General features: G+C 43.0%; 2 protein-coding genes across 2 annotated transcripts; both read left to right on the forward strand.

Annotated features, from left to right (window-relative positions):
- Positions 1–31280: 31280 nt before the first annotated feature.
- Positions 31281–96957, forward strand: ches1 (checkpoint suppressor 1). Its single transcript, XM_053880262.1, has 6 exons — positions 31281–31613; positions 58980–59579; positions 70896–71047; positions 80789–80847; positions 89373–89481; positions 93192–96957. Exons 2-6 carry the CDS (start codon positions 58998–59000, stop codon positions 93727–93729), a joined length of 1440 nt encoding a protein of 479 aa, XP_053736237.1. The 5' UTR covers positions 31281–31613; positions 58980–58997; the 3' UTR covers positions 93730–96957.
- A 2957-nt stretch (positions 96958–99914) lies between these two features.
- gtf2a1 (general transcription factor IIA, 1) lies at positions 99915–107360 on the forward strand. The gene is made up of 10 exons (XM_053880882.1): positions 99915–100160; positions 101228–101329; positions 101598–101754; positions 101967–102031; positions 102514–102589; positions 102800–102921; positions 103666–103770; positions 104094–104366; positions 104458–104547; positions 105525–107360. Exons 1-10 carry the CDS (start codon positions 100131–100133, stop codon positions 105630–105632), a joined length of 1128 nt encoding a protein of 375 aa, XP_053736857.1. The 5' UTR covers positions 99915–100130; the 3' UTR covers positions 105633–107360.
- Positions 107361–108939: the final 1579 nt, after the last annotated feature.

Below are 108939 nucleotides of genomic sequence, written 5' to 3' on the forward strand. Positions count from 1 at the left end.
CGCTCCCATGGGCATCCTCAGGAATGTTTGCATTGTTGTTTATTCTGTTTGTTCTTTTGATCCCTTACAACTTAAAGGCTAATAGGTAGGGAACGGCAGACACATTTTTAGGTATTACAGTCTGAGGCAGGCTGCGATACTGAACAGAAGCCTGGTGTTTTCGCTGACTCCCGTCATCCCATAGCAGGAATACAGGAATGACACTACTGGTCCAAGCAAAAGCAAATCTTCCAGACATTGACTGACGCTCTTCTTCTTTCTCTTTGGGCTTCTCCCGTCACTGGTGGCCACAGCGGATCATCTTCCTCCATCTCACCCTGTCCTCTACTTCCTCTTCTCTCAAACCTACAAACCTCATGTCCTCCTTCACCACCTCCATCAATCTCCTCTTTGGCCTTCCTCTCCACCTTCTGCCTGGCAGTTCCAACCTCAACATCTTCATCTACCAGTGTACTGGCTCTCTCTCTCCTCTGTACATGTCCAAACCATCTCCATCCAGCCTCTCTGACTTTGTCTCCCAAACACCTGACATGTGCGGTCCCTCTGATCCTATCATCATCCTGCTCACTCCCAGAGAGAAGCTCAGCATCTTCATCTACCAATGTACTGGCTCTCTCGCTCTCCTCTGTACATGTCCAAACCATCTCCATCTAGCCTCCCTGACTTGGTCTCCTAAACACCTGAGCACATGTGCTGTCCCTCTGATCCTATCCATCCTGCTCACTCCCAGAGAGAAGCTCAGCATCTTCATCTCTGCTACCTCCAGCTCTGCCTCCTGCCTTTTCCTCAGTGCCACTGTTTCCAAACCATACAACATTGCTGGCCTCAACACCCTTTTGGACACTATCCCTTTCATCCTTGCCGACAACCTTTTCTCACACATCACATCTGACACTTTTCTCCAATGATTCCATCCAGCAGTTCCAACCTCAACATCTTCATCTACCAATGTACTGGCTCTCTCTCTCTCCTCTGTACATGTCCAAACCATCTCCATCTAGCCTCCCTGACTTTGTCTCCTAAACACCAGACATGTGCTGTCCCTCTGATCCTATCCATCCTGCTCACTCCCAGAGAGAAGCTCAGCATCTTCATTGACTGACACTCCCAATCTAGAACCTTCTGGTTTCATCCACTGCCCCATTCTTGGACATGGGATTCAAAATCCTTCACCTGGATCCAGGATGGTGCAGTGATGCTGCAGTGAGTTCCTAGGGGCGTGTGGATGAACACTCCCTGGGATTTAGGGATGTATTATTTGAGAGTTCCTTTCATTTTTCTGCATAAAATGTTCTATCCACTAATGATCCTTTTCCACCCTTTGCTCCCAGTCCTCCAGCTCATTACTGGCGTAAGCAGTAGAGTAGCCTCGGGCGTCTCACCTGGTGTGGGTCAAACCTGGTGCTAAATTGACTAAAACGGCATCTTTATCAAGTCTTTGTTGTTCATAATACCGCTGCAGCACCTCAGGCAATGGATTAAATCCTTTCTCATATCTGGAGTCATCGGCGACTGCCAGATTATGTGCATATTTCTGGCCTTCTGGATGTTGATACTCCTCCAGGGTTGCTCCTCTGGCATAAATATATAGGGAGATGGCGTGGATGGTAAGGCTGTCTATCCATTGCTGATATTTGCCAACTGCAAATCCTTTGCCGTACCATATGAAAACTGAAACGTTCACAAGTTGGAGTGTCAACACGGTAAAGCAAAGATTTTTTGACCTTCAATTTTCTCCGATTTCAAACACATGATCAAATTTTACTTCATTTTTTGTTTTGTTTTATGTCTTCCAAATTTTCGGAAGGTTACAGCTCCTCTTTTGTGTAAGTAAACAAACGGATCCAAATTCACTTCCTGCTGTATGAAGTGGATCAGGAACATAGCAATTTTTTTGTGACCAGTCAAGTATCGCAAGGTCAAGACCGACATCTGTTTCCTGATATGTCAGCTTCTTTTACTTAAACACTTATAAGTTGGTTTGAAGTCTACGGAAAATAAGGAGTGACTGATCTTTTTAAATAATACTGTAATAATGTACATCACAAATCTATCTATTTAGAAGTGACGAGTACATACACTGGCTTACTGGTAGTTGCATTTACACTAGGTAGAGTACTTTTTCCATTTTTGTCCAGTGCCATGTTTTCATTTGACCAAGTGATGACAGAGTCAGCAGAGATTCGTCGTCAAAAGAGTTTGTTGGAGGACACTGAGCGGAGCATCGTGCACAGACCATTGAGTTTGAGACAGACTGCCGCCAGCGAATTTCAAGGATGCACAGACAACGGTCGAAAACATGGTGTCTATGCTGATGATCAGCTTTCATTGGGCAAGTTCTGGAACCTCAAAAGAGTGTGTTTCAGGTACAGTATATCGAGTTGCCAGTTTTATTTCTTGTCTTGACCAAAGCCGAGACCGAAGCCGAACAGTCAATGGGTCCATTTATATCTCGCGTTCCTTGGCCCATGGTGGTGACTACAGATCTACAGATTCTAGATACAGTGGTACCTCGGTTTTCGAACGTCTCGGAATTTGAACAAATCGGAGTTCGAACAAAAATTTGGAGATTTTTTGCTTCTGATTTCGAACAAAAATCCAGAACTCAAACTCCCCCGAAAAAAGCCGTGAAAAAACAAAACGTGCGTAGACTGATCAGCTGACCCACGACTTGCTTTGTTATTGTGTATAACGCAGCCTCTGTATGCAAACGTGTCCCGTTAGTTACATTTACTGACTGTTTTTTCTTCATATTGAGGTGTAAAATCATTCCTGTCTCCGCACTGGACCGTGGTAGAGTGTCACAGGGGAGGTGCTCGCTCTCCACACCTCCACTCCAGGGTTTGATGTCCTGTTGTGGGCTGGAGCTGGGACAGGGATGAGGCGAGTCTGGGACAGAGCGTGACTTGGTTTATGACTTTGTCACAGCCAAACTGCACAGAAGCCCACATTCAGAGCTGGACACGCACCGGGCACCTCTTCACTTCTGGAGAGACGTCACTCACTCGGCAACCCCTCCCACATGCAGCGGCCACACACATAGAGGAACAGTGCACCTGCAGCAGACACTCTACATTCACCCCTACAAAAGATTATTTTAAGGCTTGGAACGCATTATTTCTTGTTTGTAATGGGAAAAATCGATTCAGATTTCAAACAAATCGCTTCTTGAACGGCTGTCTGGAACGGATTATGGTCGAGAACCGAGGTACCACTGTACTTAGAGACCTCCACCTCGACAACAAGTTCCCTATTAAGGACCACTGCTTGTTCTGCAGCGGGTAGGAAGCCTGCAGTTTACTTCCCTGCCTGTTCACCTTCATGCCCAGTCTAGAGCTGGATCTCAAAGTCGAAGTCCAAGGATTGCTTTGTCAGTAGTACAGCCCAGGTCCCACTGTGTGAAAGACACCTTGGATGTTCTCAAACGCACGTGGTGGATCTGATCAACAGCATCACTGAACAGGGTGGGCGATGGCCGTGTCGAATGCCAGAGTTGCACTGGGTTCTTGACTACAAGTGGGTGGGTCAATACCTGAGGAGCTCAAACCTCTCTGTCACATGAAAAACATCCAACCTAAATTGAGTCACTCATGGCGGAATTAAAAGGACAAAAAGGAACAATCAAATAAATCACCTTTAAAAAGATTCCACAACACATGTTCCGTATGTGTCTCAGAGTGTGTGTGTGTGCGTGTCTTTCCTTGCGCAGTGGGAAAACCCAAAGTCTCATGTCTAATTAAGACTTTCAGATTGTTTAATTGAGGCACTTGTCTTCTCTGTGTGCTCACGTGCCACGTGATGTCCCTCAACATCCAGCCTCACCAGCATCTGCTGCGGCTCCCTAAGCCCAGAGAGGACCCGCTTTCTTTGCGTGACCTCTGCTGTCAATAAGCAGAGTGACGTGTTGTTCATTTGTCTCCCTCGTCGCACCTCTGCAGCCCTTTGTTGTCATCCTCTATAGACAAATCCTTCACTCACCTCCTGCTAATCACAAAGTTACACACCACTTGTATGAGCATCTGGCGTGCCGTGCCAAGTTCCAGACATACACACACGCTCACGCCCTGCATGTGAGGACCAAACAGAGAGTGTGTGTGTGTGTGTGTGTGGTGGGTGTTGACACAGGGTGAGGTGAGGACAGAAACACGCTCTCAGCCACAATAAGCAGTTTGCCGTGTGTAAACACCACGGTGGCTTTCAACAGACTTCTATATTGATTCAGGTCAGACAGATACAATGAAGCAACATTAATGCAAATATTTAAACACAATAGATTCTGCCAAAGCCTGATTCACAGCCTTCCCGCAGTTTTCTGCTGTCTGACAAGTCGAGCCGAACTAGTTTAACCTCTCCTTGCTCAAGTCAACCTTCCAGGAACAGGAGGGACGGTGCAACACTGCTTTATCACATTTATATCGCCATCTATTGGTTACAATCTGGTAACTCACACTGACTTTAGCTGAAGAAATGAAGAGTCATTATGACATCTGAAGTGATGTTTCATTTATTTTGCCAGTTCCCTTCTTGCTCCTGCTCCCTTCCACCAGTGCCCCTGAGATTTCCCCTCTTCTTCACTGTGTCTTTTCATACTCATTTTGTACTGTCTTTTCATTCCAGATTGCATCATCAGTTTTATCAGATGGCTTTGTCCTGTAGTTTGTAGTTTTGTTCTAATTTCCAACACCTTCTCCCCTTTCTTTTGCTTGGTACAGTATGTCCATGATGCATCAGTCAGGCTGCTGTGGAATAGAAGAGCAGTCAACCATTTTTTTTAGCGATAGAACAAGGATAAGATACATTTTGGGGTTGGCCAGACAAAATGGAAAATTCCCAAAACCTGTGATGGACTCAACTGGACAAGTACGTCCCAAGTATTGTTTGGAATGAATAGAAATGGGCAGTTGAGGCTTCATGAAACAGTGGCCGCATTTCCAGAGTCCAGAAGGTGGCTTAAAAATCGGTTTAAAAATCATGTGAGGTCCCACTGAAATATTTTAGAGCATTTTAGTCTGCCACCTAGTGGGCTCCTAAAGTGTGGCTACTGTTTCATGAAGCCTCAATAGGCCATCACTGGGGAAAATGCATAAATGTAAGGGAATCCTGACACCAACCTACATGATTCTCAAGGCTCAGGCACCAAAACAATACACATAGTGGAGGAAATCACTCCAAATCGCTGGAAGAGAAACAGAAAGCACATGGAGATTCAGACATATTCTCACTGGAATAAATCTAAGGGGGCTTTATCAGCCTTTGAGCACCGCCTATCTGACACAGTGGACTGGAACCAGGAGGCTAACTACTGATGACAGGTGTGCTGATTGTGGATCGGTTCTGGAGGCAGAAAAGCAGAGAAACAGGGAAGGAACAATGTGAAAAGGAGAAAAACAGAAACGGAATATGACACTGTCGCTGTCATTTGTTAAGCAGGGACGGAGAATAAAACTGCAAACCACCACCTCAAAAACAAACCCACAAAAAAAAAAGCATGGTACAGTGGCACCAAATAAATGAACACTTCTTATTGTCTTTTCAGATGGAAAGTGGCTGAAACAATTACGCTAATTCCATATGGATTTTTGGTGCATCTGTTCTGCCCATGTTTTCTCCTCATCTTATATCTGCTGCAGATTCCCAGTAATTATCTCACATCTGTTCACGATAAAGTTGCCACTGATTTATAGCACGCAGTGGATCATTGAAGTTAGGACTTCTAATAGCACAAGTTTCTAAATAAGCTGACTTATTAAAAGGATTAAGATCTTTTTAGAGAGCGGCAGAAGTCAACATGTTTTTTTCGAGCGACTGGTACGAAAAACAAGTTCAGCCTGTCCCGCGGATTTTCCCCTAAGAGGTAGTTGTGGTACAGTTCTAGGAAACTTTGGGGGAAAAAAAGAAAGAATGTAAGAAAGAAATGCAATTATATAAATAGCTCTTCTGTTTACCAAGCGGCCAGTGACAGGTCACCCACTTTTGACTGTGACCCCCCCCCCTCCGTAAAGTCAAGTGGAAGTAGCTGGTAAAACTCCGCACAGTTTGAAACAATTTCCACTTTTACTTGGAGATTATCAGAAGACCGAGAGACACAGTTGTTCCAGAAACTTGTGTATTTTGTGGACGATATATTGTTTTCAAACGGTGAACATATTGAAGAGAAGACAGCAACTTTAAAGGATGAAGGTTGTTGGAAAGAAAACTTTGCAAAACACATAACTGAAGCTCATAGAAAGGGTACAGTAGGTGCCCTCTGTCCCACTGCGTTCAAAATACTGCAGCACAGCGTACGAATGAAGTATCAAGAGTTTGTTTAAATCTCTCCCGGAGATTATCACTTGATTTCCTATCCACCTTAATAACCGATTATTTATCCGCCGCTGCGTAATTATTGAATTTGCGATGAGTTTGAGGCGGATTATTACATTCCAGAAACCACAGCTTGTAGTTACCAACTCCATCTCGGTCCAAGCGTCGACTTATTCGACCCAATTCTTTAATAGACTGACAGCTGCAGACCGAGCTTGAGCTTCAGCAATATATGTGCACGTGGGGGTAGCGCTAACAGCATCCAGGAATAACGCACGTGACCCCCGCGACGTTTGCATGCGAGAGCTGCCATGACAACTTACCATGATACTGCATCATCCAGTCTCACTTTGACCCCAGCAGCGTTCCTGAAAGTCCTTACTTTGACTGTGGATTTAGCCATTTTCCACACTCTTTTTTTTCCTTCCGGCCTCTTTGTCTTCGCTCTCCATTTGATCTGCCGACCTTGTCTCCGACTGACTTTCCACCCTCCGCTAAATACTCGCCATTAGTCTTGCATTCTATCCCTTTCGGTCTTTTGTCTTTTCGTAATCACCCCAACAGAAGGACGAAGAAGGTTCAAAGTGACAGAGCCAACGAGAGGTCGACGCGTGTTTCTCCAGCGGTGACAAATTGTCATCTTTGCCGGCGAACACGAGGTCAGGGAGAGTGAGGTTAAGACAAAAACAAGCCGAGAAAATGATGCAATCAGGCGAATGCACGAGAGAGTTTGACAACAAAATAACAAGTTTTTCTAAAGATTACACATTCTGTTTGTTTTCGGGACAGAGCAGATGCATTTTTCATTCTGTGTCGCCTCATGTCAAAAGCTAAACAACAAGTCAGACAGTGCTGAGCAAAATTTTGATTTTAACAAGTGTTGCATGACCAAACTCCTTGTCAACGTTCGCCGTGCGCTGCGAGCAGGAGCCACAGCTGCAGGAGACAAGAGACAGAGGACACCCTGGACAGCTTGCCAACTCAGCTGCTCCCGGAGTCAAATAAACACATCATTATAGTTCTGAATTGCCACATAGATCCTGTTGACTCCTCCAGATGCTACCATTTTTCCTAAAGAGATGCTTGTGCTCGCGACACATTTTCACTCCTATGGCATCATATATTGACACACAGAGCACTGTGTCTACTTTCTGTCTCATTGATGCCATTTGAATTTCAGAATTAACACTATGAATTTTCAAGGTCAATGTGTGATTTTCCCAAGTTATAATTAAACCTAATAAGTTTGACTTGAAAAATTCCATTTGCTACTTAGGTCTCTTGTCAACCTAAGTGTTCCCATTTGGCATAATAAGGAAGAGAGAAAAAGGAATGGCAGCTATGTTGTCCATGTCAACAATGATTCATTCTGTCAAGTTATAATCAAAAACAGCTTCTCTGCAAAGCATGTACAATGAAAAAGCACTGTGTGGAGTTGAGCAAAAGCAAAACGTCGAGGGTTAACGTCGAACTTTTACCCTCATCTGAAGCGTAAACGTACCGGACTGTAAGCTGCTACTTTTTTCTCGCAGTCTGAACCCTGTGGCTTATACAATGCTGCGGTGAATATATGGATTTTTACTGGCTCATCACATCAAACCGATGAAATCATTACAGGTATATTATTGACATTAAAGCGCTCAAAATGTGCTGTTTTTGCCTGTGTATTAACAGCTCCGCCAACAGAGCCGATCTCCTGGAGGATTGGAGATGAGAAGCAGCAGTTGAGACCGGCTGTGGTGTCGGAACTTCAGACACTCGGACGAAAACGGCACATTTGAGCGCTTTAATGTCAATAAAAGATGTGAGGAGTTGATGATTCCAGTTCAGAACATTGCCCAGTTTGTTTCATGAGTCAGTCTCCATGCTGGAGCCCATTTTCCAAACTAGTCTACAAGTGATCCTCATGCATTTTTAAGCACCACTGACCTTTCTACAGGGCAGACAGCACCACTGCACCACTGAACAAGATCTATTTTCCTTCTTAAATTTAATGGGTGTGGCTAATATTACGGTGCCCTCTATAGTCCGGAATTTACGGTGTAATCTTGTGTGCAGTCTCGAGACGGGTCTTGTCTCAGACTCAACTGCGTTTGGTCATGGGTTCAACTCCGTCAAATGGCTATGACAGGGGTATCGACTCATACAGATAATATGAATACACATCACAAGTGGAAATGAGTTGCTAGGTGGAGGAAAATAAAATGTTACTTGTACTGCTAAAATTTGATCATTTTCTTAAAACTATAAACCAAATAAAGAAAAACATTGTCAGTGTCTATTAAGTCAATGAGGGACAAGGAGCTACTGTCACTTGAACTGTCATTTCAAACCATTCATCCGTGTTGAACTTGATATTTCACTGCAGTCGATCCACATCGATTCATGAAACTTCATACCTGTCACTCCTCTCTCCGCTGACTGAAAACACGTGTAGCGCCCAGCTCTACTGAGCTCAACCTCCAGAGAACCAGCAGGGACTCGTCCTTATAGTGTAGCTGCTTTTTTACATTTTCTTCCTTGTTTGGGACATTTGTCTGCTCTGTGGTGCGAGAGGAGCGGCTCGTCGGTCATGAACTTTAAAAGCGGCTTCCATGAAACCGCTGTCTTGCTGGTATAACAAGGTCTGTCTATTGGCAGTGACTCTGAGACATGAACTGAAATGGGTGTCCAGTGTAGTAAAAATATGGCGACGACAACATATAACTACATTCATCACCTCGGATTTTATGTTTGTATAATTTGAAATAACAGACTTTTAGTGTGTTATAATGCAGATTCCAGGGATCAGTATCTGCCCGTCTCTCGAGTAACTGGATAAATGTTGTAATTAAGTTCATACAATTCCTGCTTTGAACTTCAAAGTGGCTAGAAAATGGAAAGTCGTATCTATTAGTAAAATGGCGCAGTTGATCGGTGGTGTATAGACCAATGACCTAATTTCCTTTAGTGATCATATTGACACCGAAACCATCCTATTGATTGCGAAAGGAAATTGAGTTCATCTTGGATGTCACCTTTTTTTTTTTTTTTTTCACCCTGAAAGATTTTCTTTTTTTTCCCCGGTTTTATTTCCAGCCATTGGACGGCGAGGCTTTCTCTGCCAGCAGCATTAATATGCGTTTCAAGCGTTTCGGAATCAAATCTTGATATTCTTTCCACTCTTGAAAGCATCTATTTCCAACCACCCGGATCTTGGCCGGAAAAAACGGGAAATCTGCGCATGCAGTGAGTGCTAAAAACCTCAGTGTGGTGATGAAGGCCATTGGAAAAGGGATAAGTGATTCAGCAGGCTGATCAATAAAGAGAGATCCATGTCTCCCAGCCAGCTCAATCAGACCCCCGGGGGGAGAGAAACATTAGGAGACGGAAAGATGGACAGAGAGGTGTGTGCTGAAAAGTATCCTTTTATTTCAGACTGGCGGCGGAAAGACGGAAACGTGGACCTTTTGTCTCCGCTTGCGTGCCAACGTTCGAATGAAACGGAACCAGTCATGGGCTATTTTCAGACACTGAAACTCAGATGTTTGACTCATGCTTTGACGGAGTGCCCTTGACATGATGCTGACTTAAACATTCAAACGCACAGCCAATTACTTTATTTCCTCCCGAAGAGCGTTCCCTCGTGCGGCACTTCCACGTGTGTGGATTTGACCTCTGTGAAGACGTGTAAGTAAGAACAACCCATTGCCCTTGCTTGACCGTCACACCGGCGCCCTCGGTTCGGTTTACTCCTGACAAGTAGAGCGCGGGCGGCGGCCCACCGCCACCGCCATGTTTCCTTACTTGAATAATGTACCCATTTCTACAGAAAAGGCAATGTTTGCATTTCTCTCCCTCCTTCTTCTTCCCCCCATCTCTCCCTCTCTCTCTCTCTCTCTCTGGATGCTTCCACAGTTCTCCCTTTTCAGTCTGAAAATAGAGTGCAGAAGAAGGCTGTTGCTATGGTGATACATCCACTGGCGTTACCCGGGACATTTTTAGCCACGCGATGTGCTGGGGGATTTAGCTCGCCTGTAAGTTTCTGTAATTTCCATTCTAATTATATCACTCCTTTCTGCGTTGTGTGCCACCGCATGGGGTAAAACGGCAAAGCGCAGCCAGTGGAGGAGCCCAGCCGCTGCTCTCTCCGCTGCCCTCGTGTCACTTTATGTGATGCTCTTGTATAATATCACCATACCAAAAGAGGCAGCGACAGAGAGGGAGAGAGAGAGAGAGAGAGCTTCCGGAGTGAGACAGAGAAATAAAACAAGCCGGAGGAAAAGTGATTAATTCTGCTCTGCATAAGCAGAGATGAGTATTTAGCATGTGATATAAGAGAGTTACCCCCAATGGGCGACTCAAATGAGGGACACGATTAGTGGGCACGGACAGAGGCTGGACAAAGTTCTGAGGAACAGCAGGGGGGCCCAGCTGGTCATAATCGCCGTCGCAGTCTCCCCCACTTGTAGATAAAATGCTACATGGCAGGAACTCTGATATATTAGAATCCATTGTTATGAATCAGTCAGATTGAGAAGAACTGAATGCACAGTTATTGTCTAAATCACAGGAATTCCTTTACACGGCACACCCCTGATGGAAATGTGTGATGTTTCAATGAGTCTATATGTGGAGCGCAACAAACAAGACAGTGGTCAGACATCAAAATCATATGAAATCACACGCAATATAGGCAACATTATGATCACGAAAGCAAGATTTAAGGAGGTTCTAATGGCACAAGTAATAATAATCATCTTCTTTCTCTTCCTGCTTCTCCCTTCAGTGGTGGCCACAGTGGATCATCCTCCTCCATCTCACCCTGTCCTCTGCTTCCTCTTCTCTCAAACCTACAAACCTCATGTCCTCCTTCACCACCTCCATCAATCTCCTCTTTGGCCTTCCTCTCCACCTTCTGCCTGGCAGTTCCAACCTCAACATCTTCATCTACCAATGTAATAATAATAATAGTCATTATTATTAAGTAATATAATAATAATAATAATAATAATAATAATAATAATAATAATAATAATAATAATAATAATAATAATAATAATAATAATAATAATAGTAATCCTAGCCACTGACTCCACCCAAGAAATGAGAAATTATAAATAATAATAATAATAAGCAGAAGAAGAAGATGAAGAAGAAGAAAAATATAAAATAGGACTCAGTCTTGAAAAGATTAGTAAGAAAAAAATAATAAAAAGAAATCTATCCAAATAACACAGATTAATAACAGATACACTTTTTTTAAAAAACATCACTCATCACTCTCTCCCTGATGTCCATTATATGCTTATGATGGTAATTTTTAAAAAAATGAAGAGATACATTTAGATTAAATAAAAGTCAAAGTCACATTGCATTAGGCCAGAAAGCACAGGAAGAATTTCACATTCCAATGTCCTAATATTTAATTATAATACAACATTTATATGAAAAAAAGTTCTTAAAAAACAGATAAACAAATTTACATTAAATTAAATTAAAAAGCCTATTGGACATTATGACTTTTAACCTTTTCTATGTGGCCTAATGTAACCTTTAAGTGTCTCTGTCAGTAAAAAATGATATGCGTCACTTTTGAAAAATCCTTTCCTCCACCTGTCTAGAATGGAACTCAAATTCCATTTTCAGGCGACCTCATCACGATGATGACTCGTATTTACCACTGTGAGGACTGATTGAAAAAAAAAAAAAAAAAAAAGATGTTGGCGTTAAATAATTCATGGACATCAAAGACCGTCCTCCTTGAACCTTATGAATAAACCAAAGCATCGGTCAAAGCTCAGTGTTCCGCCGAGGGAGTTAGCAACAGCGAAACTGGGGGAAATATTTAAAGTATCTCAAAAGAACAGAGGAAGGCCACAGACTGAGGAGACGGCAGCAGTGCAGAAGGCTAAATAGGGCATCACACATCACAGCAGTTTAAACGAAAGCTGACAGATCAGGTTGCTGAAAGTGGTGAGTCCACAAAAGCTAAATGTGGAAATGTGGATGAATAAATAAATGTGGTGGGTGTTTGGGCTTCTTACTGCATGGAAAGATCAAAAAATGTTTAGGCATTCGGGGAGCACCTCTATGGCCCGAGACAATGAGCAGAACTTTTCAAATGACTTCAGACTACCTAATATTGTTGTAATAAAAGTGTAATAAAAACGATAATAAGCAATCACACAATTCAGGTTCCATAATGTACTGCAACAGCTGAAGCTGATGATGCCTCCAAGAACCAAATGTTCAAATCAAATTTTATTTATGCTGGATCCTTTTTTTTTATCATTTTCCCTCTGTTTCTAGTGACACTTCCAACCTGTCAAGTTACAGGATGTTCTCCACCACGTCTGCAGATGATTTTGCCAACTGAGGATGCTATTTCTCCACCAGTCCATGCATCTGTCCAATGGGACCCTTCCGCCTGGACACTCCAGGGAACCTTCAGAGCAAGGCATCCTCCCATACTGCACTGTAATTGACTCTTCTTACTTGAAGAAGTTTCCCCTCACTGACTTCCTGATCAGAGGTCCTTGACTATTTCAAAGAAGACACCATTCCATTTCCTGCTCTTCTTCCAGAATTCATGGGAATTGTTGGAAGGGCAAGACCCCCAATTACTCGCCTGTTCTGTGAACTACGTTTTTTTCCACTTTTCACTTGAGAATTTTGAGGCTTCTTTGTGGAGCAACAAGATCAACCAAGCAGCCGATATTCCAGCATCAGCTGAGCTCTTATCTGCATCTTCTCATAGCCACAAAAATAAAAGTGTCTGGTTTTTTTTTATCATTGCTGACTCAATCTCCTCTTGACTGGTGGATGGCTGGTTCAACCTTTCTGTGTAGAGCTTGTATGTTCTCCCCATCTTAGACTTACACTTAGACTTTCTTTATTGTCATTGCACAAAAACATATCACTGCATTTTGGCAACGAAATTTCGGTCTGAGGCCTCCGGTTTCTAAAAACAAAAACTGTCCAGTAAATAAATATCAGATAAACACTAACAAAAAATAAATAAATAAATGTGGCACATTGGTTTCCTCCCAGAGTCTAAAACCATACAGATGTTTACTGAGTATGGTTGATTGCCTCTGTGTGCTTCGTGATAGGCTGGTAACTATGGTCGAAGATGAATGAATTAGAAAGTTAAAAGTCAGTAGAAGCCTATGGCAGGGCAGCCTCAGGTCACATGCTTGCCTGCACAACAGAATCCTCTCCCTCCTTCCCCCCATTCAATATCTGAATGCTCATTCTGTTAGCAGCAGAGTGAACCTCCTTCAGTGACTGATGGTGAAGTTTTAAACTCCAAATGTAGCTGCAGCGGCGCAGCTGGATCCGTGTTTATGACCGAGCAACTGCCAAATAGCGAGCTTGCTGCTTGAGTTGAAATAATTCATCACTCTCAGTTTAACAAACAGACTTATAAGGGAGATATTAGCGCTCAGACGGATGTGCCCAGCCAATGTTGACCACGCCATCTTGTATTTCCTCGTGTCATTTTACGCTCCATTAGGAGAGCTGATGTTCATTAAAGATGACTGGCCTTCAGCAGATGTCTCATCCCAAACTAATTACAACTTTTAGCAACCAACGCCCCCAAACCTCATTAAGTGTCGCGATGCTGAGGCAGAGGAAAGCGAAAAACCGAGGAGTCGCAGAATAGTAGCCCGCATGATTGAACGTATTGTGAGAAAGAGAAATACTGGGGAGGTTAATGGATCCAAGTGGGTTCTTTTACTGCCACTTGCGCTGACGATGAATGAAGCCGAAAGAATAGTTACCATCCAACAGTACAAGTGACAGTGTAGGTTGAGTGTCTGTAGCATGATGAAACCATGCCTTGATTTTCAGAGCTCGGAAGGTGGCGCTCTTTGTTTGTAAAATGCAGCGAGGGTTCCTTGAAACAGCTGTTTGAAGGCAAAGATTTTACAGCGGAGACTGCCGTCTAGAGAGACACTGCTTCATGATGCCACACCCGCCCATAGAATATGTGTCAAACTTGAAGCCCGGGGGCCAAATCTGGCCTGCACAGCCAATCTGCTTCAGCCAACAGAAGGTTGCTTCAAAACTAAAGTTGGCTACCCGCTGTAAGGAGGTCCCATTGTTCAGGCCAAGCTCGGACACTTGAGTAGCGATGTCATTTACACAATAAGTACTGGAACTATCAAGGGGACTCGCTGAACACGAACCATTTGAAGACTCACCACACTCACTGGTGAAGAAGGTGTCGCTGCCTGAACTCTTTCCTGTTTTCACCTTCTGTGTATGTGTTGTGCGAGCAACTTCCGGAGCACTACCGCCGGTTGCTGCCCCGTTGGTTCACTAACGCTAACAAGGTTAAAATAGTGAAGCGATCATATAAAACTATCGGAAGTCTGCGCTCTCCTCCGTGCCTTTCTAGATCAGCATCCCCATAAATACACTCAAGTTTGTGTCGTGACCAAAGATTTCCACAAGATGACTAAATCCACCATGTAGCCTGATACACGGATGAGTCAAGAGCTTTATCATTGTGTCGTCGTGAACCAAATCGGCTTGTGTCAAAACGTTTCCCTCCGCAGCCTCCCTCCTTCCTCATGCACAGATGTTATATCACTCTTGGCACTAATGATACGCTGTGGCCACATTCTGCATGCCATCGCTAACAAACAAGACATAACTTTCCTTGTGGGTCAGCGATGCATGATTCCATCTCGCTGTCTCTCTGCGCGCCTGTCGTGCGTCTGACCCACTTTTTCCAGCCGGCACAAAAGATGGTTAACATCTGTCAGCCTGTGCAAACAAGTTGCTTAGTGCCTTTCTGATATTCCTCGGCTCATTTGGAAGGAATGAGTGACCTTTAGCATGTGTCACTTTTTGTTCTAGGCATGTTTGATGGTGAGTAAACCTTCAACCACCATGTTGGTAGTCGGCCTACTTTTGCTAAGTGAGCATATGTAAATGCGAGGCTCCCAATTCAACATTAAAATTCGCGAAACACACTGCCAAGTGTTGATATATTAACGCCGCTTGGATGCAATTTAAGATGCTTTCATTCCAATTATAGTTCATGAATATTTTCTGCATGACTATAACCTTTGTAACATGAGCAAACTCAGACAGTATTTGGATATAATGCCAGAGTAAAATCAATCATGCTGGATCCATGAACCCTCTCTGGACACACATTGCTTTCTCTCTTTATCTTCCTCCCTGAAACAACTGACTGGGAGCAAAGTAGACCGTCTCAGTTGCATGAAAGAGCAGATAATGGTCCATTCCAATCATTTTTGGCTTCCTTTTATTTGTTCACATCAACATCAAAGCTTGTTTTCTCCAGTGGGGAGCAGGGTTTAAGTCTTTGACTGATCTGCTTCGCTGCCCTGATGTTGTCCATCCCTGAACGCATGTGCTACAAACACACGCATTTAGACAAGTGGAAACCCACTTACAAACCCCCGCCAAAAGAGACATGCAGCGGGGGAAAAAACAGTACAAAAGTGGCAATAATGGTGACAGCAAAACATTTTTTAAACAGAACTGTAAACTGAGGAATTCAATTAAATTAGAAAAATAATAATAAATAAAATCCTGTTGTGTCTTTGACGGCAGAAATGAGAAATTGTGTCTGGGCTTTCTCCTGTAGATGACGTCACATTCTGCAATAATAATACAATTTGAGAGCGCTTCCTACTTCACAGAAAATAGTTTAGTTGAAAAAAACTACAACAAAGTTTCTGACTATGTGTCTATTTCTGCTTTTTGTCATCGCACAAAAATCAGAATCCTCTTTTCAATAGAATTTTCACATCAGTGAAAGTGACTTAGACGAGGTATGGGTAGATGAGGCATCATGAAACAGTATTGTAGGGTTGAAGAAACAGTGTCCTTTACCTGCATGTGTCTCTTTGTATTGGTATTGCTGTTCACCAATATATCCAACAGGCGAGCAGCCCAGAGTCACGTTTATGATGACAAACTCCATAACAAACATGGCGACTGTGGAAGAAGTTTTGAGTCCATATTTAGATGTGTATCGCTGAGCATAAATGAGCCTTTACGCGTTCAAGTCCACAATTTTCAGCAGACATTGTCATCTGGTGGCCTCTGAAAATCAGGACACTGTTTCATGAAACCCTTCAAAACTGTGTCATGAAACCTCATCTATCCCTCACTCATTTCCAGGCAGGCAGAATTTGTCTATTTCTCACCAAAATAGATCAATAGCAAGCAATAACACACAGCGTGACGCAAGGTTTACGAGGCGTGTTCAACCAGCTTGGTCATGGAAGGCAATGGAGAAGCACATGGAAATTTTGTGAAATATTACTGAATCAGTGATTCTCTGATTTCGGAAATATATAATCTCTCAGTCGAGAAAAGAGCTGCTGCTCAGAAAGGTCAGCCTGAGTCATGACAAATCGTTCTCCTCTCTGCATGTAATGGAGTTGTATCAGTTTGTATTTCTGGGTAAATCGCTCCCTAATATATTCGCTCGTCACTCCAACAGAACATATTGGAATTGGAAAATGTGTTTTCTTCATTAGGAATCAGATCGTTCTCTCTTCCAGAGCAGCTTCCCAACAAACATCTATCATATCACTGAGGTTGCTGCGGAATTTGTGATCGCCAAAAAAAGGCATTGATGGGGGAAAAAGCCACAGTGGATATTACCCCCCTGCAGATCAGCCCTCATCATCCGCACTCAACTATTAAGCAGGAGGTTTTACTGTAGACAGAATCTTTTCTGATGTGTTCCCAGACTGCTATGAATAGATTTGAGTGAGCTTCTTAACAGCAAAAGATCTTTATATTGCTTCGTCTGACAGCCACTGACTGATGTGAATATGGAAAAGTCATGAGCTGGAAAGAGTGTAACGTCACTATGGCAACAGCGAGCCATGTCACCAGCCGTCTTGTATTAGCAGCAGCATTTTAGAGTTATGTGGCAGCCAGGCCAGGCAAAAAAAGTCCAATTAATTTTTCCAGAGTCTGACAGACTGAATGCAGGCTACGCTTACGAGGCTGTCAATTCTGGTGACTTCATTCTATACTCTGACAGCATTACTACAGGTAAACAGTGAGTTCACCAGCACAGCCTGCAGAGGATGTTGACTGTAAGGTGCATTTTAATGATGAGAGCCAAAAAGAAGCGTTTCCCTGGCAATGATGTGCAAACTCATCACAGTCAGGCACCATTCAGGAGTGAAGGAACCAAAAAAAGCTGTTGCTGAAATGAAAAAAAAGAAAGAGAGAATTCCCAAGGAACACGATTTAGAGGTTGCAACACATCCTTACTCCCATGGCGTAATATATTGATGTTGCAAAGTTGACTTTTCTGTCCTCTGCCCTTCGCCCTTTTGCATTGCGTGTTGAAGCATTATCTTTTCAATTGAAGCACATGTTCCGCCTTTCGCGACATACCCTGACGCCATGAGCAGAGGTCGGGGTTGGGAAAGCTGTAGGATGGCGCTCCATTTGTTCTACATCTGACCCTTACCCTAACCCCTGTGCTCACGATGAACGTTCCACATTGAAACACCGGACATTGGTGCCAACATATGAGCCCTGTTCCCTCTACTATATTTCGCCATGGGACTGAAAACGGCTTAAAACATATCAGGGCCACTGTTTTGGACCTCTCTCGCTCTCTCTTTTGGTCGTGACCAAACAAAGCAACAACATTACAGATACAAGGGACCAACCTCCACAAGGTGTCTGGACTCCCTCAAAGCAGAAAATCTGCTCCCTGATATTCCAACGATTTGGGGCAAAAGACTTCAAGAAGTTGAGATCACCTCACCCAAGATCGGCTCATGACCAAGACTTAGAAAGGGCGTGACAGAGTCAAAACCAAGACAGACGGCGGACAAGACCTTGTCAAGGTGGACACCACATAACAATTTTGAACCTCCATCCTCATCCGCTTATCCATTGCTGGGTTGTGGGGTCAGCAGCTTCTTAAGATGAGATAAGTGAGATGAACTTGCTATTATGGCATGAAAGCTTCGAACAGCTCCTTCATCCTGAACCTGACCCCAACCACAGATTCCTGAACAGGGACAACAGCCCTACTTCGTAGTACATGAATGATTATGGACAGATTTTTCAGCTCTACCTTCAGAAAACTCGCTCTCGCACAGAAGTCTCAGTGACATAAGATCAATCCCCGATCGGAGAAAGGAACCGCCTTCTCTTTGTTGTCTTTACAAGTCAATCTCCATCGCTCTCTCTTAATAGGCCACTAATCTCTTCACTACTGTATTATCTTTCTTCTTCACCCTTGCTTCATCCTTTCCGTCTGAATATCCGTCCTATCTCCGACTCCATCCCTCACGCCACCGTGTTCCCTCGGCCTGTTGTCTGAGTGCCCCCATCCTGACATTGCTCCTAATTACTTAACACACAGGGGCCATTAGTGCGGACCTCCAGCTGACGCCTGTCCCTTTATCCATTCACCTCCTCCATTGCTATCTCTCCATCTCTGCCCTCCTTTTTCTCTTCTGTCCTCGGTCAAAAGTGGCTTTGTGCCGGACCCGTTGGGCGAACAAAGGCATCGAGCGGCAGCAGCGCTCAGAAAGGTCACAGTGATGTACGGCCCTCGGCGCACCCGCCGGGGTCACGCTTGTCTCAATGGGGACGCACTTAACGCTCATGCAGCCAAAAGCATTAAGGCATTTTGAAGAAAATGAATGTTGTCTTGGCTCTTCTTGAAGGAGGGAATACCACTTTATCCTTTCTTTTCACATCACTGCCAAGGATGCAGCCAAAAAAAAAAGCAAAACTGTCGACTCAAATTGCCAAATATACTCTCCATACTCATGAAACACTTGTAAAGGTTAGCAAATAAGACTGAAACACATAATGAAATGTCATCCAGAAATGACATTCCGTCAGTGCTTTTGAAGGCATGATGAATGAATTGCATTTTGTTGCTGCAAATTCCTATTAAATGTTAGATAAAATAATAAATAGTAAATAACCATCTCTCTGGTGCAATAACCTATTTTAATCTAGTTTAATTTTAACATTTTTTTATTTTTATTTTTAGGTTATTAGTATTATTATTTTATTATATTAATTTATTCTCTGTGTGATGCTCTTCCTGACCGCATGCACTTTGTTGCCTCTATTGCTGCTGGAAATGTAAATTTCCTGGAGGGAGTCATCCCTTAGTCTGTCTAAGTCTAAGTCTCTCTAAGTCTAAAACTATTTTCTGACGTGAGGCTAAACATCATAAAGAGCATCACATTAAATGTCTAATAAATATACATTACAGTTCATGCAACTCATAATGCTATAATGCCTGTAAAAGATGAGCAGAGAAATGATTGGTTTTACGTTACTTTTCAAAAAGGTCAAAAGATACAAGCAAGCGTGTTGTGTCAAAGAAACACCGATTTCTTAAGTCTGACTTTCCTCTGATATTACGAAAGCCTGTTTTCTATGAAATTGTACCTGTGTAGGAGGCTGGCTGTTCAAAGCCGGCGCATTCATTGTCCTTTCCCTCCTGAATGGCCCTCTGTGTTGAGTGATATTTGTGTTAGGCTGTACAACTTGTATCAGAGCTCTGGAGGGCTTGGAAAATTGAATCCCATTAGTCTTCTATTCAGCTTATGTCCCGGCTTGTGTGTACACGCCTCTATCTGAGTGTGGAGATTTGCCCCTTGATGGCACAGCCTCTCCACTGCAAGCCTGTCAGACCAGCCAGCAACACTCAAGTTGGATGGGTTGCATTGCCTTACATTGTGCGGTTGCCTGGAAATGATACGGCACGCGCCACACCGGAGACCCCCTCCCCCCCTTATTCATCAGGCTTCTGTTTTCCATCCATTTGCCAGTCAACACTGCAGCTCCTGGTCATTACACCTCAGATTTATGCCACCGGCTGATGTTTCATAGCTTTATAACGGAAGATGAAAGTGGAGCTCAATGGCAGGAAAGAGAGCCTTCCTGATGCGGAGAATAGCGAGACCCCAAGAATGGATTTCTCAAAAGAAAAAAGCTCATAAATCTAGTCATATCCCAGACTCACTTCATCCATAAATGGAACCGGACGGTTCCTCAGGATGAGGAAAAGGGAAAATAAAATTGGCGAGGCTGGCATCAGCCACACTAAGAGGCTAAACCAGGATTGACACTCCACCCCCTACGGTGTACACTTGTACACACAACACACGCAGGCACTCATCTGAGCTCAACTCCCCATTTATCAAGTGTAAATGGCAGATGGAAGGCTTTCTGAAACACAAATCCAACATACATTTGAATTGGTGCAAGGAAAAAGTGGTAGTCACCCGCTGACTGAAATCTTACTCTATAAACCATAGATGGCGTGGCAGAGTGGGCCCCAAAATGGTGGACTGATGCCAGGACCAATGCCATTCTGAAACTCACTACAACTGTAGTAACTGTACAACCATTGCAACACGGTTAAGGTTCAAGCTTGAGGTTGGTGCAAATCTGTGGTCCCCAAACTGCCCCCTTCTGTGGTTAACGCTAAAAATCCTGTGGAAATATCAGCGCAAATATGATCAGTCAGGCTCGCACTCCAACAAGCTTGTCCCACTACCGAAGACCTGAGCCAAACTCTCACTTTCACATCATACCAAAGACTATCCCCTTAATAGCATCCTTCTTCAAACCTTCCCGCTGTCTGTTTAGGTCAAGGACCAAGAGACGCGCTCATTCATCAATAGCCCAAAAGTGTAAAGCACGTATTGGCCTTGACATGGTTAGTCAACAATCTCCTTCTCAGACACACACACACACACACACATATAGAGTCTTGCGAGACAGCTATCACATCACTTCTCTGCGCTGCCATAAGCCCGTTGGTTTTAGTTATTGTTTGTCTGCGGGCAGTGGGGCGCCTTTTTATAAACACACACATGAACACACACATATACTCAGGCGTTCCAAATTGTTCGATTAAGTGGGTCATCCTCTCCTTCAGTCTCTTGAAAGAGAAAAGAGGGTTTTTTTTCTTCCCTTTTTTGTGCAGCTCTAGCCGGAAGGCAATCGCACCCTTCCATGGTTTTTGGCTGCACCTTTTAAGAGTATTTATGGAAATGACAGTACAGAACTCTGGAGGGCTGCATGCTGCTTAGTTGCTTAATGTGTGTGCATGTGTGTGTGTGTGTGTGTGTGTGTGTGAGCAGGGTGGGATTTGAAGGCTCACTCGTGAGCATCAGTTGGTGCACTTGTTTAATGAAAGTACATCCATGTATCAAGAGTGTCTGTTGTGCGGTGCTGAATTATCCATTTGTCTGTGGGGCGGCTGTTCTGCTGCGCACCAGTTGTATCAGCGACTCGCTGGTGGAGTGAACGACCTGTCACAGCAATGAAAGCCAAATACTTTAGTCCACTTTCCCTGTCAGATGGGGACTTGGGTGGGAGAAAAGGGAGGGCTGGAGGCGAGAGACGTGCTCATTTCTTCGGCCACGTTTCTGACAGTGGATTCAGAGTTTGCTTCTTATCATGAAGAATTTGAACAGATTGTGTCCTGGAAGCCAAATACAGCCACTGGCAGACAGTGTGGAGAACATCCTTAAACATTTTCCCACGCATGTCAGCGCCCTTCAAACTTTATCCCATTGATGGCTTTTGCGCATACTTTGCTCTTGTTGATCATTTCATGGTGTGTTTTTACATATATTTCAGGTGATTGATCTGTATTTTTTTCTTTTTTCATGGTGTTTGTTGGTTTGTAAATAAGCCTGGTTTGGTTGGTCAGAAAACAAGAGCAACCCTAAACCAGCCACATTAAATCCTGCGATTGTTCTGTGGGGCTGTAGGAGAAAAAACAGTCAAAATTCTATTTAACTTGTGTCGCGGAAAAATGAGAAAAAATAAGAAACAAAGTTTAAACAGCTTTATATGCTTAATATATTTTTACCATTTTACACACATTTCATTGAAGGGTTCTCAATATAAATAAATTATAAATATAAACTTTTATTTTACTTGTTAAAAGAACATTTTCGTATGACTATTAACTGCAATGTAGCAAGAAAAACAGATAGAGACCAAAAAAGTACCTGGTGAAATGAAGCTTCGTTTCTTTTGTAGTTTTTCTGTGACCTCATGAGGACCACATGAAAAGAGAGAAAGGGCCAAATGTCGCCCCGAGGCCACACTTTGTCCATGACTGTGTGTTGGTAGGGGATCCTACTTCGACTGGCTTCTTTGGCTTGTCATTGTTAAACACCAGAAGAGTCGCTGCTGACTCGGGTCGCCTCAAATTCACATCATATCACACCCTCTGAATTTAATCCACTCTGGTGCAGAGCTACTACCAGTCCTTGGACAATTTGCAGCAGCTGCTGTTTTGTTGTTCTCCAAAATTGTGTCAGTCGGTAGGTGTATGCAAATTCAAGAGTTTTCATCTCGTGCCAATAAAGTAATGAACAAAAGTTCATTATGCGCCAGCTAAATAAAGCCGTTCAATAATAATGAACCAAAGAAACTTTTGTAAAAGTATGTGGGTACGTAGAAGGAGTGGGAGGTGTTAACATGCTACATAAGTCGCACATGAATATGGCTATTGTGTCTGCTATCTGGGCATGAAGTTGCCTGCACACCTACTGTATGGAGCGGATGTTCACGCTGCTGCCGGAAGGTTGACTGAGAAGCTGAGTGTGAAGGGCACCGCACCTCAGGAGGAAAGGCACAACACACACACACACACACACACACACACACACCTCCTCTCCTTTCTTTTCCTCACCCTCTTCGATGACTCATCCCACCCAGGGACAGGGAGTGAGGGAGGAAACAGAGAGAGGAGTGGGGATGAGTGGAAGAGACAACAGCAGTGAGGAGAAAAGTGCTTGTTTGGAGCTTCACATAGAAGAGGCGCTGTATTAAGTATTTTCTTACTGACCTTTTATTTCACTGCCTTGCTAATCCAATTGAATGAAAGTAATTCCCTGCAGTTTTTTCCCAGCAAGCACGCTATAAGGTTCTCCACTGTCCCTCATGGAGTCTGCGGATGATTCTCTCCCCATTATCTTTTAGGGCATTTTTTTTTTCTTTCTCCGCTACCAACAGCAGAATCCCTTCTAACCATTTCAGCTCAGCTTTTTTTTTTTTTTCTTCCCCCGTCTGCCAAGCTGTGCTCATTTGATGATATCTGCGAGGAAGATCTCAAACTTCTTGCTCTGTATCACTGTGCATCACTGACTGATGCTTGACTCTGCCTCTAAATCCCACAGCCTCTTATGTCTTTATCTTCTGGCGTAAGGGTATTTGTAGAAGACGATGGACTCCTGAGGAAGCACGGACGCTGTCACTAGAGGTGATTATGGCGCAATGATGGAGGTACACTATTGAGCTGGCGCTACGGCAGTGGAGAGGTTGTACTGCTGACGGCTGCAGACAAAGTTGAACGGTCAGGTCCCCAGCGTCGGCGCAGCTACGCGCTGCATGTGCCCCACTGCACCATTATTCTCTTTAATCCGTGCACATGCTGTTGGGAAACCGTCCCCATCTGCATCTTCGAAACTACACCCTGCTACTTCTGAGGAAAGGGTCTCAAGATGCTTCCAGGATGCGATGCAAGCTTTCAATCTGGACCTGGATCAGCCTCCAGGTAGTTTGGGAAACAATGGCCCCTTTTCATGGGTGGAAACAGTGGCTCTACACATAGTCTGTCATAGTCTGTCCCTCTGACCTGGTCACATTGCTTGACTGCAATGAACGGAGCCCAATGGTACTGCAGCACGTGTCCTCCCAGCGAGTGGTTGTGAAGGCTTTCTCACCTTCAACACTGAAGACTTCAAACAATGTTTGGTTGGAGACAACTGACTCAACCTGTGTGCTCACCTGCTGTAGATTAGCAAGATTGAGTGAAGTTGAAGTGGTTTGACAGCATGAAATGTTGAGTCTCAGTTTTACGTAGGGCGCACAAAAATTGTTGGCCAAAAAAAAAAAAAAAACGACGAAAACTGAAACGCAAATTTTGCGAATTGCTGCTACCATTACAGTGTATATCACTATTACAAAATCTGGACAATAAAAGAATGAATAAAATTCAAATGAAACACTTTGTTGTCAAAGATTCACAAGAAGTGTCGATGATCTAAATGAGTCTTAGTCAAATGTAGTGCTGGGTCGATGAGGTATCATGAAACAGTGTTAGAGGACTGACGAAACAGTCTCGCAATTTTCAGAGGCCACTAGATGGCGCTCTTGGTTTTGAAATTCTATGAGGTCTCATTGAATTATTTGTTCGAGTCCAAACATTTTACAGCAGACAGTGCCCTCTGGTGGCTTCTGAAAATCAGGACACTGTTTCATGAAACTTCGTCTCCTGTTGACAGTATGATTTTCATTGTTTTCTCTCCATGGTCCATCTCTTTGGAGGGCTGCATTACAAGGAATATTATCTGCCACAGAAGCAGGAACTGGTGTCTGTAGTGAGCCACTCTCTATGAAGACTCCGAGTTGTGACGTGACTGTTGCAGTTATCTTAGAATTCGATATTCAGCGGTCATTCCCTTATGTATTGATATACCTCCACGTCGCACTCATATTTGCAGTATCGAGAGCATTGAGTCATCACAACTTCCTCTATTGGCCATGTTGTTTCCGTGCTATAAATTTCCAGACTGAAAACTAAAAATGTTATTGGTGGCTGAATTTTAGTGCATCAGTTACTTTATGTCTTGAGATCGAAATGTATGTGGACCCACTGCCAGCGTGGTTTGCCAAAGATCCAAATGGAAAACTGCATTTACTGAAATTGTTTTTTCAAGACTAAAGCATTTGTATCTTAACATGGAGACTACGGAAACTGAACCCCTGACCTGTTGCTATATATGTCTGTTGCACTGGACCAAATGTATCAGAAGTTTTTAACACATGAAATTGTCCGAGACAGAGACAAACACTGATAAACAATGTAGCAAAGCTGAAGTTTCACTGTTTATAGAAACAGTTCAATGAAGAGCGCAGAATGAATGTAGAACTCATTCAGCTCTTTCGGCTTGGCCTGGATCTCACAGCTCATCGGTTGTTGGACCCAATCCCGGCTGCCATCTGACAAGCAGCAATATTCACCCCCAAAAGGTCCAAGAGCTTTTAAATATTTTATTAAACAGTACGACAAAATAAAATGATCAGCTGTGCTTCAAATGGAGTGTTGACTTTTCCTTGAAAACTGCTCCGGCCAAGCCGGTCTTTTTCACGGTCACTCTTGCTCAAACGGAACCGTTTCGTGCGTGTAAAGACTTTCAGGACGGCGACACATAAAATAGCTGGAGTTCACGTCCAAGATGGACGTGTGTTTAAAGGAAAGTGCTTATTCACAGAAGAGTAAAATGGTTTAATGTTAGCTGGGATCAATTTCCCCATCAGTGTTTACTGCGGCATGTCCTTTCTTGCCTTCCAATTTCATGTTGAAAATGATCGTTTTTCAACTTTATGCTCGTTTCCCTGCTTTTGGTCATTTTCATTGCCCTTCCTTGGCCCCCGCAGAAATGGCAGTGGAATTTAAGGTGCTGCTAGATTGCCTCAGATAATGCAGTGCTCTCAGGCGAAACGTGTGAGCGTGTGTGTGTGTCCGTGTGTAAGTGTGAGCGTGTGTGTGTGTGTGTCCGTGTGTAAGTGTGAGTGGGACCGTCCGCCAGCTTGCCTCAAAGGAGATCCAAACTGATCCCTGAAGGAAGACTCAGACAGGCCCACACAGCGTGTTCCCTGGCCTCCCAAAACATCACATTTAAGTAATGAAGAAACTGCCTTCAACTGCTTGATGTCCTCTTAAATGCTTTGCTAGGTGTTAATTGTTGAAAAGGCCCCTGGAGTTATCAGCGTTTTTCTCAATTTCAAACTACTTGACACTATTTTGGGTCCCATTTTGATTACACTTGTTGACTGTGGGGAGAAGAGGACAAATTGATGTATCAAATTTCATATTTTTTACTTTTGTTTATTACTTTACTAAGAGCGTGAAACTGTGTTGTTAGTGGAGGATGAAAGACTTATTTTTCGCTGTAGTGATGGGTCGATGAGGCTTCGTGAAACAGTATCCTCCTTTTCAGAGCTCAGTGGGTGGCGCTCTCGGTTTAAATATGAATTGAGGTCCCATTGATTTAGTCATTTGAAGACAAATATTTTAGAGCTGAGAGCGCCATCTACTGGGCTCTGAAAGTGAGGACAACGTTTCATGAAGCCTCACCAGTCCATCACGCTTTTGCCGGCATTTTTCTCTTTGCGAAATAACTCAAAAGGTTATGAATCGAGTTTGATGCATTTGTATGGGAAAAAAAACGGAATTTAACTAAAGGAATTCAGGATCCTTTTGAAGGATTCATCAGGTTTCAGAGTGAAAAAAGTCAGGCTGAATTTGAACGAGGAAACGTTTTGTTCGTGATGGAGATAGCGTGAATTCCTGGCAGGACTAGATCGCCAGTGGTGTGGTGCACTGAGCCTGCTGAGAGTCACTATCCCCAGAACCATAGCCCATGGTAGGGGGCGATGTTAAAAGAAACTGGGCTTCCTAATCTGTGTCTCCAGAGAAGTGAAGCTTGATCCCAACAGGAGTCTACTTGTCTGGCCTTTAGCGTGTTGAGGGTGTCTCCACCAGCAGTAAGATTTATAATGTCGCACACGTGTGAGTGTGGATTCTGTCACCCAATGGGCTTCACTCCCATTCCAAAATAAACGGTTCCCAGTGAGGATTGATATCGATCCAAGCGTTGGAGCGGAGAGAGTCTCTGCTTCCTTTCTTCGTCTGCTGGGTTTGTCCTGTGAGGATTGTTTTGCGTCTACAAGTGCGAGGGATGATATGGAAACACGGTCCACTAAAGTGTTGCGATAAAAAAAAAAAAAAAAAGAATGCTGCGAGATGTCCCCCAGAAACGTGAGACAAGTGTGCGAGGGAAGAGTTGGAGGGATTCTACCGAGCGTCTTTTACACCTCTCGTTTATTTCCCCCTCTGAAGCGAGTGGAAATCTTTGGCTTGTCAGACTTGAGGGGGTGATAAAGAAAAGTGACAGTGAGAAGTGGGGAAACACACATGGAGAGTCAGGAAAGGAAGAAGTAAAGAGGCTGTGTGACTGACAGCAGATCTGCCTGCCCATTTCCTGTCACCCTCATGATTGCTGACCCACACTTTTGCTGAGTTCTCTCTCTTGTAGACAGAGTGAGAAAGCAGTCTTTTTTTTTTAAGATAGAAGGATCACGGACAGACAGGAAATCCTGTTTGGATTTCAGTCTCTGTATAGAGAAGGTAAGCTAAAGGTTACAGTGGCTAGATACATATTGTGTTTTCCTACTTCTTAGACAACAATATAAAGCTTGAAAATAGCAATGTTTTGTCATATATAATGGCCGTAAAATACACTGGCCCCAAACTCTCTGACAACTTGACTTCTGCTCAATTAAAATGATAGATAAGGTCATTAACTTAGGAGAAATAAAATTAAAAAGCAATGAACGACAAACAGAATAGAAATATATTTGTGCAGTTTTCTCCTCAACATTTGTTAGTTTTTTACTAAGTTGGTTTCAAACTACTTTTAATTAAATTACACCAACTTAATTTTAAGAATTCAGAATATGAAGGATATTCCAAAAGATTATTATGTCTGTGTTTGTCGATTTAAAAAAATATGTAAGATATGGTAATATTTTTAGGGTAAAACCATAACTAACAAAAATAGTGAACTCAACTGAACTTTTTTCTTTAACCTAACAGCTATAGCTCGGAGAGAAAGTGCATTTAAAACCCTTTTTTGTGTGCATTTGATCGTGTTGTTTTTGGAGTAAATTGGTAATTGTATATTGTGGACATATTTAAGGTCTTGTGGGCCGCATGGAATGGCTTAGCAGTCCGGTTCTGGCCCCCGAGCCTTGAGTTTGACACAATGTTTTATTGATTGCTGCAGAAATAAAACAAGGGTAACGGTTACTACTGGTACCCTGTGTAGATATTCAGCTGTGAGTACCTGAGTGTCCTAGGATGTAGGACACTTGTTTTAGATGGAAAATCAGACGCTCAGGGCAAAGCTTTTTTTAAGGAATTTCTCCAAAATCTCACTCTCATGCAATATTATTTTTTTAAAGGTTTCAGAATTATTCAGACTTATTTATTTATTTAGTTATTATTCATAATGTTATGTTATATTTTGAGGAACAGACAGAAATTCTTAATGGTCCCGATAATTCAAATAATAATAAATTAAAAAGAAATTAAAACAGTAGCCCTTGTTTTACTGAAAATGTATTAAACCAAATCTATAAAACAGAGAAGTGCGCCAAACCAAATTTTGCTTGTGCCGTCGCAACCTGACTAATTACTGATTTTTAATGGTTAATAAGCATGTAATAATGATAATGAAAAATGGGCTCTCCAATCTGAAGTGTTGCCAAGGTTTGGGTATGACATAACCGCCTGGACTCCAGATGCTTCCTGCGACATATCTGACGTACATCAGCCAGGTAGGTTCCTATCGATGGAACTGCGACTTATTTCTTGCACTTGCTTTTCAGGCAGAATTCCCAAAACTGTGTATGGAAAATGAGTTGACCAAATGTCCCTGACACGTGACTGGAAATGTCCTACAAAAATGTCGACTGCAACTTCTTCGGCCTCCAAGTTTATGCCCATAAAACGTTTAAATGCTCGACTCAAACTGCTTCACCTCACTTGCAGCTGCTTCGCTTTGTCATCTGTTTTGTGACCTGCATTCGCAGACAGTGTTGCAGATGTGAAACTTGGAAGTGGCGTCTTTCACAAGAATCATTCTCCTGTCAGTCACTGTCCTCCTCGCTTCAAACTCCTCTGACCTGCTCTCCCTTTTATTTACCATCCTCTCTCATCTCTTATCTTCCAGCGTCTGGGAAGCTCCGGGATAAAATCTTCCTCCATATCAAACTTTGGAAGGCATTTTAAAGATCCCCACTGTCACTTCAGCTTAATGCATCTCCCCTCAGCTCACTCATGCCAACACACACACACACTACACCACAAATAATAGGGCCCTGGAAGAAGCAGTCCGAGGACTCGTAAACACACTTCATTCCCGCCGCATCTCTCTTTGATCTTTATCAAACAAAACAGTTTCCGCGGAGTTTCTTGCGCCTCCATCTCTCAACTTGAACATGCTGCTGTGCACTTTTTTACCGCCTCAACTCCTCCACCGAGGAATAAAACGGGAGCACATTTGGAATTCCTGACTGGAGGCTTTCAGTCGTCCGATCGCTGCCACGTCTGTCAGATCCATTATTTCAGAAGCGCGCAACTAAGTTCTGCTTCACGGTTTCCTCAGGCAAGATGTTTACATCACGCACGCATATCTAATGAAATGTGTGGATTTCAGCAGCCTGCAAAGGCACTGGACTTTAACTGTGGTTCTGAAGGGCTCGAATGGATCAGCAAGAGCTTGACTTTTTAAAACCCCTGTCAGGTCAGGCTTCTCACTGACCAACTTCCTGTCTTGAAAGGAAAAAAAAAACACGTCCTTCAGTCTCATGGTCCATAATGATCTCCGTCTCTTATAGGACGGCCGTTGCCAGGGCAACCTGATGACGCTCTGAGAAAGGAGCGGAGGGAGGGAGCCAGAGGAGAAGCAGGGTAGCTGCATAAAGATTGCGTATGCTTAAAATGATGCCTCACTCTGTCGGTTTTAAATAAACGCAAGGACTAATAAAGTACGTCTGGTGACACTTATAATTCAGAAGATTTAGCGTTCACAATGAAGAAAATGATGCAATGCTAAAATAGTTTGCATTGTTTGCAATATAACAATAAAAAGGCTTTAACTTAACCAGTAACCAGCTCCATCCTCCATGTACAGTGGCACCCTGATTCTTGCTTCTTTCCCCGCTTCGCCCTGCTGTTGCCATAGCGACTGCAGTACAGACTCAAGGCAACTTGCTGACAAAAAAAAAAACACTGCTTCAATTAAGCTGTGTAAATTGACATGTTTGTCTGGCTGTTGACAATACATTTGTTAAAACCAACCATCTTTGGTGTTGGTAATCCTCCAAACAAACCAAGTCGAACCATTGGTATTAATGGTTTTTCGAAGAGAAGACGAAATCCTACATAATGTGGCGGATTGTGAACCGAAGCCAAGAGGGAATATCACGAGAATCTGAGCAGAAAAACCAAGTAAAGGTCACAGGCCGCGGTAAACAGAAGTCAGCAAGGGTCTTAATATGATTATCCCCAGTTGTCTGCACACAATTCGGGTTTAGATAATGACTAATAATTGTGAGTCAGACTATTTGGGAAATCTAGCGATCAACATACGGGATGACATTTGGGACACATTAAAACGTTCACGCTCAGCTTTGATATGATCTAAATCATAAAATAGATGCAGACCATTTTTAATATCATGTCAATAATAAAAAGATACTTGCAGAATTATTAATAGATTTTTACTTTTAATCTCAGTTAGAAAGATTACTCTCAAATTAGTCACGCTCAATATGATCTTAAAGGAATGAATGACCAGAATGAGCAATTCATTTTGACAAACTAGACTGTTGTATTTAGTATCAATACTCCTTGATGGAAAATGACTAAGGAAAAATAAATAATTCACAAGCATGTATTTGTGTGATGGCATGCAACATACATTCAGACACGTTAACAGGTAGAATATGACATGCTCATGATAAAAAACATGATCACAAAGAAAAGCATATAAAAGAAAAAAAACTGTTAAACATGATCAGATACAGAGTTTGACATGGGGAAAGAAGTGAAAGTATGAAACATTTCCAGGAAACGAATGGTATTTCAACAACAGACAATAACAATGAAACGTTTATTATTTACCTAAAAACCCAACAACCTGTTTAAGAGGCCGATTCGGATCCAGTCGCGCTCACGTGTCAATTTAACTGGAAAAGAAACGTCTCTTCAAAACCATAGACGATCTTTGACGTCACCTTCCGTACACAATCGCAGCCGTTCACTGAAAAGGGCCGGCGCTAAGACCCGGGGCGGGCACAGGGGGAAGTCCTCCGCTGCTGGCGGGGCAAGGCGGAGAAACCAACACACGCACACACACGCTCACTGAGCTTCTCTCCGGTGGAGGAGAAGAGGGAGAGAGAGAGCGAGAGAGAGAGGGAGCTCAGATGAACACTGAAGTGAGAGAGAGAGCGCGCGCGACTATAGGAACGCAGCGGCCCGTGTGTGTGTGTGCGTGTGTGTGTGTGCAGGTACGTACGCTCGGTGGCTAGAAACGACTGGCGGGGCGGATATGGAGGGTCGCGGGAGAAACGCTGGGAACTGACCAAGGAGCCGAGAAGAAGGACGGACGCGGAAGGAAGGAAAGGAGGCGAGAAAAGTCTGCGAGTGGAGAAGGGAACATAAGGAGGATTCTAAGGTGACTTGCCGCGCGCGTGTATAGGTGCTGACATGTGCTGCAGGGAGCTGCCTCTCAGCGGATGGTCAGCCGCTCTGCATGTGAACTATTCCAGAGTTTGGGGATTGTTTTCCTCCAGCCAGCGGTGTGTGACCAATGAGAAACTGGAGTGAAGGGATCAAAAGGAGAGCTTTACTTTTTAGGGAACAGCATGATCCCAGTCCAGCACTTCTCAAGTAAGTTAGTGGAGGGAGCTGCACAGCACCCCATTTACAGAGGGCAGTTTTGACCCCCTCTGTTCCCTCTCACTTGTGTGTGTCTGTGTGTGTGTGTGTGTGTGTGTGTGTGTGTGTGTGTGTGTGAGCAGAGTTGACAGTGCAGCACTCACACACACACACACACACACACACACGCTCAGTGTGTTGGTTTGAGGTTCCAAAAACACTTGGTGTTTTCCCCTCGAATCTTGGTGCTCACTGGATGTGGTTTGATAAGTAGTAGTTTGTGTGTGTGCGCGCGCCCCATAGACGGCAAACAGGTTGAGGAGGCAGATCTGATCAGACGCACAGCAACAGAGGAAAAAGCGTGGCACAGGCTGAGCAGCAGCACATTGGATTACACACAGACGAATACACACACTGGCACCCCCACACACACACACACACACACACACACATGTTGGCTGGCCAGCAGAACAGCTGGGAGAAATGAGTGTGTCAGTTCCTGAGAGCGTTTCAATTATTGCATGTGTCTGCCTTTGCACGTGCAGGACTGTTGGCTTTGCATTATTTTCCTCTTGCCACCGAGTGCGTCTCTGTAAATATGCATGTGCTGGGAAATAGAATCTTCTCATCAGACAGACAACGTGCGTTGTGTGTCTACCTCCGGTTCCCCCCGGTCTGGAGACTGGGACGTGAAGATGCTGATTTCGTTGGATGGAAAGAGAAGCGCGGGGGGGGAATAATAGGGGGAAAAAAAGGAGATATCAGATGAGCAAGAATGAGCCAGATGAGAAGATTAATCCGGCAGTGAGAGATGAAACAGAGGAAGGGATGATGGAGAATTAGGACAGGAGGAGGAGGAGAGATGGAAAGAAAGTGGCGGAGACTGAGTGAAGGAGACAGGGGCTGACATGCTCTCTCCAGGAGTGCTCAGAGTGCTCTCATTCATAATTCACCTCCAAGGCAAACGTTCATTCACATATTGACCCCCCATGGCTGCGCTCAATGGAGTTCTCGCCCCTGCACCTCTTCTTGTCCCTCATTGGACACCCTGCTGCGTGGTGTTCACTTAGCCCTAGACCACCCCCCCCCCCAAAAAAAAAAAAAAAAAAAGCATCCTTTGCCTGGCTCGCCTCAGTTTATTTGGGAACTCCAATGAGAAAGTGAATTGAGTAAATTGAATATTGAATTCAGACTCCACCCTAGACACTAGAGATAATTGGTATGGATGGCTCAGTGGGTTGGTGCGCTCTGGCTACAACTGTTGTTCGTCTGATTCCCCCGTCGCAGCTAAAACAGCTCATAATGGATCTATAATTCATGTGTGAATGAAATGAATCGTCTGCGTGTTCGGATAAAGGCGTCAGGCGCTTTTATTTTCGGTTGCCAGGGTACGCCTTACTCAGCATTAACAGTGCAAAACGCCGCGATCTGTGACTCTGTGTGATGAGGTACAGACGAATAAAGTGTGGTGAATGAAGTGAAGAAAAACTTGTATTTCTGATGCTCCTGAAACATTCAGTTGGCGACACGTCATAGATGACGCCATGCCCTTTTATGGTCGTCCGCCAGATTCCGTCTTAATTCAGTTCTTTCTGCGACAGACAATTGAGGGCGGTGAGTTGAAATTAAACAGATAAGTTCGGTGGGACGTGTACGGAAGTTCAAATTGTCTTTCACACGACAGGGTAATGTGGATGATTCAGTAGCTTACATAGTTCCTTTTCATTTTTCCCTTAAGGTTTTAACTTCCATTTATTGAGTGATGTGTTAGTCACACAGTAAAAGGTCACATGAGGTTAGCCCTGTTTAACCTGTGGGTTGTTGGAGTATTCAGGGGTGTTGTTTCAGAGTGAGGGAGTCTGGCAGGTTCTGCAGACTCTGTATCTGAGCTGAACCAAACGGCAAAGCTCTTGGTTTAGTGGTCCATCGTGTTACCCTTTACCTTTTGATTTTGAGACAGAGTTTTTTTTTTTTAGACAATTTTGCTTTTGGTGAGTTTATATAGCGCGGCGACTGCCGATCGCCAAAGGCGTGAGCCCTCTAGTGGTCTTGTCAAATATCCCACCAATAGCAGCACTCTTCCATGCCACATAAACCAATCAAATCCTGTGACTTGCGAGATATGGATTTCACGATTTTGAATTTCGATCTGAGCAAAATTAGAGGGGGAAAACTTGTTGAGATAGGGTGTGGAGCTCAGTCATCCAGGAGGGACTCTAAGTAGAAAGACCTGTCCTCCACATGAAGTGAGAAGTCTTCAGGATGGTAAGGTATTCCGGGCATGTCCTGGTGGGAGGAGGCCGCAGGCTGGACTCTAGGCACCACATAGACTTTGTTGCTCTGTAAACTCAGTATTCCCACAGAGGAGCTGGATCAAGCTTCTGGGAAGAGGGAAGTCTCTTGCTCTGACTGCTGGATCAGCAGTGGAAAATGGATGGATGGATATTGCTGGACAAAACTGTAGAATTAGAGTGATAAATTAAGATGACTCCTGCCTCTAAAAACAAGACGTATGGTGATGCATGACCTAAGCCTGACTACTGTATGAGAGGATGAATGAATGCATCCAAATATTGGGAGAAAGCTCCACCAAAACTGAAGACAGTGACTGTCATCGACACATTTTTTGTTAGTTGAAAAACATGCTTACGAAGACACAAAAAAGAGGCTATGAATGAAGAAAATTGCTTTGTCATTTGGACCATGTGGTCCTGGGTATTGTGCTTGTAAACACTGGGTTAGAGAGGAGAGTCTAAGGGTGAAATATGAATGTTAGCAGCTCAAGATTGTTTGGTATGTGTGCAGATTACACCCATAATTTATGTTCTTCACCGAACGTAGCAGTGAGGTCATGGTGATGCAGTGCAGCTCTGATACTGGACACCATCCTGGAAAATCATCAGTGACCTCACACAGCCCATGAAAGCCAGGAGCATTGATTCAGCAACATCATTTCTCAGTGACACAAGAAACCGGTGTACTGTTGCTCAATGAGTGGCGCACGAAGCCTTCATTAATTCTCCTCATTACGAAAACTTGTTTGACAGATGGTTGTACCTCTCTTTGAGTGAAGCGCCTCTGGCTTATGAAAAGGAAACATTCAGAACTAGCTGGAAATTTAACAAAAACCTGATTGTCTTAGTCATTTGCAATTGAACTTGTTTGAACACGCAACTGTTTTTTTCCCAGTCAAAACAATATATTTCGTGAGATAGTGCTCATTTAATTTGGCTATTGTTTCATAGAGATTGTGGCTGTATTCGATGCCTATGTTTTGTGATGTGCTGATGTCTCCTTCCATGTTCCTCGAGCGCTACAGTTGAAGGATGCCTGCGTGCACTTGCGGAGACGCATTGAAAGCCACTTCTCTCTAAGTACATTAGATCATGAATCCTCTGCTGCCACTTTGATTCCCACTGGATCTGAGCTTACTAAGTATAGTCAAACTAATTAAAGAAATTCTTCACACTCATTTGTGGGGAAAAAAAATCAAAGTGTATGAAGTTATTAAACAATATTTAATGAGTCAGTGAAGACTTGACGAAAATGGCTTGGTTGTTAGAAGGAAACTTTCATCTCCTTTTGCCAAAGGAGTTTTAATATTGTTCAGAATACTTCAGTTAGGATGCGAGTTTCAGGGATAGTCTGGATGTTAAAGCCTAGAGAGGCCAGTCCTTTTTTTCTACTGAGAAATAAGCACTGTAATAATTCAAATACATTTCGTTATGACAATCTGAAGTTTGTAATAGGTGAGAATGAACCTAAAAAAGTAAGAAAAATAAGTGTGGTGTAGCTCATAACAGAGAATAATTTCGAAAATTAAATTAAAATAATTTGCATGGGAAAATCCTGTAAATAAAAATTCTAAGGCGAGGAAACACATTCCAAAAATGAAAACATAAATAAAAGCAAAATATGATGGCGATGCCAAAGTACAACGTATTTTGTTGACTTTAAACTTGGACCTCTTGTGGACTCGCTGCAGTCATTACTTTTTGGCTGCTCTGTGTCATGCGTCTTCTATCAGAGAAAAAAAAACTGGGTTGGAGAGTGAGAGGGGTTTGGGTCCATAATGATGGAATCTGTCATAGGTAGACCTCGGGAAGGAACATGGTGGATCTTTATGAGAGTTCCTGTAACCTAGCAACAATAGAGATGAGGGAAGTGCTGTTTTGTGGGATTTGCCTGTGGAGTAACTGCTATCTGTCAAGGATGAAGCTTTTCAAGTTATTTTGTTGACAAAAAAAAAACCGCCCTGCTGGAACTGTCAATAAGAACACATGGTAAATAACACGCTGTACACAAATATTATAAAAGTACACATGTAAAGTTTGAGTAAGGACATATGAAGGTGTCAACGTTTGTATTTTCTGAAAGATAAAAACACTGTTGGATTCAAACTTCAGCCATTTTAGATCCTTTGCTGAGCAGTGAAATCATAGCAATGTATGTCGCAAAATAACGATTGCGATATGAGACATGGTCAATAGAGGCTTCGCTACCTGGCATTTGTCTCTGCTTTGGTAAGAATGGCTGGAATGGAGGGAGGCACGCAGCCTTGTACCTCTGCTGTGTGATGCCATTTAACAGCCATACGTCTGTATCAGGGGTCTGTTCGGTTAGCCACATGAATACTGGTATGGTGCTCTATGTGGCGGCTTGGTCTCACCGTGCTCGTACATCCCCGTTCCCCATGACGATGGAGGGAAGAGCTGGGCCATGGAATGCTCACAGCTGATCCCTGGTGTGCACAGTGGGAATGTTGCTAGACAGCATTGGAGTTGACACTCAAATTTAATTGTCTGTTTCGCGTACTTTTGGAATCTCTTTTTTGCATCTGACACAGTTGTGTCACGTTCCGTGTCATCTTCAACTTCTCACATAGAATCGAAACAAACAAAATGGCTTCAAATATCAGAACGGCACTGCTTGAAATAAGATAGAGCTCTGTTTTTGGAACATTTAAAAAACATTTTGAAAAGTGAAATTTCAAAATAAAACTACAGTCAGAGACTTTGAATGGCTCTGAGCTTTGAAACATAAACAATGTGCCATGGCGCTAACTCTTCACTTTAAACCTGCCATTGCAAATCTCACGTATTTGACTGAACTGATGACGCGTGTTGGCTCCCGCTTGTGTGTTTGCAAATGGATGGTAGGGGAAGGTACCTCCTTCCTCGCTTCTGATTGGCTAAAATGCCTCTGCTCCCCGAACTCTAACCTAAGCCAATTTCAAATTGAGTCATTTTCCTGAAGAATTGACAACTTATCTGTAAACATATGCCTCTGCTCGGCTACTTACCTCAGTTGTTCACCTCCGTTTGGAATGATGGCTCCCCTGTTTACCTCGGAGGTTTAGCCTGCTCTGAACGGTTTTGTGGCCAGATGAAATGGCCAATTCTAGCCAAACAGAGGGTGAGGAAGTTGCTACTACGCTACCATTCTAGGATTCACAAATTCGCCTCCCACATCCAGACATCAAACCACTTCTGGTGTGAGTCACTGCATGGTACGACCGAGCTGTCATAAAACGCAACTGTTTTTGGTGTGAGTCCGAGGTTAGACTGTGTTTCTACCAGTGGAATCTTATTATTTCCCTTTTAGGTGTAGACAAACTCCCTGGTCTCTTGTATGTTATTAATGCTGCTTCGCCATTGTTGGAAATACACCTCCCGCGTACCTCCGCGTGTCCGTGTCTCGTGAGAATGACTACCGAGAAACCAACAAGTTACATCCAAGAAATGTATTCCCTGACAGAGGAGTCTAATACATACGCAGAATTCTGGGTCAGAAGCTATGCCTGACTTAGCCTTAGCAGTAGTCCGGTAGAGCGACAAAAAAACTATCTGAGGTCTTGACCCTTTACACAAAAGTTTCTCTACGTGGACGCCGTCCTCGTCCAATTGGTCCTCAGTCGTTGACGCCAGTCCCGGTCGCTGGCTCCCTCGTCACCATGGCAACGATCACAAGTCATGCTCCCCTCCTCCGGACCCAGGTGGCTCTTATCAGGACCAGCTCCTTCCAGCTCTGGAGAAGATGGTACCTTCCAGCCTCCTCCGTCTGACCTTGGACCCTCTAATGAGTGACAGTGTCTGTTCTGCCAGTGTGGTTCACTCCCTCCATTGTAGTCCACCTGCAACTTCAATGTCTCGCACACATTCCCTTTCAACTTTTGAACAACTTTTTTATTAGTAGCAAAAAAAAAAAATTGTATAATAAGTACACGATTCCCATTGAGTTAGTTTTTAGAATTTTCAGATAGCCTGACAAAAATGTGATGACTCTGCATTTTTTTTTGAAAGAAGATGACTCCAGAAGACAGCGAGTAGACTGCTGCGTGACTCCTGTTTCAGATATCTTTGTTTCTCGGAGCGTTCCCACCTATGAGTCTGTTGCAGGAAACAAAGTCAGACTCCTCTAATGCTATCTGAACAAACTGTCTAAAGCCGTGGTGTTCATGATGCAACAGATTGTGCGCCACAGTTGGTGAAGCTCTTTTTGCTTTTTAAAAGAGTTGATTTAGCGTACATTGAACAGTCAATATACGTTGTTTTCATGTGCATGCTCATGTGTTGAAAAACAAGCAGCGGAGAGGAAGGATGCCGGTCTTTGTCCCTGAGGTTATAATGGTCTTCAATAGGCCTCCTGCAGATTTGAAATAGACTCTTTGTCCACAGCACTGAGCACCTCTTCTCAATTAGCCTCGATCCACTGATGCTCGCTGAGCTATTGCTGGTGGCGTCCTCACAACGCGCACATCAATACACAAACAGGGCAGAGCGCAGGAGGACGTCAGCGGCTACGAAAATAGAGCTTATAAATAGGGAAAAAGTTTTTCATGTTTACAAGAGCTGATGTCATGTTTGGTTTAAATCCGTGGTTGATGAATAAGAGGGCAGCTGTGGCGAGTATCAGCTCGCTCAGCCTTGGCGCTCTTATCAGGTGCTTTTTCAAGGAGCCGCTGAGTTCAAGGAGTTGATGTTTGTGTTGCTGTCTTCGTGTTTGAACGTGTGTGTTGTTTCCAGCCGTGGAGGCATGCAGGCGGTGACGCTGCTCCGGTTACTAGGCAACACAGGGACGTGGGTGGGAGGATATCCTGTCCTTAGGAGGCATTGTTTATGAGTGTTGCTGTACATTAGCGCGTGTGCTGGAGTGCTTTGTCGCAGCTGCTTCCAGGTCAAATCTGCAAATTCACGCTGTGGTGAGGGGAAAAAAACCAACATTTTTTTGGTCTAAATTTGGCTCTGCATTGCATAAGTTCTCTGACAAGTCCTGCCCCTAGTCTCCACCTCTCCCTGAACAGTCACGCCATGACATAGCCACCACGCCCACGTCATCCTCCCGCCCCTCGCCGATGATGTCATCCGCATGCCTCTCTGCACACACATGAGATTGCAATTATGTGTTCTTGCCCCATCACAAAAATCATGTCTGTCCTGCAGCCGCTGGACTCTTACGTAATTGACATTGAGTGAATGGGATGACGTCAGCTTGGCTCACTCTTACTCACTTCTTTCTGGCTAGTTACAGTGATGTCACAAGTGAGTGTGTGTCTGGGTCGGTCGCTGTTACAATGTGTGTGCAGACAAAAATGACCTCGGGAACTATTTGCTTTATATAATGTGCTTTTGCCTCTCTTCATTATACTCTTCCTTTTTTATCCGTTGTGCCGACAAACACGAAGCGTTTACACAACCATTTGGCACAACCGCACTTCCTGGGAATCTAACCCCTTATGAGACCGCCACTGCAGTGTCCACCAAAAGATAACTATATGGCGTGTGACTTTGGGGACAATATATTTCCTGACTTCCCGTGGGTCAATTGTCCTCGATCTGTATTGGAGCGCTGTTCCCCTTGTAAAATATGTTTTTGGTCAAATACCCCCTGAAAAACAAAGCATTTTTGAATGTGAAAAAAAGACAGCACTGTATGTATTATTTATTAAACTTTGTCACAATAAAATGTAGAATTTTTCTGCATACATTCTGTATTTATTTGTTATATTTATATATATATATATATATATATTTTTATTTCTAAAAAAGGGTTTTTCTTTTTTCAAAGTAAATGTCACATGCCACCAGCATTTCAAGTATTCGTCGGTACTCTGAACAAGGCAAGAAAATTAGTTACAGAACTAGAGAAGAAATATCGTAGTATTTGAGCGAATAATTATTTTGATAGTCAAGTAGTCGGTATACAACCTGCACAGGTTGAGGACACCAACGTGATTGTCGTGTTAAAAATGCATGGAAATAGTTGTGAAGACTTGTGTCGTGTTAAATGCTGTTTTGAAACATTTGGATTTTAATTGCTCAAAATGTGGTGTGAAAGGTATGTGTCCTTTGATGTGTCCTTTGTGAAATTGTCCCATTCTTTCGCCCCTTGAGGTTGTGTTGGTCTTGTAGCCTCAGCTCTCCTCTCACTGTGGACTGGTTGATGAATGAACTTGTTGACTACTTTAGTAGTCGATTTTAGTCGACCGGACCGGTTGTTGCAGCTCTATAATTCACCCCGTCAAAGTTGGTAATGTTCAAGAGTTCTATCTGGTTCGCTCATATTCTTGAGTCAACAGACATAAAGAAATCCAAACTTTATCTGATGAAACTCTTTCTCTTAGTGGTATATCAAGCTTGCAAATCCTCAAATTCTTCTCTAGATTTGTATCTGTTGCTCCGGCTTTGACGTGTTGTGGTGTTTTTCTGCCACGTCATTGGTCGGTTCTGGTGACGGATAACTGTGTGCTTCCTGAATGACAACTCCATCGCTGTTTGACCTTTCTTGATTCCCATCCAGAGGGATTGGGTTTTATCTCTGCCGATGATTTTCGATAATCCACTGTTTTCAAAAAAGAAGACGCGTATCTGAGGAGAGCGGAAGTCAGCTCTCGTGTTTCTTGGAGCTCCGTGGCCGGACACCATTCATCAGCTGGTTTAGAATAAGAGTAGTGGGAACGTTTAAGAGTTAAGAGCGTTATATACCCTTTTTTTACAGACCACCCCCCCCACCCTCCGACTACACTGAGCAGCGACAGAAGAACAAATCTCTGTTCCGCTAACAGTGATGATGCAATCAACTTTTCACCATGAGTTCGGACTATCCACAAGCTCTGCATTTCTCTAACCACACCAGACACATTTACACAACTTTAGAGCACAAACAAACCGTAATGGGGAAGATAAATGTCTGGGAAAGTTACAGCTACATCTCTGCGAGTTACAAGGAAGACGGACACCGATGTATATGTACACACATGCTTAACCCTAACCCCCCCTCAAAGAGTCTTCTAGCCTGAGTCAGCGTCTGTGTGTCCATGCGTGGGCCTGTTCCCTGGCAGTGTGAAGGGAAAAAATACCTTCCCGTATGATGTAAACACCCAGCTTGTGTGTATGTGTGCGTGTCTGCATGTGTGTGTGTGTCCGTGAGACTGGCATTCTCAGAGATAGGATTCGCTCTCTGTGACAGTTTTCCAAATTATTCCACACCACTGTGCAGTTTCTTTTTAAAGATACGTCTCGCTGCCGTCTCTGCTTTTGTTCCGCCGCTCACAGTGGAAAGAGAAGCGGCAAGAATGGAGAAGGCTGAAGGTTTGACATGTGAAATCACAAACCAAAGCAAATATGTGAGCTACAAACCCAGGCTTTTAACCTGATTTTTTTTTTTTTCCCTAACCTATTATTGATTTATGAAATGGCGTACGCAGCATTTTTTGATGGTTTTCCAACATGGATTCAGGTCATTTGATATAGAAACAATATTATTAAATTACTGCTTTTTATAGCGGTTTCATTTGGCATGAACTAAAGTGGATCAGACGTGTGCATTTACGGTCATCTTTTAGCGAACATGGCTCAGCAGTTGTACAATTGCACATTTATAAAAACTGTTTTTTCAGTAGTCTATTGACTGCATTTGGCACTTTGGATTTGTTTCTTTGAAAAGTCATTCGATTGGCAGAGAGATATTGATATGGAAGTGTAAGTCCGGAGACCGAGGGGAGGGATTATATCTCCTCTCTGGCTGGGAGCGTCTCGAGATCCCCCAGTCGGAGCAGGTGGATGTCGCCTGGGGGAAGGCGACCATCTGAAGCTGCTGCCCCCGCGACCCGGCAACAGATAAACAGATGAGGATGGATGGGTGGATAGAATATTTGCTCTATATTAATCGACAGAAGAGAGTCAGTCTCTCATTATTTCAATGCAGAATTGATACTTCATCTGTTCATTATTCTATTTATTTATGTATTTTCAAATAAAATAAAAAATCATATTTTGGCCAAGTTGGAAGTAGAAACACTTTTGTTCCTCATATTTTCAATGAAGGTGTGAGCTGCTCTGCAACACTGCATTTAACTGGAAAATAAAATGGAAAAGTTCTTTGCAATTGCTTTTATTTTTCAGCAATAAGTATATTTTATTCAGCTATTGCTATTGATGTCGGGATTGTGTTATATCAGGATGCATATCGTATCGTGAGGTTTTTTTCGTATACCTCACTCTCCCTCAACTCCACGCTGCAGCCCCACCAGCACGCACAGCTGGATTGTTTGGCTTCACTCTGGTTCCTTGCATGAATCATCATACAGATGTTGAGCACAACAAACGGCGTGAGTCAGAACCACAATCAGCCACTGTCAACACACCCATTGTAATTCGGCTCTGGTGCTCGACACATGGGCGATCTCACTCTGGCTGTTGCCAGGCAACTTTTATACAATATCCCCGTGACCTCCTGACCCCACCGAGTAGCTGGTGCTAGTGTCCCCTGTCTCACACTTGTGCGTATGCGAGCGCGTATGTGTGTGTGTTATCTGAGAGGATGGTGGGAGGGCGGCGTAGCAACTGTGAACAGCTGTGATTTTTACTGTGCGTTCGGCTGTGTGCATTTGTTTGTGTGTGTGTTTTTGTCCGTGTGAAGCAGCCGTCATTGCTCATCTATGCGCGAACCCCCGACAACATAATATGGCATGCTGTCACTATCTCTGCGTGATAGCAACATAGAGTCAATTTGCCTTAAATATGCACGCACACAGACACACAAGGTCAGCTGTGCATTTATTTAGAGGACACAGCGTTAACTTCAGTCAACGCCGGGACAAACTAGGATCCCTTAACGCTGCAGTGGTGGATCAAAATTTCATACCCATTTGACACGACATTAAAACGTTCTGTCACTGTTGAGTCCTCAAAAGACATGGGCTCTTAATTCATTTGTAATTGTCGTAACCTAGCGGTGGTGAGTAAACCTGTCTGCAAATATCAAGATCAAGAGAGGGCATGTCTTCTAAATAACCGGGCATCAAAACGCTTTTCTCAGTGAAATTCTTGCTGTTTATGTTAGCGCATCACAGTTAACACTCAAAAGACCCCACTGTACGTCTGTGAATTGATCGATGTTCTCGCAGAAATAACACACAAACATACACCCTGTTGTTAAATTGCAGGCATGAATAGAGTCATTTTCCGGGAGATCCATTCATGCAAAAAAAAAAAAAAAAAATGATATTCAAAAGCTCCCTCCCCCTGATTCAATAGTCTTATTCATCTCTCTCTTGACTGGGAAAACCAAACACGTCTTTTGCTTTCCAGGGAAATCCTTTGTGTCCGCGAATGTAGAGCTCCTCCATGAGAGGAATGTCCTTGATCCGTCCGACCCGGATGCTCTCGTTGAACCCCTTTTTTCCGACACCCGGGGCGGGTTCTTCCCCGACGTCTGAGCCAATCACAGTGATGGCGTTGAATGACATCAGTTAGCGAGGTTCTTTGAGATCGTGCCCCGCAAGGTGATTTGTTGGTGAGCGGAAGAATGGTAGTGCTCTTATTGTTATGATGATTAAGTGTTATATGAAGTGCTATCAGAGGAGAGCCCCTTAATGAAAGTGGAGCGCAGAGAGCCAAGGCAGTGGCCCAAGCTGTGGAGAGCCAGGGCGTTGAGAAGAGGGAGCGAGGGAGTTGCAGGGGGAGTGGGGGGTTCAGGTGGGAGATGGAGGAACGCAGGAGGGGTGGGGGGTGTGGTGAAAGTGAGGGTTGAATATTCAGCAGCTGTGTCCAGACTTGCTGACTCTGACTGTTCATGCTCTGAATGTACCATGAGAAGCGAGAGGTGGGTGTGGGAAACAGCTGTAAAAAAAAAAAAAAAAAGCCAAAGAGATGAAGCAATTAATGCGAATGTGCACGGTTTATTGACTCCTTGCCGTGAATCCTCGCAAGGATACGACATTACGGCAGGTTCACTTCCATAAAGCGGAACGTGTGCGAGGAAAATCTCCCTTGCTTCATAGATCATCTTTTACCCCATTAATAATGGCTTCTGCAATGCGCTCTATCAGAGTTTCAGTTGGATCAAACTTAAAATTTTCATGTCATGTCAGGTTTGGACAATGTATGTGGCATTGTTGCCCAAAAACCCCATGACATGTGGTAGAGATAGCCTAGGTTTCCCCAGCATTTCAGTGGCGTAGGGGCCCTCTAGGCTGAGATTTGATGCACTACCCCCTATGTCAACACAAGGTCAGATCTCCACGGTGGACGGTAGAGGACGTAGAAAGTGCTCCTCCGTACCAGTAATATCTCCTTCACTGGGGAACGTTCCTGGATAGAACTCTTCAAGAAATCGTGAGGATCCTTTGCGTTGATGATCTTGTTTGAACTGACCCATCATAGGAGTTTTTTTTATTGAGCCATGGCATCAGATGTGGAGACGCTCTGCAGCTTCACTGTAGGTGTAAAGTCACAAAATATATTTATTACAACTGGATCACCGCCAGTGGACATCACCAAGTTGCATTACTGGTTTTAAAAACATATGCTTTTCACTCTCACTCGAACTCAAGCGAGAGATCAGTGACTGCATTTTGGGATTTAGCTGTCTGAACTTGGCCTCTTCACATTACTTCACTGTGGGCCAGTGATAGCATTAAGCCTTATGAAGGGACAAGTGCTAAGAGCCAAATGTTGTGCTCATTTTAAAACCCAAATGGATTCCGTGATACTGGAGTATAACTGGCTGCAGTTTTTTTTTTTTTTTTTTAAATGGGTGTTGAACAAATATGAAGGAAAAGTCTCTGTTGCTACACTTTTTTCTCATCAAAGTGTGAGTGCTAATACATACAAAATATTCTTGTGAAACTTGACTCATGAGATTTTACCATAAGGTGTGTACATTTGGAGTTTGATTTGTGTATCCATGGCTGAATATGAATTCAATTTTCAATGTTCATGATACATCAGCTGTAGATTTCTCGAGGTGAGAATTCCGTCAGACATTTTCACTGAATCTTAAATGTTTTCCCAATACTTTTCCAGGTGATATTAAGTGTTTGCTTGCTGCAGTAGGAGATCAGGCTAGGTGGATAAAAACATCAGACCAGCGAGTGGTTTACTGGGATGTCAGACAAGGACGAGAGCAGAAGTGTATTGGAATATTGAACAAGGGTTACCACAGCAGTGATCCAGAAGTGAGAGCGAATTTCCCTCACTTCCACTGGTGTTTCTGACCAAGCCATGACAGGAACACCTCAATGATAAACTCCCTCCTCACTCAGTTACCATATAAACAAGACAGTGAAGAAACGTATAAAAATCTGCACATTTTTTCCACCCAAACCTGAGTTACACATCCAATCACACCAGCATCATCCCTCATCTCTAATTCTGTTGGCAGGGCCTGTCAACCAGCATACGCTGCAAGCAAGGGTGACTTTGAAATGCTGCTAATGACCCAAGGATATAAGTACCCTCTGTCTTTTTCGCCCACTCACTATTTCTTCCTCTCTTGTCCAGTGCTGTTATTGCTACGCGTGGTTCAGCCCTTTCTTGTTCACTTCCAATTTTTCACTGGTAATGGATGAGACAACACTAGACATGCTGTGGGAGTTGTAAATATAAGGAGGTTTGGATTCCACTCCTCAGACTCTCAGACTTATTAAATGTTATTTAATCGATGAGGATGCTTGTGAAGAAAGATAGGAATTTCTTGATGGTGGGATAACCCCAGCCAATTTTACCTTCGGAACATACTCTCAATTTCGGAAAGGCAACGCTTCATCCACATTTCTGGTCCGAAGCATTTTGAGCTTTTCTCTTTTGGGATTCTGTCGCTCCCTTCTTTGGCCGCTTTGCCCTTTAAGCTGTTGAAGCCAACGTTGGAGTTGCTTCTTTCCGTTCCATGGCTAGCAACTGGTTACAGTAGTTGAGGAACGGAGTATGAATTTGGAATTCCAAGAGTCCTCTTAACCACGCAACTTTAAGTGCGTTATGATGTGAACTGTTGAGTGGTCTAGGTGCCCCCTGCCTCTCACCCTATGTGGAGACAGTCTCTAGCCCACCTCAGGCACTCTGTAAATCAAATGTTGTGACTGGTATTGTCAGTTAAATATTAGTTTTTGTCACCTGTGCTACTGTACAACATTTTCAGAAGGACAAAGTGACCCATGTAAAGGGTCCCACAGGCGCCTTTGACCGTTGTACACCCCATTTTAATTCTTTATGATCCAAGAGCAGCTTTTGACGCTGTTGGTTATGAATGTTTACTGGCCTTCCTCCACTTCAGGGTGGGAATCAACAGTGTTACATCTAGGTCTTCAGTCGTCATGAGACACTTCTTGTTATCCGATGCTATTTTGGCCTGTGGGGAGTCACAAGGTTCTAGTTTAGGGGCTGTCTTTTTTCCATCTGTTTATATCTGTTTGTTTGATTCAAGATTCTCAAGGTGTTGCTGTTTTCTTGATGATGTCACCAGATGGCAAAATCCACTAAACTCTCCTAGTTTCCAAGGGTCTATTCCTTGTTCAAAAAGGTAACACATGTAGCGTAAAATCACTGCATCCTATCGGACTCCTCTCTTTCATTTGATTCTCACATAAACAGTCCAGTCCTTCAGGGAAAACTGTCTAAAATCAAATCCAATCTCTTTCACTCTGACTTAGAAAGACATATTTATGGGTTCATATTCTCCCGTCTGGAGGAATGCTTATTAACTAAGCCAAGAAAAACATCAGACCAAACAGTGATGAACATGACAAACAGTCTTGATCCACTGTCTACTGCGTGAGCAACCTTATGTTCTCGTCTGTCTCGTGCGAAGGAGCAGGAGTGAAAGAACTACGTTCTGTCGATGAAATCTGTGGTGAACATTTCTGAATAGAAACATAATAGTCTATTAACAGAGTATTCAGAGGCGATATGGAGACAGTCAGCGTTCCATCAAATTGATTTTGTAAATGTTTCCCTCTGGGGGAAAATTCACTACGCTGCTTAAATTTATAATTTAGCTATAGATGCGAAAATATTCCACCAGGGAAACTCCATCGATCAACAGTCAGACACGCATTAATGTACCAAAGTAAACACAATCTAGTTCAGAATAAAATACCTCAGTTGTGTAACCAGCCGGCACGTTGCCAAACCTATTAAAATCTTAACTAAACAATGAGAAGACGGCTCCTTGTCGAGTCTGCCACGAGAACCTTCATTTACCATGTGCACTCACCTAGAGAGTGTTCAGCCTCAAATGATTTTCCTTGTAGACGGAACTCAGTACATAAATACACTTTTGCCAAATTCAGCATGGACCCCAGAGACAAATCACAAAAGCAAATTTGGGTTGCTAGCGTGAATTTGCCATCTACTTTTTTGGCAGAGACGTTTGGCAGACACAGTGAACCAGCCACTTTTGAGCTCATACGAATATATTTCAGTTTTCCCACTCATGTTGTGAAGTGTCAAGACTCGCATATGTTATCTATTAACCATAGAAAAAAGAGCACATTCCAGGGCAGGGTGAGCATCAGCAAGAACCTCGCGATACGATACATCAGGATACTTAGGTTACGGTACAGAAAATAAAAAAAAATCACGCAATATTACTTAAGTTAAACTGTTGGATTCAAAGCAACTTTTCATTTTTCCCACCTCTATTCCTGGGCTGCTGTCATGATTTGTGATGGAGACCATAAAGAGATCATTATTCGGAATATATGGCGGATATTTAAGCTGTGGTGGGGCGCCACGATCGTGTACATTTAGCGGAAGCTTTGCATTCATGTCAACTCCACTTCTGGGGTTTGTTTTCTCCAGGAGAGGAGTGAGTGATGTTGCTTCTGAAGAAGACAGATCTGGATTTTTGACTCTAAAGTGATATTTTGTTTCTCCAACCATGCTGAATAACACATTTATTCCCATTTTCGTTTTAAGAAGCGCCTTTGCGCTAATGATTTTAAATAGTAGGTCATGTGATGTGTCAATACAGTAATAAATAAGACAGTAGTCATCGCTTTCTGCCATTATATTAACATGTATGCTGTTTCTGTAAAGAATACTGAACTCCATCTACCTTTTTTGGAAGCGACTTTGGCAATGAAGCAGTTCTAGCAATGCTTGACGTACTTGGTGTCTTGAACAACTCATTAGAAAATGTCCACACGTGCACTTGCTGCCTTCCACAGAGCGTATCTGAGGTCACAGTGCTTTAGTTCCTGCTGGATAAGCCTCTCTTGTCATTCACCGCTCTAACTATATATAATTACAGCAGTAGCCTCAAAAATATCCCGCCAGACTCAAAGCTATTGTTTCCCCCGATGACCTTTTGTCGTGTCTACCAGATTCGCAGTGTTAGGCAAAAAGTGTGCTGTCATTAGAACAATTCTTACTTTGTAATTCGTTGTTTTATATCAGTTTTGAACAGCAGATGAATGATCTTTTTATCAGTCTCTGCTTGCTGCCTGTTTGTCAGTGTTTGTTTCATGTTAACAATTTCAATTGTCCTCATAACTCAGTCATACAAGCGGCTAAAAATTGTTATGAACTGTGAGCAAATGTTACAATATATCACCGGACATACAGCATTGCAATGGATCGCGATACATATTAGTTTACGTATTGTATTGTCAGATACAACCACTGCAATGCTTTTGTTCACTCTCACCTGCACCAGTTTTTAGAAATTTCCCAGATTATTCCCTGATTTTATAACCTCCACTTGCTATATAGCTATAGATTGAACACTAATCCTTTTAGTTTGCGATGGCATTTGTTGTTGTGGTCCTGTTTTTGGTGCGCTTCAAGTTAGTTATGAATTTCTACCTCATGCATTCGACTTGATGGGCTATATTTGCCCCCTGAGCCTCGCGTTTCACACGACCTGAAACGAGAGCAACTTGAAGGATTCTTTGAAGGTGTGATGCAGTGTCTGAGAGTCGCAGATTCCTAATAGCATGCAGATTCCTGTTGACTAATGATGTCTCGCACAGAGCTAAGGCAGCGTTCGTGTGAAGAGGGGAGGTGTGGAGGATGGAAGGAGAATTGTTTCATCAGCAAAAGCGCTGTACAGTCAGCAGAGGCGGACCAAACTGCTGCCTCACGCCCCTTGTTTAAAAAAAATAAACCCTCTAATTTCAACACCGTAGGTGACCTGGTCATATCTGAATTTCCGATATCCCTTGATCGCAAAAGCAAATTTACGTCGCGCATATTGATCAAAATCCTCCATTTTAGTCAGAATTTCAGAGGCTTGGCGCTTGCTGGAGCAGCCGGGGAGGGTGGACATTTGGAAACAGATAGACTTCCAGGAGTTGTTGCCATGGTTTTTTGTTGTTGGGACACACCATTGGCCTACAGTGCCTGAGAGCTGGAGCTGCTGTTTGTTAAAGATAAGTGGAAAAGCCAGAGGGGGAATGAAAAGAGGGGGACCGACTGACACAGAGACAGAGCCCTACTTTTTTTTTTTTTTTTTTTTTTCCCCGACTGCAGGACATCCAGCTGAAAAGCTAACCTCACGTTCCCCTCAGCAGGGGGATCCTGAAAGATCACGCGCCCTTCGTCATATAGTCACCCAGGCTCTCTCCTTGAGTTTCGCTGACCCACCCACCTCCCACAATCAAAGCGGTTGGCTGTGCACTGTGCACTTTGATTCTGTATAATGTTTCTCCCTCTGCCTTGCTTTCTCGCTCGCCTTTTCTACAAAATTGTAAAAGAGCAAAGGCAGCCAACAGGGACTTGCTCACTGTCAAAGAAAAAGAATGAGGCCTGCAGGGAAGGGGACTGGGCAGAGGCAAGACTGCCGTACGAATACAAGAAATTGTAGCAGTCCTGAGCTGATCCTTCACACACCTGTTGGAATCAATTCGCCGTCACAATTCCCCAAACCGTTCCATTACCGAGTCAGTTTTTCTCAAGAAGATGTGATGAAGAAATGACTTCCAGTTGAAACAGGTCTGTTTATTTCACACTAAGAACTAAAGGTTGGAGTGTGACTGAAGTAATTACCGCTGCTCTGCTATCTCAGTCCAGCCATCTGATTTTTAAGCGAGTATCAAAGACAAAAATGAATATAGAAAGTGTAAATGAGATAATGATCCATCCGAACTTTAATTCATACTGAGAATGCCAGAAATGAAGCCTCGCTCTCAGCGCAGCTGAGATAACCTGACGGCAGTAGGGTGTGAGAATTCCTTTTGTTTGCAGTCCAGAATTCTGTATCGGAATCAGCCTGGACTCAGCTTTAAGACGGCGAGTCAGAAGGCTTCAGGTTTGAAGCGAGGAATTCTGAGTCCATTTCTGACTTCCACGTGGGAAATCTAAGTTGAAGGCGGCTTATGTTGGGATTTTTATTGCTAAAATTTACTGAACTTCAACAGAGAGATCTTGACAATTTATTTTGGAATTGTGGAATATTTACATTTTCTCAGGATAGGAATGACAGTATTGCCACTCCAAGTTGCAACTTGTCTTCCCCACTTTCAATGTCCATAGATCCATGTCAGAGTGCACATTACGTTCTACTGATTTAGCGGAAGATACCTTAGATGGCTTCTGTTGATAAGCTATTGACTCCAAAAGTATTTTCATGTTTGTGGTAGGGGACTGTCCGATAAGCTTTTTTTGGGCTGATACCAACAGCCATTGGCTTTGTGTGGCGAATAACTAGTGCTAGGTTGTTCGGATTTTGCTTAACAAAATGACGTTTTAGAGATATTGATTAGTTTGCAAACCTTTCTTGAGAAACAATTTATGTAGTTACATGTTTTTAATGCCAAAGTTGAAGTGAAAACTGTTGGCTGACTTCAGAACTTCAAGGAATGTTGTTTTTCCACCTTGTATGTTATTGGACAAAAACGATAGCGATAGTAATATAATGCAGTCCGATATCGATATGGACCTCTGCGTGACAAATCGATTATTATGTACAAGACTCTTGACCTGACAGGGTGAGAATCTCTGCCAGGAGAACACCTGTTGGGGCCCCCCTACGCTGGGCATTTGACCATGTGAGTGCTCCCTCACCGTTGAGCAGGATGCCGCCTTTGAAGAAAAACTGTGAAGGAGGACAGCGAAAGATGTACAAATGCACTGTGTGGTCTGTCTGTCCTGTCCTTCCCACCACATCAAACTGGGAGACATCTTCTCTGCTACACAACACATACCTTTGGGACTTCGCCAATACAGGGAAAAATCCTGGAGACAACCCTGTGGTAAATTTTAGGAAGAAAAAAATCCACTTGACAGCCATCAGTATACGACGCCTTTGGTGTGAAAACATTGAGCTCTACTTGAGCAACAACTATTGTTATATGTATGTATGTGTTGAGAACTCTATCTGAGATTTGCATATGGAACCGGAGCTCACTAATCTCAAAACGTATCACTGCTGCTAGATAATCTGATCGATCAACATCTGTAGTTGAATTCGTTTATTGGATGCTCTGGAAACTCTCCATTGGTATGGAACATGTGCATTTATGACCCAGTTAAGGTGATTATGAAGTCAGGGTGGAAGATTGACACGAGTTTCATGTCGGGGTTAATGGAAATACACTCAGAAGACATGGTCCTTTTGGTGGGCGCAACTTTCTACTCAGATTTGTTCTGCTCCCTAAATCCAATCGTTGCCACTTGTAGAGCCGGTGATAGATGTGTTTTTTGTCTTAAGGAACACACTGACACCTCTTCAACTGAGTGACCGGGAAAAGAATGGGCCTGCCGAGTGCGCACCCAAGCAAGCAACAGACAGAGTGAGCGTGCACTAACGTGTGATTGAATCTGGGCCCGTGCTGTGTCATAGCCATTACCATGGGAGTCTAGAGCCTAGGGCTTGGGCTTTTTTGAGCTTGACCCGAGTGCTGCAGTCAGTCTCCCAGCCACACAAACACACACCACCGCCACACACCAACGTGAGCGCTCGCGGCTGCTCATACGCGATTCACCTTCAAGCTTCCACAATCACATTTGAAGCTTTTTTTTTGGTGTCTGATTGTTGGCTATCCTCAAGAGGGTGAGCGTGACTCCGTGATTACTGTCTGCTGATGAATCATGTTAAACTTCTTCTGTGTTTGCCGGATGCAAATGTCTGTTTGCTTTTTTGGTTAGCCTACTTTGGGAGACGTCGTCCGCCTGGATGTCTTCTTGAATTATTCACCAGCACTGTTTGATTTTCTTCCACCATCGCATACATTGTGCTTGTCCCCTCTGAGTTATTGCCTGCTGAACTTTATTTTTTACTGGATCCGTATGGTGTTGTTGCATTTTAAGCAGTGGCCCCATTAATGTGTGCGCTGTAATTCCTCAATTTGAAGGTTCTGGGACTCTGCTCCCATAAATATACGGTATACAGTGTACTTCTCTACAGAGTTGGGAGCCACTGGTGGATCTAAACCCCTAAGTTTCTCAGTGAACTCTGCTGGAATGTTTTTACACCGCCACTCCGCTTATGATTATATAGTCTCATGGCAGAAATATGTTTTACAGCTGTATGATTTTAAAGGCGAGCCTGGCTATCTTGACGGAAGGCAGCTTGTGATATATACATTTTATTTTCTTCTACACGTCGCCTCCTTTCGAATCGTTTTCATGCAAAATGTTAGTGTATGGATTAAAATAATGTATTTATAATTAATAATTACAAATAAAAAGTCAACTTATTTATTGTCCATGATGATGGTTTTTTTGAAACAACAAAATTGCTAACTGTTTATTTTTAACTTATAATCTGCCATGCAAATAAATGAAAGATAAAGCACTTTTACGTCACTTATTGAGAGGAAGAAAATTAGTGTTGCATCTGAAATTGTTGCATCAAAGCAAAGTATTTAGTCAATAAGAAGAAAAGTGGAACTCACGACAGTCAGTCAATAAAATGTCAAATGTAAAAACAAATCCGATCCAAAGCTCAAATTTCAAAATCCAATCATCCTAATGCATGACGATCGATACCTAGGAAACAAGTGGCTAAACTGTGGAGAAGAAATTTTAACAGAAGAAAAGGTTTTTGGGATCTGACTCAAGAAGAAGTTACTCTTTGATATCATGAATGTGTAGAACACAAATGACATTTAAAAAAGAACAGTGGTGGGTCAAGGACTCAACACCAGCCACTAAAACGAATACAGAGACAGAGTTGAAGATGCTGGGCAAAGCAGGTAAAAATCACAAAACACAATGTAATAAAGAAAAATAATAAAAATTCATGGATACAGTAGTCCAAAATGAAAACAAAAAAACGAAAATTAAAACTAAATAGGGCAGAAAAAATGGAAAGGAAGGCTGGCTAGTGAAGCTTCATGAAACAGTGTCCTGGTTTTCAGAGCCCAATGGCGTTCAAAGCCAAAGTTATGAGTGCCGTCTAGTGGCCTCGGAAAATGTCGGCACTTTCTCATGAAACCTTAGTAGCTATTACAGGTGAGGGGCGACTCATTTTCAGAGCATGGTGGGTGGTACTGTTGGTTTAAAAATTATATGAGGTTTCTGCAAAATGGTTGTTCAAAGCCAAAGACTGTTGTACGTACAATGCCATCTAGTGGCCCCTAAAATGAGGACACTGTTTCGTGAAACCTCATCAGTCCTGATAAGCTGTTAAGTGTCTCCATTGACGCAGCAGTAAGTTACTGTCACGAAACTCAGGCACTGAAAATAAAGCACACCTCCAAAATGAACATGCAGACCTGGAACAAAATTAATAATTTCAGCTAAACTATTATCCGTTTCCTTATCAGTTAATACTCTTGGATCACAAAAAGGCGATTGTTTCATTTCTTCATATAAGCTGTGCCAAAAGCCTTTGTTTGATTTGATAAGACATGATGTTCATTTCCGTTCAAGTATGATTCTACGCAAGCCCATTCTCTATTCCTCGGAAAAAGAGGGGGGGAAAAAAATTCAGTGTGTTTTCCCACGTCGCTGAAGTGTCCAGTGTTTGTTTGAGCTTGGGAATATTGTTGCTCAGCAGCCATAGCAGCGGGTGCCGTATTGAAGGGTCACTAGTGGTCCTCAGGGGAACACTGACCACCGGACCTCTGCTGCAATTCTTTGCTGTAGCAGGCAGCATAAAAGGAAGACACAATGCGCGCTCATAGGACGTGATTGGTCCTGCTGTGCCGTGGAATCCTCATATTTGTCGTCGCCGAACGGCCAGGGGAAGTGGTGGCGAGTGAAAGGTACTGGAGAGGGGGTTAAAATGGAAGCTATTCCTACAACCGGTGTTGACATATATGTAGCTGGAGTTATTATTTTTCGGAGATAGTTCTCATTTTCCCGAGTTGGTTTGCCCCCCCTGCTTATGTGTAGGAGGGATAAAGGTCGTCCTTTTGTCATCAAAACTTGAGATTAGTTTTGCCTGGGTGCATCTGACGCTCTGCTTTATCACCATGGCCAGAGGATCCGCAAGGTTCAGCTCACCCCTCTGCGAAGTAATAACTCCCACCAGCGACTATTCCATTCTCCGGCACTATCTTACACGCGGCGGTTTCTCCTTCATTCCGGCATGCTGGCAGATTATTTCATGGCACTGGCTTTATTGGGCTGTACATTGAAGACTGACAGGAAAGTCAATAGCGTGCAGATGTGACACGCAACGTATGTCATGAGCCCCGATTACACTGACAAACTTGTTACAGTTGCCGCAGTCTGCTGAGGCCCAGCGCCGAATGAATGTTTTTTTTTTTTTCTGACAGCGTGTCATGAGCCGTCCTGGTTGTATTTTAATATTCATGCACTGATAGTTTTTCTTTATCTTTTATTGGATGGCAGACCCGGGCTGTCTGTAACCTGATGAGTTGGGGATTTCACTAATAGTAGGTTTGGCTGCTACAATGGCAGCCGAACTGCCGACACTGGCACAAGACAGTTGAATGAGTTGCTATATTAAAATGTATCCCCTGGATTTGACACGCAAAACACCCGCTGGCGAGGGAGGAAAGACCGCCAACTGGGAACGGAGATCTTCTCAGGATTACGTAAATGTGGCATGTGATTTCGACTTGTATCTACAAGAGCTTGAATGCAGTGTTAAGATGATTACGCTGTCAATTAGAGGACGCGCATTACACGGTTGCTGCTCTCTGGAGTTTGTTAACCTTCCCTCCTCCGGGGGAACACTTGGGAATGCTCTCCAAAGTAGCAAGGTCAAAGGTCACCAGGGTCGCCTTCCTCGGGGTCAATCAAATTCCTCAGCGTAGGCACATTTAAAGAGAATCAGATGGAGTGTTTATATCCTTGAAGTTGTCCATCATTTATCTATAACAAGAAAAAAAAAGTTATTTGTTGTTTGGAAAAATACTACACTAAAAATTGTCATGTTTAAGTCTGTAAAAGGAGGCAAACTTTTCTCACTCCCAAAGGTGTCAGGTAGCGACTCTCTTCAAGGGACTTTAGATGCCTAAGTCAACCTACCGTGTTGTGTGTCTAGGTGTTTCAATGGACGTAAAAAAAGTTTTCCGAGTAAATATGTATTTGGACCTGTCACATTGAAACATTCCAGACCTTTATCTTGTGCTTTCTTTTGTCTGCCGGTGCACGTTTGCTAAAACTACCTGAGAACATGGTGTCAGATTAGCAGTCCAACAGAAGAACACCACTACATCCAAAATCATCCAGTGCATCACGAAATCAAGGATCTTGGTACAGCTCTCCATGACGTCCACCAAGTTCACGTTTCAAAAAACACAACTCAATTGAACTACTTCCGTGATTCGAGTGTTGTGTTGGCTCAAACACAAGCACTGTGGGGATTCGACCTCACTCTCTTGTTTGAAAGTGCAATTTGTTTTTGTTTATTTTATAGTAGTAGTAACACTACTGCTACTACTATTACCACTAGTGCTACTACTAATAATGGTCCATTATCTGTCATTCACCTTGATCAAAGAAGTACATTTATGTTCATATGATGCTTAACATGGGTCTGCTAGTAAATGAGGTTTGTCACTTCCAACTTGTCAGAATGTAGTTTAACAGCTGCATTAAGTGAAAAGGTTTCAGTCGGAGCAAATACCTGTAAAGAGGGCTTTAGATTGTACGTGTGGCGTCGTAATATGAACAGTGGGATCTAAGTGTAGCGGCGTTCTTTCAATCACCGAAAGCCATTTAATCTAATTGTGTTGTGTCATTTAAGGTCTATAGGGTGTTGAGAATGTGTAAACAGAAGCGGCGTGGTGCCGCAATTACACACCTTGGATTATCACCACCACTTGGATTGTCAAGTTGCGTGCAGATAATGAGTGTTGCGCTGTGAGAGAGACCGATGAAAACGCACAATGCCAAATGTGGACATGCCAAACAGAGAGGAACACAAATCAAACCGAAGCATGTAAACACAAAAGAGATCCAGAGAAAGAAGACGGCAGAGAGGAGCAGAGTCCCATCTGTCAAACAAATGAGAGGATGATTTCCACACACGTGCCGAGACACACACACGGACACAAACGCAGCAGGCATCGTTTAGTCTGAACTTGAGCGATATCTGCCGTCGTCCTTTTGCAGCGTGTCTTTAGGGGGCGACTGGAGAAGTTGCATGAAAGTTTGTTTAAAGCTGAGCAAGTGTGTTAAGCTTTATGGCAGCCCATGGGAGAGATGGTGACACACACATGCATCCACTTACAGACACACACTCCGGCACGAGGCTTGGGCGGCAGCTCGCACCGGCCCCAACCAACAGTGAGGAGTTTGTTGTCATAGCAACAGTAAAATGAGATGACTTTACTGTCAGCCGTAATGTTTCATGGCCCCCTTGCCGCTATGGCAACATAACAAGGAGGAAGAAGACGAGAGGAAGAGAGCATCTCTGCATTCCGGCGGACTCCCGCTTGGAACAATGTCACGGCGATGCCCTCGCTTCCCGAATCACACAAATGCATTGACAAGTCTGCCGAGCGCATGCATAAATGCACTGGCACGAAAAGATCTTGAAAAGCTTGTCAGACACCCCTTCCACTTCACCCATCGCTTTGATTGTGCGCTCACTATTTTCGGCTCTGTTGTCATTGTCGTTGGGCAATTTGAATTCATTACGCTCAATATTGGTGTAGCGGCGCGCCACCTCAGACAGGTACAGCTTGTTGAATGAGCGTGCGCCCTGTCGCGAAGCGTGAGGAGAAAAGAGAGGAGATCAAAGAGCGACTGCTCTTCACCGTGGAGACGGAGGGAAGGAGCAGCGGGGTGACTGTAGGCTGGCCAGCTCCGCATTCAGGCGCTATACATCACCATCCTATAATTAGCTCAGTAACTCCTCTCCACCTATCACCACAGCTAAGAGCGGTTATCAGCGCTGCTGGAAGGGTGTGGGCAAAAGGACAAAGTGATAGGTGGAAGCTTGACAGGCACAAAGGAGAAAACGGGAAAGTAGTAGAATGAGTTGTGTTGCCCTGTTGCCATGGTGACACAGCGGTCGGAGCTGTAGCAAACTGACAGTTGTGAAGGCGCAGCAGGGTTGCCATGGGTGACAGCTGCCAGTCAATCACGCAGAGTGAGGGGACAGATCGGCAGATGATCACCTTGGATTAGAGAGCGATCTCACCACACGGGCCAGCCAGAACATATCTGGGCTTAATCCCCCGTGATCTTCGTTTAGCTGTGTGATGCGTCCGTGTTCCAGTGCGGATTCCCTCTTGTTTGAAAGCGTCTTGCATCAGGACTTGGTATAAGATGAAGCACCCAAAGTGGCTGACCAGGGGAGACTCATGAACATTTTCTTAACTGAAGTACCCTTAAGGATTAAATGATCAACATCCAGTGGCCACTCTTCAATGACATGCCACTAAAAAAAGCTAATTAAACTGTGCATTATGACTCACTATCCAGTGGTGACTGGTGAAAAAATGTTCTAGAGGGGGCTGTTCGACAGCACTTGTTAAAAACAGTGTCAAAAACAGTTAGCAGAGGCAGAAGAAGAGCTGAATTTATGGGCCATTTCATCACAAAACTTGGAAAGAGGCCCTTTGGGCAACTCATTCTAGGGTCTTGTGCGACCTTTTCATGGCTCTCATTGGCTGAGCCCCGTACTGACGGGGCACTTTCCCCGTTGCCCCATAGGAAGTAGTTGAAGCATGAAGCCGTTTCCGCCAAAATAAACTGATTTTTCATAGTGCGCTCTGAATACTTGAAACAGTCGTGTGTAAACAGTGTAGTGATGGACAACAGTGTAGTGTAAAAACAGCACTGACGTTCTAAAATGCGACTATGCTCTGAGCGAGTTGCTACTATTATTTAAACGACAGCGTAAAGCTCACTTTGATTTGAACCCGACTGAACGCTATTACGCAACAATAACACCGCTGCCAAAGACTTTAGAAATTAAGGTTCCACTGCTATATTTGTACGAGTGTGTTTGCCTTTGAGCATGTGCATTCAGTCTGACATGTGCTCATGGTGAGTGGAGCGGATTACATTTTGCTGTAGCTACCGGCGATGTCCGTCTCACAGCTGTCTCTGTTAGAGAACAATCAAAGGCCCGGTTGTGAGGCTCCTCGATGTGGCATGGCACTCACGCTTGTTCCTCCTTCAATTGCCACACAGTGTGAGCCTAACAAGCGCAGCAATGCTCTTATATCATTGCAGAGATTTTCAATTAGAATAGGGCCACTTCCGTCGACACTCTATAATTGTCCTTTTATTTCCTCTTGGCTAATGTCGGAAAGTATCGTTGTACATTTGTGTAGGGGTCGTGTCAGCGAATTATACTTTTGTTCAGCTCCGAGTTGTTTTCTCTCATTTTTCATTGCTTTATCGATTTGCAGAAGAATTTAATCTGGGAATTTTAATAAGGTATTCATATTGAAAATATTGTGTAACTTACATTATTCAATAAGAATGAGGAATCGGCAGGTTTAAAATGGCCATACAGTAAATGCCACCATCCATCACAAGTCAACTGACTGTTTGTCTTTGTGTTTCAGAAGTGAGCCCTGGGCTGGATGGGACCCACCATGCCCCCCAGTAAGAAGGCTCAGAGCCCCAGCAGTGGAGCCAGTGCTTCGCAGGGCATGAGCCCACCGTACCGACAGGGCGACGCCGTCACGGCAGCATCGGAGGCGGAGGCGGCCGACCTTTCCTTGTCCTTGTCTGCCTCTTTCTCCAAAGCCGAGGACGAGGAACTTACAAGTCTCTCTTGGCTCCACGAGAGCACAGACCTGCTCAACAGCTTCAGCCACTCTGGGCTTCGTAGTGTGTCCCCGTTGCAGGACCCAGACGGTCAGCACCCTCGCTCGCCTTCTTCCTCATCACCGTCCCCGGACGACCCCCTGCTCGGCGATGCCCACTCGGCGTACGACTTGGCGACCGGTGCCAACAGAAAACCTCCGTACTCATTCAGCTGTTTGATCTTTATGGCCATTGAGGACGCTCCAAACAAACGGCTGCCAGTGAAAGATATTTATGGCTGGATCCTGGAGCACTTCCCCTATTTTGCCAGCGCCCCCACAGGCTGGAAGAACTCTGTACGACACAATCTTTCGCTTAACAAGTGCTTCAAGAAGGTGGACAAAGATCGGAGCCAGGTAAGTGTTTGTTTCTTCCTCTTCTTCTTCTGGCAAGTTGACACCTTTTGAAAGTTGGCATCGCTCTCCTCCTCCGGCTCGTCTGATTTACCGCTGCTTCGTTTTTGTTCGCCTGGTCTGGGAATTGGGAAAAAAAAGAGTGCGCTGACTGGATGCGAGCAACTGTACCTACACAAAGTCTGTCTCATGAATCCAGCCCATATGGTCTCAACCATATGACTACCGTTTTTTTGTTTTTTTAATTCAGGCTGAGATTAGTTGAGTGCGTTTTCAAAGTGACTCTGTAATTGGTACACACCATATCTTCTTTTTTTCTCAACCTCACGGTCGCCACAACATTATGCTATTTCACTTCTCTTTAAATGTACATACTGTTTATTATTATTTAGGATTATTTCTGTGAAAATATGGCTGTTAATTGACCCCAAAATTTGTGGAAAATAGAACATTAGTTTCTGATATTCCGACTCACATGTGTAGACCTCACCTGGAAAGTTTGTTGCATCGCTACCTTGTTTGATGTTAGTAACTTGCGTTGATTCTGACCTCCATGATGGTTAATGTGCATCTCTTTGGATGAAAGTAGCAGCTAAAAAACCCAAAATGTTTGATTTTGCCTCTCTTTTTTGGTCTGGTTTTGGAGAAGTGTGAAGGATTTTGGAGACTTTTAAAAGCCTGAAAGTGTCTATATCGGCGGACTCTGCCTCTCCCCTTGTCGCTTGCATAATTCAGGGAACATTTCACAAAATGAATCATTTCTAATTTTAGCTTTGTTTACAGGTTATGCCCATGACACCTCTTGATACAACAAAAGTATTTAAAAATAGACTCATTTTCATCCAGTAGTGTGTCGGCTTAAACTGCTTTAAAAAAAAAAAAGTCTTTTCACTTTAATCTGTTTTGTTTTTAATTAAAACCAGATTAGCTGGGTGGTTTCCTCCTCACGTTTCCTCCTCCCCAACTGGTGGTCAGATAAACAGCAAGTTCAAAGGTGTCGCGCGGCCGACGTTCCGATAAGTCACCTCCGTTCAGGTTGTTTCCCTAATCCCTCTTTTTTTGTACCGTTATTGTGCAATTGGAGTAACAGGTTGGCTGAGATGGCAGTAACCAGCAGGCTCTTTAATATGGTGTGTGGTTTTACTTTATTTCCCAGCCAGACGGTTATCAGCAGTTTGCAGGCATATCCAACTTGAAGTCAAACATATTCTCTATTTTGTCTACAGCTGTACTAGATTCTGCCTTATCAATACTTGATGATCTCTGCTTTCATAGTTCTCTTTCACGCTGACGTTCTGCGCGTCCCCGGTGGGAGCAGCATTTCGCTTTTGATTTAAGTCTTTTATACCGGCTTCCCCCATCGCATTTCCCTCCATTAAAGAATCTGGGTAAACAGGGAATGAATCCCTCAATCAATTAGCGCTAAATTAATTCTGGAGGATTTAATAACACAGATGCTAGTAGACTTTAGATTTCATCTCGCCCAAGGGTGTTCGGGGGTGGGGGACAAACAGTCAGGATCAATGCGCTGTGTTTTTTTTTTTTTTTTTGTTCCCGCCGGAGGAGATTAGACGGTGGGAGTGTTTCTTGACCAGTGGGTGAACCTGGACTCTTTTTATCGTGTTGTTTGTGTTGAAGAATGGAATGGAGTTGGAAGTGTTTCCGAGGATTATTTACTCGTGATTTTAAATTTGTTTGGTGTCTGAGGGTGTCAAGGGGGGGGGGGGTGTTGAGTTGATTAAAAAATGATATGTAAGTGCTTCACAACAAGAGGCTTGTGGGTTTGCTGCCAAATCCCCCAAAATTGTCTGCATGAGATGGTGGTTGTCTGCCTGTGCTCAGCTGTTGCGACCCCTCTCACCCTGTGTAGCTGGGATGGGGTCCAACTCAGGATTGCGTGATTGAATCATTTTGTTTTCCAGTCAGTTTTTAGATTTCTTTTCATGTTTATCTCTTTTTGCAGTTTGTATTTTCATTTACTTCAGTGCTTTACTTATTTTTTTCTTCTTAGTTACCCAGATTTTTGTTTAGTATCTTAATATATATTTATCTGTTTCTTTTTAATTCATTTTGTGTTTTCAGTTCTTGCAATTATATTCTCTTCTTCTGCCTGAATTATGTATTTACTTGATCTGTTCTTTGTGTACAGTTAGATTAAGGGCATTTTTAAAAACCAATTTTCTTCACTCACTACTTCTTCTCAGTCTTGTGTTTAGTGTGTTTGTATAATTTACTTATTTATTTATTATATTTTGTGTCTCAGGTTCATATTTTTCCGATGCTCTGTTGGCCTCTTTGATTTGCTGCCGTTTTCATTTCCTTCTGTTGCACCCTGCCTTGTTTTCATAAAGATTTTCATGTACTTTTTAATGTAAAAGTCAAAACCACAGCTCTGTTGGAGCAGGTTATACCAACACTAGTTTGGATACTTGACAGAATATCGATTAATTCTGTTGTTTGGTTGTTAAAATATCTCTTTAAAAATCTCTGCTATGATTAGTTAAAAAAAAAACCATATGATATATTATGGAATATAGCAGTTCCATGAGCCAGAGGACATGGTTATCGTGCGCTCCAGTTTGTTTTCATGCACACCCCCTCATGCAATGCAGTCATCTAGCCCTTGACTACAAGGGGAGAGTATCTCTTGTATACATGTCTCCATAGCAACCGAGTTACAGTTGACATAAAAGTATGTTTTTGCTGTAGCAACGGGAAAACTGGCTTGAGTATGTGTGTGTGGGAATATTTATGAGCATGTGTATGAGGTTGAGATGGGCACTGAGGTGTACAGCGCCTGTCCTGGTCTTGCATTACCGTGCGTAGATGTACTGCATGTGTGCTGCGGAGGTGAGTTTGGCGAGGACAGCCAGTCTTGTCTTCCTGTCACTGCACAGCGTTTAAGACAGCATGCTAATTAACCCTTCAAATCTACTCCCCCTCTGTCACACAAACATGCACGCATGTTGGCGCTCACACACGAGGCCCGCCTCACGCACAATGAAAAGCACACACATAACACAAACTCACCAGCATGCATGAATGCTTAAGCGGACACTCCAGCGCCGTGTCGGCGTAGAAATGAGGGCACATCTCTGCAGACTCCGGCTCTACCTGCCAAGTGCAGCGCTTTACAGGAAGCTGCAATTATGGAGTCTGTGTCATTTTATTCCGACACCAATCCGTTCAAAGGGTGGCGCGATGAAACGATGAGTGATAGCGTTTGGGTCTGGGATATTTATTTTTAATTGAGGTTGGACGAAATATCAAGACGGAAATGTGTCGACTGATCTTCAAGCGTTCAGTTGTTGCCAGGTCACCGACGCCGCAGCGATTCTCTCATTCTGTCTCATGGTATATAATAAAGTCAGTGAATTATTCCATTCAATAAGAGCCAAACTGATTCCTCCAGTGCTCTATTTATTTTGAAATCTCGTCTCAAACCTTCACGATCCTTAACTCCCAATGAAACGCCATAAGGAAAGCTGAGAAAAGTGAAGGCAGTTCTGAAGAAGCAGACAAATCCTGATATATGATATATATATATATATATATATATATATAAAAAATATATATATATATGTGTGTGTGTGTGTGGTGTGTGTGTGACATTGAATATATATAAAATATATGTATATATACATACAAATATACGTATATATAAATATATATACAAATCCTGATATATGATATATATATATATTTATATATATGACATTGAGTATATGACATTGAATATATATGTATAACAAAATATATAACATTTGTCGAATAATTTAGCAAATATTGTATCAATTATTATATATTATATAAATATATAGCATTAATGGTAATAAAAACAGCAATTACAGGTGTCAAATGTCAATAAACTTTGAAAATGAAATTACATCGTCAATATAGTACTTGGTTTTTAAAGATAAAATAATTAAATAATTTTAAAAACTCACACAAAATACAAGAAGGAAGAAATAAATAAATCGCTAAAGGTATTTAAATAATAATAAATCATTTTAAAGTATAAAATCATTAACGTGGCTCGTGTTTATATTAATAGAGCAACTTCAAATTCACAGAACAGAAGATAAAATATTTCTGCGTGGCCTGTATCATGGTCCCAAAGAGTACTTATGAGGGCCGAGTGAATATACGGCCTCATACGGCCCGTGACCCACACTTTGCCCCCTGACTATAGTAACGTGGGTAGTGAGGCAGAGGGACAATATATGTTCGGTCCATTCTAAAATATAGTACATAAAGGTGCAGAAAGGTGCAGAATGGATGTATCACTTCTCTGTCCGACTTTATTTCAGAATGGCGTGATTTTACTGAGGTGAAGTCACGTTTGTTCCAGACTCTCCTGTAAAGCAGACAGAGAAGGAGAGTAGTGTGGAAACGTGGCTCACCAAGAACACAGAATAACATTTCCATCAGTTTCTAGAGGTGGAGATGAATATGACAGTGGCCTATTTGTTCCAGTGACTGTATTTCTGGGTCATATCCAGGCAGATGACAAGATGGGGACTAGTTCAGAATAAGCATGGCGCTCCATATGTCTGCGTATGTGTGTGTGTGTGTGTGTGTGTGCCAGTCTTGTATGTGGGAGTGTGAGCCTGCTGGAGAGCTCGAGACAGCGTGAGTCGTCCGGTTGCCATGGCGTTGTTTACCAACAGGATTCCTTAGTGTGTTGGGAAACATGCTTAAATGATACGTGTTGCCCTCTGAGTTCAGCACCGGGTCTGGAGATCAGAAGCGTTACAGCAACGCACTGATATTCATCTCAGAGACTTATGAAATCACAGCGACCACCCAGACAATCAGGCAGTGCTGTAATCCAAGAGTTTGACTTGAGTGTGTCGCCATACTTTTATATAACTGAAGCAGCTTGTTTTATGGTGTAACTGAAGCCGCATGCTACATTTTAACTCCGTGAGAGCACGATGCTTATAAAGATCAATGATTATATAACTAATATAAGAGCTTTATATTCAAAGTAATGAAGAGGAAGAACATTTTTATTCTTTGCAAAATAATGGCAGATTAAACTTTGTCGTTGTCCAAACATTTAAAGGACACCGATTAAACTACAAAAGCACTCAGCGAGAGCAGACCTCCGCGAAGATGTGATTTTCCCCTATTATTACTGTGATACATTTATTTTATCTTGGCAGTTGTGTGCCTTTTTCAACATTTGAAATATCACCACAGCCTTCGAGACCACGTTCAAACATGCTCAAAATATTTGTGGGTCCAGATGATAATCTGGAACACAACCAAAATGTAATGCCAACGGAGAGACAGACAGATGAACGCAGTCGATTACACCACCTCAGTGACGGAGGCAGTGAGAAGGAATGAAAACAAGTATGTTGGGTAGCTATGAGGAAAAACTTGATTGACAAATAAAGTCGTTTGCTTGTGGGCGAGTGGGTTCCTAACTCCTCTAGGGTGATACAACAGGCTGTGATCACCCCGTTGCATGCACCAGACTTTCTACTTATGAACTTTGCCCATGTTCGGAAACAGAACCCTAGAAGATTGTGCGTCTGAATTGTGTTAAGGGTTACGGATTTGCTCTTCTAAGACCTAACCAAGATCAGGGTTTTGTTTTAATACTGTATGTGGGTATGATGTTAATCTGTCTTAATCTTCATGGTGGAGAACCGCTTAGCAATAATGCAGCCTAGTTCTTTAGAAAATGTATGTGGGCACAACAGGTGAATTGTTAATTTAAAGAAAAAAGAAAAGAAAAAGTCTTCTTTGCAATTATCCTGTGCTTTAGGTTGCAACATTGTTGACTTAAGGATTTGAAATGCCCATTGAGGCAAGCCTAAAGCTGCTCGAATAGCTGACTTTTTTCTTTTCTTTTCCTTTTTTTATGGTAAACATACTCTCATCGTCGAAGTGTACACAATACACCACCCAGACTATCGTCTAACACCACATTTATTTCACCAAAGGGGGCCACATTAAATGATCTTGAAGGCCACTTATGGCCCCGACGCCTTGAGTTTGACCATGTGTTCCATGTGCTTTATGCAAACAATTCACTTGTTCTTTAACAAAGTGGGCTACAATGTAATAACATGAAATCCAACTGCGACCACATTGATAAAAGGTTCGATACTTTTGATAATTCAATAACACCTGTGGACAAAATAACCCTTGTTCAATTGTGTTGTATCGTTTTTTTTAAGGTTTTTCACTGTTTTTACTGCCAGTCTTCTACTTAATACTTGTTTCCTGGAGCTCTCTAGTCAACTACATTTTACTCCATCAGTAATCCTCTGTTTATCATGTATCTACTTCCTGATTTATTGCATTTGGATAATCTAGCTTAAACATGGTGCGGGTTAATGCGTTTGCAGCAGATTTGAGATCTATAGAATTCTATACAGTGATGACAGTGGACTTCATTTACTGAGCCAGCACGTGCTAATGGAGTGACCATGAGGTTTCCTAAGCGTTTTCTATTATAGACCATCATAGTCTTTACAGCATCCTTTGATAATCTGCATGAAAAATGACTTTTAAAAGGCTCCAACCCGTGATGACAAGTCTTTAGAATCCTTCTGTTTATGCGTAAACAGTCATCATTCAACATGTTCAGCTATTTAAACGTAGTCACTATTTTTGCTATTGAGTGAGGAACTTTTACGTGCACAGTTTTCTCTTCGCTTGCCTTGGAGGTTGATGATAACATTCACTTAGAATACTTCTGAATGATCTAATGCGATGTAAATGTGGGTGTTATCGACAGACTTCTTAATATGGAATGATCAGGGTCAACGCTCTTAATACCTACAACTGTCAACGTCGCTGTCAACGCTTAGCTTGCGTACTGTGATACAGAAGTGAATAAGCAGAAGTGGGATTTTCATTTTAACTTTTTTCTTGTTTCGTTTTTGATACCTGACTTTCAATAGGGTGGATGACGGGTATGGATTCATGCCGAGGAAGGGTTGCTTGTCTTTTGGAAGAAGCGGTTGCAGTCAGAGCGAGTCAGTAGAGTCAGAAGCAACCCAAGCAACCCATTCCTCCCAGGCATCTCATAGTGACTATTTTGAATTGGACTTTCGTATCCTATGTTGATGCCAGAGTCAAAGCCTTTCATGTAGATGTTTCACCTCCCTATGGCTTACCCCAACCTCTGTTTCTTTTATGTGACGTGTTGGTCAAACATGAGCTTCAATTGAATGCCCAATGCGTCAGCAAGCAAAACAGACTTCTGCATCACTCTGGGACGAAAAAGTCCACTTCACCACCGTCACGATTTGAGGAGTGTGAATGTGTTGGCAGAACATTTATGAGGATAGTGAAACAGTGGAAAGATTTGCAGTCCTTTTACATTAAAGTTCAGCTCCTTCTCTTTTGTGGTGTGATGGACAGACTGACAGACACGGTGAGGGAAGCGTCTCCATGGACCATGATGTTTCATGATGATATAGTGATTTGTCATGGGCGTAGGGATGAGTTGGATGTGAAGCTGGAGAGGTGTCGACATGGTAAAATGAAGACAAGAATATACAAGAGGTTGGACTGAAGGAGGCTGTGACAACAAATGATGCCGATGGCATTGGGGCAGATCTTTCATAGGACACACAAGTTGTTAAGTTCTCTATGATCACTGACCTCATTTCGGTTAGCATATCTTAAATATACTGTATATACGTCAGCTAACTTTTACATCCATAATAGGTCGGCCCATTGTTAATGGAGCATGTGGCTCTAAAAGTTCAGGCCGGTACGCGGTAGCAGCCGTGTAGTTTTACAAGCGGGGTCAGTGGCAGCAGGACTTTTTAATATCTCCAAGGGAGACCAGCCCCCACAGCTTATATAACACAGGAAACAGATGTTTGCAACACACAATCATCCCTCTCTCTCTCTCTCTCTTTCCCTCCCGTCCTTCATATCCTCCGTCTTCCTCTTTTGTCTTTTATTCACACGCCGACGTGGCCCAGGCAAGTAGGGATGTTTTTTTTTTTTTTTTCCTCGCCACACAGATACATGGCTCATTATTCTGCTGAATTAGTCCTGAGAAGAAGTGCGGTGAAGAACGGCAGCTTTTCTTGTAAAATTGACTCCCAACTAGTGTACTGACACAGATACATCTAATTAAATCTACTTAATTTGAGGGCCACTTTGGTGGAATTGAAACCCCTGTCAGTTGTCTGCTGCTGCAGGAGAGACGGTGGAAGAAGGGGGTTTAAGTTGTGGATAATTTGTTGTGTAATCCTGTTTTTTTAGCACTACAGCAGTGTGACTCATCCCAGTTAGAAAGCAAATCAGCGCCTGAAAAAAACAGAAGAAATCCATGAAAATCTCAGGGATTGACCAAATTCGTATTGAGAGAGAAGCGAGAAGATTTGAGGACAGATGTACAGTATCTGTTGAAAAAAAAAAAAAACTTCAAATAAAGCCAATCTCGGATCTGAAATGCTGTCTGAGATGATCAATTCTCAAACTTGATACTCTTTCTTTTTTTAATCTTTTGAATTCATCCTGAAAGTCCATTTCAACTCCTTCCAATTCCAGATGATGCCTGTTGCCAAGGCGACCACAAAAACCCAGGTGACAGACTTTCCTGCGAGCTGCACCTTGCGATTGGCTTTCCAAGTGATGGGGGTCTTCAGACTGCAGGTTTTGATAGGCTGAATGCTGTAGACGATGCAGGAGCCCTGAGCAGACAGAGATCGTGTCGAGAACATTGATTTAATGGGACGGCAGGCGGCACACACACACACACACACACACACACACACTCTTGCTCAAGTTTAAATATATATTTAAAAATAGCTTTGGAGTTGGAGGTAGAGGGGGATATTTGGCCCAGTGGGGGTCACCTCTGTGGGAGCGAGTGTATGTGTGTGTAATATCATGCTCTCCAGGAGAGGCGTAGCTGGCAGTAATAGAAGCACTCCCAGGAGCAGACCATGCTGGGTAATATCACACTCCCCAGGGAACTCGTACACACTTGCCCACACACACGCACACACATACTCTCAGAGCAAAACATGGCACATATGGCTCGTGTTCAGAGAGAGTGTCACACTAATGCAAATATCCAGACACGAGTAAGCAGTAAAAATTCCTCTACGGGTGAATTATGACTTCAGATCAGAATGCTCTTCGCGTCAGTCTAAATGGTGGCCCCGGGGCCGGTGTTTATCCTAAGGCCAGTGTGAAACTGGCCAGGCAGAAATGCTACATTGTTCTGACCGGCTCAGATTTGCTACTGCTGTCTATGACTTCTATCTTGCCTCTATATATCTTTTCTTCTCTTTTTGTACTTGAATATTTGTGTCTTTTCTTCTTAAATTTTGGTACATTTTTGGTTGAGTTATAGTGAAGATATTTCCTTATTAATTATTATTATTATTACTTACTTATTCTTCATTCCAGTTTTTCAAATCATCCCCATTATTCTATAGAATTAGTGTAGTGCTCCCGCTACAAGTGTCCACTATGTAAATATTTCATGGACATGCAAGGTTTCTGTATTGTTTGCCTCCTTGAAGAGGTAAATGAAAATGTGTCTGAATTAAAATGGTTTAATGTTCCATTTTTTCACATCATGTACATAGAAGGGCTCATCATTTTGGGATCGGTATTGGTGAGATTGGGACCATCCCTATTTATTTTACGTAAAAAAAAATAAAAAACAAGTAATGTTAAGGTGCCAAAGTAGTCTTCACGTTAACATGTTTAATTCAGACTTTTACTTTCCCAATAAACCAAACAATTCTCTTGTCTTGCACTGTGTCGACCCATTTCTTTGACTTTACAGCAACATAATATTTTGCGTAAGTATATTGCATTTTTCCTTATTATATGATGACATACAGCTAAAACTAATTTGATTTATTATAAAGGAGTCATGCAAGTTAGCTGTCTAACTACAGTATAAAAAGTAAAAGAAACAGAATGAATGTGTTCCACCTATAGTTGAATTATTTTTAATATATCCCTCCTGTTTAAGATGTTTCTCTGCTTCTGTCATACGAATCAATGCCATGACTTCAGAGATTGAACTTATGTTTTCATGAAGTCATAAAATGTTTGGAGCACCTGAAAACGTTTCACTCATGAGTAATGGCATTGCTGTGAAAGATGCAGTTGGTTGAATTTTTTTTATGTTTATAATGGATAATAAACTTAATCCTAAAAAAAGTAATCTGACCAAAAGTGACACCTGTGCTGAGCTCTTGGGCTGTGCTATGAGGTTTAGAAAAACCGGGTCAGATTTTATTTAACCAATCACGAGCCTGTTTGGTCTGGGGGCGTGGTTTGGAGGCTTGTTGAGTACAAAATGCGAGCAGAGTTTTTTTATTTTCCTTAGTAATGGATTACAAAAGTGCTGTTTGTTTAACCAATTTAAACAATTGAAGTTCACAAGGATTTCTTTTATATCTATTTCCATTCTGCCCACTCTCCGGAGATGGGAGCTGTAGGGTGGTGCTTCTCCCCTCACATGAGGATTTGTCACCAATTAATGTGCCCAGAATACACTCATATGGCTGACATTTTCTTCCTAATAGATTCCCTTGCAGTGTTAGTAAAAAAGCTGACGCCTGCAGCCATGACATGTCCCCTCCCTGTAGCCTGTACTTGTATCACATCACAGAACACTACAAAGTGAAGGCAGAGCACGAGGCGGGACACATTTAATTTTATATTTCCTCGGCTTTATTTCTACCACCACCGGCTTCCGCTGTGCGGCGTATCCAGGTTTTGCCAGATTCACATGACGGCGTGGATGAAAGCAGGCGAAGCGGCTGCGAGAGAGTGTTCTCATTGCGACCCATTTGCACTCCTTCCCTCCGTGCGCTAGTCTGGTTTTCTCTCCGATTGGAAGCCGTCAGCTTCATTAGGTGAAAGGGAGAGCCGCTTTGATCTAAAAATACTCGCCATCATGGCCTGTGAAGTGGAAAACGTTCAAGAGTTTCCCTCTGTCTTAATCAGGAAAGCTTTGTTTTGTGCGGAGGGGATTGGAAATATTGAGCGAGATGGCATTGAGGATGCGTTAATTCCTCTAAGCGTCGTCTTCCTTGGGAATACCGGGAGTTTCATGTGGTTGATGGTTTTCGGGGGTCGCTGGAGGGGAGGTTGTTGTTTTTCTCATGGTCTTTATCTCGGCGGGAGCGCAGCGTAGTTGTGTGTACAGGTGGTTCGGTAAACACGATTCAAGGTCTGAACTTTGAGCTTGTGTTTGGGCTTTGGAGATGTTGGCCGAGGTCAGCGCGGTGTGTTTGTGATGTGCTTTTGAAGCCTTTCCAATAAGTCCAATCTGATCCCATGCTGTCTCGCCTTTTTCTTTTTCAGAGCATAGGCAAAGGCTCGCTGTGGTCAATAGACCCAGACTATAGGCACAACCTGATCCAGGCCCTGAAGAAAACGCCCTATCATCCTTTCTCGCCAGGCATGAGTGCCCCGTCCATCTCCCCTCCCATCCTTCCTCAGACATTTCATCAAAGGTGAGTCTCCTCTCTGTTGATGGATTGATTCGTGATCAGCCGGCGACTTCTAAACCAGTTTTGTGTTCTGTCCACTGAATGGCTGTTTTTTTTTTTTTTTTTTTGGCATTTACAGCAGCCATAACCTCATTTCCAGAGCTCTACTCATTGTTGCTAGGTTACAGAATCTTCCCGCATCCAGCTCTCATTAATACATCTCTATCATTTGGTGAGGTTTGGGTGCTCGTCCAAAAGTAGGTACGTCCTCATTAACCTCGGATGAGCTCGAACACAAAATAAACGTATAATTAACAGTGAGCCAAAATCTTTCGGCAGTGGCGTACAGCTATATTTCAGACAATTAACAAGGCTCAAGTAATCTCCCACCACCATAGGCTTTCCCGCAACATAGTTACTGGGGTGAAATGAAGCTACATGACCGTGTTTATTGGACACAACACACTCATGTACAAGCAAATCAGGTGTTTTAGCAAGGCGGCTGCGATGCACCGGTTAAACAGGGGCGGTCGATCGACTGACTGAATGATGCCCTGCAGTTGCAGCTAGATCACAAGATGACTCCATGATGAAGGCGTGGAACTGCTTTGACTGAAAGAGAAAGACTTTTCTGGATTCACGCAGAAAGCGATGATTTATCAGGGAGGTGCCGTGTGCTAGAATAAGAAGAAATCTTAATATGCTTTTTTTGGATATTAACACGAGTTGCATTTTCTTTGTAATGCAAAAGAAATGTCATCTTTTTGCTTTCAGTTTATTTGACTCTAAAGTCACGCTTTTGTTTCTTATCAAAAACTCCATCGCTCACCAGTTGTGGTAGTCTTTACGGCCTCTTGTCGGACGCCACCAGTGTGACAGACAAAAGGGTTCATCACCTGCCACTCGCTAAATTCTGACTAGCTTGTATCATTTTATCTGTCCCGTTGATGTTGCAAAAGCGACACTGAGTGCTGAATTAGACATCACACTTGCTTAAGGGTATGAAGGCCTCTCTGTCAAACGTTCACTTTCTATCAACTTCCTTTTCCTCCTTGCATGGACAGTTGCATTTATTTATGGCGTTTGTGCCACGGAGACTTTCCTCTGAGCCCCATGCAGGATCCATAAATTGAGTCAGAATTGGTAAATGGTTGTTCAGGGACACAAATTGAAAAGGTGTCTTATAAAGTCAGATTATATTTGAATGTTTGCAGGACAACTATGCGATGTATAATCAGGGCTCTCCAGGATATTTTTCTCAGCATTTCCACGGAGCAGTTGGGCTGGGACACATTTGAGAAATGGCAGCGCCCATTGTCATTCATTAACAGGTCCTTCTTTAAAGGGGAGGAGCTTAAGGGAAGGAGTCCACCTCACATGAAGGCATGGTAACGCTGTCATTGTCTGTGGAGGGGCTTTTCCCCAGCAAACTCTCCCAAAACACCAAAGAACAAGCCTCTGGACTATAAGTCAAAGCTACCTCCATTCGCTTGTCTAGATAAAATGGAGCAGTGTATCTACTCTGAGCCTCTCACTGATGATCGGAAGGAATTTGAGCATCTCACTCTCAGCACAAAGGAGGCCGGAGTGGAAACCCACCGGTGAATCGAGAGTTTTGCCTTTTTGCTCTGCCATCGCAAGACTTTATTACAGGCATATTCCCTTTCTTCATTTGCTGTTGTCACATTTCCAGAGCATCAAAAGCCAAGGTCATGTTTGTGGAATTTTCCTGATGCTGCCCTTGACTTTGTCACACTTTTCAACATGAACTAGTTCTCAAAAGTCCTTTGAAAATGGACGTATTTTTACCTGAGTGGCTCAAAAAGGCGGACCGCCAATGGCATCAAGAGTCCTGCGGTCAGCGGGTGTAAACAAAACCTTGTTTTCTCTCTAGTTCTGATTCTCAATCGGCCGACTAAATGCAGCTTATGCTAGTCGATGGGATAGAAAATCCTCAATAAAAGCAAGAGAGGGGAAAACAGATGAATGCCGATTTCTTGAAGCGTAGCAAAATTATTTCTGCATACATGCCCCCTGAGACCATTCCAAGCCAAGTTATGACCTGACAGTAGCCCCCAAATAATTCCTCCAGGGCGTTTCAACAATGCGGCAGAAGGGATTCCTTCTTCTATTAAACTTCAGATTCCTGCGTCGAGCTTCGGCAGCGAGTCCCAAAAGCCTGATTTGAGGCTCATTGTTGGGCGCCAATTAAAGGAGCTATTAATGACACTTAACCGTGTTTTGATTTAATACCCTGCCTCCCACTTACTTCTCAACATCCCCCCTTTTATTCAGCCGTGCTCCAGTCTCAATGTTGTTTTGTTACCGCCGCCAGATAGCGTTCAGTCATTGATCATTTCGCTAATATCGAAGGCATAATTAGGTGTGAAATGGAGTTGTTCGTCATAATGTGATTGCAATATATTTATCGGGAAGTTGGTCTCGGTGCGGGATGTTGGACTATGTCCGATATACGTACTTTTCTTGAACATATTGAGGAATAAATTAAACAGAAAATGGATCAATAGCAGTTTAAGTTGGATCCAAAAATAGTGATTGAAAAGCAAAGAAAAAAAAAACTGTCTTTTCTCCCTCGACTCCATCTTTCCTATCCATCCTCCCTCCTTATCTCTGTACGTCTCGGTCTCCTCCCACCGTACTTCAGGCGTTATATAGCCGGCCTCTCCCATCTTTCCTTAAATCTGTTTTGCACGCTGGTTTGTGCAACACTCTCGCACGCCCTCAGGCACATCACAGGTATAATCGCAGGTTGCCTTTTAACTCCTTCACCCACTCTTCTGTCTCTCTTTGGCTTCAGGCTCCTGTCGTGTTTCACACACTCCTCATCTTGCTTTCGAACACATTCCTGTGCTCCACGATCTCCTAAAACTGTCCGACCACTTGCTCCCCACCATTCTGTTTTGCCTCCTCTTTTAAATATCTCTCCCTCCTGCCTGTCCTCAGGCATACATTACGACTCCAGGGCTTGCAATAATCTGTCTTCTTTATTTATCCCTGCTGTGATTTATTCCTTCTCTCCCCGCACTCTTTTCACCGTCTCTCGCATGCTTTATCATTCAATTAAATAGTCCTTTGTCTACGCTCACTCCATTCTATCATCGCGTCCGCAGGCGCGCTCACCTGTGTTGCTTCCCCTGACCCGGCTCTCCCCCTCCTCCTCTCACCCGATGTGTCCCGCGTCCTCTGTCCTTTCCATTTGCTAACTTCTCAGTTTCCGGCGCTTCTTTTCGCCCTGTGGATATGTCAGAGAGCGCTTCCATTAGTCGCCTTTTTTCCCCTCTCTCGTTTGAATGAACCCACCATCCCCGCACCACCACCACCACCACCACCACCCCCCCAAGCTCCCCAGTTGATCCAGGCAGGTTGGCTTGCAGAACCAGCGGACTGTGTAAGACAGAATAATTGGTTCACCATAAAATGTAAAAGTGTCATTTTGAACAATGAGGTATGGGGAAGTGGAACAAATTGGAGGTCTGATTCGGAACATGGGAATGTGGGTGAGGAGAGGTTGGAGTACATGTGGCGGGCTGCGGGGGGAACCTGCGGCGGGGGTGTAGTCCATTGCATGGTGACACATTCTGGGAAATGAGAGATTAAGTGAGGACATTTCCTCTGCTGGCTGCGGAAGAGCTGGAGGTCCCTCGTGGTGTAGCACCTGGAGTGTGTATGCAAATGTGCATGCGTCTGATTTCCGGGGCATATGAAGAGAAGTTCAAGATTTAACTGTTTGACTGAGATAATCTATGTGAAATTAATTCATTTGAGCTAATCCTCTATAGTTTGGGGTTAGGATTAGGATTAGATTGATTGAGTATTTTTAGATTTTTATTTATTTATTTTTTTTGACTATACTAATCTGCCCTGTCCCAAAAAAACAGTAAGTGAATTTCACACTGAATTACTGACTGACATGTCTCCTTTGGAACTATTGCTTCACCTTGCTTTTTCATGTCATTTTGCTCCATGGCGGCATCATTGCAAAGCACCTTCCACGGCCAACCACAATAGGAAATAGTGAAGAGCAAACTTGGGGAAGAGACCTCAAAAATTTCTGAAAATAAGACACCCACCAAATTTAAGAAGAAAGTAGATTTTTTACTCGCATAAGACGGGCTGGTCTATAAGCCTCGGATTCAGCCGAAAGGTCAATGATTTCTGTGTGTTGGTTTAAAATGTCTGAGGATACATAACGTCCCTTCTGAACTGGCTTTAAAAACGGGGTTCAGCATCAAGACTTTATGGTGAAAACAAACTCAGCAATGGTCTGAATGCGGATTATTCCGCCAATATCACCAGACTTGTTACATCAGAACAAAGAAATTATAGGCAGTGACACTAAAACGCTTAGTGCGCTGTGTGTATCTTTCCGCCACTTCTCCCCAGTTCCAGGAGCTCGGAGCTGCGTCTGAAACTGGGAACATTGTAGCTCGGAAAGTGCCACAACACATGGGTGAAAAAAATGCCATGTAAATAAAGCACCACAACATTCCAATATCTTGACGGCAAGAAGCTTGTTTGCCTATAAAAGTCTGTATATTTGCCGCAGTGTTGTTTAAGGGTTCAGAGTGCGAGGAAAAAAAGCAGTGGTTTATAGTCTGGAAATTATGGTACGATCATATTTTATTTGTACCTTCCACACAGACACATAACATTCCTGATCTGTTTTTACATAACTGCTAAATAAACATTTTTCGGTTTCTGAAAATGTATAAAGTCAGAAGCGCATTCATTGGCATGCACGATGACCAGCTTGAATATTTACTGCACATTGGCCAAACAGCTTCTTTTGGGCCTTTATTCGAATTGTTTATTCGGTGTTGTTCAGCAGTTTCAAAATGTGAAAATACATGCTCGCTCTAACCACACAGACAACATCACAGATCAATGTTATGTTTGATAATGATAATAATATTTTATTTTGACACTTTAAAGTGACCCAGTAGCTACATTGTCGACGCCACCTCTTTTGCAGAATTAATGTGATGGATCTTAGCTTTCACATATATAATCTCGTGTTAAAGTTGGACTGTTAAAATGTGATCTAATTCATAGTAACTGCCTTATTTTGGAGCTGCACATCTTGCATCTCGCACACCAGATGATAACTAGTGCAAGGCATCAAAATGTTTCCAAGGTGTCCCATCACGCGTATCCCCAGCTTTATGATGCATTTAAAACTTCTTCGATAGCTCCATTTTTGTCACATTATCTCTTATTTAAATCTTGAAATCCCTCTGATCCTGCGAATATATAAGCACAGGGAGATGAGATTAGAGTCTGTGGACGTCCATTCAAAACACAGATTTCCTTACAGAGGACATTTAAATGTATGTCATTCTCTCCAACTGCGCTCAAATTTATTTATTTATTTTTCTTTTTTTAATAATTCCCTTTTTGCCTGCCTTTAATTACCGGACTGTACTGTGTCAAAATGTAGTGTGGAAATCAATGTGTAGATATTTGCCAGCAGCAATGTTAAACACCTGCACAACATCTCCAATATTCCGATTTATGACTAATTCTGTCCAACAGGAAAAACTACTTGTGCACTTCGGATTTTTAATGCCTCAATCGATACCAGCGGTGAGGAGAGTATGGAGGGGTGTGGGGGGGTGGTTAATGAATATTAAAAACCACAAGTGCTGTTATAAGGGGAAAATTATGGTTCAGGAGGTTAAAGCAAATTAATATGAATCAATGCAGTAACTATCTTTGACAGCTTTTAATGACAGTATCAAATCCCATAAACACTGCCCGGAGCTTATTGTTAGCCAGTGTACACAAGGACATTAAAATGAATGAAAGTAAAGCTGGTTAACTAACACACTCACTGTTATGAAAGCCATTTTGCTGACGGATAAGATGTTGGATTTGTTTAAATACTGTGAACCCGTAACCTTCTTTCTGCCAATGATGGATGAGCTGCTTTCATGTCAGTTATCAAGTTATTCCTGAGTCAAAGTGAACCACCTTCTTAAGAATATGTTTAATTTATATCAATATTTAAACAAAGATCTCTTAAAGCAAGGTTTATTTTACATTTTTAGGCATGTGTTGTTAAAAAATGAGCTACAGGTGACTGGATTTAAAGGTATAACTACAGTTTAAATAGAAAATGGACAAGAAATGCAACTTCAGAATGTGATAAGAGCAATGACATGACATGCAATAGCAAACTATGATGATATATCTACGCTTTAAGCTCTCATACATGTTTGTAATCACAAGCTTTCACTCCTGGACTTACAAGAATTCTGTTTTTCTACCAGCTGATGTGTGTAATGTCCAGCTCGACGCACGTGAATCTGCTCAGTTCTTGGGTGGTTCTAATGTCAAAGCACTGCCGTTGTGCCAGTTCTATGAAAAGCACCCAGTTCTTGCTTGTTGTTCAGCGAGCTTCAGAGCTTACGAGGAGTTGCAGTGATTTAAAAAGATCCTGTCAAAATCTGCCGATGGCGACAGGAGCGTCAACAAAGGGATAATAATCATGTGATAAAACAAAAGATAAGCAATGATTTTCCGTATATTTTTTTCTTTAAAATGTCAGTCATTTTTATTTTTTTTAAAAATAGCAGTTTGGTATCAACTTTTGATGCCTATAAAAACAAATAAAAGTTTGACTTAAACCCAAATAAAGTCAAACGCATTGTAGAGTTGACTGTTGATGTAAGCAAATCTTCAAATGCTTTTCAGATGCTTTCCAACTTTGAAATTAGGAAATTATGTTATTAATAAGTGTCAAAGTAAAGCTACTTCTTGGTTTAATTATCAAGAAATCGATTTAGGAAATGTTCCGCCCGTGTAATATAAACCTGTCTGCGTTGGAATTGAAAGGGTTTCCTTTATATGCATCCAGGAACTCAATTGGGCCGATCAATAGCACACGATATCTCAGTCAAGAGCACTCACTCTCAAGAATATTATGTTATGGAGTGTAATGACCATGAACGGTTGCCCGGCATGTCTATTACGTTAAGGTCAAGGACTGTCTCAAGGAGTCTGACACAACCCTGAAGTGGAAGATGGACAAAAGGAATTAGACAGAAGTGGATGGAGAAAGAAGTGAGAGGGAAGAGGGAGGAGGGAGGGGGGTGATGGTTCTTTGTCCTTTACTCTCTGTCGTCGGTACCTCTCAGTTTTTCTTGGAAGGTAATAACTCAAACTGTACCAGTCGCCATCACCTAGAGTGTGTGAGTGTGTGAGGAAGGGAGGGAGCAGGAGCATGCTGGGTAGGAGGTCAGCTCCATGGTGCATTCCTTCACACCCCATCAGCATCTGGATGAGAGGAGAAGAGGAGGGGAGGGAAAAGGGATGTCTCAAGGGGGTGGAGAAGAGCGCTCCTACTCCATCTCTCCCTCTTCTGTTTTCCTCTCCAGCCCTCCCTCTTCCTTTTCTTGGAGGAGAAGATGATGGGAGGCGTTAACAGGGGGTTGCAAAGTGAGCGTCTGCCACGAGTTTAGCCCCTCGCCCACTGCATTAAATGCACAGAGTTGCCTTGGCAACGGCAACGCCACCATGGCAACACATGTAGTATAAAGCAGGTGCTGTCACGCTGTGAAGCCATTTGTTGAAACAGAAAGAGGAGGGGGGCGATCCGGGAGAGGAAGACGGACAGAAAGAAAGGTGGAGAGTCGGGTAGAGAGATGGGGGAATGTGATGTGCTAGGGAAAACAGACAGGCTGTTAGCGGAGGAAAAATATGTTATCGCCGTGGCAACGCAATGTGGCAACTCTCCATGGCAACAGCAGGTGGCTCAGGGCTGAAATTTGTGTTCGAAGCATTTGTGTTGATGTGTGTGTGTGTGTGTGGACGCACGGGCCCGACAGTCCATCTTCCCCATGCATCTGGTGAGGTGAGAGCCACATCACAAGTCCAGACGCCCAAATCCTCTCATTCAGCGGCTTAGCCAAACATAAAACACCACTCGTATTACAAAGGGAACGTGGAAACAAGTGGGTGGCTTTTTTTTTTTCTCATTGTGTCCACGACAACTCCAGGTGTTTTGTCTCGTGTGAGCATATGTGCGGAGGTATGATCAAGACTCGTGTCGAACCTTCTGTGCGTTCAGGCGACTCCTGTTAATGTGTTGTGTTAACCTTTGGTCCATTGTAAAGAAAAATGCAAATGATTTAAACTGCGCAGTATTTCTTTGTTTCTCTACGTCTTTGATGTTGAGAAGTTTTCCAGAAAGTCCCACTACTACTACGCTAAAAACACGTTGATAAACCTTGACTGTAAACTGAAGCTGAGACAACCAACACACACCTATATGACCACGTCACCTTTAAAACAAAAAAAAAAAAACAGGCGTTAAATGAATACATGACAAACACTGTAATGTAATGTTCAAAATGCATGTCACCTTCTACTTCAACTGCTCGACTGCACGAAGATTGTCATTGGTCAACATGAAACCCAAACAGTCCGCTACTTTTGACGGGTGCATCTGGTCAAACGTCAGCCTTGCTGCGCGTGACCCTCCTGAACACTCAGGTACTGACCACTGCAGGCTCCACAACAACTCCAGGTGTTTTGTCTCGTGTGAGCATATGTGCGGAGGTATGATCAAGACTCGTGTCGAACCTTCTGTGCGTTCAGGCGACTCCTGTTAATATGTTGTGTTAACCTTTGGTCCATTGTAAAGAAAAATGCAAATGATTTAAACTGCGCAGTATTTCTTTGTTTCTCTACGTCTTTGATGTTGAGAAGTTTTCCAGAAATTCCCACGACTACTATGCTAAAAACACGTTGATAAACCTTGACTGTAAACTGAAGCTGAGGCAACCAACACACACCTATATGACCACGTCACCTTTAAAACAAAAAAAAAAAACAGGTGTTAAATGAATACATGACAAACACTGTAATGTAATGTTCAAAATGCATGTCACCTTCTACTTCAACTGCTCGACTGTATGAAGATTGTCATTGGTCAACATGAAACCCAAACAGTCCGCTACTTTTGACGGCTGCATCTGGTCAAACGTCAGCCTTGCTGCAAGTGACCCTCCTGAACACTCAGGTACTGACCACTGCGGGATGCAAGCCACAGTTTAAACTTGTTGGTGGGAAAAGATTCCGTCTGTGAACAAACTTGTTGCCTCTGGAACTCAGACACCTTCCCCGTTCCTCATCCATCTTTTTTTTTTTGGTCTTTTTCATCTGCCTCCAAATTATGGATTCAGATGCTGAACTGTATCTTTTGTCTTCTGGTGTCTTTGCGCACTAGCGTGAGTGAAGACGTCTCGGTGAGAAATGCCATCATTACCTCCCTCATTAGCGGTGTAATGATCACCTAAGCCACGTCCCCAGCGTTGTGTGTTCCTCCTCGCTTGTGTATTGGCTGGTAGACGTGTCACTATGACACACCGAAGACACATTTGTCTGCAAGACGCATGTGTGACATGTATTTAATGTGCCTGTGTGTGTGTGTGTGTGTTGAGGAGAGTCTTTTTCTCCCTTCCAATGTGTGTGAATGGACCAGTGGAGGGCGGTGGGGGGTTGTCATGAGAAATTACCCCCATGGACTACAGCGCCGAGGCTGTAATTCTCCGAGGTAATCACAGGGAATAATGGCAACAGTGGGACACCCGGGAATCTAATCACTATAATCAGAAGAGCTGGCTTATGGGCTCAAATTCCTGCTTTGCTATCTGCTTTGTGATGAGGCGCGCTGGGTTGCTTGACTGCTCTAACATGATCAAATGACTGACCAGTTTTCTCCGTCTTCTCGTCCCTGTCTAGTCCTCCATTGTGGTCGGGGAGTCCCCTCTTCAGAAAGAACGGAGGAGTTCTCCTACAAGGTAGCGTCGCGTCGGGAACTTTGCATGTGATTTCCTGCCTGCTTCTTTCTCCCCCCCCCACCACCCGCTCCTTTCACCCTCTACAGATGTGCCGACTCCAATCATCTCAATTCCAAATCCCTCTTTCAGAAGGGAACCTTGAGAATACCAAGTGCTGAGTTCTGACACTTGGCTCTCAGCCAGAAAGAGGATGGAGTTTTCTTTAGGCGTTTTTGGAAGTTTAGAAAGTATGAAAAACACAGCACCGGAGCACAGCACTGTATGACAGCCATTAAAGATTTAAAAAATATACGTATATTATCATGGCTTTTGGGTCCTTCTGAAGTTCTAAGTGATTGACGTTGAACATTAAAAAAAAACTCAAAAAATACATTTGTAACTCAGTATAATGCTGGAAACAACGTCTAAAAGTTGTTCCTATCCTGAGACTCGGAACCACCACTCGGCTATCGGTGGCATTTGCTTTGCAATATTCCTAGCTTGTCCAGCAACCGTAACGAAAATAGATGTTGGTGATTTGATTTTGTTTCGTGTAGTATTAAGTCAAGTTTGTTGCTTTGGGGGGAGAGGCAGAATCCCTATAGAATTCTATCAAACAAACACAGATTAAAACATGTCTTGCTTGGCATAGAGAATAATGCTTCCTGATATCTATGAAGAATACCACGTGTACAAATACCTACTTTCCAAAAGTCTAAAATAAACAGATGAAATGTTTTGGGAACGTATTCAAGGATGCACCCAATGTAGCTGCAGGTTCACAAACTAGGTTTTATTGTTATGTGGGTAGATGAGGTTTCATGACACGGTGTTGTAAGGTTGATTGGGTTTCATGAAACAGTGTCCTGATTTTCAGAGGCCACCAGAGGGCGCTGTCAACAAATTCAATGTAAAGTCACATATAAAACAAGAGCGCCATCTAGTGGCCTCTGAAAATTAGGACACTGTTTCACCAACCCAGCAATACTGTTTCATGATACCTCATCGACCCATTACTATTGTTATGTACTCAACAACTGTCAGAAGTAAGTTTTGTGTGGATACGATGGGTTCTATTATCGTCGACAAAAACGATTTGACTTTTCCATCAGCTATAGCATCCAGTAGACGGTCCTTGGTTTGAATCTAGCTTGGAGCAACTAGTGGCGGGAACCTCGGTCTTTTCTATGTGAAGTTTTTTTACGTCCAACTTCCCAGGGGTGAGTGAAAATCCAAGAGTGTGCCAAGTCGCTGGGACAGACTGCCATGTTTTTGACCTGCAACACTAGCTACAGTCGCCACGCTGTGATGCTTTGTGACGTCCCTGAAGTCAAATGTGAATTACCTGTCTTAAATCCAAATCTGTCACTCAATCCCTGCCGATTTTTTTGTTCCTTTACTTCCCTGTATTTCCCATTACTCCTCTCTCCCCTTGCATCCATCCCCGGTGGCTGGACAGCAGTTTAAATGGACATTCAATCCCAATCAGGGAGCACTCCAGGAACTCGCTGGGCTGCCGAGTCCTAAATGGAGGGGGAAATGGATACATTAGGCGTCTGCGGCGCACCCTCCATCGCTGCTGATAATGGAGTAGTAATGGTCAAGGAGCCAAGGTTGAGGAGAGTGTCTGAAAACCTGGAGTCCCTCTGGACAGGCACAAATAATCTGTCTGAGTTGGACCGATGGATAGACAACTGGTAAAGGATGGGTCGGGGTGCGATGACAGAGATGCTTCCGACAGTGGTGGCTGCTCAGAAGGGTTGTTTTGTTGTGACAGTGAGCAGGAAGTGGAAGTGAGCTGCTTAAAGGGCTGTGTGTTGAGATTGGCTCGTGCTTCCCGCGTCTGCCAGGAGAACCTGAAGGGCACAAAGCAGGCTGCGTCCTCAACCTCCCGACCTTCCCTCGCTGCTTGTTCATCATTTCTTACTCAACGTTTGCGAGCGCAGAAGCTTTTCATTTCATTAGTATGACTCAATCCTCCAGAAGGTTAAGTCGCGAGCACACATGAACCTTATTTGACATCGCTATTCATACCAAAGTATTCCGCTCTCTATATTTGCTCGTGAGAATATCTCACAGTTTGTAGCGGTGAGTTTGTGGGCTGCTTCATTAAATATAAGGATCGCAATTGTTACTGACATATACTGAGATGGAATAGTGTCATAATGTATCCTCTATGATCCTCTTTACATTTCATTATCACGATTGTAGATCCATAGTTGTCTGTTGACTGATTATTGATGCACATCTTCGGCACTTTGTCCGTGTCGCTGTGGACGACAGCTTGAGCTAGTAAATATTGCTCTTGACAGGAGTTAGTTTGTGTGAAAACATGCTTAAATATTGTCATTTTAGCGACACTTTGGCAGTTTGTGTTCCTCTCAGGACAATTTATCTTTTGTCAGCAGACTATATGAACATTGATCTGTCTCAGCTCCTCATGATTCATGCCAGGCTGGAATCATTTTAACAAGTGACAGTTGAGCAGGTTTGCCGCAGTACATGATTAGATGTGAAGAAAAATAAAAGTCCCAGAAAATGGTTTTACAAATGGAGACAACTAAATATAATTTTTAAAAACACAATGTTGATGCAAAACCACTTTTTTTGTCTTCAAATAATTGTTTGAAATTAAATAAAAATGCTTTGTGAAATGGATATTCTGATGAGTGGATTCAGAATTGTTTATATATTCATTATTTTAATTAAATAATCATGTCAAAACAATAAGCTTTGTGCAACCTTGAAGCTTGAAGATGTTTTTTTCCCCCTGACTTTTTATTATTAAATGAATGAATGGGCATTTCCCCGCTTCCATCCCAGACCCACTTAGCCTACGTGGGGCCCACAGTTCAGACTGGCGCGTCAGCTCAGCTGAATAAAACTTCACAGCGATCATTGATGAATAATACATGAAATATATGACACTGTCTTAGTTTAGATCATGAAACGCTGAACTAACTTGAAGTCATGCGATTGCTGCTCTGATACAAGTCAGACGCATGTATCTGAAATCTCATCTGCACTGCTTGATCTAGCAACTTTGACTCAGAGTCAAATTGAAACTCTCAGTTATTACTGATTATTACTACTAAGCAAAGCTCCTCTGGTTTCTCACCAATATCATTTGTTTTTGTACTGTTCGGTTGGGTGCAGCTTCATAAAACTTGAGTCACAGCGCCCCTACTGGCCAGGTGGTGGATCAAAACTGGAATCGAGGAACTGCTGAAACCTCCCCTAACATAATTTCTGGAGAATTGATCTTAATGTATCTTCATTCCTGAAGTAAAATGATACAAAGTTGTGTCCAAGTATCCGATTTTATATGGTTCATATGTGCGGCCGCATGTAAAAGCCATATCAAGTTGCAGTCATGAAGTTTTGCTTTTATTTTGTCGACCCTCAGTAAGTCAACACGCGTGTCAGCCAACCACTTAGGCTCTCGACTGGGGTGTCAGATAGACGAGCCAGTTAGCCGGTCAGTTCCACTGCCAGCATTTTCATCCCACCAGCAGTACAGTCAGTCAGTCAGTCAGACAGCATTAGTATGCATCCTGCCCTCAGACTCTGCACTCAGTTAAACACATGCCAGCCAAACAGACAGACAGCAGGGGGGCATGTGGAGGGGTGGGGGCTGAGCCAGGGGCCTCACGACCGAACTGTTGCATTCTCAAGGTCTGCTGGGAGTGACCTTTGAACCTTGGGACTGAGCGCGTGAGTTCACTGAGCCCCTGCCCACGTGTGTTTGTGTGTACTTTTGCTGCGCTCCTCTGCTGGTCGTGTGAAGACTGCAGCCTGCAGGCCCATGTGGAACTCATTTAACAGCAGAGCAGAGGAGTGTGTGTACGGCATGCGAGAGGGGAGGGCGGCGGAGGCTTCGCTCACTCTGGAAGGGAGGCGAGCGAAGACGTAGGAAGCAGACAGAAAGGCAGAGCAACTGGCCAGACTTTGCTGAAAACACAAACACTCTCCAGGAAGAAGTTGAAAAGAAGAATATCAAGAGCAAAATCTTCAAATCACGGTTGGGAAGAAAAGCAAAAAAATCAAAGCGGTTACAACGATTTGGAGCTCATATGCTACGATTTCTGACAAGTCGTGAATCGAAATATTGACGTTCAGTACTGCACTCGTGTCATATGAGGCATTATTGGCTGCAAATCAGAGGAACTGATTTAAAAGCATTGTCAGAGAAGATTTCACCCCGCTGAATCTTCACATGACAACCTGGCAATAGCTCTCCAGATTTTTGGAGCTCATTTTTTGGCAGTTCATGAATTTAATATTCTGGTAAACAACTTCCGCTTTCATATTCACAATCTGTTTCTAGATTCATTATTTTTGATATCTGCTTTTAATATGGTCCTATGGAGTGCACTCATGCGGTGTCACCTCCTGGCCAGAGAGGTCACTGTGACCTGTTTGACCTCAGCATGTGTCAAATCTGTTATCACTGAGTTCACTCTTTGAAAGAAAATGCTTCACTCCACAATATATAACAGTTCATTTCCTTTTGATTTCTAACATGTCACACATTAGTATTAACATTTAGGACATATATTTTTTAAAAAGAAAATATGGGCGACAGATCAGAGAAAGTTACATAGTCTGCAGCTCAAAATAAGTTGAATCACTCCACCGACACTTTGAGTACTGCCATCTTGGGGGGAAATATTGATCTGCTCAAATATCACGATATTGATTCTGCAATATACTATATACTGTACTACTTGAAGTATCGCAATTTTTGATTCCACAATAATATTGGATTTTCCCCCTTAAAATGATGGCTCTTATTGCAAAATATTGCCAAACTTATTATATCACAATATATCAAATCACCACTCCAGTATGGAGATATGTATTGTATGTGAAGATTCCTGCCAATAAGCAGCTCGACTGCCATGAGCAGTGATGGGCTGATAAGGTTTTGTGAAACTGTGTCCTCATTTTCAAAGCTCAGAAGGTGGTGCCCTTGGTTTATAAATGATGTGTGGCTTGGTTGAAAGGCTGTACTTGCCATGTCACAATATTTCGAAATATAGTCGCTAATATATAATAATATAATAATATATAATAATAATATAATATATAATATAATCGTATCACCAGACTACTTGTAGTTTTTGGTAAAATTTCAGTTCCCGTTCTGTGATTCAGACTGCCACCTGCTGCGTGACTGACAAACTATTGGAAATATATTGACTCAATATAAGTAGGTCCATTATATTGGGCAAAAATTGTGGTTGGAAATGAGCTGCTTGGCGGAGTTCTGCGCCCTCCAGAGTGCCTTTCCAGTTGCTGTCCTCGAAATAAAAGCATGCTTCCTTTGCTTCTTATTAAATGTGAGAGTATAATAGGGTCAGCACGGAATTGTGTACAGAGCCGATCCAATAGTTCCCTGCATTGTCTCGCCACTCTCCAACACCAATACATGAGAGAGTTTTGTGCTCAGGCTAGTGGTGTGTGTGTTTCTCTGTTTGTCGAGGGCAAACAGTGGCCATCAGGAGTGTGTCGCTGAGCTAAGAGAGGCCATGTCAAACAGAGCTTGGTATTTCCTTTCCCCCTCTTCCCCTCACACGCTTCTCTCTATCACTTTCTCTGCTGATGCATGATCTACCACTCTGTGGCATGTGGAAGGGGAGCCGTTGCTATGGTAACCTAAAGCCTGTCTTGGAGAGAGAGGTAGGGAGCATTGGTGGGGTGGGAGGGTGTGTTGGGTGGGGGGTGGGAGGGTGTGTTGGGTGGGGGGGGTGGGGGGGGTGGCTAACGTTCACGTCAACCCAGAGAGACCTAATGCACTGCCCACACACACACACACACACACACACACAACCACGCAGCGAGTGATCAAGATTACAAAAGAGACTCTGTGCAGGGACTTACTTATAAGGTTATGGAGCTGGAGATATCAGGGGCCGAGCCACACTAACTGGACCCAATGAGATTACGGCGGACACAGCCGGCAAGAGCACAGCGAGCGACGACAAATCTATCTATCATAATCTATCTGTGCGACATGACGGCGGACCGCATTTTGTGAGGTCCTTATTCCGAGGAAAAGGTGGCGGGTGGGGTGGGAACGTGAGGGGGACGGGGGGGTCCTGAATCATGTGGCTTTTAATGAGCTTGTGGTTCCTGGAGCAAATTAAATTTCACCTCATAACATCCATCATAAATGTACAGCATGAGGCGGAGCATGAACGGTTTAAGCTCAATGTGTGCGTTGGCAAAACATTTCTTTGTACACGTTTGAACGGGAGACGCGGCTGCGGCGGCGGAGCAGCAGGTGATTTCGTGGAACAAAAACTGACCCCTGAGAAGAAAACTGACAGCTGTTTAATTGTGGCGAGAAAAAAAAAGTGCAGCCTTGAGGAACAAACGACTTTGGCTCAGGCGCACCGCCGCTATTCTCGCTTTTTTTCTCTCCCCCCCTTTTATTGTCAGAAGACCCTCATTGTGTGTACAGTTCATTTGTGTGAGGCGGTCAGACACACCAGACTGCAGACTCTGGAGTGAAAATCTGAAGGCGCATCATCATCTTTTGCTTTTTTGGATCAGAAACAGTTCAATAAATAAATAAAAAAAAATATATAAATAAATTAAACTGCATGATAATGACAGATAAGATCATTTCTCCGCCTATTAATGACGTAAAATCTCGTATGAAACGTATGTATTATTTCTGATTTTCTGTGCCTCCATATGTGTCACTTTGGCATAAGCAGGACGAAGATGGTGATAATACAACAATAAAAAGCAACATGTACACCAAGGAAAGTCTTGTAAACATGTGCCTATATTGGTAATTAAAATATCATAATAATTCTAATCACAAAAAAATGTCTGAAAATGAAAATACACTTTCAAATTTATTTATTATTATTTTACAAGAGCTGTGTATTTTAAATCCATATATATATATATATATATATGAATAGATAGATAACTTTCTAAAAACTTCTGTTTGAGTTGCTAAAACAAGTTTTGCAGATGGTTTTTATTTAATGACTTTCAACATGAGAGCTGAGAATAGCTTATTTTATTAAATTTACTTTTTCAATTAAGAGTCAAATATGTATATTATAATATATATTATATGTATATTATTGACCAAAGGAGAAGCGCTGGCAACAGAGCCGGCGACTGGAATGGATGAGGATTGCTGATAAACCGCCGTCTTCACATAGACTCTCTATTGCGCTGGAGTCCAAGCTTCGGAAGGTCACTTGAGAACAGTAAGGGATTTGTCCCAAAGCCATTCCATCATCCCGGCTGCAGGATTCAGGGCGTTGTGTTGCAGAAATGGGAATATTTGTCTTGTCTTGAGGGGATATGTGCTCTTCACATAGCTTTGGCGAACACAGTGTTTTGGGACATATAAACCAGGTGATTCACGGCAAGGGTTTTTCCCAGTCGTATTTCCAGAGTGTCGCCGCAGCATGGTCTGTGGTGAATAACACCCGCGTGTCCCTGCGCTTCGATTGGATTTCATATTGAAATTGATGGCGTGTGTTTCTCAAACTTTTTTTTTCTTGTCTCGAACGGAAGGAGAGACTTGAGTTTAAAGTTTTAACATTCAACGGTTTGTTCAGTCTTGACCTTCAAGAATTCCAAAAAGTCACGAGGCACTGAAGTGGAGTCATGTCAGAGAAATAAGCGAAGCAAGTAAATGAAACAGATCTAGTCTGATCCCTGAGAGGAATCTCAATGAACAGCAGTGTGTCTGAGCTGATGATGGTCATGAAGCTAAATGCCGAAGTCGACAGTCGCGTCTTATTGAGCAACTTGATGGGGTTTTTTTTTTCCTTTTTGGAAGCACCACTTCACCAAATGTCTCGTCTGGAGTTCACCTTATTTGTCATGAGGAGTTTAATGCTTCAGCCGAAAGCCGCCTCGAACTCTGGAGGGAAATCTTCAAAGGCAAAATCAGCTTTATCTCTCCGGGGTCCGGGGTTAATGAGTTCAAACAGCAGGCCTGCGTTGCGCTCCCGATGTATAGGGTTTGAATTCACGTGGTATTTATAACACTAGTGAAAGGCTCTGGTGTGTTGGGAAACGCAGGAGCTGGGGTTTGTGGAGCGTGTGAGTGAGTGAGGATTTGCTGGTGAATTTATTGTTATTCCTCACGAGGAAGTGCTTCACTTGAATAGCAGAAGAGCCGAGAAGCGTTTTAAATACGAGTTAGCCGAGAAAGGGAAGAAGTTTCAAACTTCAGCACCGCCTTCTGCTGGGTCGACGGGATCAGACATGCTGGACGTGGCAGAGCCCCAGCGGTCGTTGGTAATTGAATGATTTGCAGCGGCCTTAACTCATTTATGACGCTTTCCCGCTCAATTTAACCTTGCTTTGCTCATCAATATTGCCCTGTTGGCCTCCTTAGACGGCCAGAGAATTCTCATCGAGCTGTTCCCAGGTCTTATCAGGCTCATGTTTTCACTGGACCCTGTCTGCTGTCCTCCACTTTCACCTTGGAATTATTTGTGAAGTTTTTTTTTTTTAACTTGACAGCGACTTTTGTGGTTAACTAAGCCTTCGCTTTCTTTCAGTTCCTCGTGGCGTGATCCAAAATGGCGCCCGTGTCCGGAGCCAGGCCCTCTTCCCGGTAATCAGACCCCTTCCAGTCAGCCCGGTGGGGAGCAGAACGTCCGCCATAAGGTCGGTAAACCTTACACCCTGTTACACACACAGCCATCTTGTGAGGAAAAGTTGTTTTCAATTGCTTTTCATTGTAAGACTTAACACCAGTGATGGGTAGATGAGGTTTCATGACGCAGTATTGTAAGGTTAATGAGGTTTCATGACACAGTGTTCTGACTTTCAGAGGCCACCAGAGGGCACTGTCTGCTGTGAAATGTTTGGACTAGTAATTCGATGAAACCTCTCATCATTTCTAAACCAAGAGCGCCATCTAGTGGCCTCTGAATCTTAGGACACCCTTTCATCAACCCAGCAATGCTGTTTCATGACACCTCATCCACCCATCACTAGTTAACACTAACGTAACGTCAGCTCAGGGTGGATGGATGGATAGGTAGATAAATAGACTCGTGTCATTCGTAAATGTAAGTCCAGATTTCTATGTTTAAGTGTTCAAATACACATTTTGGACGACACATTTTCTACCTCTATTAACCTGCATTCTGGTGACAACTTGCTCAGACCCAAGAGACTGCGGTCATGTGACATTCTAGTCTGAGAAAAGCTTCAACGTCCTCCAAGTGATCTTGCTTCTTCAGTTCTTTGTATATATTTGTGCATCATCTTTCAAAAATGGATCAGATGTAAACAAGAAATGTGTTGTGTTTGTTGAATGTAGCCATTAGCGCAGTGATGCTAACTAACCGAATGGAGCTGTGTCACAAAACAGGCGCCAGATTTGGTGCTACTATCTAGAGTTGAGGAAACTTCTACGTATAATGAGCCGTAAAAGTGAAGACAAACTTCAAAAAGACATTTTCAACTCTTCATTTCTCAGTCATGCCCCTTTTTGTTTGGCAGGAACCAGGCGTCGAGCAACTGGCTCCTCACACGGTCACACCCAACAGTCACCTTCGAGCGTAAATCTGCTCCTCTAGTTTACATAACTGCATGCTTAGTCTCCTCAAAAGTCAGAGCATTCACACGCTCGCCGCGGTGTCAAACGTCTGGTCCAGGTGTGTTGATATAACGGTCTTTCCAGTCCGCAAACAGGTTTATTAGAGGGAGAGGCCTCAGTGATTCAAAGAATATTTGGAGCATGCATGGACATGCACATCCATCAAAAGAGCACAAGATGCTCGGCCTGGCATGATGAATTAAACATAGCCAAAGGCTCACTAAAGGTATGCGGTGAATATTTGATCACTGTAAGAGGTGCGTGTTTTTCTTATAAGATATTCATATGCTAACCCTTTTTATTCTGCGGGGAGAAGCCAGCCAGGGGACGGGGCCGCGCTGCTAACGCTCCTCTTGATTTATTTGTTGTCGGAGTTACCGCTGTCTGTTAATGCCTCATCGACAAAAGGGTGTCTCCTGACTAGCGGAGCAAAGTATGTGTGGTGTATTTATAATGCATAAGCAGATGTGTTCAGGGACAGTGGTGAAGGGGCTTTGTTCTAGTCATCAGTCTGGAGCTTCTGACTTGTCTGCAGAGCTGGTTGTTAAATCCTTCGGGGCCAAGAAAGACGGCTTTTTTGAACGTGCCCTTCCAAGGCTTTTTTTTTTTAATGCTTTATTTTAGATTTCAGTGCTACCTTTTCTGAGACTGAAGTCATTTACACGAACAAGGCGACACAGTATGTAAGATAAAATACGCATGGAGTAATTGGCGAAGTATCTAAGTGGATGGAATTCAGTCAATGAAACAAATCACTTCCCTTTATGCGTTTAATTAATTTCAGGTTGTCCACTGCACCCGCTGCCTGAGTAAAATTACTGTGAGGTCATAAAATTCTGCTTGAAATACGCAACAGATGGCTATTTTGTTCCTTCAAAGCCTTTGATAAAAGATTCTAGCATTCAGCTAAATGTTTATTTAATATGACACTTCTTTTTTCATTGTTTTTGTTCAGCATTTTTCATTGTTTTACATTATGATGTTTTTATTAGGGATGCGGTCCCATACCAGGTGGGAGTACTTGTACTCATAGAATGGCCACCAATACCATGAAACCATTTCACAATATATCACAATTTTGTTAAACTTGTGTTTGTGCTGCAGTGCAACTCACCCATGTGCATGTCACCCATACTGTAACAGTATACATCCGACTTCCTGCTCGACTCACGTCCACCCGTCCTTACGACCAGGGCCAGCAGATGCTTTTATGTTTGTTAGTTTGTTTATTCAATGTCTGGCACCGCAGCATGGATGAGCCCGGCATCGCGTACGACAGTTGCGGCAGCACAGTATCCGAGCATCTCACGCTCACACAGCGATCCACCACTACAGTAGCACCTATAACCCTTGCGTCGGCCATTTTGAATGGCATTCAACTTATGTCCAATCTGCCTTACGACCCGTTGGTTAGAACCGATCCCGGTCGAAAGTGGGATGTTACTTGTATACGGGGAAATAGAAAACTCAAAGTAACTTTATGTGCAATGGCCTAAATATTTAGTGTCGGTATCAGTGAGTACTTAAATGCTAGTACTTGTAAACTACTCATTTTGGGGGAAAAAAGCTAATTAATTTCTACTTTTTATAATATATTTTTTTATTTATATATTTCTTGGATATACAGCCAAAACAATTTATACACACACAGGAAAAGGAGAAACTTATAAAAATATATTTCTATAACGAGTTTATTCCGACAAAACGCGAATACTCTCAGTTACATTTGGCCTTTACAATTTCAAAAGGCACTTTTTAAAGACTTTATCCCGATTTGAACTGTGACGTGGAAGGGAACGTTGCCAAGAAGCAAGCAAGGAAGCAAAGGGGGGATATATTGCACTGATGACAGTAAAAGGTCTAGCTTTTAATCATGAGAAGTAAATCCCTTCTGGATTTTTTAATGTAAATACACCAAAACCAGCGTAATTGTGTCCATTTCTATGATACATGTCATGTTTTTCCCTGTTGTGATGCTAAGTCACGTTATCACAAGAGATTTCTGGCATCGACTTTCTCCATGATAATCGTTGCGCAACATAAGACATAATGTAATGTTTATTCCTTGGTCATGTCAGTCAGTGTGAAATAACATTTAAGAGCATGTGAAATGGAAACAAGCCGCACCGCAGTATAAGTCAGTGATTCTTAACCATAGGGCCGGGGCCCATAGTTGGGCCGCGAGCACCTCCTAGAGGGCCGCTAGAAGTGTTTTTGTTGTACACCTTTGGGCCCTGAGGCTCGCGAGATGCTCAGTTTTCATACATAAGCCACGTATGGTGGCAGTAGTGTGTCACTGAATTGACTTGACAGCTGCAAATCTGTGACTATGGCGAAGTTCTTGAAAAGAAAAAATGATAAAGAAAGTGATGTTGCCGCCCTCAACAGTAAAAACTGTTCATGAAAGCACCTGTTGGAGCAGTTTTGAAATGGCGATACTTTTATTTACACTTCACTTATATCGAATGATAAAGAGTAATGAATCAGTTCTATTACTTTAATGGGCCCCAGGCCCGTTTGTTCGGGGACAGGTGGGCCCCAAAATCTAAAAGGTTAAGAACCCCTGGTGTAAGTCACAGGGAATTTTGTTTAAGAGAATGCAACTTATATTTTGGAAAATGAGGTAAATTTGTCACTAAATTCAGCCGTGTTGACACAAACATTCACCTGTGGCTCCTCAAATGTTCACTGTGTTTCAGTTATGGAACAGGGATTTGTGATCTGTGAGTTATGCGCCTTGCTTGTGTTAATCCGACCTTGTTTTATGCAGATCATGTGTGGGAGATTACCTGAACCGAGGACACGACAGCCCGTCGCGCTACTCTCCTCCCCTGTGCAGCGAGGACCTTCAGGACGACCACACCTACAGCACAGCCAAGTCTCCCAGCAGGCTTTGCTCTTCCCAAGCCACGCTGGATGATGACGACATCATCGCCGTGGAGATCGAATCCGATGTCAAACAGGAGCCAAGGGAGATCCCCCTGGATCCTCTGGTCGGCAACGCGGCGGCCACCCACAATTCCCAGCAGCCGCCGCGCGGACAGAGACGTACTTTGGGCACGGGCGCCGGGACTCCTGCGGGGAGCAGTCTGCCCTGGACCAAAAGCCGAGCGAGGGGGGTTAGCGACACGCTGCCGCTGAAGAAGCGGCGAGCGGCGGCGGTGGAGAAGCCAGAGAGCGACGACGAGGAGATGAAGGAGGCGGCGGGGTCATTGCTTCACCTGGCGGGGGTCAGAGCCTGCCTCAACAACATCACAAACCGCACTGCCAAGGGCCAGAAGGAGCAGAAAGAGCCCCTGAGAAACTAAAAAAAAAGACAATGCAAACACCTACAAGCGCACACACACACTTCAACACAACAGGTCAACAGGTAACACTTATCATCTCCCTCTATCTATCTGCAGGGCATTAGGTGAATCCTACTTATTTGTGGCAATATCAAAAATCTATGTTTTCCTACATGTTCAGCAACACTAACATCAATGGGTATTTCTCATGTGTCTCTGTTGTTTCTGTTGTTAAAAAGGGGATGAAAGCCATAAAAACAAGCATGTTTTGTCACCGATTTGGACAACATAACAAGCAGGAGATGGCTGTTTGTCTTTTGGTGTTTGTTTCTATGTGAATCTGTAGCAATCGTGCGGTGAGGCCAGCGGAGATGGCACAGAAAAACCAGACGTCGATCTCTTTGCTGCTCACTAGCATCACTCTCCTGTAACCACGAGCACAAATGTGAGACTGTGCCAAAGAGAAGCGACCAGGTTGCTTCATGTAGCCGATACGACAGCTTGACATAAAAAAAAAAAAGAAAGAAAGAAAGGAAGAAGGAGGGCATAGTAGGAGCGCTTACCAGAATGACCTTACGTGTCAAAAGAATTGTAAAACCCAATGTGACATATATATATATACATATATATATTCATGCACTTAAGATTATTTTACACCACTTATAGTTGAAGCATTGTGGGGGGAAAACATGGTTTATTTCAGAAAGCACTCATACTATTTAAGAAAAGCTATATAAAAAAAAAACTAAAAAGCTCATGATTATCACCATAGAGATGGATAGTGTGCCGGGTCTGAGGCAATATCTCCTTCATTTTGTTGTTGTTGTTGTTGTTGCATAATGTAAACGTCCCTGCGACTCCTCCCCCCCCCCGTCTGTCGATAGACGCCTGGTAAAGAAACTGTAGCTACCAGAAGCTACCACACCTTCCTCTTTGTCTGACAAAGAACATGATCTGTGGGTTTTTTCTGTTGGTGTCTGTTAATCCTCACTCTACCCTCATAAAGATATAAGCAATTTGTCCCGCGCGGGCAACTCTGTAAAAAGGTTAGAAAATATTTTATTTTTTTCCTTTTCTTAATTGAAGCAATTTGACCTGCAGGACTTTCTCAGTTATATTGCATGGGTGCTTGTAAATAAGATAAAAAGCAAATCTTTTTTATTCAAAGAACATGTAAGATAAACAATGTATTTAGCATGAAGCATGACTTATTTTCATATAAACCTTGATCCTAGAGGAAAGGAAAAAAAAAAAGTTTTGCCGCCAATTCTTCTACCCATGACTCGGATGATTTTTTTTTTTTTTTTTTTGGGTTCTGAGCGGGCTCACAGAAACTTCAGGAAGGAGATTCAAGAGTTCAAGCGATGGGCTTCCGTCTTCTTCGGCCCGTACGGTGATGTAGGTGTTCAGTGTTAACCCCTATGGAGTGTGTGAGCGCCCGAAACACACGCCCTTTAACATCGTGCCTGCCTGCCCTCAGTGTGTTGACAGAACCTGTCGACGTACCTGTCATTATTTATAACAGTATTGTCTTTTTTTTTCTCCTCCTGCGTGTGTGTGTGTGTGTGTGTGTGTGTGTGTATATGTACATTTGTCCTCCACTGATGACTGTCTGGAACAGATGGGCTTCAAAAACTATAGGTGGTGTCCTGATAGAACCTCATATCTGCATAAATGGCAACAAAAGGAAGACTTGAAAAGACTTGAGGCAACTGCGCTGCTCACAGTGTTGTCATTCGCATTCACATATTCTTTCTATGGCTTTGAAAGAAACAGAATTTTTGACGCCCAGTATTGATATTGCAATGGAGGCCAAACTATTGCACTGCCAAAAAAAAAAACAGTATTTTCCCCTCCCTCGCCAATAAATTAATATTAGAGCTGCTGATAAGAGGAATTATTCCGTGAATGAATTTTAAGGTTGATCATTTTCTTCCGGAAGAGTGAAGACAACCGATTGTTGTCGTTCCTGTTTGGAATTTTGACTTTTTTTTTATTGGGAAAAGCTCATTCGAGGACTTCGAAAGTCGACAAAAGACTTGATTCGTGCTTCCAGAAGGATGCGACTTTCATTGAACAAGTTTCTCTGTGGACCCAAAAATCCACTATATCTATTTAAGTCAAATTTAAACACACTAAATCAGCCAGAAGGTGGCAGTAGCATTTCCGAAAAGGCTCGCACAAGCCTGTAGAACACGAGCAAGAAAGTCACCCATCAATTTTTTTGAATTTTTATTTTTATTTTTTAAATGAAAACTGTCAGATAGACGTAAGCACGGATGGAAACATCGCAATTAGGGCACTTGAACTTTAAAAAAAAAAAGCTGTCAGTCAAAAAGTGTCAAGATTAAGACCATAATTATGAGCAGCTCCACTGCGAACACCCTTCTGCTGGGTGTGTGCAGCGCTGTCTGACAGCTGTTTGTTTTGGCTGACGCTGTTTGGACTCCAGCGAAATCCCGTGCACCGGTCGAGTATTGCCACCTGTAGCATGCACCAGCGGGTTTACATTTTTCCTGCGTGCGACTCTGACATTTGACGCGACGATCGGTCAGCGCGGAAGCTGCCGCACGCCGACCCCTGTCTGAGTTCTGGGGGTCAAGCACCCGGCTGTGTTTGCAGTCACAATCCACTGTTATGGATTGTTCTTCTGTTTGCGTGGAACATGTCAATGGAAGATTCTGTTGCTTGAGCAAACAACTTTTTCTTCCCCTCTGACTCACTGGGTGACACGCAGGACAGATGATCTCTGTCCTGGTCTCAAAACAAGGTGAAACTAACTCACTGCCTGAAAAGTGTTTTTCGTAACTGCCCGCCAAACAAGCAGCGGAACGTAAACAGTTGCCATTTTATTTTTATTTAAATTACCTCTCGACGCACATATTTGTTGAAGTTTCTCCTGCCATTATTTCCGGGGTCTGTCTGAGCCGAAGTTTAGAAAGCCATAGGTCAGAGATGTCAAAACTGTTTGCCCAGATGTGAGTTCATCCAGGTGTTGGTGTTCCTTTTTTTTTTTTTTTTTTTAACCGGTAAATGTTTAATTCTCTCCTTTATTGTGCAATCATATTGCCAAAGAATGATTTCAAAACCTATTCCATCACTACATGTAAATATCAACGTTGTCCAATACCGTGGCAAAAAAATATATAAATGTTGTTTTATTTTGTTTTCCATTTTCTGAAAAACTACAATGATGTTTATGTGCTGTATTGTCTTCCAGTTGGTTGCAATAATAAAAAAAAAAAATCAAGTTGCAGAAGATCTGTCTGGTCCTTTTTGGTTCGCAATAGAGTTTTATCATGAATTAATCGCGATTAATCACGTTTTTAATAGAGTAACTTTTTGCTGCATAAAGTGCCTTCTCATTAGTTTACTCTCCTTCACCTTGTATGTTTTGGTTATTATACTGTGTAATGTGGTGCACGGAAAAATATCAGTAAATTCAAGCAAATTGAAGATTTTTTTTTTTGTGTTCATTTGATTTTTTTTTTTCACTTGGCCAGTAGGTGGCGCTTTGTGAATGCTCTTGCAGACGCAGTTGACATGTTGGACTGAGGTTAAAATGGAGAAGGGCGAGAACGTGACTGGGGAGGATGAGACATGTTCCTTTCCAACCTTCGATGGGAAATACTGAAAATCAAAGATGAAATTGTTCAACTGACAGAACGAGACGTCGATGTTGAAATGACGAAAGGAGACAAGGGGATTCAGGGAACGGCGGCTGTAGTCTCGGAATTCTGGGTCATGACCTAGAAAGGACAAATCCAGGATGATATTACAGTAGGTCCTCCATCTATGACACATTCAATTCAAAATCTCAAAATCAATTTTTCTTACTTATTTGTCTTTTCATCATCATTTTAAATCTTTTTTCATTTTAAAATGTTATTTTCTTCTGTAAATATATGAGGGAAAATATCTGCCGTTGACTTTTAGAAATAAATAAATAATAAAAAACACAATTTTGAAGCACAAAATAAGGTTATATTCATCACATGTTTGAGTGGATCTTTTTTTTTATTCAAAATATAATTATTTTCACCGCGCATTGATTTTTTGTGTGTGCATAAACGACCTTTTTTTTTCGCATACACAACTTTCTTCCTTCAAAAATGTTTTTTTTTTTTAAATTCTGATGTCCATTTTTTCATAATTCAAAACTTGATGGCAGTGATTTCCTCCATATAAAGACCGCTAGACGCTTCAATGAGTGGCTTAAGTCTCCGAGCCCTGGATGGACCTCATTGATGATGAATATATATGTTCCACGCGCATTTCACCTGAGCAAATCAAAGGCAAGCAAAAACATTTTTTCCAAGTAGCAGAACATAAGGATAAACATATCGGTGACTACACCGAGCTTTGACGTCGCTCCTGACTCTTACATCTGGTGGACGCTCTCCGAATTAAAAGGCCCTACAAAGGTTCAAGCGGAGTCACACGTCTCCCTCGACGCTCACCGATCCCTCCTCCAGTGCAACTGGAGACGCTTTCATTTGCTCTCAACACTGACCCCGATCATTAACCTCACATCTTCCCATCAACAAGGGTCTTATCATAACCCTGCCTCCTCCACCACTTCATTATTCACTTACGTCCTCTCATCTCTTAGAGTTCAATACCTCGGATTCAAGTCAAACCCAGGCGCCTTATTTGTTTATTTATTTGTTCTCTCTCAATACCTTGTCAATCGGAGTGGTGCCATCTTGGAGTCATGGTAGTGGAAGCCCATTCATAATTGAAGCCCAGACAGGCCTCATCTGGAGCCGGTGCCTCCCTGCGCACCACCGTCAACACAACTGGAGCTGCTCCTCTGTTGCTATGCAACTACAGCAAAGACAGTGGGGAGGCGGGGGGGAGAGAAAAGTGTGCATTCTCCAGATCTGTAGAGGGCATCGTGCTACTCAGTTACACAGACTCAAAGGTAGCAGCCGCCGTCCTCAGATAACACAAATTCATCTTTGATCACTACACGGCTACAGTTTCTCCAGAGCGTTCCGCAGGTTTGCTGTTCATTAACAGTAAGGATCACAACACACTAAACACTTTTCCATTTCGCGCTTTGTGTCTCAAACATTCCGGAGGATGACCAGTGGGATAAGTTTCCATGGAGACCGAATTGGAGGAAACATTATTTAGCCGCCATTCATTTGTTGCAGGTGTTGATTTTTTATTTTTTATTTTTCACGCAGTCGTATCTCTTCTAGTCCGAATGAGTCTTGTCCATCATAAAGACATTTTTTTTTTTTATCTTTCACTATGTGCGCGTGTATGTGTGTCACGTTGTGTGATGAGTTTTTAATGCCAGAGTCCAACCGCGCAATGTGGTTACACTCTTGTGGCAGGATTGTGCTACTACAACATGGATGTATTTTGCTTTTCAAGTGAAATAATTTCACAAGTTTTGGAAAAATTATTTCACTTCATTGTACTCATTTATGTCCGTTACTTATTAACATTTCCGTCCTAGAATATTTTCTGTGCCATCCGGTTTTAAATCCGATAAAAAAAAATGTATTTTAAAAAAATGAATTTGAAAAATATCTTTTTGAAGAAAAGATTGTGCATCTTAAAAAGGGAATTCGTAACATTTTTTAAAGCTGGGACAAATGTCTTTTTTTCTGGTTCAATATGACTGATGATTTTTTCTCATTTCAACGTTAAATTATTTTCCCTTCGTCCAGATTTTTTCTAATATTTTATTCGTCGTATTTAAACATAGATGGCAGATATTCAAGACGCATTTTCGGTTTGAAAACGTTTTTTTCTTCTTTTTATTCGCCTCCCCTTGGATTGCTACGATTTACCTCCATATATCAACATATATTCTCCATTAATTTGTTGTTTCATTTGTGATCAGCCTTTGTTATTTTATTTTATTTTATTAACAGCACTTTATTTCGAAGCACTTTCACACTTTTATTGTATTTTATTTTACATTATTTTATTTATTAACAGCACTTTATTTCGAAACATTTCCTAGTTGGTGGAACCCCCACTGACCATGGCAATAAATTCTATTCTGATTCTCCTTTAGGTCGATTTAAACCACACAGTGCATGAAAGGATCATGTGATCACGTTTGCAGGTTGAGAACGGCGAAACTACGTTACCCGGCAGCTCCCACTAAATGACGTAGGAGGACGTGAAATCTCGCGGTAACTGTGGTTTGGCTCTCACCCTGTGTCTCGCGCACTCGCAGCGCCATCGCTCAGTATATAAAGCGGGACAACGACGAGCGGAGGACGGCTGGGGACTCGCAGCCCGGGACTGTAAATAAGACCGCAAAGACTGTGTTTTATTTACAAGCGTGATGCCGGCTGTTCTAAGACTCCGTTCCCAGCTGCTTTAACTGTTTTTGGTCATTTTTGGCGCTCGCTTCTCGACCATTTCCGTGTGGTTTTTAGCACTACGCGCGTATAATGGCGAGCTCGGCTAACTCGAACCAAGTGGTAAGACTCCAATCTCTCAGCGGGAGCAATGTGGGTTACAGTTATTTACATGCTTTCTCCTAAGTTAAGTAAGCGTAGTCTGGTCCAGCCCTTGTAATGAATAAAAACTAGTCAATGAATCGGCCATTTTAGTGAGTTTTCCTTACAAAAAGGGGGGGAGGAATTCTCGGTCTGTTCGGAACAAACGTTGTGAATGGACCGAAAAAATGATGTGGTGTAGTCGTAGTCGTGCGAGTTTAAAAATGCCATCTGTTGCCGTAAACTCTTAACCGGCATTTTAGCAGGAAATGTAACGTGTGGGAGACAAAAAAAGAAACACGTTTGCAAAGCACACAGCACCAGCCACTGCAGTTTCGTTGTGTTACTCAATGAGAAAGCCAGTCGTCATCGTCCACCATTCTACGCCCCAAAAAAAACCATAAGCAGCCATTTTAATAACGACACCAGCCACCTTCCCGAGCGATTAAAATGTTTGCACAATGAAAAAAAAAGACGGTTTGGCCGGTAGCGATGGCGTGTCGTTTTCGTCGCTCCGTAAAATGGCTTCCACGTCGCCCCTCTCTCCGCGTCTGGCCCTCCTCTTCGCTGCTGCCTGGTTTTATACCGCCATATTGGCTCTCTAATATAGACTGGCCGGGAATGGGAAGGTTCTACTCGGCGCTACGTCACAGGCTCGGAACATATAAACACCGCGGCGCTTTAAATAGTGGAGGAGAACACAGGCCGAGGGGAGGGAAGGACAGCCCGAGGTCCGTGTGGCGGACACGGGCTCGGCCTGCCGCCTTGTAATGCTGTGTTTCGGAGCCCCCAAACCGGGTTGTTGTGAGTTAGGACCTCTGATCAGCTGCTGCTGGCATGTTGGGAACAGAAATAAAATGAACTTTAGTGCTTTTCTGTGATCATAAATAATGTCGCCCCAAGTCATGTCAAATAGTTTAACCGAATTTTTTAGTATTTGATCGTTAAAACATGATTCTGAAGGTCACTGACTGTGTGTTTTAGACATGTGTAAGCGGATCCCAACACGGGTGATTGACTCTGTCCCTTTTGTCTTGGCCTTATTTCAGCCTAGAATATATAAATCTGTCATCGAAGATGTCATCAACGAGGTACGAGAGCTGTTCCTGGATGAAGGGGTGGATGAGCAAGTCCTTCTGGAGCTGAAAACGGTTGGTGTTGCAGACGTTTTAGTGAAAAATACATCCAATTCTTTTTTTTTGTTTTCAGTGAATCAGTAGGAAGTTACATGTAATCGTATTTTTAGTGATTTCCTCTTCAAAAGCTAGAAGCAATTCGAATAAATATAAGATAATGTAGTAAGTCGTAGATTTCACAGTCAAATTTCGCCTCAGTGGGAAGAATAAAGGCTTATCTAAAACCAGCTATTAAATGTGTCATTTTAAGACCAGCGGCTCAGATCTCCTCTTGCTATTGCAGCTGTGGGAGAACAAGCTGTTGCAGTCCAAGGCAGTGGAGGGCTTCCACACTGAAGAGCAGGCTGCCCTGCAGGCGGTTCACCAGCAGCAGCAGGTCCAGCAGGGGAACCAGCCGACACAGGCCCAGCAAGTCATCCTCCCACCACAACAGCAGCAAGGTGGGCTTCGATTGTTTAAATTAAAATAATGGGACAGAACTGAATGGTCAACACAAATGTAACTCCATGGTTCCAAAGTCACATCGTTAATAGCAGTAAAACTACAACACCAACAGATCTCTTGTAGCAATGGTAACCTGCAGGTTCTGTGGGAGATATTAGTCATCAGAGTATTATTTATTGACAATCAATCAAATCTTCACTTTCTGCAGCTCCCCAGCAGCAAGTCATTGTACCAGATCCAAAGCTCCTCCAACATATGAGTGCTACTGGGATGGTGAGTAGATGAGTCATGGTCAGTATGTGAAGCTAATGTGACAGCAGTGCTTTTAATATGCTTAGCTGTGGTGCTGCAGTGGATTAATGATGGTTCTCTAGTGGCGTAGCAAGTATTTTGCGCCACCGACATGTTAGTTTTCCTCCTGATGATTCCGATTTCCTGGTGATGTATTTTCCCATCAAGCTTCACATAGTATTACAATCCTCTTCCAACCTCTGGTTCTAGTCCGTAGTTTTTGCCTTTAAGTGTAATTTGCTTTGTCAAACAATAGAGCCTGCAGATCTTCTCACCTTGGAAGTTCATCTACACCATTAGAGCAATATCATTCTGAAAGGGAATTCCTGAAATGGACCACATATCGCTGTTCGAGCCTTTACCCTGCCTCATATGAAATCTGTTACACTCCATTGCAAGCCTGGAAATCTTTCCTTGCCCCATTGAACTCACTTATGTCGTGTATTTCTTTTGTCCACCACTAGAGTGCAGCAGCGACCGCAGCAACACTTGCGTTACCCACAGGGGTCACTCCGTACCAACAGCTCATCACAAGCCAAGGTAAATGCTCAGCGATACTGTAATTTGCTTTTGAGTGGCTGCTACTTTATAGTAGAACTCAATTATGAGGGTATTTTTTCATGCCTGTACAGTGTATGCGAAGTAAAATTAAAAAATAGTTTGAAGAATTGTTTAATTGTGATGACAGTGTTGACTAAAGACTGCAGATGCTTTTGCTTTAAGTTCTAAAGAGCCCTGTTGATATTACAGGTCAGATCCTGCAGGTTGTGCGTGCACCCAATGGAGCGCAGTATCTTATCCAGCCCCAGCAGCAGATCCTGCTCCAGCAACAGATGCAGCCAGGTGCTGTGCAAGCTCCTGTTATACAGCAGGTATTATTCTGAAAATGTTTCTTACTGTCAACAAGATTATACATAACACAAATGAGACAAAATGTGACTTTTAAAATTTAATACCAAAATTCAAGTAACAAGATTTGTCATTTTGACAATTTACACTTGATCGAAGTAACATTAACTATCTTTGGATCCATTTTTGATTAAGTTGTTAAAACGTTGTTATATAAATGTAGGAACACACAGAGTTCTCCCTGTTATGTTAAGATAAAAATAATAAAAAAACGGTAAATAGTATAAATGATAATTTGTATATATTAGTCTTAGCACCACTGTAAGAAAAATGTTTCTTTGAATTGAACAAATTCTGACCAAAAATAGCTATTGTTAATAACATATAATGTATATGTCATTGCAGGATATCAAAATAGTGATCAGGGTTTCCTACAGAGTCTATTCAGACAGTCGAAAAAAGTTACAACAGATGTTGATCTTATTAGAAATATCAACACTTCTTTGGCACCTCTCATTTGTCGACACAAAGCTAACAGAACTACTCTGAGAACTCTTCAGTTCACAGTCACCGTCTTATTGAATCACAAGTTATCCTCCAAATAAATGTGACAGAACCCGCTCTGTGATGTGACAGCACACTGAGTTCTACACCGCAACAGTTCGACTTTATTTCTTGTGCTATAAGAAGAGATGGCCATGATTCCGTCTTGTATTTCTTTTCCCATTCATAATTCATCCTCTGTTGGTCTTTGACCTTCTGTCCAGGTCCTGGCTCCTCTACAGGGAGGCATCCCTCAGCAGACAGGAGTCATCATTCAGCCGCAGCAGATAGTTTTGGCTGCCGGAAACAAAGTCCAAGGCAACGCACAGGTGAGCATCTTGCTGCACGAGGAAGCTGATAGTTGATGTGAATCGCAGCAAGTAATTTCTCAATTAATATTCAGCCATCTACTGCGGGAATTCAATTACTAGCCGACCTGATTATAATGAACTGACTCTCAATTGACTTGAAAGACAAACAGCTCCAGTGGAAGTGATCATAAATCTCTTTATCTGAGGGGGAAATGATTTGCTGCTGTCAGAATGGTTCCAAATTTTACATCCTTTTGAATCAAACCTGCTCTGCAGCTGCCAAGTATACTTTGACTGTACTCGATTTAAAAAAAGAAAAAAAAATTCTCTTTTCCGCTCAGGTGATGCAGACAGCGACGATGGCGGCGCAGCCAGGTCAAGCAGCGGCTCAGGTGCAACAGTCACAGGCTGCTGCTGTTCCCCAGAACCAAGCTCAGCAGCAGCAGCAGCAACAACAGCAGCCTCAGGCTCAGCAGCAGCCGCAGATGATGCTGCAGGTGGACGGTGCAGGAGACACCTCTTCAGAGGAGGATGAGGATGAAGAAGAGGAGTACGATGAAGATGACGAGGAGGAGAAGGACAAGGACGCGGGCGAAGATGGTCAGGTGGAGGAGGTGAGTTTGTGCAGGCAGCCGACAGAACAAGTCATGTCAGTCGAGCATTAGTCCGTATCATGTAGGCGATTCATCTTCTGTTTCTTGTCAGGAGCCTCTGAACAGCGGCGATGACGTCAGCGATGCAGAGGATCAGGAGCTGTTCGATACAGAGAATGTGGTGGTCTGCCAGTATGACAAAGTAAGACCCTCCCTTCCTGTTTTTCATCGTTACTCTAGTATTCATTTAGAACAAAACTCTGGCTGAACAGTAGAATGCATTCACAACACTGACATTTCGCTTGTTAAAGTTATTAAAATCATTTACTACACTGTCACTGATCAGTCCCTAAAGTACCTGCCTAGCTGCGCCAGGAGACCCTTCGCAGGGTTGCTCTGTTGGTTGCAATTTCCTGCTTCCCCATTAGACAGGAACTGTAAGAATCACCACCAAATGAGCCTTTTTGATTGGAACAAATTTCATTTTGTTTCACTATAAGAAATTACATATTATAAATCAGGAATGTAGCATTAATAATGTATAACTTCAATGATGTTAATGCAGTATTCCCAGGAGGCAGTTGAGTAAAGCCTTCTGTATATTTAATGCCTCAATTACAAACATAATTTTCCTGTTTTGAAAAACGACTCAAATGACTTTGGCATTGCATATATATATATATATATATATATATATATAGTTTCCGCCATACGGTTGGAGGCATTTCTGTCGCCTCTTTGACTGTTACGTTTGCTCTGCTGGCAATTATCTAAATATCTATATCATTAGGCCTAGTTATTTGATGTCATTTCCTTGTCTTTTTAAATGACTTTTTCTGACCAAGTGTGAAAAGCAATCGAGCAGGTTGGGTGTGTACCACTGAGAAAAGTCTCTTCACTTCTCTGACCAGAGATATTGAGATAAAGTACTGGAATGGAAATGTTCTAAACTCACTGTGCATCATCGAGATGTCACCGACTCAGCAGGTTACGGGGTGATGATTTTTAATGCCGTCATGCGAAGGCTGAACAAATACAAGCAGGAGAATGGCACAGGACCCTTCAGTGGTCTATGTATCAGCCACTCTTGGATGAGCTCAGCTGCACCGTAGCTTATCAGGGAGATGGTCAGTGAAGACAGGAGACCCACCGCTCACCCCCCCTCTCTTCGCTCTGTAGATTCACAGAAGTAAGAACAAATGGAAATTCCACCTGAAGGACGGGATCATGAACCTGAACGGGCGAGACTTTGTTTTCTCCAAAGCCATTGGGGACGCTGAGTGGTGAGACTGCCGCACGTCCAGAGCAGGAACTCACAAACTCCTTCAGTCCAGTCGACGGTTCTCATCCACATCCTGTGACTGGACGCCGTTGCTGGAAGAGTCTTTGAGAACTCTTGACTAACCCCAAAGGCCTGAGAGCCACATCACACTCGGAGGGAAGAGCCTCTCCCAGGAGAGCGGGAAACAAGCTTTTGGTTTTCTACATTTCTCTCGACGGCGTTCTCACTTTGGGACGTAAACATTTCACATCGTACAGGTGTAGGGGACCAGGGTAACCCAAACCGGCCTGCTACAGGAGGTGCGACTCGTCGTTCATGAACACCCCATAGAACTATGTCAGAAACGCCATCTTGATTGCACCATAGTTGGTTGACTGGATTGACTCGTGTCTACATTCAAGTCTTTAGTGCCACCAGTCAGGATTGTTGCCTTTAGAACGGCCAGAACCATCTTTTGGCTCATCGCTTATTTTCTCCGATTGTAATTCTCAAGTTTGACAGTGGTGTGCGAGTTTCATGTTGTTCATCCGCCTGTTATTGTTTTAAATGTTTTTAAAAAAATTATATATAAATATATATTTGAAGGGTTTAATCGAAGTTTTGCAATTAATTTTATATTAAATTTTAAAATCTGATAATTCCTCTCATCTATATATTTTTTGCCCCCTCTCAACCTCCTTAGTGCGTCATTCCATCTATAATCCAAAATGATAAAACACTGAGTAACTAGAATCGTCTTGATGTGTTCGAGTGAGTGAGTGAGTGTGTGTGTGTGTGTTCTCTGCGAATGTTAGCTTGTTTTTAATCATCCGTTTGTTTAGCAAGGTCACCAGATTTTAATGTTCATTGTATCACTGGAAGGGGAAATGTAGTGAGTTTGTTCGATTCCATTCATCACCAGTCGTTCACTTTTGCTTTTGAAAGCCACACCAGAATGTGCTCTTACAACCTAGCAAGTGTTCCTTTTCTCCTCTGTTGGATGCACCAAGCTCCATCATGCTCTTCCACCACTTGTTTTTTGAAATTCATTTTTATCAAGGAGCATTTCTCTATTGACGTGAGTTTAAGTGAAAGGCTTAGGTGGGTGTGTTGCGTGTTTCTGCGAGATTGCTTTCGGTGCCCCTCTTTGAAATAATAAAGGACGCATATTTTGGCTGACGTGTGGGTTTGACTTTCTAGTTTTTTTTTTCCAAGGAAACACAACAAAGACTTGCACATTTGAGTCGTCTTCCCTGCACACATTTCTTACACTGAAATTTTAGAACAATCACGAGATCTTTCAAAAGTGTAGCGCTCGAGTACCAACCTTCACTGTACCGTGAACCCATGAGTTGTTTCTGTTAGCGGCTTCTTTTCTGTTCATCACGTGTTCATGGCTGTGGCGTGTGCCTTTTTTAAAAACGTGTTGAATTTCTGTTCAAACAAAGCAAGCGATGAGAGGAAAATTGTATCTTCTGCTTTGGTTTTTTTTTTTTTTTTGTCACCTATTTGCTGTTCAGATTGAAATGTATCGTTCATTAATTTTCTAAATTAAACCATTTGCAACAAAACAGTGTGTTGTGCTACCTTGTTGTTGAGGAAAATACATTTCCCATCAGTCGAATGAACTTATTTTACTGAAAACATTGCTTAGGTTCAGTATTATTGCTAACTCAACTTTCATTTTAATCTATTTTGAATTTAAGATTTTTCAAGTCTGTCCGTTCAATGTGCGACAAAATGGTTGATGTAAGTCTGGTTAAAATATTGTTTTCAGGGACTACACACTTCTTCGTGAAGGATGCTTTAGCTCAATGCTTATGAAGGGACTTTGAAAATTTTCAAATAAACGTTATTTTGCTCTATTTTCAAGTGGACTTTTGTGCCAATTGTTGAGCGCAGTCATGTCAGTTTCAAGTCGATTATTTTTTAAATGTATTTTTCTTCTCCCGTGTGACTCTTGTAAAGAAAGGATGGGGTTTGGAAGTGTTTGAGGTGCCGCCGTCTTTGTTTTGACATAACTTCCTATGGCACCAGGAAACGCCACGGAAAGTGAAATGTGCAACATAGATAGCCGACTTGTGCAGCATTTTTAAACACAAAAGTCCACTTGAGAATCGTCAATATTGGACTCCGTAAGAGTGAGAACGTGTCGCTCCGCAATACTCCATCTGGCCACCGCCGACTTACTCGCACAGTGCCGTCATCTTGGCCGTCCTTCTTCCTTGGTTGGTACTAGGCTATGCAGTTTACTTAAAATTCTCAAAGAAAAAAAATAATGTAGGATAAAAACATTGGGTGGAACTGCTTGGCGTCGGGCTGCACTCTCTGGGTGCAACGTTACTGATCACTAGATTATTGCTGGACCAGGTGGGAGGGTGCAAAACAACTTTGCACTTGAGAGCATCTCCAAAGTGAGCGCGGCATACATTCCAGAACAGGACGGCCATTGAGTCTGCGCTTTCTTTCACGAGTGAATTTGTTTGAATAATCCACATAAACCGAGACAGCTGTAGAATCATGCCCGACTCTGACTCCCTCTCATGTGAGTGAGGCAGGATATCTCACCCGGTCTGTCTTCAGCTGCCGCTCCAAACGCTGTAATCCAGCGTCTGGACGCCTGTCAGGGTCCGCGCTCAGCACGGGGCGTTCTCCGTGTCTTTCCTCTAATTCCTACCCAAACTAATACAATCCCCGCATATTTGGCTGTGGGTAATTATGTGAGGTAGGTGTGGCGATGCCCGAGACTTAAGCTCAATCAGGACCGACAGCAGATCTGAGCCCCCTTCATTGTAAGTGGATTTGAGGGGAGCTGTCACTCCTACGGTACACGGCGCTCCACAAAGACTCATTCAGCTTTGAGCAGATCTGCTGGAGGAGGAATGTTTCCCTGGCTGCCTCTGATGAAGTGGGCTACTTCTGGGCACTCAGACATGAGACTATGAGCTGCTGGTGAATGAGGCTTATAATGAGGCCCAGGAGATGTCCGGCTTAGTCTCCGTGGCCTTCTCTGCTTAACGGCTAACTGACGGCAACTGCCAATCAGCCGCGCGGCTCGCCGGAGCTAGCGGAGTCTCCAGAGATGCAAGGCATATTTGGCAAGAGAGTGTCCGTTTCTAATGGATATTCATCCTTGCTTGACTTCCCCTCACATTCTCCCACCTTTACATGGGCCTGTCACGCAGTGTCACCAAATGTTGGATGAGTCACACGAGCTTTGCTGGCCAGCAGCCGGTGCGACCTCTGAAGACTTCCAACACTTCACATCGAAACCTTAAACCTTGAGTAGCTCGGGATGTTGAGAAATCTCTCAAGAAGTGTAGCTCTGCCTCC

The sequence above is a fragment of the Synchiropus splendidus genome, chromosome 12 (genome assembly GCF_027744825.2).
Source record: "Synchiropus splendidus isolate RoL2022-P1 chromosome 12, RoL_Sspl_1.0, whole genome shotgun sequence".
NCBI classification, from domain to species: domain Eukaryota; kingdom Metazoa; phylum Chordata; class Actinopteri; order Syngnathiformes; family Callionymidae; genus Synchiropus; species Synchiropus splendidus.

What these genes read in the sequence shown, in the direction of transcription:
- ches1 (XM_053880262.1), top strand. Translation starts at nt 58,998, where the DNA reads ATGGGACCCACCATGCCCCCCAGTAAGAAGGCTCAGAGCCCCAGCAGT. An exon ending in TGGACAAAGATCGGAGCCAG is followed by an intron (nt 59,580 to 70,895) that starts GTAAGTGTTTGT and finishes TTTCTTTTTCAG; the next exon opens with AGCATAGGCAAAGGCTCGCT. An exon ending in CGGAGGAGTTCTCCTACAAG is followed by an intron (nt 80,848 to 89,372) that starts GTAGCGTCGCGT and finishes GCTTTCTTTCAG; the next exon opens with TTCCTCGTGGCGTGATCCAA.
- gtf2a1 (XM_053880882.1), top strand. Translation starts at nt 100,131, where the DNA reads ATGGCGAGCTCGGCTAACTCGAACCAAGTG. An exon ending in ACAGCTCATCACAAGCCAAG is followed by an intron (nt 102,590 to 102,799) that starts GTAAATGCTCAG and finishes TTGATATTACAG; the next exon opens with GTCAGATCCTGCAGGTTGTG. An exon ending in AAGTCCAAGGCAACGCACAG is followed by an intron (nt 103,771 to 104,093) that starts GTGAGCATCTTG and finishes TTTTCCGCTCAG; the next exon opens with GTGATGCAGACAGCGACGAT.